We start from the raw sequence: 114,791 nt of genomic DNA on the forward strand, positions 1-114,791 counted from the left end.
GGAAATCTTGGTTAACCTCATTTTTTACGATGCGATGACACCAACTACTGAAATTGGCTAAAATCATTCAGGGAATGGCCAGGTCTTATCAAGCGAACGTCATTAAGGGTATACAAAGTCCTAACTAACGAACTGTGACACTTTCCAGTGAATATTCAAAATTTTGAAAACACTAAAATGTATTTATCTCAAAACACACTTTTATGGTTTTCAATTCCTTAGTTGAGAAAACCAGCCACCCCCTGATATTGAGATTTGGTACAGTGGTTCCTTGGATAACTATCTAGATATCTGGTGTAGCGATTTTTTTATTTGACTCGGTTCTCGAATTATGAGGTTAACCAATTAAATTTTTTCGAATTTTTGACATGGTTAACCTCATAATTCGAGAACCGAGTCAAATAAAAAATCGCTGCACCAGATGTGAGGATAATTGTCCAAGGAGCCACTGTACCAAACCTCAAGATCAGGGAGTGGTCGGTTTTCTCAACTAAGGAATCGAAAGGTCAAAAAAGTTACAGCCGTTTAAAGTTCCAGTTTAACATGAAATTACAGGTAAACCTCAAAACTTAGCGCGCGATATCTCAGAAGCGCAAGGTCAGATTTTGATCCAGTTTTTTTCTTTTTGTTCGTCTCCAGTAGCCATTATCAAATATGCAAAATCTAGAAAAGTGCCATTTCCCCCCCCCCCCCCCTCTGGCCTTAATTAGTGTTATATGTTATAGAATAACACTAATTATATATATTAAATTTATATATTATATATAACACTAATTGTATATAATAATTAGTGTCTAAATGATAAAATCATAAATTAATTTACAAATAAAGAAAACACAACTTTTGCTCTGCAATACTGGTTTGGCGCTGCTGATACTTGTTTAACACTTATAAGTTTGCATAAATGAGTTTGGTTTAAATAAACCAAAACTATAGCATACATTACACTTTAATTGGCCTTCGAAAATAACAACTAAAAATTTAGCTGTACTTTTTTAATTACAGTACATGATAACATATATTGTTCAGCGATAAAGTAAAGTACTTTTGTTTTATTATTTAATTGAAAATACAATAATTGCATAATCTGATCTATAATAATTAAATAATTACTTACTACTACCAACAATCTTAACATATTGCTTATTCTAGTAGACATGGTTATCAAGAGAGTTAGCAGCTAGATGTCCAAAGACTACCACAAAGATGACAACAAGCCAATCAAATTTCATGCCTGTGGTAATCTCCCAGTTGTATGCATATCAGAGGGTAGTGAATCCAGTGAGCAATTTGAGGACAATAATACTGACATGAAAGAGGTTGTAACATTAGATGAACAAAACTGTGCTGCTATCAAAATTCAGGCCAGCTGGAGAAATTACCTAGTTCAACGAAATTTGAGGAGAGCACCATCACCTAAAGAAGAAGGATTCACAGATGAGCAATACCTCTCTGCTTTGATCATCCAAAACTTTTATCGTGACTACATCACGGAAAAGCGACTCAAAGTCAAACAAGAAAAAGCTGCTCAGGTGATCCAACATCATTACCGACAGTACTTAAGAAAAAGTGAGGAAGAGTTTGAGGCTGATTTGGAACGTGCTGCTCAAATTGCCCAACAAAGTTATAATCAACTGCAGTCAGAAAATGAGAGCAACACTGCATTGATTGGCGATTCTAAGTCAAAGGATTCTCCAGTGATACCAAGCTCACACGAAGAACAAAATTCCAATGAAGATGTTAGACAAAATGAAGCTGCAGTCACTATTCAAAGAAAGTATAAAAAGCGTTTAAGAATACAAAAGAAGAAGCTCTCTTTAGAAAAGACGAATAAAGCAGCCATATCTATATATATACAAAAACAATTTCGAAAATATTACACAGAAAAGAATAATGCTGCTATCAAAATTCAGACTCAATACAGATATCATTTAGAAAACAAGAAAGCTATTGCTGCAGGTCTAGAAATTGATAACAATGCTGCTATCAAAATACAGACTCAATACAGATCTCATTTAAAAAATAAGAAAGCTGTTGCTGCAGATCTAGAAAACAAGAAAGCTATTGCTGCAGGCCTAGAAATTGATAACAATGCTGCTATCAAAATACAGACTCAATACAGATCTCATTTAAAAAATAAGAAAGCTATTGCTGCAGATCTAGAAAACAAGAAAGCTATTGCTGCAGGTCTAGAAATCAAGAACAATGCTGCTACCAAAATTCAGAGTAAATACAGATCTCATTTAGAAAACAAAAAAGCTATTTCTGCAGATTTAGACACTAAGAACAACAACATGGAATATTCTTTTGATCCTATTTCTTTTGAAGACATTACAAAATCATCTGATGATGAATATATGCCTGAGATAGCTGCAATTACCATACAAAAACACTATAAGAGTCACTATGCAAAACGAGTTTCTGCTGCTACCTTGATCCAAAATGAGTTTAGATCTTACAAGAAGTTTAAGACAAGGAATGAGGCTCAGGATTTGAGTGAAGTAAATGAAAAATGTCTTTCCAGCCAGGATACTGAAGAACAAAAAGCTGTAACACTCATTCAGAGGCAATATAGAGCTCATCTTATACATGTGCACTTGTCAGAGAAAAGGAGTAGGGACAACTTGCATGACAGTCAAGAATCTTATAGTTTGGCCAATAATATAGAGAAAGATGATGAACATATTGATACTGCCAGTTCTCTTGAGCAAAGCATAAGTCTGGTATTGGGCGACGAAGATATAAAATCTGTAACCAGAGGACCAGGTGAAGAGGAAGTTGACATCGTGGTTGATGACAGAACAACAGTGTATAGTGACTCCACTATTCAATTTCAGACGACAACTGGAATGAACAATCGCGGCTCAATATATAATAAAAAAATGGTTGATGATATTCCGTCAATAGGTGATGCAGATGGGGCATCAATTGATGACGATATTATTAATTGGCACAAGAGTTTATCAACTAAGGTACCTAGCCATGGAATAAGGCCGTCCCCAAAAGCACCTGGTCCAGTGCCTGCACCATCAAGAGAGCCCGAGTTTAATATTAAACCTAGACGCAACTTTGACAAAAAATGGCCTGAATCAAAGAAAAATCAGCAACAAAAAGTCAAAGATTCACCACGAAAAAAACAAGTCCAAGCATCACTAGAGATGAAACGAGTTCAGCGAAAAAATGAAAAAAATAAGCGAAAAGACATTTATCATTTGAGTAATTTACGAAAGCAAGCACCAAACCCAAAATTCACCGAAGCTATCGATAAAAAACAAGAGAATGGTCCAAAGAAAGTAAAAAAATCAGATACTCCACAGATTAAACAGGTTTTTATTCTCTAGCTTGAATTTTAATTGATTTAAAAAAGTTGAAGTTGACTGAACAAAAATGTATAGCACATTCTTCCACTTAGCTCCACGAAGTCTTTCTTTCCAGCAATATAATTAATATAGAAAACACAGTCATCTATCGGTGACGGATGACTATTGTGAAGGTTGGTATATTTTGTTATCGTGTCAATATAATAGTCTACTACAGCATGTATTCCCTAAGGTTGAACTAATATTACTAATACTATAATATTACATATATTTAAAGTTCTTTCCATCCCAGAACCACCAGTCTAACGACATTACATCAGAATCAGAAATACTGGATCCCCGCGAGACAACTGAAGAGGATTCTTCACCTAATGTAAGTTACTTTTATAACTATCAACTATGTTTGGTTGTTCCTGACCCTATAGAGCAACTTATAAGATATGATCTCTAATTATTTGAACAACTAATGGTAATTTGAACCGCCCTAGTTACTATGCGTATGTACTGTTTTGCTAATTCCAGACTACAATGCAGTGTATTGCGTGGAGTAAGTCGCTCAACGTGTAACACTTTTTATTAACTTATTATATCTACGACCACCCACCTAATATAATATATTGGCTAATAAAAACTGTTTCAGAACATACTCTCAGTGGAGACCCGAGGAGAAACACCGCCATCGTTAGTTAAATAAATTAGTAAATTTTAACCTTTCCCTATTAGTTTACGGTACTCTAAACTAGTCCTAATGAAATTTCCATTATTGTAACACTAGCATCTCCGTTATTCACTGTATACTGTATACTAGTACCAACAAACAAATTATTCATTAACGGTTTAAACATATATTGAACATTTCAGGGCATTAGAAGAAGAAGACACGGCTCTGAAGGCTGTTACATCAGCGTTGATAACCGACAATCAGGGCGCAGTCCTTAAACCATCTAACAACATCAATCTCCAATACTCAAAATCAACACACCCAAATGAGAACAAGACGCACCACAGGGCGGAGCAAGTTCAGGACGCGCTTGGTGGGAGAGTTGCGCGGCGTCTCTCTGATCAGTCTTCTCTGAGTAGTGGTACCCAACAGATCACTTCTAACAACACTTCCAGCAATAAAGTTAGTTTATGATTTATAATGATAAATTAGTAACCGTGAAGTAAGTTTTATATTTCTGGCTGGTCCAATATTAACTTAACTTCGGCTCAATGTGCCACGTTTTAGCAGTTTTAGCAACAGAGATTGCGTCATATTACAAACACAAATCTAATGAGTTAGACTGGCTCTTCGGCTCTTCTTATGATATGATATATTATCTCGGTTTTAATTGTATGTTACAGCATCATGTTCTGTTTGTTCGATTGATCATGAATTGACTATAGTTCGGGAAGTATTTAACTTAGGTGTAAGAGTTTAATGTGTTCAGGTGTACATCACTACCAACAAAATATTAGATACGGGATTAATTGTTGCCTGTTCGCTGATAATTATAAACCCGTTAATACAGTAAATTTGTACAAGTAGACGCTTAAGAGCACGTCATGTTATTGAGTTCGCACATCATAGTTTTGGTTTATAAGCCGCCGTGTTCCGATCACCAATGAAAGGCTGAAATGTAGCCAATCACTCTCTATAATATGTCACACCGGTCTCTATCTGTGTATTACTTACAAGAGGTAGCGATCAATTAACCGTTAAAATGATGTTAAATAGGGAGATGTATTGCACATGTTGTGAGTTACTGTGTCACGTATTTGGTTACTCTGTATGTGAGTGTTGCCATGGTAACTCAGGATCAATGACCTCTTTATTCAGGTAGCTTTAGGGTCGCTGGACAGTTACGCAGTACAGAACATGCTCAAACGCAACCACCTTCTCACCAGACAGGTTATTGTTAATTAGCCCTTTTTAATAGGCTATGATTAATTTATAATTACTAATAGAGTATCTGGTCAAAACCTGGCACAACTTAGCGAGTTTAGAAGGTTTGAGATGTTATTTGTGCTCCATAGGGTCTCTACTTCAAAAAAAAATTGGGTGGATAATTTTTTATGTTTGTTTAAACCCGTGACCACGCCCTTTTTAAAGCGTGGGAAAAGTTTGACCAAAATTATTAAAATTTGCCTATAATATTTGATGGGGGTCTCTAAATGGCTTGTTATGATGCCATCAGTATTACTAGAACATAATAAAATAAAATTTGGGTAAATAAAAGTGGAGTTGCACCCTGACCACGCCCATTTACACAATTTTTGGCGGAAAATTCGGAAAATTCGAAGTTGTCTACTCTAGCAGCAGGAAAGTGTTTAGTTTGTATTTACACTGCTGACTCGAGTTAAATAGGTTATATAAGTAACTAAATTCAATTAATTGGGCATGTTGAGCCATTAGTTCAGCCTTGGGGAACCACGCCCATATTTTATATTAGGCGTGTATGTGAGAAATTTTTATCTCAGCTTCTGAAAGTTGTAGAAACTTGATTTTTGGCTTAAAATTACCGCAATATGTAAGTTTATATTGACACTATAAAGGTGCTGAAGCTCCCCGGGACTTACTTTTGGATGAAAATGAGAAAAACTGATATTTACTGAAGCGCAAACAAACAAACAAAAAACTACCCTAGCAGCTAGGTTAAGTCAAGTAAGCACATCAATGTATACAATTTTACTCGACACAGTGTCCTTCGTAAGGTCTAAAGGTCATTCTGGGCTAGAATAATTTGATTTTGGGTGCCCACTTTTATCAGTAGTCCAACCCTGGCCTAGGTGGTAACATTTCTAAATTGCCCTCAGGCGCAAATACATATGATTTTTATATCCATCTCAGCTCCTGAATATTATTATAGGACATTCAAGATAACCACAACAGCAGAATGGCCATATTCATTATATACAAGCTATGAAGCAGTATGGGGTCTAATATTTTAATATCTATATTGCATAGTTTTTGAGATATTAATTTTTAAAATATGATTTTTAAAGATATCTTTACAACAAACGTTCAACACTACCGCATTTATGTAGTTTCACATCTCTCGAGCTACTGCACCTCTCAAGCTATTTAAATCTGAAGCTTGATGCATCAACTACCGTCTACCAGCACCATCAGCTCAACTTAGAAATCACAAGCAACCCGCCGGGCAGCTATCTCTAGCTAAGCTCATTTCAGTACCCGTTGACTATAATATTATATGCCCACTTTTATGTCAGCACAACCTCATCTAGCAAAGTCCAGCTGAAGCTACTAACAGTTACCTCCAGCCCTATCCTATTATTACTTTTCCCTCCAATTGTAGCTCTTTCCACCGACCTCAATCTCATTTAAGAAACTCCAGCACTAGCTAACTGCAGCTATAGCTATCTTCTGCTATTATCCTTTCCCTCTAATATTAGCTCTTTCCACTGACCTCAATCTCATCAAGGGAATTCAGGCTTTAGCAACCTTCAGTTACCTCCAGGCTCCAACTCTACTTTGTTGCTGCCCTCTTCAACTAATTGTAGCTTCTAGCCTGCTATCACCAGTATCCTCCAAATATAAATTGTATAGCAACCTTTTAGTTAGCCGCGGGTTTGCTTACCACAATAAAGCAGGGACCCTCTGCTTGAAATGCTCATAAATAATTCACTGGTCACTGAGAGCACTGAAAGGATGCCCTTTATTAAGAATTTAGACAGAAATATACATTTCAGGAACATTTAAAAAAGAAATGTCCGGTTGAATATCCGGCCAAATTCTTAAAAACCGAACCGAAACCGGACATTCAAGCCGGATATCCGGTCAGTTCCTATAGAGGATGCTGTAAAAATAACTGGAGTTTAAGGGATCTGATGGTTGGCTGGCTCGTGTAGTGGTAACACGACCTCCTCCCACGCAAAAGGTCCTTGTTTCAAATCCGGTCTGATTCATGTCGGCCGATCACTAAGATTCACACTCCCTGGCTCGTAGGACTAACCCCCTACAACTAGTATACGATTATAGTGCCTTGGCACAGACTGCAAGACGCAAGTGGGTGAGGATTACTGAAAAGGATATAAGCACATCAGGCCATTACCGGGAGAGAACTGGGGGTCACAATGGTGAAAAATTGTGAAAATGGTGAAATTTTACAATGGAAACAAAATCATTCACTATTTTTCTAAATTTTACACAAATTTTCACCATTGGAATGAGATTGAGGTCACAGAAAGGGGTAAAATTGGAGGGAAAAGTAATAATAGGATAGGGCTGGAGGTAACTGTTAGTAGCTTCATCTGGAATTTGCTAGATGAGGTTGTATTGACATAAAAGTGGGCATATATTATAGTCAACGGGTAGTGGGTACTGAAATGAGCTTAGCTAGCGAATGTTCAAGATCAGTTGATGTGAGATTTTGTGTAACACAGAGAGTCAAAACAGCTACCATTTATGTTTTATATATGAGCATTTCAAGCAGAGGGTCCCTGCTTTATTGTGGTAAGCAAACCCGCGGCTAACTAAAAGGTTGCTATACAATTTATATTTGGAGGATACTGGTGATAGCAGGCTAGAAGCTACAATTAGTTGAAGAGGGCAGCAACAAAGTAGAGTTGGAGCCTGGAGGTAACTGAAGGTTGGTAAAGCCGGAATTTCCTTGATGAGATTGAGGTCAGTGGAAAGAGCTAATATTAGAGGGAAAGGATAATAGCAGAAGATAGCTATAGCTGCAGTTAGCTAGTGCTGGAGTTTCTTAAATGAGATTGAGGTCGGTGGAAAGAGCTAAAATTAGAGGGAAAAGTAATAATAGGATAGGGCTGGAGCTGGAGGTAACTGTTACTAGCTTCAGCTGGACTTTGCTAGATGAGGTTGTACTGACATAAAAGTGGGCATATAATATTATAGTCAAAGGGTACTGAAATGAGCTTAGCTAGAGATAGCTGCCCGGCGGGTTGCTTGTGATTTCTAAGTTGAGCTGATGGTGCTGGTAGACGGTAGTTGATGCATCAAGCTTAAGATTTAAATAGCTTGAGAGGTGCAGTAGCTCAAGAGATGTGAAACTACATAAATGCGGTAGTGTTGAACGTTTGTTGTAAAGATATCTTTAAAAATCATATTTAAAAAATTAATATCTCAAAAACTATGCAATATAGATATTAAAATATTAGACCCCATACTGCTTCATAGCTTGTATATAATGAATATGAACATTCTGCTGTTGTGGTTATCTTGAATGTCCTATAATAATATTCAGGAGCTGAGATGAATATAAAAATCATATGTATTTGCGCCTGAGGGCAATTTAGAAATGTTACCACCTAGGCCAGGGTTGGACTACTGATAAAAGTGGGCACCCAAAATCAAATTATTCTAGCCCAGAATGACCTTTAGACCTTACGAAGGACACTGTGTCGAGTAAAATTGTATACATTGATGTGCTTACTTGACTTAACCTAGCTGCTAGGGTAGTTTTATGTTTGTTTGTTTGCGCTTCAGTAAATATCAGTTTTTCTCATTTTTATCCAAAAGTAAGTCCCGGGGAGCTTCAGCACCTTTATAGTGTCAATATAAACTTACATATTGCGGTAATTTTAAGCCAAAAATCAAGTTTCTACGGCTTTCAGAAGCTGAGATAAAAATTTCTCACATACACGCCTAATATGAAATATGGGCGTGGTTCCCCAAGGCTGAACTAATGGCTCAACATGCCCAATTAATTGAATTTAGTTACTTATATAACCTATTTAACTCGAGTCAGCAGTGTAAATACAAACTTAACACTTTCCTGCTGCTAGAGTAGACAACTTCGAATTTTCCGAATTTTCCGCCAAAAATTGTGTAAATGGGCGTGGTCAGGGTGCAACTCCACTTTTATTTACCCAAATTTTATTTTATTATGTTCTAGTAATACTGATGGCATCATAACAAGCCATTTAGAGACCCCCATCAAATATTATAGGCAATTTTTAATAATTTTGGTCAAATTTTTCCCACGCTTTAAAAAGGGCGTGGTCACGGGTTTAAACAAACATAAAAAATTATCCACCCAATTTTTTTTTAAAGTAGAGACCCTATGGAGCACAAATAACATCTCAAACCTTCTAAACTCGCTAAGTTGTGCCAGGTTTTGACCAGATACAGGATTATACGTTATAACTAGTTAATTGTAATCCCTTGATTAACTGTGCAACTTGGAGTTTAAATTGCCTGATTTCGACTGTCAGTCTTCTAGAGCTAGTAGATTACAGCTATACAATGTACAATGTAAGTCTTAGTAGAGTAACAAGTAAGCAGAGTAATATTATGTAACTAACTGACCTACCATAGGGCTCACTTAATATAATTTAGTTAAGACCCCCTATACTAGTCTTTGAGTACCACACCATATCACCACACCACACCACATCTTTCATTAACATTTTTAAAAGCTTGCTGGATCTATATATTATGCATATTTTCTACTTGTAAATTTGTCAAGTAGAACACAAGTGTAAATTGTTTGCGGTGTGTCATAGCTGAGATTTCAATGGCAATTTGTCAGCGGATTGGCTGATATTTTGTGAATAACATGAAATCCTTGAATTGCAACATGCATGTAACCAATGTAATATTAATGCTTAGTAGTTCGTGTTTCAGAAAAATGACAATCACTCCTACCTACAAACTTACCTGAAACAGATGAACGTGATTAAGAGACCGTAAGTTATATTGTTTATCGTACTTTTCAGGAGGTATTTGGGATGATTTTCTCTCTGTTACTCATATTTGCAATCCGATACTTACATTAACAAATATTCTCTCGTTAAACGCTCCAGTATATTACAAGGTTGGATTTTGATAATGAATCTAACAATCATCATTGTTAGATTCGTTATCAATTTATGATTTACGTCATGCATAATTGAGTATATTTCTGGGTATACTTCTGCAATGCAGCCTTGAATTATTGTGAAGCCTCATTGCCGGATCATAAAACAAGTTCGACCACACGATGAGAAATTGGTATAGTGCTTCTGACCCTGGTCATTAGGAAAGTTCTACAAAATAAATTGTTATTTACGGCTATAATCTATTGTTTTGTAACATTATAATTTTCAGTTCCCGAGAGATGATCTCCATAAATCAAGAGACTACTACTAATAAGCAGCGTCAGGTTAGCCTTCAGAATCAGTATTTATTTCTTCTTTCTTACATTTATATCTCAATATTATATACCATGTGGTGGTAGGTGACCCTGACACAATAATATACAACAAGTATCTGGTATAGTGGGACACCCTGTTAATACCTGAAATACGCGAGAAGAACGTTTACACTAGGCGTATTAATAGGCGTATACGTGTGCAGAAAACAAATCGTATACCATTTATTAATCGTACCATTTATTTACGATATCAAATTTTGAAGTTTATTTTGAACTTGCTGATATCGAAAAAATTTGTTTCAGACCAGAATTACAAAATATTAAAACAAGTCAAACAATTCCTCTCAGTTTTAAGATTTTAAGGACAATACAAAAGTGAAGCGACGCACTATAAACTTATAAAGTATAAAACAAAAGTAATGTTGAGCAGAAACGGCCCAGATTTCTATAATCTCGAAATAAAGCCAAATCATAATAATATTGTGATTGTGTACCATGTTAGATGCATTCGCAAAGATTCATTAGACTCATGTTATTACAGCTGTTTAAACAGGGTTATTTTGAGGGTTCTGTGGTCATAGGCGGTGATCTATGAAGATTACCACTAAAAGTCTCAGTCTCACATTTGTCTGATAGATTGCTGACACGCAGGGGTTCCCCAAGAGTTGATGCAGTGGTAGAGATTTGGGACGGCGAACTTGGAGAGATGAAATTTGTTCGTTTTGCTGACTTGCAATGTTCATCTCATCTGATGGGAGTTAAGCTTAGTATAAATCTCAGATTGTATTGCCGAAAGTTCAGAGGGGTGTTGTAGAATTAATTACCTTGAAAATGATGGGGGACGGGGGTATAATGATGGGGAGCAAGGGTATACATTGAAAATAGTTAAAGTTTAAAAAATACTTAATTTTACTTGGAGAGGGTCTCTTCAAAGTGGCCTGCACCTAGGATCTCTCGTTTGTGTCGTATCACCACTCTTTAGTGTATCACCAGGCAGCTCTTTCACTAACCCTAAGATAGAAACAAAACTTTATAAATTTGAAAATAAAAGTCAATTGCACAATATCCCTTGTGTTAATTATATTTTGAGTATCCGCATTAAAATGAGTAAGATGATAACAGTAAGACGTGATAACATCAAAGTTTACCGTTTTTTCCTATTCAGCCACTTATCTTAATACAATATGAAACATCACAATGGTGGTAAGGAGAGGAGGACATCTAATCTCCATCTATTTTGAAGAGAGTGATTGGTTAATTAATTATTGGTTAATTATTTATTGGTTAAGGGGGCCGGGGGGGTCTTCATCAAAATTCTCTCGAAATTGACTTTGTAGCTGTTTCTGGTAGAAGGGAGTGATATCTACCAGCTGCTTTTGGTCCCATGGAAAAATATTGTTCCTAACCGAAATTATCGCCGGTCTAAGGTCAGCGCTTATGTGTAATTGTATTGCGCGAGCGATTTTCAATCGCAAATTCTGAAAATCGAGTCTAAAAATCTATCTTCTCCTACATTTTTTGAGCAATCACCCTGAAACTTTCAGGATATGTTCTAGGGACCATTTAGAAGATTTGATCGAGCCAAAATTTTGAGATAGGCCTTTAAAAATGTTTTATTCAATTTTGAAAATCTTGGACCTCGTTTTTTTACGATTTTTTCAGGTCCAAGATTTTCAAAATTGAATAAAAAATTTTTAAAGGCCTATCTCAAAATTTTGGCTCGATCAAATCTTCTAAATGGTCCCTAGAACATATCCTGAAAGTTTCAGGGTGATTGCTCAAAAAATGTAGGAGAAGATAGATTTTTAGACTCGATTTTCAGAATTTGCGATTGAAAATCGCTCGCGCAATACAATTACACATAAGCGCTGACCTTAGACCGGCGATAATTTCGGTTAGGAACAATATTTTTCCATGGGACCAAAAGCAGCTGGTAGATATCACTCCCTTCTACCAGAAACAACTATAAAGTCAATTTCGAGAGAATTTTGATGAAGACCCCCCCCGGCCCCCTTAATTAATTATTGGTTAATTAATTATTGGTTAATTAACTAGTCAATGGATATTCTCGACTACAACCTGGGTAACCGATTAAAAAAAACCCAAAAAGATAACTCGTGGCCGTCGAACCTGGGAGAATATATTTTAATATTCTTCTTTGATGCTCTTGCATTCAACCGAATGTGAGCCATTGCCATACAGACTTATGATTTAAACAGTTATAATTATATTTGAAAAGTATTAGTAATAAAAAAGATATCTGTGTTAATTATAATGGACCGGGACAGGATGAATCTGGGTTATATCAAGTAGGGAATGAGGGGGAAATTGGGGAACCTGGTTTTGAAATGTACAGTGTGTTTGAAAACTTAACACCGATCAAGGAAATACAATACCTGGAGCAGAGCAAGCAGGCTCCTTTTCAAAATCAAAATCTGATCCGTCATTGCAAGTTACTTCACTGCTCCCTTTTTGGAGATGTTCGGGGTGGGAGCAGGTCACGTTCATAACCGCTTCTGGTTCTGCTGGGAATCCATCTAGGGTTATGATGCCTGTCCATCCTGGAAGCCCTTCACATCTCCCTGTAAATATTAAATCCTAATTAGTTATTATTTGTATTGCTGGGCCCTTATTTGATCTTCATCATAAATATATTTCATTGCAAAGTCATCTTAAATGCAGTATAATTGACTGAACGTATTTTTGCTGGCAGCTATCTTGTTTGCTGGATACGGTTAATTCAAGTGCAATAAATTATTCTAGACATAAATCATAATTGAAAGTAATCAATTGATCGGAATATAGTTAGTACCCAGTGGAGAACTATACAAGGCTGTAGCTGATCCAGAGAATTTGACTGCTGCAGCACCTCGATACCACTTGAGACCATCACCCCATCCAGCGTTAGAAAGGCAGGTATCTCCTGACATATCCAACTTCAGCACTTCCACCTTGTTGCACAGAATCTCTATTTCAACCACTCGATCTGAGATCTGGGTCAGCGTTATCTTCCAAATCTTCTCGTCTTGACTCGGTAATTGTGAGTGGAAGGACTCGCCTCCATTATTACACCACATGAGATAGTATGTGGGATTGGGTCCCATCGTTATGCTAACCTTTCCAACATCACTTCCACCATTATAATCCTCCATTTTAATTGAAAAATCTGTTTGCTCGTCGGAAGGAGCATCGGTTTTTATCATGATGGGATTGGTATCCAAATCATATGCTATTCTTAAGTTATGGTATGCTTCTATCCAACCTGTAGATTAATACCTTATATAATGTGTCTTGCAATTTGAGGAACGGATGATTCTTTAAAACGTTATGCTCGAAATATCATCAATGAGGTATGTTTTTCAGTGGGCTTAATTTTACAGAGATGTGCAGATTTTTAGCTGAGCAGTATCATGTATTTTAAATATTGATTTCATAGTTTCATAACATTACCAGTATGTGGCCTATAGTAATCTGTGGCCGTGTCTGATTTGCTAAATTCCATACTTCCTACTTTTTGACCCCATCGGCAGTGACCACCACTACATGGCAGACTGACAACTTCCACGTCATTGCAGTGTATCTTCACATAGATTGGAGCTGAAAGTACCATGATATAATATCGTGTGTAACTGTTGTGTCCTATTATTCACGGTTTCTTTGAAAGTGGTGTGATCATTATTTCTCGTACTGACTAGGTTTAGTGTAGGCACTCTGGATAAGGCAGAGTTATCATGGTGATGTTAATGAGGCCAATGATATATTATACATAGGCAGTGAAATTGGTGTGAAATGATACTAATATTATATTATTTCCCCGATACGTAACAAACTACAACTATTTAATAATTAACTTATGTTCGAAACGTTTACCGATGAATAAAGAGATTCTCCAGATATTCTCTTGAGGAAGGCTGTCTAAGAACTGTTGTTCAAAGAACTTGGTTCCTACGAAATCTCGTATTGCATATGAGACTTTGTCACCGAATACGATGGTCACGCCGCCAACATGATGCCTATAATGAGATACGTCATAGAAGTCTACATTAGCAACATCTCCACTACCAGGCAGGCTGCTTGTCTTGATTTCTAGTGGAGTGTGCTCAAGATTGTGGTTTATTCTTACTTCACGATCTATCGCTATCCACCCTGAAAATTGTTTGCTGTTTAATACAGTTTTATGCAACCGAATGTACACGTTTGCTTCAAATTACATGCAATCGTCTTTGATTCTCTTAAAACTCTTGAATATGTTGGCTGGATGGTATCGGAATTTCATGTGCCGACACAAAAATGTTGATACCTTCATTAGCTGCTACTCCAGATGTTAAAAGGCACGCCACGGTTAAGATCATCATGTTCTTGAAAAGTGTCACGAGATATTTTCTAGGGACCCTCTTTATAAGTCTGCTCCGCTAATATAACTGGCTTACAGATAGTTCAACAGAAGCAAAGGTCAAAGATAGATTTGTGTTGTGGGACCTCAAAGCAAGGAGACAAGCAAGTATTAGGTTTGGGTCACGTGGTGTTGAATCTAAACCAATCACAAAGTATCATAACTGTTGAGAGGTTCGGATTGGTGAGAGTACGAACATGAGTTGTTCTTATCGATACAGGAGCAGTACTCAGAGGAATTGTCATTAGTATCTTAGTTTATCATGAGTGGAGCTAGTATATTCACAATACAAATGCCCGTCCAAATTCATACAACGTAAAAATTGTCACAGATCGTCTAAACTAAAGACTAATCGATCTCAGGATGGTTACGGATAATGATCATAGACATGACCAAGACAAAGTCAACCCCCCGTCTGTGCTCATGTTATGAAACTGGGTACTGGTTATCGTTCATACTTACACTAGCGATCTTAGCTGTGGAGTAGATTTGTCTAGAGTAACGGAATTTTATTCTCCTCACAAAGCAGCAGACTGTCTAGATCGCTGGACGATCTAGAAGAGGTGCTTCTCGATAAGGCTAACAACTTCGTAACTATTGAGGGAGGGGGCTTTGTTCAGTGGGACGAAGTACTCTTTTCAGGGTAAGATGTTATGGAGAGGTCTCATACGAGCTGTATCCACAAGGTGGTCTCATACCAGGTGGTCCGTGGTATCATACCAGGTGGTCACATACCAGGTGGTCACATACCAGGTGGTCACATACCAGGTGGTCACATACCAGGTGGTCACATACCAGGTGGTCTCATACCACGTTGTCTCGTACACCACCTGGTCACATACCAGGTGGTCACATACCAGACCTGGTTTCATACCACGTTGTCTCGTACACCACCTGGTCACATACCAGGTGGTCCCATGCCTATCCTCCTTATCCTCGAAAGGTATTATAACGTTATTGATTGATAGTAAGCAGTTACATCACTGCTTGGAGTCAGGGACAAAAGAAAATCGCGATTATTTTGGCCAAAAATCGCGATACCGCGACAAGCCTAACAGACGACATATAAAATTTGTCGCAAAGAATGGGAAAATCGCGATCCAGCACATGCAGCGATTTCCTTTTGTCCCTGCTTGGAGTGTGATAACATGAGTTACATCACTGCTTGGAGTGTGATAACATGTTTTGATGTTTTATCCAACGAGTTTGACGAGGTATGTAACTCATGTTATAAATATCTCCGGGATTTCGACTCGGGATCATATTATCACTCAGCCCGGCCCGCTGTTAGATAAACATCTCAAGGTGATATCATCCCGCCCCGGAAATTTGTATAAACCCGGTCCGCTTTTTAGTCGTAACTGATGTTTATCATTCAATTCTCCGACTTACAATAATCAATGATACTGCTGATTAGAACTCGATAATAGTAGAACAGTTAGACGCGCGATCACGTGGGCGCGTCACGTGCGTACCACGTGCCACCAATAGCATACGCCGAGTCTATACCACGTGACACGAAAGCGCACCACGTGATATGAAACATCGTAACCGTCCACTTCTTTTACACGCAAATTCCTGGGAACGTTGCCAAAGCAGCTAATTCTTGGAATTTCTCCAACGCGTGGCGTGAGAAGTTGGCGACTAGCCAGCTACCCTTGTCCGTGCCCTAAAAATAGTATTGTTTTGCTTGCTCTCCTTCCAGCTCTTGTTCCTGCTAACGTTCAAGCTATTGCTCCACTATGAGTGCTTTCTTGTTTAACCGGTATAACTTCAATTGTGCTACTTAATCTTAATTTACTACTGTTAGTACGTTATCGTATCACTTGTTATCACCATCACAAATAGAAATGAAAATATTACTAAAATCAGACCCGTATTCCGAAATAAAAACTATTTTATCACTCTCTTCTAAAGTATAAATCCCTTGTCGAAATCGCCGGAGATAATTATAATCCATAAACACTTCACGCTCAGGGCTAAATAAATGTAATCCCTCAGCTGGCGCTTCGGGATTACATATTAACACAAAACTCGTGCGCTGCGCGGGATGATCTGTTATATAAACCCTTTGCGTGGCGGGTTTATGTTATTATCACACGACAAGTGATGTAAAATATAAATACGTTCTCCGATGATCTACAAAATGATGCTAGCGAACACAGCATTTACATCGGAAAATAATGACCGATAATATTACTACATATTATAACTTTATAATATTCCAGAGTCAAACTTTCTAGAGAACGCATCCGGGTATAGGACGCAGCGGCGGAAGTCACTGCGGCGGTGGACGGTACAGCGGAGGACGGTACAGCGGAGGACGGTACGGCGGTAGTTTCCAAAAAGGTTGGACGGTACGGCGGATCACATGACACCCACTTTACTTTGGACAGTACGGCGGTACTACTACTACTAGAAACTGTACCTATAAGATAGACCTAGCACTGCTAATATAACAAAATCGATTAGCTATAAAAAGTTCTATTTTCCTCTTTGTTACTTCGAAATTAAATTAAATTAAAATTAAATTGGACAAAGTTTAACATATACATTGTGATTACTAAGAGCAGTTCTTGTTCCACTTTCTGGTTCGTATCAGATCGCGTCCGGTCTGCACAACGGTGGTTAAGCGAGTGCACGATGAGCTTGTTACGGTGAGATCTCATATCACTGCGCCGAGATGCAATGGGTAATAACAAGGGCATGAGAACACGTCACGAGGGATCGCATCCAGGAATCTGATCAACCGTAGCCAAGAAGAGAGGTTGCTCAGTGAAACGTAGATAATGATAGAGGCAAACAGTATATAAAGCGGATCAAAGTCGAGAAGATTATCTCATTAGCACCACCATCTCCACTCTCCAGTACTGCAACACTACAACTTGAGTACAACAGCTACAACGATGTTCGATGAAGATACGGTGAAGCTGAAGGTGGTCAGAGGGAGAACTGCTAAGAGTCATAACCTTCTACACCGTGGTTTCCGCTACTCCAAAGATGGGAAGCCGACTCCGGATGGACGACAGGCTTGGAGGTGCGTTAAGAAGAACGACAGATGCAAGGGACGACTCTACACCCTCAACGGATCCCTGGTGTCAGTCACACAGCGTCACAACCACAGTGCCGACATAGCTGACTGCGAAGTCCGAGAAACCCTCTCCCAAGTCCACGATCTGGCTGCGACTACGATTACTCAAAACCACAGAATCTACGCTACCTGGGTCTTCCAGACGACATGGATCCAGAGTTATATTAACTTTTTGATTTTCAACAACTCAATATTCTCGATTTACATTGTCTGCAAAGCCCTGAATAAAAAAATGAACAACTAAACTAACAAGAATTACACAAAATGATAAAGAGAAAAGAAAAAATAAAACTTATAATGCGAATCTAGAACAAAACTTATATTATTAGAAACAAGTTGAATGTGTAAGTTCTGTCTTAGGTACAGTTTCTAGTAGTAGTACCGCCGTACTGTCCAAAGTAAAGTGGGTGTCATGTGATCCGCCGTACCGTCCAACCTTTTTGGAAACTACCGCCGTACCGTCCTCCGCTGTACCGTCCTCCGCTGTACCGTCCACCGCCGCAGTGACTTCCGCCGCAGTGACCGGTTCCCAACGCATCCTTATCTTGTTTTGATAAGGAACTATATTACTGCAGTGAGAACTCCGTTTAATCAAATGTGCTTTGGTTATAATCATTTGGCTGTGGTTTTACTGCTCTTGCATCGATAACCGTTTTTCATGATAAATGCTGATGTGACATCCTAAAACTTGCAGTTTATTTAGTTTATTTAGTTCTTTAGTTACCATGAATGAAATTAATCTGCCTTTCTGTATAGTTCATTGCTTCGTTAGATATCAAACCTAGGTTAGTTCTAATTACAACATTCATTCGGCATAAAACATTTGTTAACACCAGTGGGAGATCTGGAGTTATCACACACCTAGTTACCTGTTAATCACAGCCTAAATGTAGGACCCATGCGATAACATAGTTTTCACATGGGTAGTTATCACATGGGTAAGTAACATTATATTAGCGTAAACAAGAGTGAGAGAACAACTTTCACATAACGGACATTTATACAATGATCATGGGGGAATTCGCTTTATTGCGTTGTGCTCGTTCTCAGTAATCGTAAATTAAGCTCCTGCTCACAAGCGTGCTAATTCTTAATTACATTTTCCGGATTACTTTGTTCTACGAAGTATACCAGCAGTTATTATAATGATCTATACTTTGACCGGTTAAACTGGTGGCAAGTTATGAAAGTGTTACTCTGGCTTCAATTATACCCTGAATCTTAATATAAACTAAGGGACTAAGGCGTAAGATTGTATTTGTGATTTGTAAATATTTTATTTATTTTACTCGTCTTTTTTGTAACTTTAAAATAGAAAATAAGACATATTTTATAGTTCTATAGTTCTATAACTTTAAAAGAAGACTTGTTTACTCTATGTTTGTTCACAGTTGAAAAACACCACACGAGAGTGGACAAATTTGAAAATATTGAAAACAAATTAATTAATCAAGGATTAGATTAGATCGTTTAGAATTGGATTTACCAAAAACATTCCTGAATCGAACTGCAAATTAAGAAGAACAAAAAAGTAAAATCCCATAAATCCCAATTTATACTAATAGTTAAAATAGCAGATTATTTCAAACTCCAAATATCTAGAGACACAATTATTAAATATAAGCTAACTAAAACTTTCCCTAATATTTTAATCATTTTAAAAAACTGACCAGAATTTCTTAACTTTAGTCAAACCTACTTTTAATCCGATCGTCCTGTTAAGTAACAAAAATAACTTGCAAATTGTCCATTAGGTGTTTTAAAAGTGTTGATAGTCCGATGTAATTGGACCATTGATCTCTGTGTTTGATTAGTGTTCCTCGGATGACTTCTTTATCTCTTTATCTCTGTGTTTGTTTAGTGCTCCTCAGGAGACTTCTTTATCTCTTGATCTCTGTGTTTGTTTAGTGCTCCTCAGAAGACTTCTTTATCTCTTGATCTCTGTGTTTGTTTAGTGTTCCTCAGAAGACTCCTTTATCTCTTGATCTCTGTGTTTGTTTAGTGCTCCTCAGAAGACTTCTTTATCTCTTGATCTCTGTGTTTGTTTAGTGCTCCTCAGAAGACTTCTTTATCTCTTTATCTCTGTGTTCGTTTAGTGCTCCTCAGAAGACTTCTTTATCTCTTTATCTCTGTGTTTGTTTAGTGCTCCTCAGAAGACTTCTTTATCTCTTGATCTCTGTGTTTGTTTAGTGTTCCTCAGAAGACTTCTTTATCTCTTGATCTCTGTGTTTGTTTAGTGTTCCTCGGAAGACTTCTTTATCTCTTGATCTCTGTGTTTGTTTAGTGTTCCTCAGAAGACTTCTTTATCTCTTGATCTCTGTGTTTGTTTAGTGCTCCTCAGAAGACTTCTTTATCTCTTTATCTCTGTGTTTGTTTAGTGCTCCTCAGAAGACTTCTTTATCTCTTGATCTCTGTGTTTGTTTAGTGTTCAATGTTCATCAGGAGACTTCTTTATCTCTTGATCTCTCTGTTTGTTTAGTGTTCTTCAGGAGACTTCTTTATCTCTTGATCTCTGTGTTTGTTTAGTGCTCCTCAGAAGACTTCTTTATCTCTTTATCTCTGTGTTTGTTTAGTGCTCCTCAGAAGACTTCTTTATCTCTTGATCTCTGTGTTTGTTTAGTGTTCAATGTTCATCAGGAGACTTCTTTATCTCTTGATCTCTGTGTTTGTTTATTGTTCTTCAGAAGACTTCTTTATCTCTTGATCTCTGTGTTTGTTTATTGTTCTTCAGAAGACTTCTTTATCTCTTGATCTCTGTGTTTGTTTAGTGCTCCTCAGAAGACTTCTTTATCTCTTGATCTCTGTGTTTGTTTTAGGGTTCCTCAGAAGACTTCTTTATCTCTTGATCTCTGTGTTTGTTTAGTGCTCCTCAGAAGACTTCTTTATCTCTTGATCTCTGTGTTTGTTTTAGGGTTCCTTGTGAGATACATTCTGCAGACTATTGTAATATCCCTGAAATGGACGGGTAACAATCTTAATATCTAAAATGAGTTTTGTGAGTATTAATCGAGTATTAATTATTCTTATGTCTTATTCTTATGTATACAATTACACTTTTATTTACAATGTACTGCAGTATGTTAGAGATATACTATGGCTTCATTAATCGAGTCAGTCCTAAATTGAAAACAAATTTAAGATTTTGTGTTCCATTCTAGTTCCACTGTAGTCATGACTTACCTACTTAAAATCAAAAGTTCTGGGATTGTTTGTAGGTTCTTATCTCGTTACAGTATCCTTTCTCTTGCTTCCATCTTTATCGCACTGAACGTTTAAAATTTGTTGATATTATTAGAATAGCTAAAATCTACATTTATTTAGTGCTCCTAAATTATTGTAATACGATTCTAAAAATTTGTCAGCGCCTATCATTATATCTGAGCAATTCAAGAACTGAATGTTAATGGTTTATTTACCCCTAGATTTTGTATTTTCACTCGTCCGATTAAGACAGCAGCTGATAGTATTACAGGTCATCTCTTCTACTGCTACATTACACAGTTCGTCTTTTATGATGTGGGTAGGCACTCTGAAATGGTTAGCGGAAGTCAAAAATAGCATTGGTTTCAAGTCAGACCGCAAATTATACAATTAGTACAGCGTGCCAATTTGAATTAACAGTCCTACATTTAAGTAAATTTTTGATAGATTTTAGAAAATATTTAACTACTATTTTACACACATACTTCTGTCACAGGACTGCATCTTGATTCTTGTTGATAACGATGTTTGGACCAGTTCCACAAAAGTGCGAACTGTTCTAGAATATTCCTGAGAGGTTACAGGTTGAAGTCAATTCAAAATAAGAGGGTTCTATGAAATATCACACCGAAATAAGCTACCAGGATAGTTGCAGTTTGACAATTTCAGACTTGTTTACAGAAAAACGGGTATTAGATAATATGCAAGTAAGCATAATTTATTACTTACTTACCCCAGAATTTGTGTCCATGTCTTTAAAGTTTGAACACTGTTTAGTTACATTGTTCCTAAAAGCAGATATAAATTAATCGTGTTTGTTTTTCATAAGCTCTGAAATAATTAGCACAATAAAAACTACCGATTTCAATTAAACCGCAAACTTACTGGTAATGTAAGGAGTAGTACTTTCTCTTTTTGTGCGCGTCTTTTCAAGAGCGGTCCTGAGTTGGCAGATTGTTAGAGAATTTATATCAGACAGACTGATCACCCCACTTGTCATATATTATTATATATATCACTTGTTCACATAATATATATTATTGCAAGAAAGTGTCTTGGAGTTAGATAAAAACGTATCATTAAACTATCATGGGTCAGACAGTTAAAATACAATTGCATTATCTCGCTGGTATTTAAACAAGAAAATGCCAAAAGATGAGCAACTAAACTTACGTTTTTGCCTTTTCTAATCTCCGGGCAACTTGTTGATCCTATTAATTCTTGAAATCGTCTGCAGAATCGTCTCAGACTCCTGTAACTCTGTAAGTATAAATGGCAATTAAATCTTGACATTTGTTTTTATGATTTTGAGGGACCAGTTGACTGACAATCATGTACAGTATCAGTAGAGCCTATGGTCAAACTTTTGAGGCCATTGAGTTACAGATCCCGGGCTTCACCGGTACCCTCGGTAGTCACACAAATGTCAGCCCAAAAATGCAGAATCTCATTAACATGCCCAAAAACTGACTTTCGAGGATCTTACTCCTGAGCTCGTATACAAAAACCAAATTTGGAATTTTTCAGAACATCAACATATCAATTTTCTCAAAAATTAGGTAAGGTGATCTAGGTGTTTAAAAGATTGTTTAAGTATAAAATTTTATTTCGCACTTAAGTTTATGATAGGATTTTAAATTTAGCTGCCAAATTCAGAATCTTTGGCTATGGTCCATGCTGGAAAACGGCATTTGTGGGCCAAAGCATTAGCGTGGTTACCTTGCTGGCACCAATGGGCACTGGGTCTGCAAAATTGGGTATTGCCGTTCAACTACTAACTCAAAATCAAGATGAATCACGAATCAAGTTTCACGAACATTTATTTAGTACAATTTTGGTGTCAGATCTTTTGAATTTTGATTGAAAGTAAGAAAAAGATAATTGATAAGGTATAAAAACAAAAATAAGTACTCCCTGTGGTTTTAAATTTTGTAAACTATTTTTAGCTCTATGATACAGACAACAAGATTACTTTACTCAGAACGTTCCAAAGATGTATCACCCCTTATCCAGTGTCCACAGTCAGTCGTGTACGGGAAGCTAAGGTGCACATTGAGTCCGCTCTGGAGAATGTATTTAGCTTGTTGTACAACTTTAATTTACTGTAACCTACTGTATTGTACAGATATAATTTATGTAACGTAATTCTAGTTTCATGTAAAGACAATGAACTTGTAAATTCTTAAAGAAAGAAGCGCCAGCAATTCATTCATAACTCCATGTAAAGATGTAATGTCAGAATAAGAAGAACTTAAATTCTGATTACTTTAAAGGTTAGGGGAACATTTTATAATTATTTATAATTATTGGACTTTTGTTCTAGGCTGTAAAGCATTATGAAATCAAAAGTAAATTCTAACTTATTTTCATTATTTTATAAACTATGCAACTTACAACTAGGACAGCTAAGTTGAACGCGTTGGATTCCTGTGGTGCAGGTTACCTCGCTGGTCCCTTTTTTGAGAGCTCCAGAGTCCGAACACGTCACTTCCACCTTGGTTCCTGAAACTACTGGGAATTGTGATGATGTCATGATCCTACTTTCTATTATTAAACCTCCAGCTCAGTGCTGTTATCCTAACTACCATAATATCATCATACTGATAATTATCTCTCACAATCAATATTTTTTAAAATAACATAACTAGTTGTCACTTACATAGTGTGTATTAAATGTGGAGCCCGTCTTGTCTGTGGTCAGAGGTCATCCTAATCCTCTTTTTTGAAGTATTATATATGAGTGGAAGTAAAGTTGGATCTTGAGTAGCATTTCCTCTAGACTCTATATCTTTCGAGCAGCATCTTCTCTAGACTCTATATCTCTTGAGCAGCATTTCTACATCTCATCCTGTCTAGTAACTGGATAATACTGTATATTGGATACTCAGAATCTACCTTGCTGCTGAAAAATTAAGTCAATTATCTATGTTATCATAATATCTTGTACTGATCACTTATCTACTAAAATTAAAAAGGCTGATCATTTATTAATGTAAAGTTATTTTTAAATATCTAAAACGTACATGACAAGAATTGACTTTCCTCTTTTAACGAGGTTGTCTCCGTGTTGTTTAAGCGATCTTTTTCTCCGTAATATCAGCATCTCGTGAAGATTCTTTAAACGTTTTGTAATCCTTTTTCTAGGATAAATAGGATAAATGTTATTAGAAAGTAAGCTTTAAGAGAACTACAATTGTTAGTCCCTTTTACTTATTACTTATGATAGAATCGAGATATGGATTATGACTTATATTTCATATTGTATATATTCTAATTATTAAATTCAATGTTTTATTCTCATATTCTTATAACAACCTGTTGAGTGTAGCTTTCGCTTTAAGTGATTCTCCGTCACGTGCTTTTATGTGCTTTATCTTAAAGGTCTGTATCTTTAAAACTTGAGTGTTCGTTCAATAAGTTTCACTGAGCTAAAAACGTGTGCTGAAGTTCTACTTATTTTAGTACAGTAAAACCCCGATTTACTGTGCCTCGATTTACCGCAAACTCCGATTTACCGCAAAACCCCGATTTACCGCGGATGTCTCCTTTCCCCAAACTCCGCGGTAAATCGGAGTTTAACTGTAGCAGGGAACACTAAAGTACTACATTACAAACAAGTCTGTTTTATAAATTAAGTGATATCTGAGTTAAAGATAACGAACTGTAAGTTGGATCCGGGATCATGCCGTATGTTGACCGGGATATGCAGCCACGAGGCAATTGTTCTCTCGTTGAACTTACCTGAGATTGAACAACTAGGTTCTTTTGAGTGGGTGAATTCGGTTCCTGAGGTGCAGGTAACTTTACTGCTGCCTTTGTTGACAGCTTCAGAGTCAGAACAAGTCACTTCCACCACAGTTCCTGGGACTACTGGGAACTGTGTTGTTGTTCTAATCGTACTTTTCCGCTCTGCCTTCAGTCCAGTGCAGCTCACTGTAAATATATTGTATTAAATCACCTTGAACTGATTAATTTGGTTATATATTATTGGGTTATTTTTTAAGGGTTACTTTGACGGTTGCCGCTGTATTGTCAATAGATTTTGAATACACTTGAAATTGAGACAGAAAACATGTAATCTCGAGCTTACGAGAGAATCATCGAGGTGGTTTATTTATGAATTAAATTTATTGTTACTTTGTTAAACCAAATGCTTGTTTTTATTTATAGTCACCTGGTTTTGGTCTGTAGTAATCAGATGCTCTGTCGTGGGGATGGAACTTTATCTTTTTCACGTCTCTGTTCCAGTACGTGCTCCAACTACTGTAACTACACGTTGCTTGAGAGATCAGTTTGTTGAGAACCTCAACCTCGTTACAGTGTATCACTACAGCTCTGTCACCTGCAGTTCTGGTTAGAGTGATACGCCAAACCTTGTTAGTAGGAGAGGGGGGATTAACAGGGAGGTTAGTCCAGGAGCTGCCGGAACAATAGTCGAGATAGTATTGTGGAGTAGAGGTGAACCGGAGGTAGAGTGTTCCTGCATTCTCTACCTCAGCAGAGTAGAAGACCACCATCAACGCAACGTTACTCCCCAGCTCACTATTAGTTTTAATTTCTAAAGGTGTCGATTCAAGATCCCACTCTATTTTCACATCTTGCTGCACTGGTAGCCAACCTGTTAATTGTATGTTTAACTCATAACTACTGAGCAACGATTTATGTTAAATAAATAATTGTACCTTATTGTTTAAAATATTTCATGTTTACACGAATGTATCTTCTAATAAAGATAGGTGCGTGAGCCATACTATTATTTTACATTTTTGGCTATATTATAAGACAAATAATCTATTAGTTTATCAGGGATTGTTCACATTTTATTAAGTAAGCTAGCACTCTCGGAAGTACACAAATTTCAGTGCGAATAACATATTAACAATATTCACTATTAACAATGCTAGTGTCGTAATGACAAGGATGTAAATATGACAATATGGCATACGAACACTATAGCATAAGGGGTCTAGCTTTAAACTGGTTTAAATCATATCTTTAGAACAGGGACCAGTTTTCATCAATTGGATCCGCTGAATCCTCAGCCAAACAAATTATTTACGGTGTACCCCAAGGTTCAATTCTAGGACCTCTCCTTTTATAATTGACATAAACGATCTGCCTCCAATATCAGAAATAGTTAAATTCATCATGTACGCACATGATGCAAACATTTTCTTAACAGAAGAAAACATAAACGAGGTTTATGATATGCTCACAATTCTTAGCGATGTCTTAGTTAAATGGATAGATAGCAACGGTTTAGCTCTAAACCTTAAAAAACGAATTATATGATTTTTTCACGGCAAAGAAACCCAGTTTTTCGCGATGTAGTAATTTCTGGTGTCACAATAGAAAAAAAAAACAGAAGCCCGTTTCATAGGAGTTGTAATAGATAACAAACTGAACTGGTCACAACATATTTCTGCCATGATAATGAAAATGGCCAGATTCATTGGGTTCATGTACAAACTCAAAAAATACTTGCCTCTGGAATCACATTTACAAATATATCACAGCTTTGTGCAGTCCCACCTTAATTAATGCTCTTTCGTACGGGGTTTTGCAATTTGCAGCCAAGTCCCATATCGAAACATTGTTTGTAAAACAAAAAATGGGTCTTAGGGCAATACTACCTGGTTTCGTTAATTACTGGTACAAGGATGGTACTCCACCAGCATGTCCAGCAAGTACCACGTCCGGTTTCTATGTACACAAAATATTAAAAGTTCATGCACAAAAATGTTGATACCTTCATTAGCTGCTACTCCAGATGTTAAAAGGCACGCCACGGTTAAGATCATCATGTTCTTGAAAAGTGTCACGAGATATTTTCTACGGACCCTCTTTATAAGTCTGCTCCGCCAATATAAAGATATAACTGTACAGTGCTGTTCAGAACTTGAAATAAAAGTTTTATACTTGATATATCATGGCTTACAGATAGTTCAACAGAAGCAAAGGTCAAAGATATATTTGTGTTGTGGGACCTCAAAGCAAGGAGACAAGCAAGTATTAGGTTTGGGTCACGTGGTGTTGAATCTAAACCAATCACAAAGTATCATAACTGTTAAGAGGTTCGGATTGGTGAGAGTACGAACATGAGTTGTTCTTATCGATACCAGAGGAATTGTCATTAGTATCTTAGTTTATCATGAGTGGAGCTAGTATATTCACAATACAAATGCCCGTCCAAATTCATACAACGCAAAATTGTCACAGATCGTCTAAAGACTAATCAATCTCAGGATGGTTACGGATAATGATCATAGACATGACCAAGACAAAGTCAACCCCCCGTCTGTGCTCATGTTATGAAACTGGGTACTGGTTATCGTTCATACTTACACTAGTAATCTTAGCTGTGGAGTAGATTTGTCTAGAGTAACGGAATTATAGTCTCCTCACAAAGCAGCAGACTGTCTAGATCGCTGGACGATCTAGAAGAGGTGCTTCTCGATAAGGCTAACAACTTCGTAACTATTGAGGGAGGGGCCGGGGATTTGTTCAGTTGGACGAAGTACTCTTTTCAGGGTTAGATGTTATGGAGAGGTCTCATACGAGGTGATATCCATAAGGTGGTCTCATACCAGGTGGTTTCATACCATGTGGTCACATACCAGGTGGTCCCATACCATGTGGTCACATACCAGGTGGTCCCATACCATGTGGTCACATACCAGGTGGTCCCATACCTATCCTACTTCTCCTTGAAGGGTATTTTAACGCTATTGATTGATAGTAAGCAGTTACATCACTGCTTGGAGTGTGATAACATGTTTTGATGTTTTATCCAACGAGTTTGACGATTTGGATATAAATATATAACGAGTTACATAATATATAACGAGTTACATAATATATAACGAGTTACATAATATATAACGAGTTACATAATATATAACAAGTTACATAATATATAACGAGTTACATAATATATAACGAGTTAAATAATATTATATAACAAGTTACATAGGGGGGGGGGGGGGGCAACGCCCTAAAAGGCCCTAGACGCATCGAAAATCCGAAAAGGGCCCTAGAAATCGGGGCTTTTTGGGGCCTTTTGGGGCCTTTTGACCCTGACCACTAATTGATAGTGTTTATGGACCATAATCTCCATGTAAATACACTCAAATAAACATAAAAGTACTGTGCAAGTAGTCAGATAATATCATTAAAGGGTTCTTTTGCGATAGTCAAAACGCGACAACTAGCGCTGGATGGCGACAACTAGCGCTATCCAGCGCTAGTTGTCGCTATCCAGCGCTAGTTGTCGCTATCCAGTGCTGAATAACGCTGGCCAGCGCAAAATATATATGTTCGATAATTGTCGCTATCCAGCACTAGTTGTCGCTGGCTATGCGACACTGTCGCACGCGATAGTTTGCGATGGTCAGCGCAACTGGCCATCGCAGAAATCAGTTCGATAACTAGCGCTGGATAGCGACAACTAGCGCTGGATGGCGACAACTAGCGCTGGATAGCGCTAGTTGTCGCCACCCAGCGCTAGTTGTCGCGTTTTGACTATCGCAAAAGAACCGCAAATTGTCCATTAGGTGTTTTAAAAGTGTTGATAGTCTGATGTAATTGGACCATTGATCTCTGTGTTTGATTAGTGTTCCTCGGAAGACTTCTTTATCTCTTTATCTCTGTGTTTGTTTAGTGCTCCTCAGGAGACTTCTTTATCTCTTTATCTCTGTGTTTGTTTAGTGCTCCTCAGAAGACTCCTATATCTCTTGATCTCTGTGTTTGTTTAGTGCTCCTCAGAAGACTTCTTTATCTCTTTATCTCTGTGTTTGTTTAGTGTTCCTCAGAAGACTTCTTTATCTCTTGATCTCTGTGTTCGTTTAGTGCTCCTCAGAAGACTTCTTTATCTCTTGATCTCTGTGTTTGTTTAGTGCTCCTCAGAAGACTTCTTTATCTCTTGATCTCTGTGTTTGTTTAGTGCTCCTCAGAAGACTTCTTTATCTCTTGATCTCTGTGTTTGTTTAGTGCTCCTCAGGAGACTTCTTTATCTCTTTATCTCTGTGTTTGTTTAGTGCTCCTCAGAAGACTTCTTTATCTCTTGATCTCTGTGTTTGTTTAGTGCTCCTCAGAAGACTTCTTTATCTCTTTATCTCTGTGTTTGTTTAGTGTTCCTCGGAAGACTTCTTTATCTCTTGATCTCTGTGTTTGTTTAGTGTTCCTCGGAAAACTTCTTTATCTCTTTATCTCTGTGTTTGTTAAGTTTATCTTTTTAATTTAAAAAAAAAAGAGAGGCTGGGCCAAGATAGCCCACGAGAGGATAGCATTGAGATGCTCTGCCTATTTCTGGGGGAAGACTTCTTTATCTCTTGATCTCTGTGTTTGTTTAGTGCTCCTCAGAAGACTTCTTTATCTCTTGATCTCTGTGTTTGTTTAGTGCTCCTCAGAAGACTTCTTTATCTCTTGATCTCTGTGTTTGTTTAGTGCTCCTCAGGAGACTTCTTTATCTCTTGATCTCTGTGTTTGTTTAGTGCTCCTCAGAAGACTTCTTTATCTCTTGATCTCTGTGTTTGTTTAGTGCTCCTCAGGAGACTTCTTTATCTCTTGATCTCTGTGTTTGTTTAGTGTTCCTCGGAAGACTTCTTTATCTCTTTATCTCTGTGTTTGTTAAGTTTAAAAAAAAAAAAAAAAAAAAAAAGAGAGGCTGGGCCAAAATAGCTCACGAGAGGATAGCATTGAGATGCTCTGCCTACCTCTGGGGGAAGACTTCTTTATATCTTGATCTCTGTGTTTGTTTAGTGCTCCTCAGAAGACTTCTTTATCTCTTGATCTCTGTGTTTGTTTAGTGCTCCTCAGAAGACTCCTATATCTCTTGATCTCTGTGTTTGTTTAGTGTTCATCAGAAGACTTCTTTATCTCTTGATCTCTGTGTTTGTTTAGTGTTCATCAGAAGACTTCTTTATCTCTTGATCTCTGTGTTTGTTTAGTGTTCATCAGAAGACTTCTTTATCTCTTGATCTCTGTGTTTGTTTAGTGTTCATCAGAAGACTTCTTTATCTCTTGATCTCTGTGTTTGTTTAGTGCTCCTCAGGAGACTTCTTTATCTCTTGATCTCTGTGTTTGTTTAGTGTTCCTCGGAAGACTTCTTTATCTCTTTATCTCTGTGTTTGTTAAGTTAAAAAAAAAAAAAAAAAAAAAAAGAGAGGCTGGGCCAAAATAGCTCACGAGAGGATAGCATTGAGATGCTCTGCCTACCTCTGGGGGAAGACTTCTTTATATCTTGATCTCTGTGTTTGTTTAGTGCTCCTCAGAAGACTTCTTTATCTCTTGATCTCTGTGTTTGTTTAGTGCTCCTCAGAAGACTCCTATATCTCTTGATCTCTGTGTTTGTTTAGTGTTCATCAGAAGACTTCTTTATCTCTTGATCTCTGTGTTTGTTTAGTGTTCATCAGAAGACTTCTTTATCTCTTGATCTCTGTGTTTGTTTAGTGTTCATCAGAAGACTTCTTTATCTCTTGATCTCTGTGTTTGTTTACTGCTCCTCAGAAGACTTCTTTATCTCTTGATCTCTGTGTTTGTTTAGTGCTCCTCAGAAGACTTCTTTATCTCTTGATCTCTGTGTTTGTTTAGTGCTCCTCAGAAGACTTCTTTATCTCTTGATCTCTGTGTTTGTTTAGTGTTCCTCAGAAGACTTCTTTATCTCTTGATCTCTGTGTTTGATTAGTGCTCCTCAGAAGACTTTTTTATCTCTTGATCTCTGTGTTTGTTTAGTGTTGGGTTCCTTGTGAGATACATTGAAGCATTCTGCAGACTTTTGTAATATCCCTGAAATGGACGGGTAATAATCTTAATATCTAAAATGAGTTTTGTGAGTATTAATTATGTCTTATTCTTATGTTTACAATAACACTTTTATTTGCAATGTACTGCAGTATGTTAGATATACTATGGCTTCATTAACTGAGTCAGTCCTAAATTGAAAACAAATTTTAGATTTCGTGTTCCATTACTCTAAATGATTCTAGTTCCACTGTAGGTAAATTGGCGATGTCATAGTTAGCAAAACATTCGAGACATTTTTCCATAAACTTACATTAATTATCCGTCATGACTACCCTAGTTATACTCAAAAGTTCTGGGATTGTTTGAAGGTTCTTATCTCGTTACAGTATCTTTTCTCCTGCTTCTATCTTTATCGCACTGAAAGTTTAAAATTTGTTGATATTATTAGAATAGCTAAAATCTACATTTATTTAGTGCTCCTAGATTATTGTAATACGATTCTAAAATTTTGTCAGCGCCTATCATTATATCTGAGCAACTCAAGAACTGAATGTTGATGGTTTATTTACCCCCAGATTTTGTACTTTCACTCGTCCGATTAAGACAGCAGCTGATAGTATTACAGGTCATCTCTTCCACTGCTACATTACAGAGTTCGTCTTTTATGATGTGGGTAGGCACTCTGAAATGGTTAGCGAAAGTCAAAAATAGCATTGGTTTCAAGTCAGACCGCAAATTATACAATTAGTTCAGCGTGCCAATTTGAATTAACAGTAAACAGTCCTACATTTAAGTAGATTTTTGATAGATTTTAGAAAATATTTAACTACTATTTTACACACATACTTCTGTCACAGGACTGCATCTTGATTCTTGTTGACAACGATGTTCAGATCAGTTCCACAAAAGTGCGAACTGTTCTAGAATATCCCTGAGAGGTTACAGGTTGAAGTCAATTTAAAATAAGATGGTTGAACTATTAAATATCACACCGAAATAAGCTACCAGGATAGTTGCAGTTTGACAATTTCAGACTTGTTTACAGAAAAGCGGGTATTAGATAATATGCAAATAAGTATAATTTATTACTTACTTACCCCAGAATTTGTGTCCATGTCTTTAAATTTTGAACACTGTTTAGTTACATTGTTTCTAAAAGCAGATATAAATTAATCGTGTTTGTTTTTCATAAGCTCTGAAATAATTAGCACAATAAAAACTACCGATCTCAATTAAACCGCAAACTGAGCCATCTAAGAAATTAACTAGATAAGTCCAGTTAACGTGATACTTACCATTGATAAGCCAGTCTATCAATCCAAATAATGTGGTAATGTAAGGAGTAGTACTTTCTCTTTTTGTGCGCGTCTTTTCAAGAGCGGTCCTGAGTTGGCAGATTGTTAGAGAATTTATATCAGACAGACTGATCACCCCACTTGTCATATATTATTATATATATCACTTGTTTACATAATATATATTATTGCAAGAAAGTATCTTGGAGTTAGATAAAAACGTATCATTAAACTATGGGTCAATTTTATTTATAATGCATAATCTCGCTGGTATTCAAACAAGAAAATGCCAAAAGATGAGCAACTAAACTTACGTTTTTGCCTTTTCTAATCTGGGCAACTTATTGATCCTATTATATTAATTTTTGAAATCGTCTGCAGCTCTGCAGAATCGTCTCAGACCCCTGTAAATATAAATAGCAATTAAATCTTAACATTTGTTTTTTATGATTTTGAGGGACCAATTGACTGACAATCATGTACAGTATCAGTAGAGCCTATGGTCAGACTTTTGAGGCCACGGAGTTACAGATCCCGGGCTTCACCGGTCCCCTCGGTAGTCACACAAATATTTAGCCCAAAAATGCAGAACCTCATTAACATGCCCAAAAACTGACTTTCGAGGGTCTTACTCCTGAGCTCGTATACAAAAACCAAATTTGGAATTTTTCGGAACATCAAACATTTTTTCAACATATCAATTTTTTCAAAAATTAGGTTTGGTGATCTAGGTGTTTAAAAGATTGTTTAAGTATAAAATTTTATTTCGCACTTAAGTTTATGATAGAATTTTAAATTTAGCTGCCAAATTCAGAATCTTTGGCTATGGTCCATGCTGGAAAACGGCATTTGTGGGCCAAAGCATTAGCGTGGTTACCTTGCTGGCACCAATGGGCACTGGGTCTGCAACCCCTTAAGAAATTTGGTATTGTCGTTCAACTACTAACTCGAAATCAAGATGAATCACGAATCAAGTTTCACGAATATTTATTTTGTACAATTTTGGTGTCAGATCTTATCACACACATTCACCAAATTCATATCCTCATGTATATATCTCTTTTGAATTTTGATTGAAAGTAAGAAAAAGATAATTGATAAGGTATAAAAACTTAAAAACAAAAATAAATACTCCCTGTGGTTTTAAATTTTGTAAACTATTTTTAGCTCTATGATACAGACAACAAGATAACTTCACTCAGAACATTCCAAAGAAGTATCACCCCTTATCCAGTGTCCGCAGTCATCAAGATCAGTCAGTCGTGTACGGGAAGCTAAGGTGCACATAAATAGTCCGCTCTGGAAAATGTATTTAGCTTGTTGTACAACTTGAATTTACTGTAATCTACTGTATTATCCAGATATTTATGTAACGTAATTCTAGTTTTCTGCAAAGACCATGAACTTTTAAATTCTTAAAGAAAGAAGCGCCAGCAATTCAGTCATAACTCCATGTAATGTCAGAATAAAAAGAACTTAAATTCTGATTACTTTATGGATAGGGGAACATTTTGGGGGAAATTTTGGGGAAAATTTTGGACTTTTTTTCTAGGCTGTATTAAGCAATATGAAATCAATAGTAAATTCTAACTTATTTTCATTATTTTATAAACTATGCAACTTACAACTAGGACAACTAAGTTGAACTTGTTGGATTCCTGTGGTACAGGTTACCTCGCTGGTCCCTTTTTTGAGAGCTCCAGAGTCCGAACACGTCACTTCCACCTTGGTTCCTGGAACTACTGGGAATTGTGATGATGTCATGATCCTACTTTCTATTATTAAACCTCCAGTTCAGTGCTGTTATCCTAACTACCATAATATCATCATACTGATAATTATCACTCACAATCAATATTTTTAAAATAACATACATAGTTGTCACTTACATAGTGTGTATTAAATGTGGAGCCCGTCTTGTCTGTGGTCAGAGGTCATCCTAATCCTCTTTTGTGAAGTATGAGTGGAAGTAAAGTTGGATCTTGAGCAGCATTTCCTTTAGACTCTATATCTTTCGAGCAGCATCTTCTCTAGACTCTATATCTCTTGAGCAGCATTTCTACATCTCATCTTGAGCAATGAGCAGCGGTTCTGCATCTCATCCTGTCTAGTAACTGGATAATACTGTATATTGGATACTCAGAATCTACCTGGCTGCTGAAAAATTAAGTCAATTATCTATGTTATCATAATATCTTGTACTGATCACTTATCTACTAAAATTAAAAAGGCTGATATCCTGTGCTTTACCAGATCATTTATTAATGTAAAGTTATTTTTAAATATCCAAAACGTATGACAAGAATTGACTTTCCTCTTTTAACGAGGTTGTCTCCGTGTTGTTTGAGCGATCGTTTTCTCAGTAATATCAGCATCTCGTGAAGATTCTTTTTAAGCGTCTTGGAATCCTTCTTTTAGGATAAATAAGATAAATGTTATTGGAAAGTAAGCTTAAGAGAACTACAATTATTAGTCTTTATTACTTATAATAGAATCGAGATATTATGGATTATGACTGATATTTCATATTGTATATATTCTATTTATTAAATTCAATATTTTATTCTCATATTTTTATAACAACCTGTTGAGTGTTGAGCTTTCGCTATAATTCATTCTCTGTCACGTGCTTTTATGTGCTTTATCTTAAAGGTCTGTATCTTTAAAACTTGAGTGTTCGTTTAATAAGTTTCACTAAGCTACAAAGTACAAACGTATGCTAAAGTTCTACTTAGTTTAGTACTGTAAAACCCCGAATTAGCGCGCGTCGATTTATCGTGTCTCAATTTACTTCAAACCCCCCCCCCCCCGATTTACCGCAAACCCCCGATTTACCGCAAACACCAATTCACCGCAGATGTCTTTTTTCCCCCAAACTCCGCGGTAAATCGGGGTTTAATTTGTTAATTGTAGAAGGGAACACTAAAGTACTACATTACAAACAAGTCTGTTTTATAAATTAAGTGATATCTGAGTTAAAGATAACGAACTGTAAGTTGGATCCGGGATCATGTCATACGTTGACCGGGATATGCAGCCGCGACGCAATTGTTCTCAGCGCGGATTAGCGTAGCAATTCTGACCACTTTTGGGTATCATTTTTGTTGGCCATCCCACCTCCAATAGTACTTACCCTTTCCTTTCTGATCTTAAAATTATCGCTCTTTTATGTTTAGGATATTCCTCGTTGAACTTACTTGGGATTGAACAACTAGGTTCTTTTGAGTGAGTGAATTCGGTTCCTGAGGTGCAGGTCACTTTACTGCTTCCTTTGTTGAGAGCTTCAGAGTCAGAACAAGTCACTTCCACCACAGTTCCTGGGACTACTGGAAACTGTGTTGCTGTTCTAATCGTACTTGTCCACTCAGCCTTCAGTCCAGTGCAGCTCACTGTAGATATTATATCGTATTAAATCACCTTGAACTGATTAATTTGGTTATATTTTTAAAGGGTTATTTTGACAGTTGACGCTGTACTGTCAATTTATTTTGTTTCCTCGCATCAACTCAAACCCTGTCAAACATAACTAAAACGTCGCTTACTTGAGTCTCAAATACTGTGTACAGTTTATATTTATTACTATTTTATTTTTATCGCACAATTAATTGAAACATAGCAATAATACAAGTTAATCTTACCACAGGCAGTTTTGTCAGGGTTTGGTGTCCATCCTGCGTCACATGTCTCACAGCTTGACATAGTAACATTCCGATATGCTCCTTCTCCACACGGCTCTGAAATTATAACGTTATAATTGGCACAGGGGTCAGGAAGATAAGAAAATCGTTATATAAGTACAGTTCAAACGTGTTACAATAACCTTAGATAAACAATATGTGACAAATTAGATATCAACGCATTCCACGGTTTTTTTATAGAATTATTACCACCCAGACTCTTACGGTTCTAATGTTCTCGTGCCACGAATTTGCCTTCTTGATTCTAAGCCCAATCTGGCACCTTATTCTTATCCCGTCTCCACCCTTACCATATCTTAACCCATGATATAATCATCTCAGCTCGGTTCTTCATTCTTGTTAACAATTCTTACCACATTTTGTTCTCCCTGAGTTTCGTTCCTGGCCAGGGTCACAAGTTGCACACAAGGCTGCTCCTTCTGAACTGATCATATTATCAGGACATTCTTCACACGTGTTATATTAATATTCTTGTAGCTTCCAGCTGGACATAGCTCTGAAGAATTAGGAAATCTTTAAGCAACAATTCATTTGAACTACCTAAGATATTGAGAGTACCAATATCCTCGTTAATCGTTATTATATAAGCATTTAAGTACAGTTCAGATGTGTTACAACTTACAATAACATTAGATAAACAATATGTGAAAAATTAAATATCTACATGCAACCACGGTTTTCTGATAGAATAGTAGAATTATTCCCACCCAGACTCTTACGGTTCTTGTCTTTTCGTACCACGTATTTGCCTTTTTGATTCTAAACCCTATCTGGCGCCTTATCCTTATCCCGTCTTAACCCTTACCCTATCTTTGCCCATCTATATTATATATATATATATAGATATAATCATCTCAGTTCGGTTCTTGTTAACAATTCTTACCACATTTAGTTCTCCCTGAGTTTCTTTCCTGGCCAAGTTGACAAGTTGTACACAAGGCTGCTCCTTCTGAACTGATCGTGTTATCAGGACATTCTTCGCATGTGATCATATCAATGTTCTTGAAACTTCCAGCTGGACATGGCTCTGAAGAATTAGGAATTCTTTAAGCAGCAGATCGTTTGAACTATGTTATTAAGAAGTTATTGTGAGTACCAATATACTCGGTTTTCATTCTAAATCACAGTGAATTCAAATTTAAAACATAACAATAATATTCAATATAAGCTTTAAAGTTATCTTACCACAGGCTGTTTTGTCAGAGTTTGGTGTCAATCCAGCGTCACATGTCTCACAGCTTGTCATAGCATCATTCCGATATGTTCCTTCTACACACGGCTCTGGAATTATAACGTTACAACTGGCAAATCGTAGTGGAAAGGTGGAAGATAAGAAAATCGTTATTATATAAGTATTTAAGTACAGTTCAGATGTGTTACAATAACATTAGATAAACAATATGTGAAAAATTAAATATCCACATGCAACCACGGTTTTCTGATAGAATTATTACCACCCAGACTCTTACGGTTCTTGTCTTTTCGTACCACGAATTTGCCTTCTTGATTCTAAACCCTATCTGGCGCCTTATCCTTATCCCGTCTTAACCCTTACCCTATCTTTGCCCATCTATATTCTATATAATATATAGATCTAATCATCTCAGCTCGGTTCTTGTTAACAATTCTTACCACATTTAGTTCTCCCTGAGTTTCTTTCCTGGCCAAGTTGACAAGTTGTACACAAGGCTGCTCCTTCTGAACTGATCGTCTTATCAGGACATTCTTCACATGTGTTCATATCAATGTTCTTGAAACTTCCAGCTGGACATGGCTCTGAAGAATTAGGAATTCTTTAAGCAGCAGATCGTTTGAACTATCTTATTAAAAAGTTATTGTGAGTACCAATATCCTCGGTTTTCATTCTATAGCACAGTGAATTCAAATTTAAAACATAACAATAATATTCAATATAAGCTTTAAAGTTATCTTACCACAGGCTGTTTTGTCAGAGTTTGGTGTCAATCCAGCGTCACATGTCTCACAGCTTGTCATAGCATCATTCCGATATGTTCCTTCTCCACACGGCTCTGGAATTATAACGTTGCAACTGGCAAATCGTAGTGAAAGATAAGAAAATCGTTATTATATAAGTATTTAAGTACAGTTCAGATGTGTTACAATAAGATTAGATTTAAAACAATATGTGAAAAATTAAATATCCACATATTCCACCTTTCCACGGTTTTTCGAGGAAATTATTGCCACCCATGATACTCTTGCGGTTCATGTCTTCTCGTATCACGAATTTTCCTTCTTGATTCTAAGCCCAATACTAATTCAAATTGTGATCAGTCATTGACTCATTAGGGTTAACGCTAAAAATTCGCCTCTTCAACAAACTATGAAGCCCAATTGCACATTGCACAATGCACATACTGTTTAAACTCTAAAAAATATATCCTGAGTTTGTTTGGTAAAATACCTTTCTGCTTATGACTATGTGCAAGATATTTTGTAAAAGAATAAAAACATCTGTTTTAATCGATAATTGTTTCAACCAGTAGCAGCTGAAAATTACTTCTTTCCATGATGTCTACTACAAAATATGCAAGATTTCTAAATTATAATTAGCTGAAATTATAGTTAGCTAATAGCTATTTTGTATTCCGCTATCGCCAATATACTTATAACTCTACCTTGAATGAATGTGATTGAAAAGTAATTGATAAAATTATGACCACTTTATTAAGTTATAATTAACAATATGCTAACTATCCTATATCCCATATCCTATATTATATGTGTTTATGTTAAATAACTAAATAACACACTTGAAATTTAGACAGAAAACACCTTAATCACGAGCTTACGAGAAAATCAGCAAGTTTGCTTATTCATAAATTAAAGTTATTGTTTGTTAAACCAATGCTTGTTGATAATAGTCACCTGGTTGTGGTCCGTAGTAATCAGATGCTGTGTCTTGGGAATGGAAATATATCTTTGTCATGTATCTGTTCCAGTACGTGCTCCAACTACTGTCACGACACGTTGCTTGAGAGAGCAGTATGTTGAGCACCTCTACCTCGTTACAGTGTATCACTACTCTAACACCTGCAGTTCAGGTTAGACTGATACGCCACACCATGTCAGTAGCAGAGGGGGGATTAACAGGGAGGTTAGTCCAGGATGTGAAGCACCAGTTGAGGTAGTATTTTGGAGTAGAGCTGCAGTAGAGCTGGACTATTCCTGCATACTCTCCCCCAGCAGAGTAGAAGTACACTATCATCTTATCGTCACTCCCCAGCACACTATTAGTTTTAATTTCTAAGGGTGTCGACTCAAGATCCCACTCTATTTTCACATCTAGCTGCACTGGTAACCAACCTGTTAATTGTATGTTTAACTCATAACTACTGAGCAACGATTTATGTTAAATAAATAATTGTACCTTATTATTTAAAATATTTCATGTTTACACGAATGTATCTTCTAATAAAGATAGGTGCGTGAGCCATACTATTATTTTACATTTTTGGCTATATTATAAGAGAAGTAATCTATTAGCTTATTAGGGATTGTTCACATTTTATTCCGTAAGCTAGCACTCTCGGAAGTACACAAATTTCAGGTCTCGGTATTAATTTTCTGTGCAGTACAAGTTCATTTCATCATTTAACACATTGCATTATTCATAACCTAAATAATATTTATCAATCACATACCCTAGTTTAGACCTCAGTTTTGTTCGAGCGGGACCAAAATTGAATGATATATGATATTAGAGTTGAGAAGGTATCATAATTCATATCTAATCTGGATAATGGACTATTCCACTATATTTCCATTCGATAAAATGATAGCACTTAGTTTGGTGAAAAAGAAACAATATATTACCCTTATCTGCATTAGAACTTGTAACAGTCCGGAGTAAGATCAGTATTATCATCATCTTGTCACTATCGGGAAACCTACACAATAACAAAATAAGACGGATGTTCAAATCTGAACTACAAAAACAGATTCAATCATTAAAAAAGTAATTGATTGAAGTAGAGAATGTGCCATAATTGAATGGCATTTTAAATTTCGTTGTAGTTGGCGAGCTCTGTTTTTAGCATGAAAAAGCGATCTAGTCACTGTGTGTGATCGTTGTGATCACTGCTAACTGTAACAAACACGTGACTGAAATTGGACCAATCTTGCTGTAGTGACTAAGAATAAAATGTATATAAATTGCGGTGATTGACTGAAACCTTCGGTCAAAAGTCCAATAAAAGCTGTCAAAGTTTTGTAAATTGTGGCAAATGGCAAGTACTACCGGCAATCCTAAGAGATATTGAGTGGATCTTAGATTCAAATATATATATAATATAGACCCAATATTGCGCAACAATGATCCAAAGTAGATCAAAGTATAGCAAGTGACATCGTTTCACTGTCTATTCTCTAACCTAACCAAGCTGGATAAAAAGAGAACTGTCACAGTTTACTGTGTCGCAATCGCAAGCTGCACAGACGAACAGAGTTGTCGAGCTTTAATTCTATTTACTATCTGCTATCTACTATCTCATCAGTTGTTCTTTATCTGGAACCAGAATATTTGAGAATATAGGACACGTGACGTCTCTCTCACACCCTTACTGTATATGTTTCTTTCATCAGAATAATATGCTAATGAAATGGTTATTAGGTTATTGTTAATGTATATTTCAAGATTTAGTTCGCCGTAGTAAAGTATTCTCTCGTGTTATTAGTGCTTGACAAGTTAACCAACATTTTGTTTGCTCAGTTTGTCCAATACCCTGTATCTTTACAACTGGGCTTTTGTTGAAAATTTCAGATATATTGATCATTATTAGAGGGCATTGTTTTGATTTCAAGCCTGGTACTTTTAGTCGCTATGATCCCTGTTCAAACACATCGTACTTTCTACGAATGAAACATTTATGACAATCCTCCACATCAGCTAACGTGTTGAGTAATTCTGCAACTCTCAGTTGAGCATTCGAGAGTTGGTAGGATAATAGGGAGTCTAACTACAAATATTGTAGAGCTGTAAATACGCACTAGAAGACACACTACTAGTATTTATAAAAGAGTTTCTTGAAAAACACGATTTCTTCTTCGACCTACCTCTTTTCAGGGCCCAATGTATGTGTCCCCAAAGTTCGATTGGGCAAGCTTAATGGAAGTGAAACGTAAACACAAATTCGGCAATTAAATCGTTGAACCATAATATATTACATACTTTATACCCAACAAAATTTGTCTAGCCATATTCTTCGTTTAGATTGGCAAGATAAGCCAGGGACGTAGCCAGGATTTTTCTTTGAGGGGGGCTGTCGGCGAGCGAAGCGAGCCGACGCGTCCAATCAAGCTGCGCAGCGAGCGAAGCGAGCAAGCTGTGGCAGGGGTCTGGGGGCGCAGCCCCCAGCGGGGTCCAGGGGCGGAGCCCCTTGGCGGGGGCCAGGGGGGCGCAGCCCCCCGGAAATTTTTTGCGAAACAGGGTGTTTTAGACGACATTTGGCATTAAAGAAATTTGTAGGACAGCAATAAACTGGGATTGAAAAGAATCAAGTACTCACGTAAATTTGGTAACTTCACAACAGCAATCTGCATTCTCCAATCAGAATTTACGACTTACTCAGGCCTCATCGTCTTAAGATTTTTACATTTCCTACGGTCTAGGGGACACTATTGACTATAATTATAGAAGTCTTCTAGAATGTTTGCTTGGATTTAATGACATATATTTACTAATCCACAGTTCAAATCTTTGACTGACTGCAGTCATAAACACAGCCCAGTTACCAGGCGACCATGGGGACTAGGGGGCTTATCTTTTTTCTGGGGTTCGATTTTTTCCGGGGGGGGCTGCCGCCCCCCTAGCCCCCCCCCCCTGGCTACGTGCCTGAGATAAGCCTGTTTTTGGTCTCCCGAACTCGTACATGAATTTCCATCCAGTTTGGACAACAAAATGGCAGAGTTATGAGCCAAAAACCATATGCCCATATTTTGGCATATATGCACCAAACCGGTGGTGTCTGCAGGCCCTAACTTATTGATTAAATTTCAAATTTTTTGAATGAGACCATTTGAAATGAGGTCTTAGGCTCCGGCTAAGATGAATTTACTCTCATCCACTTATCACTTCTTATTTCAGGGCTGGACCAAGAAAAGTTTTACAGGTATGTTCACCACCTTCAAAAAGGGTTTTCGTATCAGAATAAGAATTGCTGTTATAACAGATGAAGTTTAACTCCGATATTCTCATTATTAGCACCATATTATTGCTTATCGTAGAATCGACGTTCGGTGTTGTCCACAGTCACATCACACATTGACATGATATTTTTCGTCGAAATTTCTGGTTAAAGCCTTTATTTGATTGAAGATACAAATCCCTCGCCTGTTGATGAGATAGTGAGAGGCATAAGTTCATTTCCAGCGCGGCCAGGCAACGTTTTAGAAGCGAGAATGAATTATCGGCTCGCTCCGAAGATGCAGCAAGGGAGCTCCGATTGAAATCACTTTCTACTATGGCGCGAATCCAATTTTGCTAATAACTTTTTCATTTTCAATAACGAGTGTAACACGCGCGCGCGTTTCATTCGCGCGCCATTAAATGTGCTCAAGTTTGTTAATTTAGGACTGCAATATATTTATGGGCACTCAAATGTGTATATTATGCTTTGGTCTGCTTCGCTCTGAATTCTGATATTGATTCCATATGTATGCCTTGTAAACAAGTTGATTCTCAGAAAGTATTAATTTGTCACTTCAGGACAACTTCCCGGGAATTTGGAGAAAATAGCAAAATACGGCCGGAACAGTCAACCTGACAATTGGGAGTCTTTTGTGGAAAACTCACTGGCAGGTATGGCTTTATGTAAAATGTGCAGATAAGAAGTAAGAATGATCTCCAACCCCCGTTTGGTTGTACTTTATATTATACACAGTACAGTGTACAAACGAACATGTAACACCGTTGAGAGCACCAGTCTTTTTACTACGTACTTTTTACTACGTATTTGTTACTACGTACTTTTTGTGATACTGAAAAGACAAACTGCCGCAGGAGTACCAGAACAGAAAGGAGCCTCTAGAGGGGGCTACTACCCTGTTATCCCGGGATACGGTAAAATGAAAACCGACACCAGTCAGGACTCGAGTGAACTGAACGAGATACCCTGGCCTACTGATATAGGATGAACTAGAGTTATAATAGTAAACTTTTTGGGATAGAAGTTAAATGAGTTATTCAGTTTGTTTTCAGTATCAAATATATATTATGTTGGTTATAAAAACCTAACAAATAAGTAGCAATGATTTAATTATCAGTAATTATAACGGAAAGTGCGTATCAGATGGTAAAGATTTCAAGTGAACAAAAAGTGATCGTTGATGTAATGATATATATATCGCTGCTTCAACAATATGATATTGTCGCTCATCATTTAATGATTTTCAATTTCAGTTGTCCAATATGAATATCTTATACATCATAGCTCATAAAATTCCGGGGAAAAAACAGTTCGATTATACAATTGTAGGTTTAATCTTCAGTCTTAAAGTCCGGGCCAGTTCATCGAACCCACGTGACGTCCACTGTGATCCCCTCGTGGTGTTCCAGCCTCCAGATTTCCCCGTCAACGGGTGCTTTGTGAGGCTTGGTAAAGGGTGGGTGCTTCTTGTCCCTGGATATCCGCTTTGAGTGAACTGAAGTGTACATTTTGTTAAATTCAAGAGTTGTAAATATTTAATTTTTTGTATACATAATACATCGATTTTATTTTAATTCCTCTCTATTTTATTTGTTGGGATTGGTTGTTGTTTCACGTAATATTTTAAAATCAGCCCCAGTCCCGTAGTAAATATGCAGGGTCATTGACAACATTTCATGCACCGTAACATTCACTCTACCATCTAGTATCGGGTATTATATCGACCCCATGGTGTGTACAAAACTGCCCCGGTCACATGACAAAGTTGAAAGTGGTCAAACGCAAATGAGTTTGTTTATTGTTTGTTGAGGCCTGTCCTTCACATCATGTGCAATATATACCAGAGTCGGCCCCCGCGCGCGCGAATGAAAGCATTTGCGAGTGCTGATACGAAGGAAAAAGGTCGCGCGCTTGCCTACTTATCCTTTCGTAGACCGTATTTGCACCTGCGACAATGTTAATCATAGTAACGAACGGTTTGGGTAAATGCCAACTCACCGATTCTTTTGTATGGTGGCTTGAAGTCCTCCTTGAGAATATCATAATAGCAGAACAGTGAATTGAGCAGATGATCAGCCAGGGGGGAGTGAGCAAGGTTTAATGAGTCCATGGCAGCTCGGAATTGCCCGCTAGGTCGACCAATCGACACTTGTAAAACTGAAGTTTCTACGTGGTACAAAAACTGAGGAATAAGGTAATTTAGGAGATAATTTAGGAGTTTCCACAAACCAAAGTGAATGAAATAATATCAGCTAGCTATTTTATTTAGTGATATGAATAACCGCCCTATAAATAAGGCAGAGGGTATGCAATGTTGTGTGTAAAGTTGTAATATCCTGATAATTGATGTAGTTGCGAATATTAGCAAAATCACTTCGTTGTTTAACAAGTACAAACCATGTTAGGGTCGGTAGCCAACAACTCCAACACGATGACAGTTGCATCTGGAATATTCCTCCCTTGGTGCAGTAAATTAGCCAGAGTCAGAAGAGGCACAGGTCGGTTCTCTAAATCCACTACAGCGAGCGCGCGGCGCGTGCACTGCATGGCGGGACCAAGGTCGAATGTAAAGGTTCGGTGATACATTGCAGCAAGGTGGTAGAGTACCCAGTTATTTGGATCCTGTAAATAGAGAAGAGTTATTAGATTCAGTGACAATACTTTCCCCTCTCTCTCTCCACAGTCGTGTATAATTGGGAAAACCTTTTAGCCTTGACGGTTATCTTTTCTGATTTTACAAATGGCATGCAGCCAAACTACAATTATGAGATTCCTTTTGACGTTAAAAGTAAAAGGGAATTAAATGGTTTTCTCAATGGAGTTCAGAGCGTTTGTTACGGCTTAGATAAAGATAATAATAATAATGCTGATAATTGTTAAGATATGCCTTAAAAACAGCTATGCCCAAAGCCCATCGATGCCCAGTTGACCAAACGTTGAGAAATAAATGGTCCTCCGATGTTGATTTTAGAACAAGGTGATGCAGATGTCCTTTTGAAGTATGTTTGACAGACATCTGACAGCTCCTCTAAATATCTCCTTGAGATGAGACTGCAGAGCTCCTCAGCACCAGTGCTAACACCGTCATGGTAGAGCAGAGTAGAGGAAAAGTAGAGCTCCTCAGCACCAGTGTTAACGCCGTCATGGTAGAGCAGAGTAGAAGAAAAGTAGAGCTCCTCAGCACCAGTGTTAACACCGTCATGGTAGAGCAGAGTAGAGGAAAAGTAGAGCTCCTCAGCACCAGTGTTAACACCGTCATGGTAGAGCAGAGTAGAGGAAAAGTAGAGCTCCTCAGCACCAGTGTTAACACCGTCATGGTAGAGCAGAGTAGAAAAAAAGTAGAGCTCCTCAGCACCAGTGTTAACACCGTCATGGTAGAGCAGAGTAGAGGAAAAGTAGAGCTCCTCAGCACCAGTGTTAACACCGTCATGGTAGAGCAGAGTAGAGGAAAAGTAGAGCTCCTCAGCACCAGTGTTAACACCGTCATGCAATGGTAGAGCAGAGTAGAGGAAAAGTAGAGCTCCTCAGCACCAGTGTTAACACCGTCATGGTAGAGCAGAGTAGAAGAAAAGTAGAGCTCCTCAGCACCAGTGTTAACACCGTCATGCAATGCAATGGTAGAGCAGAGTAGAGGAAAAGTAGAGCTCCTCAGCACCAGTGTTAACGCCGTCATGGTAGAGCAGAGTAGAGGAAAAGTAGAGCTCCTCAGCACCAGTGTTAACATCGTCATGGTAGAGCAGAGTAGAGGAAAAGTAGAGCTCCTCAGCACCAGTGTTAACACCGTCATGCCTCATGGTAGAGCAGAGTAAAGGAAAAGTAGAGCTAAATCTAGATATCCAGGACTATTATAACAGACCAGATAAAAAGATAAACAGCCGTTGAGGTAGTCACTTTATTTCTGTTTACCGGATAAAAAGGGTTGAGAATATTAAAACACCTGACCACAACCAGCACACAACCAGCACACAACCAGCACACAACCAGCACACAACCAGCACACAACCAGCACACAACCAGCACACAACCAGCACACAACCAGCACACAACCAGCACACAACCAGCACACAACCAGCACACAACCAGCACACAACCAGCACACAACCAGCACACAACCAGCACACAACCAGCACACAACCAGCACACAACCAGCACACAACCAGCACACAACCAGCACACAACCAGCACACAACCAGCACACAACCAGCACACAACCAGCACACAACCAGCACACAACCAGCACACAACCAGCACACAACCAGCACACAACCAGCACACAACCAGCACACAACCAGCACACAACCAGCACACAACCAGCACACAACCAGCACACAACCAGCACACAACCAGCACACAACCAGCACACAACCAGCACACAACCAGCACAGAACCAGCACAGAACCAGCACAGAACCAGCACAGAACCAGCACACAACCAGCACACAACCAGCACACAACCAGCACACAACCAGCACACAACCAGCACACAACCAGCACACAACCAGCACACAACCAGCACACAACCAGCACACAACCAGCACACAACCAGCACACAACCAGCACACAACCAGCACACAACCAGCACACAACCAGCACACAACCAGCACACAACCAGCACACAACCAGCACACAACCAGCACACAACCAGCACACAACCAGCACACAACCAGCACACAACCAGCACACAACCAGCACACAACCAGCACACAACCAGCACACAACCAGCACACAACCAGCACACAACCAGCACACAACCAGCACACAACCAGCACACAACCAGCACACAACCAGCACACAACCAGCACACAACCAGCACACAACCAGCACACAACCAGCACACAACCAGCACACAACCAGCACACAACCAGCACACAACCAGCACACAACCAGCACACAACCAGCACACAACCAGCACACAACCAGCACACAACCAGCACACAACCAGCACACAACCAGCACACAACCAGCACACAACCAGCACACAACCAGCACACAACCAGCACACAACCAGCACACAACCAGCACACAACCAGCACACAACCACCACACAACCACCACACAACCAGCACACAACCAGCACACAACCAGCACACAACCAGCACACAACCAGCACACAACCAGCACACAACCAGCACACAACCACCACACAACCAGCACACAACCAGCACACAACCAGCACACAACCAGCACACAACCAGCACACAACCAGCACACAACCAGCACACAACCACCACACAACCAGCACACAACCAGCACACAACCAGCACACAACCAGCACACAACCAGCACACAACCACCACACAACCAGCACACAACCAGCACACAACCAGCACACAACCACCACACAACCAGCACACAACCAGCACACAACCAGCACACAACCAGCACACAACCAGCACACAACCACCACACAACCAGCACACAACCAGCACACAACCAGCACACAACCAGCACACAACCACCACACAACCAGCACACAACCACCACACAACCACCACACAACCAGCACACAACCAGCACACAACCAGCACACAACCACCACACAACCAGCACACAACCAGCACACAACCAGCACACAACCAGCACACAACCAGCACACAACCAGCACACAACCAGCACACAACCAGCACACAACCAGCACACAACCAGCACACAACCAGCACACAACCAGCACACAACCACCACACAACCACCACACAACCACCACACAACCACCACACAACCAGCACACAACCAGCACACAACCAGCACACAACCAGCACACAACCAGCACACAACCAGCACACAACCAGCACACAACCAGCACACAACCAGCACACAACCAGCACACAACCAGCACACAACCAGCACACAACCAGCACACAACCAGCACACAACCACCACACAACCACCACACAACCACCACACAACCAGCACACAACCAGCACACAACCACCACACAACCAGCACACAACCACCACACAACCAGCACACAACCACCACACAACCAGCACACAACCAGCACACAACCACCACACAACCAGCACACAACCAGCACACAACCAGCACACAACCACCACACAACCAGCACACAACCAGCACACAACCAGCACACAACCACCACACAACCAGCACACAACCAGCACACAACCACCACACAACCACCACACAACCAGCACACAACCAGCACACAACCACCACACAACCAGCACACAACCAGCACACAACCAGCACACAACCAGCACACAACCAGCACACAACCAGCACACAACCAGCACACAACCACCACACAACCAGCACACAACCAGCACACAACCAGCACACAACCAGCACACAACCAGCACACAACCAGCACACAACCACCACACAACCACCACACAACCAGCACACAACCACCACACAACCAGCACACAACCAGCACACAACCAGCACACAACCAGCACACAACCACCACACAACCACCACACAACCAGCACACAACCAGCACACAACCAGCACACAACCAGCACACAACCACCACACAACCACCACACAACCACCACACAACCAGCACACAACCAGCACACAACCAGCACACAACCAGCACACAACCAGCACACAACCAGCACACAACCAGCACACAACCAGCACACAACCAGCACACAACCACCACACAACCAGCACACAACCAGCACACAACCAGCACACAACCAGCACACAACCAGCACACAACCAGCACACAACCAGCACACAACCAGCACACAACCAGCACACAACCAGCACACAACCAGCACACAACCAGCACACAACCACCACAGAACCACCACAGAACCACCACACAACCAGCACACAACCAGCACACAACCAGCACACAACCAGCACACAACCAGCACACAACCAGCACACAACCAGCACACAACCAGCACACAACCAGCACAGAACCACCACACAACCAGGTCACACAATTCGTGAACACACTCCTCTTAACAGAAACAGTAGTTGCACAGTAGCTGATGAGTGGCAGGCTTGAGGGTACATCATTGTCTAGCACCCTAATAACCAGTGGAACTTGTACTAGGAATATAATGGCAGAGATGAAATCAGCTACACCATTGCGGAGATAAAGGGTAGATGAGAGAGTTATTTAAATCGATTTAAGGGGACATAATCTGTTCAAAGTTATCCATTAATTCAAATGATTCACGGAAAAGCACAGTCTTTCTGTATGTTTGTTGTAATCGAAGATCCTTAAACTCTTAAAGCAGCTAAGTTCAAATGTAGAGAAGTGAGAGACAGAGGCCTTGTATCCTGCAAGGTGATAATATGATATGGAATTATTACAATGGTGATATCTGAACCTCTAATCGTTCTTTAGAATATTAGCACTGCCCCATTGTTTCACTAAATGGCGATTAAGCAAGATTAGGCTATGTAATGGCTACCAAGTGTAGACACGATTCTCCTGAGTCTACGCCTATTCTCTCGCTTTCATGGGCATTACCATTAGGGCACCTAATTATATTAGACTTTGTGGTTGATTTCGCGAGACTAGGCTCTTGGATCAAGATGACAGATAAGGAGATCAGGGTTAGAAATAGAAGGGGAAAAGCATGAGGAACACAAGCTGAATGACATCTGGAAATCCAAACTTTCAAAGAGCCTTGAGATCCGATTGTTCATTGCGGCATGTGAATTGGAACTACTCTACGGATCAGAAACCTGAATACTGACAAAAGCTCTGTAGAAAATTTTGGACGGGAAAAAGATGAGACAATTGATTACTACTAGTATCTAAGTAACCCAAACAAATTGAACGATTTGAACATTAACTTAATATTAACTAATATTAACTAATATTAACTAATATTAACTAATATTAACTAATATTAACTAATATTAACTAATATTAACTAATATTAACTTTAATATTAACTTTAATATTAACTTTAATATTAACTAATATTAAATAACTACTTCAACTCCCCAATGTCTACAATCATGACAGTAACTAAGTTCAAACTAAACTTAAATGATATAGGTAATAAAGAGTTTAACAAATACAAACCTTCCTTAGACCCGCATCAATAGCAGCCCCGAGGGCCCTGACGTTCTTGGTAACCAACTCTAGCTCAGATAAGGGGAAATCCTCCAGAATGTGCCGCACATCATGTTCCTCCCGGTTAACTCCTGAGAGATCGTCGTAACACAGGTAACAGTTGTCAAGGTCCATGTGCGTGGCACAGTCGGGGGAGAAGGGGTGGTGATGATCTGAGGGTTTCAGAGCTTTCTGGATCCTGACGTTTATAGAGTTATTTAAAATGCACAATTGTTAGGTTAATTAATTGATTTAAAACGATGTCATGTTGTGAAATGTCTTAGACGCGCTATATTTTATTAGTAACCTTCTAAATACGAAAAAAAGATATTATAATAAATACTTATGAGTAAAGACAGGTTTCAACCTGCAAACGTATGTTAGTTTTGATTAAATACATTTCCACGTACAAATCTGATACAAAAGCCAATATAATGTAAATGTTTGTATAACTGTGTTACACAGTAGAATATGGAGTAGTTACACTTAACAAGGCAACATGACCTCAGCCTGCTGGCTACCAACTACTCAAAACTAAGAGTAGGCAGAGTCATCGATACACTGTAACACACTGGACTGCTGCAGTGTTACACACACACTGTAACACACACTGTAACACTGTAACACACACTGTAACACTTTAAACCTCAAACTTTTGCGCGCAATATCTCAGCAACGCAAGGTCTGATTTTTATGCAGTTATTTCCTTAGGAAATAATTTCCTACTTGTTCATCTCCAGCAGGTTTATCCCATATTATGTTAAACTTAAAAAATCATTTTTCCCCTCTGGCCTTAACTAAATATAAACTAAATGTATTTACTAAATATAAACTAAATATAAACTAAATATAAACTAAATATAAACTAAATGTAAACTAAATATAATAAACTAACGCGTGATGGTGTTTGAAGAGTGACGTCATGAGGGGCACATAAGGGTCTCCATGAGAGAATATGGGAGTGTACTGGTCACACATCTCCAGTCGCACAACGTTCCTCGGACTTGTGTCAACCTGTATAGTTAATAGTAATAGTTAATAGTTAATAGTTAGTCTGTATACATACATTAATACACGGGCTCCGGGATATAATTGTGAAATTTAAAAAGTACCGTAATACTTATATTAATAGATTAATAGATGAGAAATTATGGAAGTGAATTGTAAAAAACATTGAATAAAACGATCCAGGAATTGGGTTAAGACTACATATTACTTTTTATCAATTTACCTTGAAGAGACTACATATATTACTTTTTATCAATTTACCTTGAAGAGACTACATATATTACTTTTTATCAATTTACCTTGAAGAGACTACATATTATATTACTTTTGTTTAATTTACCTTGAAGAGACGCAACACCCAAGAATCTTCCCCAAACTTCATCTCCACTGCGTTCTCAACCGAATCAAGGTTTGGTTTGATATTTTCCTCTGTGAAGAATAATTTTAATCAAAATTAAAGTTTATTGGTTAGTACTTTAACACAGAGGCAACATATGTGTGCGGTAAATAGTGCGATCCCACATCTACCTAAAATTGTTTTATGTGCAAAAAAGACTGTGATTAAGCTGAATAATTCGCCAAATTTGCAGCCCTTAGGTACTCTCAGGTTGAATTATTCAACAGCGTAGTACATAACGTTGCATTAAACGATTATTTAGTTTAACACATCAAATGACTTATAAGGTTAAAGTATTACACCAAGTTTCCTAACAATTCAAGTTGTAAAATTCTAGAATTACCCACATAAAAGCTTTAACAATTGGATGGGCATGATTACTGGGGCTAGTTGAGCTTAATTGATGCAGGGTATTCAATATTGTAATTGTACAACATCAGATTCCAACACTACCGTATGTGTGTATTTAAAGCTAAAGTGCCTGCAAATTGTATTATCTAAACGTAACTGAAGTGGCTCAATTTCAATGTGTTCAGGGATTGCGGTCCAGCTTGAAGAGTTATTCATCTACCAAGATTCATCCTCTGTATCGGCCGATGCAGATGGTGCGATAAAAAGCAGGAAATGGGTCAATAGTGCGATTCTGCACCCACCGCAATTATATGTTGCCTCAGCTGCAAAAAGTCAAACTAGCAACAAATCACTCACCTCCTGTAATTCAGATGATGTGTTGAATTACACATTAATTTAGAAAACAATGCTAGTTAGCACTTACTCCTGATATTCTTCATAGTTTCGAATATATCCCTGGTTTGAAGATGCTCCGTGATCAGTTTAGTCAGAGTTTCCTGGTCCATGGCGGGCCGCTCCAGCAGTGGCGCGGTGGTCAGACCCACTTTGCGTGCTTTCCCACGCTCCGTTATCGTCATACTTTGCACGTACGGAGGTATGAATATCTCGGCACTTCCGTCACTTATTAACTGAGGAGAAGATAATATTATGTATCTAGTTTGGATAATATGAGCAAAGGAGACTTGATATCATCATAATATAACAACAGCATGCACCTTTAAAATTCCAGATACGATATTATTTGTTTTTCGCCGTTCTTAGCAAGGTGATTGTTTGAAACAGTCACGTGATAAAACTCATGACGAGCTTTTCTCTGCTTATTATATATTGTTTCCACATGCAGTTACACCTTATAGAATCGTGATATTAAATTATGTATTGTATTATGCTCTGTATTATTATGTATTGTATTATGCTCTTATGTATCGTATAATTCTAAAACACACCTCAATAGTAGCACTACTAGCTGATTGTTCCCTGATCACTATCTTAAGTTCCTTATCAAGTTTCTCCTTCACGTCTCCTGTGATCTTACACTTGAGATGGTACCAGCTGTCATTCTCACCACCCCTCGCCACCTCGCAGTCGTTATCTGTTCCCAGGTTCTTAAACTGAACTTTAACCTGTCATTGTAGGGGAAGTTGTGTGATACACTTGTCGTGAACTTGTTATGAATTTTTCATATATTAATGTCTGAATTTTTCATAATTTCGCATTTGAAGCACTGGATTCTGGAATATATAAATATGATACAACTAACCTGTTCCTTATTTGGAAATATATCAGCAGACAATTTAACTTCAACATTCTCAGTGTCAGGTTTAGCTTCCTGGACCACTTGCTCTGTCCCCTCTCCAGGAGGGATAACCTCTGCTTCAGGATCCAACAACTCTTCTAACAGTGTCTCCTCTTCCTCGTTCAAATATTGTCTCCTCTTCTCTCGTTCTACAGAAATGTGTAAAATGTAACATTGTAACGGACAAATCAGATGATTAGCGCTTATCCAGGAAATATTCAGTGAAAAAGCGGGTAATTTCGAGTAATTCGCAGATCTGGGTCAGGAGTGACTAGGCGGATAAGTTTACATAATTCGAAAGAAGAAATTTCGGGCAGAAAATACAAATAACACGTACCTTCATCATCTAAATCCTCACTAGACTCGAACCCATCCTCATAGGTATAAACAATTGGCACATCAGTGGGGTCTGACAGCTGGTTCTTTATCTGTTCCACCAGTTCCTCTAGTTTTAACCGGGTAGATTTTATCCAGTTTATATCTTTCTTTATGTCGTTCCCGCTCTTCTGTTTCTTGTTGTTCTTGGTTTCTAGAAGCTTCTCCAGATCATCTACCACTACTTCTACCCTTCTTTCAGACTGTTGGAAATTAATGGATAATATAATATGAACACTAATCCTGGGCAGACTTAAACGTCACTCTGGATATATTGCAATAACGTGACAAAATTAGAAGTACGACGTATTCAAACAACTAATATTGTCTTTTTTATGGTGGAATGAAGGTATACTGACACAGTATGAAAGGTAGAGATAAGAAAGTACCTGTTGTTTGTATTTATTAGGACTGAGAGTATTCTGTATCTCCTGCTGTTCCAGAACTAGTTTATGAGTGTTCCTCACAGCATCCTCTGTAGTTGTAATCTGCTGTATGATATGAGCAGGCAGAGTAGAATTCCGCAGATTGGAGAACATGCGCTCCTGGATACCAATATAACGGGTCTCTAGCTCGTGGCGCTCGCGTAACTTCTGGAGAGTTGCGCGCAGCGCGTTGTTCTGTTTCTCCATGCGCTGTATCACGCTGCTGTAGCACTCCATAGTAGAGAGGCGCTCGTCGGCAAGCGGGAAGGGGCCCAGTTTCAAGGTCTCATTATACAGGTCTAGAGATAGCTTGTACTGCTCTGATAGCTGAAATCAAGTAATTGTGTCATGTTCAATCTGGAATGAGCTCGAATAAATTTATTATCATGAATTTTTATGCAACACAACGATATTATTTACATTATACGGCAAAACAAACAAAATCAGTTTAAATTTAGAACCATTCTTACAATGAGTATTAACTTATCCAAAATTTTAACAAAGTGAGGACCTTAATTAATAATGATTTAACCTAATATCATAGATGATGATCAGTATCACTAACTCCTACTTTAACCACCAGAACACAATGTAACTCACTGTATAAAGGTTACCAGCACTCCATAGTTTGAGTTGCTGTAGGTAGGGGATCAGTGCACTGTGTTCCATGACCAAGGCTGCGTCAGAGTCGTGTCCCGCGTTAGACAGTAAGTTAGCTAGCGTTACAAGCAAACTGTCTGTCTGTCCTTTAGCGTCTCTGTATGTATCAACTCGTGTTAAATTAAATATGATTACTTTTAGTTCCCTTGCCACAATAATCAACAAGTTTGATTGAGGAAGAGATATGAGAATCACGCTATTATATCATTTTAGTAATGTTGTTACGATTTCTATTTTGAGAAAAATTAAGATTATTATTTCAGATTTCATTAAAACCAAAACACAGAACACCACGTACAAGTTACAAACTTACATAGTGAACTGAGCATAGTAGAGACTCTTGAAGATGCACTGAAGAGCTGCTGCGTCGTTACCTTGTAGTCGCCAGTAGAACGACGCTCCTAGATACACGTGCCAGTTCTCACTCTCCTGAAATAGAGGTGAGTATGATAATCCCGAAATAGAAAAGTCTAGTGGTAAACTATCCATTTCAGCTAAAATCGACAGTTTACCACTAGACTTTACTTATCTATAGAATCAGTTGCTATAAATATATAAATTGTTACGTAAATATATCACGTGAATCTTATGTTGTTTACCTGTACCTACAGTAGATTGCCATTACGACAAACAAGTAGTTATCTAGAATTATATTGTGTTAACGGATGTCACGATAAGTTGCCAAATATATTCCATTGTGTGTCATGCAGACAGAAAATGCTTCAAATATTTTACCAGTAAAATAATCAGGCAAATTAGAGGTAAATTTGTGAGTAAAATTTAACAATTAGTTGAACATTGAATAATATCAAAACATTGATTATAATAGGAGGGTCGGTCATGGTTATCTAACTCCTCCCATGTACTTTTGTAATGTAAAATCTTCCTTCTCTTGACCCCTTGATATCTAGCTGAACCCCAGACCCCCCCCCCCCCCCCCCCGGGCCCCCAGCCCCTGTAACGCTGCTTCCCCTTACCTCGTTCAAGTGTCTATGTAGACAGTGACCAAACAAAGCAATATCATCTGTAGGTACAAAAGGAAGAAGAGAGTAGGTGGGTGAACCTGCTTTCTCTGTGATGTGGATTACACCTGAAAAGAGAATTTGTTGTAATTTCTGTATTTACTAATTTCTCGTGCAGTTTTAAGACCAAAATATGGTTATAAATTACTTGTAGTGGTTTTTAGAAATTGAAGTTTTATGGGAAATTGAAGTTTTATGGGAAAATCATTATGATAGCTTTAAATGCAATTGAATATGTCACCATGAATACCAAGTACGTATATTTTGATACAACATAATTAATTACCTTACGAGACATATTTATACAAATATGGGAATTTTTTCCCGAAAACCGCAACATTTCGTACCCCAAATTAAATCATGGTAATCCGGATAACCAGAGAATCAAAACACGGCATCGTGCCAACTCTAGAGGATATCGAAAGATTGTCAATAAGAAAAGGGATGACTTCTTCAATAGCCTTAACAAGAAGATTAAAAACGGTAAAACTATATCCTGGAGAGATTTCAAGAAGCTTAAGAACTACAAGAAAGAAGAAGTCCAAACAGAAACGGAGCAACTCAACTCTTTCCATCAGTTCTACTCTGAGCTATATTCTGACAATCATCCAACCGTAGACACTCTCACTAAAAGAGCTCTCCTCGAAGAAGCCAACGCCCTATCCGAGGGATCTGCCCCTAATGAGTCACTGAACAGCCCATTTACATCGGATGAGCTGAACGCTGCGCTAGGCGAACTCAAATCGGGCAAAGCATCTTCTTTTGACCACATCAGCAACGAAATGCTCCGGGGTCTGAGCATGAATATGAAGTCGCTCCTCCTCAAACTCTTCAATTTGTGCCTGGAGACAGGAGTCTACCTCTGGAGCAAAAGTGTGATCACACCAATTCACAAAAAAGGGTGCATCAGGAACCCTGACAACTATAGAGCAATAGCAGTCTGTAGCTGTATCGGAAAACTGCTCTCTACGATGCTGCTATCTCGGCTCGTTAATCACCGCCAAATCTCACATCCTGATCCACCCAACCAAGCAGGCTTTACTAAAGGAAGTCAATGCAATGACCATATATTTACGCTGATGTCCACCATAGAAAAATACAAGAAAGTCAAAAGTAAAATATAAGCAGTGTTCATTGATCTTCGCAAAGCTTTCGATCTAGTCTGCAGACAAGCTCTCATGTTCAAACTAGCCTGCTATGGTGTCAATGGTGGCTACTACGACATCATCAAAGACATGTACAGCAAATCAGAGGGTCATATCAAGATGAATGGTAAAATCAGTGAAGCATTCAAGATCCTTAAAGGGACTGAACAAGGACACCCACTTAGCCCTGAGTTTTTCAAAGTTTACTTTAAAAAGCTTTCTGACCTCCTTAACGAAGCTACTGCGAACTGTCCGACACTCGCTGGACTTTCAGTGACTCACCTAGCGTGGGCTGATGATCTAGTAATCCTCGGCCTAGATCCTGAGTCTCTCCAAAAGTTGCTTACGATTATTGGGGACTACTGTAACGAATGGGGTCTGGAAATCAATATCTCCAAAACCAAATTCATGGTCTTCAATGGCAAAGGACCAGACATTCCAAATTGGCGTCCATCCATTCACGAAAGAGATATCGAGATGGTCTCCAGCTACTGCTATCTTGGAATTATTATAAGCAGCACAGGGAAATTTCGGCAAGCAACTGACTCTCTATACCGTAAAGGACTTGGAGCTTACTTCAGCTTGAGAAGCACTATAGACCGGAGATTCGTTGATGCATCCTGCCTTAACAAATTATTTAACACCCTTGTTAAGCCAATTCTACTTTACGGCTGTCAAGTTTGGGCCCCGGTTCTACCCACCGTCAATAAGGTCCTCTCTAGCTTCAGCAAGTTTCACAATCTTGATCATGCGGTCTCCCACATCGCTAAACAGCAACTTGAGCAAGTGCATCTACGACACCTAAAATACCTTCTTGGTATAAACAGAAGGGCAGTCAATGCTACAGCCTGGGGAGAAACTGGCTCATACCCAATCATTATTGAAATGTTGAAACTGAGTACTAAATATTTCAAAAGAGTTATGAGCCTCCCCTCTACACAACTAGTCAAAGCTGCAATGACTGAGCAGATTAACCTCAAATTATCATGGTTTGTAGGCATCGAATCAATCATCAAATCATTCAACAACATCGACCTTCTTGAAAGGAATTCATCGTCGCTGTTGAACGCAACCTCACTCGCAGACTCCTGCAGCCCTGAATTAATCACAGAGAACCTGAAAAAACAGTTCCGCGATTCCTGGGGTTCTCTTGTGAAAGATTCTAGAAAGCTATCATTCTACAGTGAAGTCAAAACAGAATTTGCATGGGAGCCATATCTAACCTATGCTAGGTCTTTTCAGGACAGAAGGGCAACCACACAGATTCGGTCCAGTTCTCATCACCTTAGAATTGAAAGGGGGAGATATGACAAAACTCCAATTGATCAAAGGACCTGCAACTATTGCGAGCTTAACACCAACCAGCTATTCATCGAGGACGAGAATCATATGCTCCATTTCTGCCCCCTAGGGAAAGGTCCTAGGGACAAATTTCAAAATCTCAGTGGAAACCTACTCAACAATAATGGTAATGGTAGCTTCAATCTTGCCTCCACGTTCATGTCGCAGTCTGATTGCAAGGATACTCCCAGTGATGAGGACGTAAGTTTGATCAAACTCTCAACCAGCACCATTAACAAGATCTACAGACTAACCCTCAACTTCAAAGACAGTCTGAAAGCAGATAATTAGTTTCCTTTCTCAGTTTTCTATTTTTGTATTCTTTCTTCTTTTTTTCCTCTCCTCCCTTTTTTTTCCTCCCAGCTCTGAATCTGTGATGGATGTGATGGAAGGCTTGCGTTCACTTTTATCCCTACATGGGCTCCCGGCCGTGCGTCCATGTAGGAGCTGTTGGGCCTTCCGAGTGATACGGTTACAGTGACTGCTAGTATAGAAAATATGAAGGTTCCACCATGCCAGCAGACATAAGTATCGAAAGCAGGGCATTGGCTCGACCTCCGAGGTGGGGTATCCGTGAGGACCCTGGTCGTAATCAGCTCTGCACTATTTCAGTGTATCCTGATGCCTGAAATCTCGGACACTGCCTACGTACGGGGTAGACAGCCACGGATGATTTTGTCTGTGAGCTTTTCATCACTTCCTGACATGAGCCAGACCTCAGCTGGATCCTTCCTTTTCCCTTTTCTTTACTTCCCGTTCAGTCTACCTCTTCATCATCAGTTTGAGTTGCTTCGCCTTGCATTCGAACTTTGCCTCCACAGTTCTGAGTTCACCACGGCACCTCTTTTGGATGCCTCCTGCCGGGCAACACCAGCTCTCAGACACTGGCTAACTTACCGCGCACGGTTTAGTTTCTGCGTCTTTTCTGTGGCCGTGTAATCCGTTTTATGCCACCCTCTCTGCCGTTCTCGCGCTCACCCACTCCTCAGTGGGCTGTTCATTTGACAGAGTTACTGGCTGGCACTCCCATCATCCTCTCACTCACCATCACTGCCCAATCAAATTTATGCAATCAAAATCACTATACACCCATAATCATATGATCAAAACACAAAGCTTTGAAATATACTTTTTTCTGTTTGAGATTTGAATAACGTTACTGTAATGTTCCAAATTATATTTTAAATGTTCAAAAAAAAAATAGTAATTGAGGTTTTTTCATCTCCTTATTTTACAAAAATGAAACCCAATATTTGAGAAAATTAAATACAAAGATCTTCTCTGATCAGCTGTTTCATCTTGTAAACAATTTTTCCGGAGCCTTTGAAAGTTAGCCTCAACTTAACTTATAATCCTCCAGAGGGTATTATAGGAGACCGACAGTGTTTGTTATCTTCCACTACTCCCGAAATTTCACCGCTGTGGCCAATAAAGAAGTGACATCTGAGCAAGTGCTTATTTTTAATGGAACGTGTCCAAAATCATTTTTGAAGCAATTCATGATCGAATACTAGTGTTCATTAATTGTTGAATCATATTGATAACTTACTATATTGATAAGTTGATAGTAAATCGATAAAGTCATAATAAAACGTGAAAAAATAATTTGGGGAAAATAATGATGGTGACCTAAATTTTGGTAGTCCAAAAATATGGTGTGTTTTTTTCGAAAAATCACCGAATTTCGTACCATTTAAATATGTCTCGTAAGGTATCCAATTATTAATTACTATTCAGTAACTCCACAAACCAGGGATATGTCGATAGTCGCCAATAAAGAAAGTCTCCTCACTCTTAGTACAATCAGGAACATTGTTTGGCACCTCACTTCTACACATATACTGATCAAACCTTGTGTGCCCTTCATACTCCCGCTCTAGCGCTGGCAATATGGAGAAGTCGAAATCTGAGAGGAGACCTGACTCTAGACAGTCATTTTCTCCAACTTTATCTTCTGAGTTTAGCTGAGGATGATGGTTAATGTTAGTACAATACTGTTTTGTGGTGCAGCCAATTATTTATAATATATCCACTATTTAGGCACGGATAATATAGTATCTTAGATGATACTGATATATCTAGAAAAAATCTGCCGACTTGATTTCAGAAGAATTGCCCGTTCAACTTCATACGAGAATTACAATAAAAGAATAAACAAACCAGTGGCGCATCGTCAATTATATTTCGTTTGACAATCTCAAGTCTGCCTAGCAAAGAGTCTGCAGTCTTCACCAACTCATCTTGTTCCAGAACCTTCTGTAAACTGCTGTACTCTTTTAAATCGTACTCAGAGCGGTCCTGGGAAGGTTTTGTAGTCAAAAAATATAAGCTGGAACATTTGAGAACTGAAACTTTGAATCTTCCGAATCATTTATATACTTTGGTGTGCTCAAAGTTAGAATAAGCTTATGTATAATGTATATTTGTACATACCTTGGTATAAATATCGTCATTTTGTAGGACAAGATGGGTTACAGTTGATAGAACTGCTACCCAATTCAGTAACAGTACAACTTTACACAACATTCCTCACATAACTAGAAATACAGCTGAATGAAGTATTCAATGAAACAATAAGTTTTCAATGAAACAATAAGTTTTATTTTACATTCCTTTAATCATATATAAAATAAGAGAGCTTAAACCACGAATTAGTTAACTAGAAGTAAACTTGAGGAAACATTCTTTGGTGATTGTATATAATTATTTAAAAAGCTTTATTTGGTTGTTAGTATTTTTATTATGGCAAGTGGCTGAATTAAGTGAGACAAGGTCAGTTTCTCTTTTGTCTTAGAAAAATTTCTACTTTATAGTAGGTAATGCTGAGTGGCAGGAATGAGGGACCATAACGCTTGGGGCTAACAATGGCCCATATTACTAACCATTTTTTACTTTACTTTTACTAGATTTAAAAATAGAATATAATATTATGATAATAAGTAAATAAATTCTAAAACTTAAGACACACTTTGACATTGATGTACAATATGCATATGTACCCATCAAAGATGTACATTTCAGCAAGAATTGAATGACCTGTTTGCGTTGTAAATCCAAACAGATTCTTTTGGAGCCAATTATTGACTTTAAAAAGCAGCAACCAATCACAGTATTGAAGGTAAGCACTAAATGTAATACATTTGCAGTTCTGAAATAGTTTTAGTTTAATAGCCCTCTAAACAGATATCGCGCTAAATGGAATGGTCTCAGCTGACATCTCTACTACAACTGAACCTGAACTCTATTATGACAAAGGAGTTTAATGTTTGTTAATTTTGTTAACTGTTATGCAGCATGTTGCAGTATCTGACCTGATTTCATGCTTGACTTTTGTTACCCCCATGATATCTATATTATATTTTAAACTTGACGAAATTTCCCCGGAAACGGGGACATGAAGAAGAAAAACATGAAGAAGAAAAAACACCGAAAATCGACCTCAAAATGACCCTCTGGTGATGCCAAACCCAGCTCGCAAATGGAGTTGAAACCTCGCCATTTTTAGCAGGGTTGTAGAAAAAGGATAGGAATAGGCTATAGCATTCTTAGAATTTTGATTTAGGCTTTAGATTTTTTATAATTAACGTCGGAAGTGAGGTTAAATAATCGTTAGAATAATGGCGTTATTTAAGCAAAGGTTTACTGCGCTGTTGCGTAGCAACGTTAAAATGCACGTGCGCGAGCAACCACAGATTAACAACGCGCGTTGTTATGCTGTATGCTACGTCATAATTTCAAAACTAGCTCACATTTACGCTCACGCTATGACTTCTTATAACTTTGTTTGTGATTGGTATTTTTTGATGCGGTAAAAAGTATCGTTTTGGGAATCCGAATACTAACAACGCTGTCGCCATTGTTAGATAAATTCCATTATGTCTACAGTATAACAGAGCTATATGATGAAGAGAAATTAAAACATGACTGATTTTTAAAATTTCCTCGAACAAAGCTTTCGACTAGCGGGTTTCTTCGCTAGAGCTACACACAATGCTGACATTACGCCGCGCACACACAATCAACAAAAATATTGTTGTTTCCTAATTACGCAAATAACTTTGCGCAGTTAAACATCACGTGCCATTTTAAATGCCTGGCAATAATTCAATTGACTGTCATTCTCGATTGAAATATCTTCCAACGATTAACATATTTTACTCATCTGTTGTTGTTTTTCAATGCCCTTTCATGGATCTAGACCTGCTAAACGGAGATCTCTGCACAATCGATTTGCTGTGAGAGTTAAAGATATGAAAAAGTTCAGACACCGTGACTCATCGTAAGAACCTACATATATTTAACTTTAAACGTCGTTACATTACCATTCTTGCTTTATAAATATCATCTAAAATTTGTTGTATGAGTATCTGTATCTATCCACTTTAACATTAACTTTTAATTTCACTTTCAGTACCGATGACTCGATCCTTACAGATCAAGATTCCCTGAATCTCACTCAACTTTCGCGGTGCCTTAACGTACCATTAATCTCTGCTAATCTAGACGAACATCCATCAAATTCTACCGGGTATTCGATTAACCCCCAAAATATGCGTTCCACCAGCGGTGGTGGAGACGACAGTGACAGCTCTGATTCTAATGACTCCGATTCTGGTAACTCTGATTCTGATGACTCCGATTCTGGTGACTCTGGTGACTCTGGTGATTCTGGTGACTCTGACGGTGATGACAATAACAATAGTGACAACGATTCTGACAGTATTCCCGATACACCTCAAGTTCAAACCAATACAAACCACTCACGCAACCACATGTACTACCGCTCAGGTACGTGTTGATTTGATGTATTATTATTGAACTTCATAATCGACAATTTAGTCATACAAATTCTTATCTACATGCATTTTATTAAATTTAGTGATGCAATACTGGCAGAGCACAATCACAAATCATCCCCCATAACGCTCAGGTAGATACAGAGGCATGTTAAAATATCTCGCCGCTCTACATTATAGTTCTACAGCATTTGTTTGTTTTAAATGCTGATGAAATCCGTCAACAGAGCAGTAACTTTGTCAGCAGAGAGTTAAATAACATAGATATTGACTTAGATTAGAGCGACAAAATTCAGGACGAAGAAAATCTCAGTTAAATGGAGAACAAAGAAGAGCCTTCGATGTAATAGAAGGTATGTGCTCAGGAAATTATCATACTACAACACTTTTTTTAGGAGCAAGCCCTTAGCCCGGGGACAGGAAAAAGCTTCCTCCTAAATACAGTGATAGCCCATCATCGGTCACAGGGCCACATAGTATTAGCAACTGCCTCTACTGCTAATGCGTCATTGCTTTTAACGCATGGACGCACAGTTCACTCTCAATTCAAAGTCCCGTTAAATATTCACCGTGACTCCATGTGTAACATCAACAGAGGAACAAGCCTTTCAGATCTCCTATGCAATACGCATATTATCATCATAGATGAAGTTACGATGCTAAACAAAATGGTCATTGAGGCAGTCGATCGTACTCTCCAGGACATAAGGAAAGTGTGCAAACCATTCGGTGGGATACCTGTGGTAATGTCGGGGGACTTCAAACAGTGCCTCCCAATAGTTCCGGGTCAAGGTAGAAACGGTATTTCCTCATCCATACTGAAGAGATCCCTTCTCTGGAAAGGCCTTGAAAAATGCACCTTAACACAATCGATGAGACTTAGACCTGGATTGGAATATTGGCATAAGTATCTTGAAGATCTCGGTAATGGAGTACTTAATAACATGTCTGATGATGTAGAACTCAAACACGTTGAAATAATGCCTTCCATCAACGAACTGATTAATCGCGTCTTTCCTGATCTTTACTCTACTCCATTGGATAATGTCATCCTTTGTCCACTTAATTCTTCAGTAAACGCAATCAACGACATGATAATTGACGAAATTCCAGGACAGTCAACAACGTTTGGATTTAGGCAATCCCATTCTACATCTCATGCAGTCAATTACTCTGTAGATTTAATTACAAAATCTCTTAAACTCAAGAATCATGTTCTAGGAATATTCATTGACTTAAGCAAAGCCTTTGACACTATCGACCATTCAACACTACTTATAAAATTAGAGGGCTGTGGAATTAGAGGAGTAGCAAATAACCTTATAAAAAGCTACTTAACAAATAGACTACAATACACCGAAGTTGTGGGAGAAAAATCAGACACCCTATCTATTCAATTTGGTGTCCCGCAGGGTTCAATACTTGGACCTCTCCTATTTCTCCTCTACATGAACGACATCTCAAACAGTTCTAAACTAGGATCATTTGTTACATTTGCTGATGATACCAATATATTTGTTGTAGGAAAAACAAAACGTGAGGCCTATGAACGTGGAAATAAGCTTCTTTCATCATTGCAGTCTTACATGCGAGCAAATAAGTTACATATAAATATGTCCAAGTGCTGCTACATACACTTCAAGCCTCCCATGAAAGGTTCTAAGTCAGAGACTCTATCAGATGATGAAGTAGGACTTACTATAGACAACTTTCCGATAAAAAAAGTTTCATCCACTAAATTCCTCGGAGTTATAATTGATGAAAACCTTTCATGGGAAGAACACATTAAAGCCCTTAAGCGAAATCTAAATCATTCCACTTCCACCTTATGTCGACTTCGCTGCTCCCTTCCAGAATTTCTACATCAACAACTATACTATACTTTGTTTGAATCCCATCTCTCTTACTGTATATCTGTCTGGGGTGGGGCAGCGAAGCATCGTATAAGCTCTCTGTTTACCGCCCAGAAGTACTGTCTTAGGGTTATGTTCGGTGATAGGGAGGCTTACCTTGATAAGTTTAAGACCTGTGCACGTACCAGACCAATAGGGCACCAAAGACTTAACAACAAGTTTTTCATAAAAGAACATACTAAACCGCTATTCAAACATAATAATATCCTAGCTATCCAAAATCTCTATACATACCACTGTTACCTCGAGCTCTACAAGATAATGAAATTTCGTGCTCCAATATCCTTACATGAAGGCTACACATGCTCGACAAGGAAGCCGACCCTACTTATTTGTCAGGCTGACCCACCTGATAACCATAATACAAGATCAACCAAAATTTTTAACATGATTACTCCAAAAATTAGAATGGATGACTTTACCATGAGTGTGATGTGTTTGCGGGGAAAGCTTAAACGTGCACTATTAAATAATCAACACAGCCACGCCCCGCTTGATTGGACAATCAAAGATTTTGACTGCAACAATATTGTCTTCGAAAGATCACTACTTGCTGGTCACACACATGTCAGCGAAATTCCCCTAGTCTAGTGTTTTCCAAGTCTTGTTCTGTGAGAAAAGTATGTGTGAGAAAGTCTTTAATAAAATAAAATGAATGTATATTTTTGAATTTTTAACATTTAATTTGATAATGCAGTATAAAGAAATTTTTAATTAGCACTGTATAGTTTAAGATATTTATATTAGCTTATTATAACCATTGATACAACGAACATAATTTTTCAACAGCTCTCCAATATCCATCCTAAAGTTGCATCTTATATCCTCAAACTACACAATTTAAACTTAGGCATATATATAGTGTAGACTTTCTGTCACAACAAGACTGTAACCCATAGTAACAAACACAAACAGAACCCCTAATGTCTGCTAACAATTTTCTTCTGATCCTCATATGAGCCCTGTCTCTAAAAACTCAACTGAACTAGCGTTTTGGTGTGTGCAAAAGCTTTCAGGCACGCACATTCCCTGCCCCGTTAGTTGCCTGTCCCTTCAAAATCAAACTAACAGTCAAGGACAAAAAGTCATACACCAAATGAGCATTATATTTTTATAAATTGTTTTACATCTCTTTACTCTGTAAAATGTGCTAAAAATTAAATTTCTTGTTTCATTGAAAAATTTCTTGTTTCATTGTATACATCTATCGACTCATCCCTATCAGAGGATGGCCAGGCGACTTATCCAGTGGAATTTTTAAACACTGTGAATATTGGTTCACTTCCACCACATAAACTGAAGTTGAAGGTGGGGACGCCTATTATTGTTCTCCGCAATATTAACCATCCAATTATGGTTAATGGAACACGGGCCATTGTGTCACGTCTCCATAGAAACACAATTAGTGAAACAAATTTTAGTGAAACAAATTTATAATTTTATCCTTTATTTTACAATCATAGTATAATAATATTTGACCAAAACCCATAATCATGGGTAGAGTGAACCGCTGCCAGTGTCTCTCTTTTCCAAACAAAAGAAAATGATATTAATTTGAGGAACCGTCGGCAAATGCAAATTGATACCGAGAATGAAATCGGTCGCTCGCTTTTCCTATTCAATAAGCTTTATTACAATACGTAAGCCGTGAATGAATGGGAAAAGCGAGCGACCGATTTCATTCTCGGTATCAATTTGCATTTGCGGACGGTTCCTCAAATTAATATCATTTTCTTTTGTTTGGAAAAGAGAGACACTGGCAGCGGTTCACTCTACCCATGATTATGGGTTTTGGTCAAATATCATCTCTTTTTGATTATAATGTCAGGATAATTTACACAGTCGAAACTTAATAAGGAGGTAATTTCAACGATTTCGAAATTTTACCTTTGAAAACGTTTCCTTGTGTTTAGGTAGGCATATCTGTCAATAACAGACTGAATATAGCACTTTTTACTCATCCAAGTTGGCATTAAATTCATATATAATGCCATTTTAATATCGTGGGAAAGCAGAATATATTCGAAATCACGAATGAGCACAATTCTCACCTTTTGCACGTGCAAACTTTGAGCGGACGTTGCGTGCGCATAAAATATTGAATCACCATACATTTTTGCATAGTGTTATTTAATATATAGTTTGATAAGCATGAAAAGTTTCAGAAGATTTCAAAAAGAACTTGGATCACAACGGGACTCCAAAGTTGGTAAAAATCGTGAAAATAACAATTTTTAGTGATTTTAGCTATTTTAAATGAATTTGGGCGTGTCCCCACGTGTGCAACTTTTCGATTTTCAACTTTAAAACTAGCCTATAACACAATTTAGACCTTTAGGAAGCAAAATTGAGCTCCACAACCCAAGGGATGGCCCAACACCAGAGAATACTAATTCACAACTTTTGTGTTTTTATAAAATTATTCTTCAAAAAAGCACAAACTTCAATAGCGAATATCTTTATGAAGGAGCAAGGTAGGAAAACTTTCCGGTAGATTTTCAGAATGCTTGAACAATTATCTAAGGTGAAAATGTCCTCAGATTTTGAATAAAATTACTCCTTAATGCTTTAAAATCAATTTGAAAAGTTGTTATTTTGTCAAAAATCAAGTTTTAAAAACATTTAAATTGATGACGTCATCAAGTGATGATGATGACGATAAATTATTTTTCGATATAATGTAAACTAAAGTATAAACAATTATCTTTAAAACCTGTGGTTCGAAATGACTGTATCTTTTATACTTTTGAATCTACGGACACTTAAATGTAGGCTACAATTTACTGCAAAAGCGTCTATACATATTATATATATATATAGCTTCACGACAATCTGTTGTAAAACAGGGGTTCCAGAAAACCCACTTCCCGATACTCCTGCAACATGAAATTTTTTTTACAGTCGATTTGGACAAGGTATAGACGCTCTGCAAAGTTTCAGATCTCTAACTCAATTTTAACATGGTTTTTAAGGCACCTGAATATGGCGATTTTGGGTTTTTTACCTAATTTCGTATAACATGCTGGCGCGTATTTTGCGCAAATTTCTTAAAAACCTCCACATAACTATTTCTTATTCCTGTCATCTTTAACATTGAATTAGAATGTTTTGAACTTAAATATACCTGCTGAACTATTTTCGATGAGTCTTAATGCCTGGAAAACAATAAAGGGGATATAATAGTATAGGGGGTACATAGTGTTGTGAATATAAGGGCAACGGTTATGCTTGCCAGCATTGTGATTTATAAGCCTCCGTTTTGAAAGTTTTAAATTTTAATACATTCACATTTCTATTTAAAATTCAATTTTATGTACAAGTCTATAACTGGCCGCCAAAGCCGCGCATTCTTGAAAACAGGATTAACTTGATTATAGTTATACGACTATGTAAATTTAAAACTATCCGTGGTTTTTTCTTTTAAATAAATACGTTATTATTTTACCTAAGTCCAAAGCCAGCTTTGAAAAATTTACTATTAAATCATAATATATCGTCAACTTTAAATCTTACTATATATAAAGCGAGACGATATATATGGATGTGTTTATCCGTGCCATTTTACTGACACCACGGTATCAACTTTAACGCAACTTTCCGCAAAAACCGTAAAAGATATACAACTGAAACTTTTTTGACTGGGTCAAATGCTTTAAGGGCCTTCAAATCAGCATGAAAAAATAAAAAATTGGCCAAGGAATAATAATTTTAGTGCCCAAAATTTGGACTCCCAAGTGGTGTCAAAAACGCGAATTAAATAGGTAATAATTATTTTAGTCTCTCGAGTCTTGACACCACTTTAGGGTTCTGGGTTAGACGGGTTCCTGCTAGTATTTACAATGCAAAAATTCATTAATCTGTAAACACGCGTACTCCAGCCCCTAAACGCATAAATTGTTATGCGGCGCGGCTCAAGCCGCGCACGCACGTATTATTTTATACTGTTTGCTTTCTAATAAATATCGTGCCAATGTGTACGTCTAAATTGTAAACGTTCATGTTTTGTGTAAAGTGAATCCAATTGGGACTAGTGACAAGGATAAGGACCCAAGTGCCTGTACGGCTTTTTCGGACCCCTGTGGACCACTACTCTTGAAATCACTCTACAACATTGAACATCTATATCTACTACGTCATTTGGCAATTATTGTCATTAATCTAACTTTCTAATTAATTGCCGAGGGGGAAGAGTAAACGCTTCACATTAAAATTCAATATACAAAATTCAAAACCATCAATACGGTATTAAATATTATGGACAAATCTATAGATCTATTTCGTAGTCATATATTCACATGATTTGCTTTATATTATCTTAATACTGTAATGAAGTACAGTAGGATTTGTGTTTCGAGAAAGAAAGGTTGCGGTCAAATTATTAACAAAAGTAAACAAAAGTCCATCAGGGACTCCGTGGAGTCGAAAAAGGTACACGGCTGCTGTCTGGTGCTGCTAGGCATTTATTGATCAATTGAAGCCTTCAACAAAAATGGAACTATAATATTGATTCCACGAATAACCCTGGTACCAACAGACGCTTCTAACGGCATTATATTTCGTAGAAAACAATTTCCGGTTCGGCCATGTTACAGCATGACCATAAATCGTGCTCAGGGACAAGACATCACTATAGTTGGACTGGACCTTAGGTCCGAATGTTTTGATCATGGACAGCTTTGCGTCGCTCTGTCAAGAACACACGATCCTAAAGATATCTTGGTGCTGTCAAGTCGGGGCAATATTGCAAAGAATCCCGTGTTCAAGGATTGTCTTCATAACTAGCTATTACTTATTTTCATAGCAATCAATTTTCATATAATAATTTCATATAATGATAATAATTTTGAATTAACGTTTTGTCAGCCTACGTAAATATCCATTTATTAACCTATTTGATTTAGGATCTACGCTCAACTTCCCAAGTGTTGAGTCATTTGATTTTGATAAAATATTTCATTTTCCCCATACTATTCAGCAAAAATGTCCTTTTTCAAATCAGAGAATAACATGTCGATGACAGTGAAAGTGATAGATGGAAAGGCATGTATGTCCTATTTTATTGGTAAGTTTTTGTATCATAAATGATTTCATAAACTTTGTGATTGAACTTTATTATATGATATAGATAAATATAATATAGATATCTATATTTAAGACTATTTACTAATTTAAGACAATGAGTAAACGACATCTACACGATTCAGATGGAGAGGAGAAATTATACTTCCCAAAGGATGGTGAGACTGTACAACAGTCATTGGTAATAGTCTCCACCATCCTTGAGACTTTAGAAAATTACGACGATTTCAAAAAAGACAACGAAGATTTTATCAAGATTTATCTTAATGAACCTGATTTTAGCGGGAAGGGTAAAAGAAGGAGTAAGCGGAAGTGATTTTATTTATTATTTATGATTTTATTATTTTATCATGTCATTCTGTTCTTTATCTTTTATCTTTTATCTTTTATCTTTTATCTTTTATCTTTTATCTTTTATCTTTTATCTTTTATCTCTTATCTTTTATCTTCTGTCATTGTATATTTCGTGTAATGATTATATTTTGATTGCGTTTCATTTTTTTATGTGATTTGATTTATTTATTTACAATTTACATTTATATTTTGTTCGTAACCCTATTTACAGAACTTGCATCAGTTAAACAAAAATTTCAGTTAAACAAAAATTTCAATTTTATGCCATTTATTACAGATTAAACAAGTTTACAATAAATCAATTTGATATTTAACGGAATCCTAATTCAATGTGCAGTATGGTTGTCACTCTTTAAATAGATTAGATATAGGTTGACGGGGCAAAGGAGTGTGCGTGCTGTTCGCTATTGCTCACACCAAACGGCAACCTAGTAAATGTTTTGTATGAACACCGGTCTCCATCACGATACAAAATTAGGATTGTAGAATTTATTGTTTAACTATTAGTAAAGTGGAGGTAGTGGTGTGGTGCATTAATAGAGTGACAGCCTACTGATTTAGATTTGTTTTTAAGTGAGCATAATGGGTGTATTTTTGGATCTAATGGCAACTTTAAAATTTGTTCTTTTAATCATTTATTAAATATCAGTTTAAAAATATATAAATCTGGAATCTGTTCACTCTGTGAACCAGTCCTATAAAAATTTCAAAAACCCTCCTAAATTAAATATTAAAAACGTCTCAGTAATGGAAATAGTCATACAATTAAGAAATTAACCAAATTCTTAATATCTACCTAAGAGAAAAATACCTACCTAAGTCAATTTCTACCTGTAATACACTAAATATTAGGTTAAATACATAGGTGGTGGAGTCAGCACACATTTACCAAAATCAAATTTGTTTAATAGGAGGAGCCTGTGGGCCGAGATCACTGGATTAAATTTGATGAAGGGGATTGTTTTCAAATGACAGCTGCATTATGTCATAATCGCTTGTGGTCCATGCCGAATCATTACTATCATACATCCATATCTCTCTCTATGATCAGAAAGGTCCGTCACATTTCATTTAATCCAACCGGTACAGTGACTTCTTCCTATATATTTATTTTTATAACAATCAATTTTTATATAATATTTTTATTTTATTTATTTTATAATTCTAACGTTTTTCCAACCTATATCCATTTATTCACATTTGTAACTCAGGTTAAATCTACACTCAACGTCCCAAGTGTTGAGTCATTTGATAGATTATGTCATTTTACCAATTTCATTCAGCACAAATTTCCTTTTTTATTTATCACAATTCTTTCATACGTAAAAACTTCAATTTGAACAGATCTATCAAATGAGACGATGAGGGACCTGACATTTACCGAAATGATTCAAATGTGTAATTCATATATTTTCAGTGAAGCAGGGTTCGGGAACTAAAGCATATTTGTTGGATTGTTTGACCATTGACTAGCGATGACCGATAAATTCGAACGATAAATTTGCTCCCTTATAGTGTCCTTTAATAAAATTTTCGACTACAGCGGATTTCAACGCGCGGTGTTATGCTGTATGCTACGTCAGATTTTCACAACTAGCTCACATTTACCCTCATGACGCTATATACCTATATATATTTATAACTTTGGTTGTGATTGAAATTTTTTGATGCGGTAAAAAGTATCGTTTTGGGGCTATATGATGAAGAGAAATTAAAACATAACTGATGTTTAAAATTTCCTCGAACAAAGCTTTCGACTAGCGGCGGGTTTCTAGTATATATATAATAGTATCCTTTACTGATGGTGGCTGCATTTTTTAAATTTTAGTAGGTCCTAGTATTTATCCCTATTGTCTGAAAGTTTTAAGAGAACTCTCCTTAAATTACTTTAGTGCAGTCACTCAGATAAGTTTTATACCAGGACACTTCAATGTTCAACAAAGACACATACTCTGCCCACAATAAGGGGCCATAATTGTTTCAATTGTGTAACTGTATAGAATTATTATTATTCCTTTACTGATGGTTCGTTGGCAAACTTTCAGAATCATCGCAGTTACCTTAGTTCCCAAAAATTGTGCGCCAAGAACTTTGGGCTCAATACAACAAATCTGAGGACCACAATTTAGACAAAAAGTTCAAACTTGTTTGGATGACGAAAAGTTTGGGAAATAACTTTTTGGAGACAAAGCAATTTTGCTCATTAATTAATAACATTTTTTCAGTCTTGCATTTTTATAAAAGTATCATTTTTATAAAAATATCATTTTGAAAAGAAAAAATAACAATACACAATATAAGACAATAATAGCTTATTATACTCTTATTCAGATAAAGCGTCAAATACAGTCAAGCAATCAACATTGAAGGGAGTGTATGACCAACTTATTAATTTCAGGCAAAATTAATACATTGACATCAGACATACAACATACAGCCGGCCAAATATTGCAAAATAATTTTAATCTGGCTCAATTAAATTTACCTGGGGACCTCAGGCTATCATGTTCATAACCATAAAGATTCGGCCGCGGAATGACAGGCTGAGTGTTAACGGGTGATACTCGTAAAATATTTGTTCCAAATATCGGCGCGCGTCCTGGTAGGTTGTAAACCATAACAAGCTGAGCGCGGCCCAGGGCAAGTCAGTAAAATTAAATAAAACTTAAAACCCTGGCCCTGAAATATTGTATAATATTTCTTTGGTGAAGAAACGTTCGAGTTATTTAAAACTTGCTCTAACCAGAGCCCTCTCGCTTGCAGTAGCGCGCGACCGCCGATTCTACTTGTGAAACAAGCGCGTCACGCAGTACGCGTAGACACATGGCTATGTGAAATTTAAAACATACGATCACAAACAGTTTACTGTTTATGTAAAAACTTGCTCCAACCAGAGCCCTTTCGCTTGCAGTAGCGCGCGACCGCCGATTCTACTTGTGAAACAAGCGCGTCACGCAGTACGCGTATACACATGGCTATAGCTATGTGAATGTAAAAACCATAACCAAAGGACTTGCTTTTGTTGTTATTGTGCAATGCAATGTACGCAATGTACGCAATGTACTACTAGACTAGTATAGACTGGGCGCGGCCGCGCGCCGCTAATAATGATTTGTAGATTTATAACCTACCACCCAGCAAACCCTACCAGCTGGGATATACCTCCAAAAGTAAAATAAATAGAACCTTCCGGTTTTCAGCAAAATTTCCGTCTCGTAAATTTTAAGTTATAGGAGCCAAATTTAGGACAATTTAAATTTTGAATTAAACCGAAAAGTTTGATTTTGGGCTTGGTTGACGATGTCAACCCATTGAGATCGTTGCTTTGCGAAGCAGAGCAACGATCGACGATGCGATCGACGATGCGATCGACGATGCGATCGACGATGCGATCGACGATGCGATCGACGATGCGATCGACGATGCGATCGACGATGCGATCGACGATGCTATCGACGATGCGATCGACTATGCGATCGACGATGCGAAGCAAGAATGCTAATTCGCGCGGCGCGTCGAAGCGGCGAAGTCCTCCAAATTTTGGGCTTAATAAAAGATCGTAGCTTTTAAACTTTGCAAAGTAATGTCGTTGTCTTTACTACTAGGCTAAATGCAGCGTGCGAAAGCTGGTGAACTTGATGTGACGCGCGAGGACAAACGTGCTGTTGAAAATCGATCACCTCTAGCGAGCCCGGTAGGTGGTAAGGTTTTCTGGGCAGGACTTGTAGGTTTACAACCTACCAGGACGCGCGCCGAGTTGGACTCGTCGACGGTCCTGATATTTGGAACAAATATTTTAAGAGTATCACCCGTTAAATAATGCTTCTCGCAACCTTTTTGTAGCGCGATGCACTACTGGGCCACACCGCGCATTAAATAATTTTTCTAGCACTACACTTACTGGGCCGCGCTCAGCCTGTCATTCCGCCTAATCTCTACATTAAAGCCTGGGGTCCTCAGGTAAGCACTATACTTATATTGCATGCATGGTATGGGCCTTGCCGAGCTGCAAAGGATTGACATCGTAAATAGTAATTAGTATATAATATGATTAATTATATTAACATGATCAATGATCACGTCATGCAGATCAACAATTGACAATGAATGACGACAAAATAATAATTCTTATAACGACAATGAGCTTATCTGTTATCTGAATAATAAAACTATAACTATTAATATAAATATAAATGAAAAAGACGGCTAAAAATCCAAAAGATCGTTGATTTTCGAGGATTCCATTTCTAACTAAAAGAAATTGGCTCGCACTGAAAATACTATTTCATTTACTATATCAAATAGTATTTTTAATTTACTATATCAAACCCAAATGTTTCAGATCTAAAATAAAAGTTTAAAATACTGATAGTGAATATTTAATATACATAATGGTCAAAGCTCAGACTCTGAAATCAATACAAACATTCCACAGAAAATATCAACAGTGCCTTGAAAAATCCGAGTCAAACTCAAGCAGTTCAAGTCAGCTCTTCTGATCTTCAATTGCTGTATGTAAAATTTTGCAGTTTCTCAGCAGATATGCCAGCTTCACTGAGTTGAACCGTCGCTCATAGCCATGACCTCACAAAGGCTAAGCGGTAGCCCTGTGTTTAGAGTAACTCCGATCCTGGTCCCGTACTCACCTGCTTTCACTGGTATGTTATACCACCATACTCCTGAGAAAAGTGGTAATAAGAACTATTCACGATTCATGTCAAACTCTAAAGTCCAAACTACGGACCATTGTCCAGTACAGAGCCTGGCACGCTATAATTATATTCTGGACCCAAATACGAAATAAAATCGGACCTGTTTTTTGTCAAAAATGTTAAAATATTTTCGGGTGATACTTTGAAGTGGGGAGTTGTACGTATTATCGTGAATCTTATGACCGCGCCTAGGTTATACTTATGTAAAATTGTGACACCATCTGTCACTGCAGCTCTATTTAAAATTGTTTTTATAATTTCGCGGTAAAAATAAAAAAGAATTGAACGAACCTGGAGTATATTTGATAGTGTGGACGTGTCTGTCGTCTATAAAAACCTGAGCTTCGTTTAGCCTCTCAGCGCATTCTCCTCTGTCAATACGTTAATTAATTATCTTAGACGTAATATATATTGATACGGCTGGTAAAATAATTTAATTAACTAAAGAACTAGTACCTACCAAATATCTAGCAAACGGCTAAGACGGAAATAACAATTCTACGGACAACAACACCAAACTTGTCGTCACGGTAGAGTTTGACTCGCACAACTAGAAACTACCTGTTGAGAATGTTGATCTCGTTGATAAGATATTTTGCCCCCAGCTCCACGAACCACCATGCCCTTTTTCCGTCTGTATTACTGTCCGTGTGGGTTGTGTGACCTCTGTAACAATTATAAGTAGGTTATCAGAGTATTAAACATAGTTAATCTTACTAATAGTTAATAATAACACCCATCTTTTCAGCGATAAATCTTGTATCGCTTCAGTTTTCGAGTTGTAAGGAGAAACGAAAATCGTGAAAATTACAACTTACAAGTTAAAAAGATTGTGCTCGACCCCATCGACTGCTCTGTTCGGATCCCCGCCGTGAGCTACCGAAGACTGAAAGCAGGGCTTCTTAAGGGCCACATTAGTCAGTTGGGGACCTGCAATGAGGGATGAAGAATCAGAATACAAATATAAGAGGGTTGTGGGTCATTTAGCGTGATAGCTTCAGTATCTCAACTTGGAATCGGATTGGGGTAGACTTAATTATGCTACACGAAATGAGCGATATGAGCTCAGAACAATACAGATAGGCCTGATCGATGATTAAAATCGGGCTAATTTTATAACAACGTGAAAGTCATCTATGAACGATCTACTGACAAAGGATGATTTCCGGAGTTGGACGGAATATTTCCAAGTTGGTTCTCCTAATCCTATCTTAACCAAATTGTAACAATTAATGTTATCTTTATGATATAATTTGAGAGCTATATTTTGATTCACGATGTCAATCCTTCGCATCTCGCCGATCTGCATACGGTGGTTGCGAGAAAATGCGCGGCGCGACCCAGTAGTGCATCGCGCTACAAAGCTATATCAAGTGTTTCAACCAATTAGGAAATACTTGTACTTGATCCTTTGCGGTTTCGTATCATTTTTATGTGCTTCTGTGTAGTAATTTATTTAACACAAGCCTTCTTTATTTTATTTCTTTGTCGTGTCATCAAATATTAATGGAGCATCACCTCACACTACACACTATAACTATAAGTATAACACATTTTTTTTAATCAAGACACTTATTTTACTTCGGTGTATTCCGACAGCCACATTGTTACACAAATGCAACCAGCCAATTACAGGAAGCCGAAGGATTTATTTCGCCAGTGACGGTTAAGGTAGTGTGTACCATACTTTCTTCACCCGAGACTTTGCTGCAATGTGCAGCTCCTCATTTAACCCTCACACCCGATTTCTCGAGTATTCGGCTGAGTAGACCGGGGGGCTGCATAGACCACTCAGGATCCTTAGCTGAACGTCAACGACGCTCACCCCACGACCAGGCAGACAGTGGGATTCGAACTCGCAACCTTACGATTTGCAAAGATGGCGTTCTAACCAACTGCGCTGCCTGGCCGTTAAATCAATCTCGATCAAGCTTTTTATAACACATTACACTAGATAAAAAGTTAAGCTGCAATGACTCGGGATTCCAGTATTAGATATTTGGAAGTCGTTGCGTGATGCGTCCGAATAGCAATATATTCGGGAAGCTAATGTAATTAAATAAACTATAATATATGTAATTAGTTAGTACAGCTTCAATCTAAGATACCTTTTGCTCCAGTACCGAAAACTTCAACTTGTGCGAGGGAAAGAGGTGCTTTAGTGGCAATAAGACACACTGTGACACTGTTCGTGTTGTAATCGTGAACTGGGAACTCATACATCTGCTGTCCTGTGAAAACACAACTTTCAAATTATAAATATTATCGTTGGCTCATGGAAAGATATTGAGGGACATTTAAGCGATCTCACTAATTTAAGAACACATTATCGTTATGAAGACAGTTTTTAACAATAAAATGTTCGCGCGTTTTCAATTTCTTACCTTGGACAAGCTTTACTTGACCGATGTATTTCTTGTGAACATAAACATGCGCATTATTCAGTCTCTCCGAACACTCGATCCTGTTCCAAACCTTTATAGAGTTCACCTTATACCAGGCTCCAAGGTTTACGTGCCACCATGCTAGTCCCTTGTCTTGGTTCGGATCCGTGTGAGTAACTCCTTTACTGAGGATTAATGATTATTTAAATCCGTTGTATTTCTTACAACTTTTGGTTCTGTGCTTGTAATCTTGCCCAATTAAAAGTAAGCAATTAATTTCGTTCGTGATATTCAATCCAACACTCACTTATTGTAAACTCCGTTCGTGTTCCCGTCCACCGCTCTTTTGGGATCTCCACCGCACGCTACTGAAGACTGGTATACGTGAGGACTGTGTAGTGCTAGATTCTTCAAACTTCCTGCGAAAATTAAGGCAATTACGAAATCAACTTCCAAACATAATACTTTTTTGCTACCAAACTTTTAGCTGTTATAGAACTGTTTGCTATATTTTTTCCATTTCCTTCGATTTAATTTGACTACGTTTCATTTTTCGATCGGTGGTTAACTTTTGACAAATTTTAAAAACCTGTTCCAGAAGAAATAAAACATACCCTTAACAATGCTTTAATCAAAGAATCTTACCGCCGAATACCGAATTCTATAACCAATAAAATTTGAAAAACATGTTTTTATCATCGTGAAAACAATCTCACAAGTCGCCATATTCAAATGTCCAGCTTCTGTCCACATTTGAGCTCATCACTATCTCGTTATTCTCCATAGCAAGATGATCCTCCCAACCCATCGGGATGAGTTTGGATATCCCACAATTTCGAGGCCTCATAGCGTTCTCATTATCCTCGAATTTGAAGTCTGCTTTAGATTGGACCATGTCCGGAGTGAAGGGATGTCCTATGTTGTTAATTATCTGCCGAGCGTTCCACCGGAAACGTTTCACTGCAGCCTTGCTGTCATCAGTGAATGTTACCAAGTTCTTGCGCTCCGCCAGAAGTTGTTCAAGTTTACTTGACTCAATAGTCCAATCACCGGACAGGCCAATGTTGAACTGCTGAGTGGGGGAAGTAGGGTCGTACTTGCTCCCTCCTAGGTAGGTCTTACCTTTGGCTGCTTCAACTAGATCGAAGGAATTTCCACTTTCGTCGTTGTAGAGATTGCAGTTTGTCAGGGACCAGGTTCCAAATATGTCGATATCATTGAGTCCACCTAGTATGCGTTCCATCTTGTTGTCCACCAAGTGGTAACTGGGGTATTGGAAGGAAATGAACCTACCATAGCTGGTAAAGAACGGAGATGCTTGTTCCTTTGAGTCCACCGCTGTTAATTTCTTCTTTTTCTCCTTGATCATAATGTATTTCCCCAACTCCTCATGCTTTAGGTATATTACCATCTGTACCTTCCTGAATGCAGCTTGATCTCCAATTGAACCCGGTCCAAAGTTGGAGACAAGTTCAAAGGCACCAGAGGACAGTGCAACGACTCCCTTGCAAGCTGCACCGAGGAAAGCGCACTTGTTCTTCGCAGTACCCACATTCTTCCTGTTAGCGTTTGTAATCCCATACCTCTCACCATCTACAAACTTCAGCTCTTTTCCGCTCACTCCACCCTCTACAGGAGTGTAGTAGGCATTCGCTCTGTCATAGTCGTAGAAAATCCTTGGGAAGTATGCTTTCTTAATGATCGCATCACTGCACTTGGATCCCTTGGTTGTAAGCCAACTCCCGTCGTTAAACTCACCCCAGCTGCTCCCATAACTCTCTTGCAGTAGCCACTTGTCCTTGGTGTATCCGATGATGGAGTTAGCGTGGGCACAGCCATTAGAGCACCGCTCACCAGGTTCCACGCTCTTCTTACTGAAGCACGTTGTAACTGGACCATCTTGTAGTGCCTCCATGAGCTGGGCTTCAGTTTCGGCGTTTCCTGTTCCGGCAACAATAACGAACTGATCATGAAGGGTATTATTGAAACTGGCAGGATGTCTAGCACCGCATTTAGCAAAACAAGCCGACTTCCCCTCTCCTTCTCCGACACATTGCTTCTTTGTAAAAGGCACCTCATCTTCGGGCACAATGACACCATTCTGTTTTACTTGAGTTGTAACAGAGTAGGGTTGAACTCCCACACAGGGTCTCCCAGCACAGTTCATGAAGTTCTGGATAGAGTAAGGGATGTGATTCTCCGATACAAGCGCTATCCTAGCTTCTAGAGTCTGAGTACCAGACACCCAGCCACAGGCCGGACACGAGCCCTGGTTCACAGATTTATGCATGATACCCTTCTCCCTCAGATCTAATTCCTCTGGCAGAGCCTTTGTGCTATCAGGGTCTACCATGGCATCTGGCTCTTCTTCAAATTCTTCCTCCAGTTCAGGCTCTTCGTAGAGGTCCGTGTCATCCGTAATACTTAAAGGGTCAGTAGTGGTAAGATTGATCACACCCAGGATCACAACTACGAGCCTCATCTTTTTGTCCTAGGTGCTGTCGAGGAGTTGATGGAACGAACTGCTAAATGAAAGTTTTTCAAAATATCAGTGTTGTGTAATAACTAAGTCAGTAAGTCAGTTAATGATGCACATTGCTCGTGTATATTTGGTTATCTGTGACCTAGTTAAGCACTAAATTCAAGGGCAAGGTTCGAATTGTGACTTTCACCGATGTGAATGTCAAAACAAAGATCAATGAATAAAGAATCTGTTTTAACAGTGGATGATAAATTGGAGAATTATGGACGAAAAATCGGACAATGAATATTTTGAGGCCATAGATATGGATTATGGTGATAAATAAAGGCAATTAGCATTAAGCAAGATACTTCATCTCACTGTATGTCCATGCTTTAAACGAAATTAGAGTTATAGGAGCGTATTTGAGGACAAGACATCGCTGAGATGATAACTACCAACTATAACTACTACTGCAAGGGTCACCTTTAAGTATGAAGCTGTTTACTGTTAATTACTTAATTACTGGCGCTCCATTTCTAAAGTTCTAATTACTGTTTAATCTATCATGGTCATGGGTTATTTGTCAATGTCTCATTTAAAACCCAACAAGTGAAGTTCATTGTACTTAATTTAACATCGTAGCACAATTAATGGGTACAACTAACAGTGATAGATCGTTGTTTATGTTGATAAATACTAATGATAATAATTATGGGATAAATTTTCTACCCTAGGCTTATCATAAATTGAAGGGCCTAACAATTCATTAAAAATGTCAGAAAGGTGATAAACTGTCCTAAGGACATGATGGTGCGATAAGAGTTGGAATATCTTAAACGGTTATAAATTGGTTCGTCACTACTTGGGTGGATAATTATTAATTATGGATGGTAATGTGGCACCTTCTTCATCCAAACATCTCGTACAAGATGCTTGTGGCATTATATTATAATTATTACCTTACTCGGGAATATTATGACTGGGATAAAGTGGTGGGTTTTGGAAAATTCCGCCAATTTCCCGGTCATTAATTTTTCCAGTCATAAATTAACCCGCTATAAGATTCCCGAGTAAGGTAAACTAATAGTAATATATTTTGATGCTTGGTGGGTTTTGGAAAATTCCGCCATATTTTTCCCGGTCATTAATTTTCCCAGTCATAAATTAACCCGCTATAATATTCCCGAGTAAGGTACCATTTTTATCAAGTCATTAACTAATTTCTAATCATCAGCTTCTTATTAAGAGAGTTGATAACTGTTCTGTTGACTTTTGTACTAATGTTTGGGTGGACACAGAATTAGATTCAAGAAACTCTTATTAAATTTAAATTAATGAAAAGAAATAAAACCAGATTCAAATTTCCACCCTTTAACGACAAATTAATGACCGATTTGAAAATTATACTCAGTCCATCTATTTGGGGGATCACATGGTTAAAAAATAAGTGTTCGGTATTTCTTTTCAAGTATATCAATATGAACGATTTTTTGCACTATCAACTTTCAAGTCAATTTTGATGGTCTGAAGCTGCCGTTTTATTAGTCCACAGTCGGAGTTTACAGTACGTCAGTTGAGAGCGGCAACTGCCCGTCATTTTAACACATTGGATGTCTTACGAGCATGTTAACAACTAATTTAGGAGTTTAGGAGGAGCTAAAACACACAGTTGTTGGTTAACAAAGCTATACCCATAGATTAATAAACAAAAAAGATAGCTGTGTCACAATTTCTAAATAGCAGTAGATATAAGAATGTAGAGATGTGCAGTTCCTCACGCCCTTTAGCAATAATCATCAGCAGGAACAGAATATCTGCTTTCAACCGAAACTTACCACTGGAAGTAGAACTAGAAGCCGAACCATCAATCTTCCACAAAATTGGAGCAGACATATCTGACGTCACGTCCACCCAGTAGGACCCACCTTTCCTTTGAATTCTGGAGACCAAGTACGTGTCTTTCGAGCGACCCTGAGACTTCTTAAACCTGTACCCGATCCCTCCTGCCACACTCACAGTCTCTATACTCCAACACTCGTCATCAGCATTGTGGGGAGTTTTGTGAACCAGAGCCCTTGCGTCTCCATTAGATTGGTTGTTGCTGTGCACTACCAGCATCTTGCCACTACCAGCACCGTAAATGGAGACTATTGATATAATGTTGTACCAAAACTGCTGCTTTCTTTTAGTATGATTAGAAGTTTTAGCTGCCATCGGATATTTGTTCAAAGATATCATTAAAAATGGAATTTGATATTTTAAAATACCAGATTTAGACTTGATGTTGAAGCAGTGTTGACCGTTGTGTTGTATAGGGATGATCTCCCAGCGAGCACTATCATCATTGAGATCGGTATGTACCCAGCGGGAGTGACCGTTTCTCTCATCATTTGCAGTCAGGGAGTAACCAGAGGCAGGCCCATCCAACATTTTGATATGGTACCCATGATTAGGAACTGGAGTGAAACCTGAGACTGGATACAGCACATCAAAAACTTGTTCATGATAAGCGAGAACGAGAAATAACAAGAATTTGTGGTTCTGGCATTAATTGAGAAACAAGGATAGTAAGGAAATGGGAACAAACAAGTTGAAGACAAAAAATATTGATATCAAAAAGAAACAGAGCAAAAACAATTCTTTTTCTTCATCATATTAATAACACGTCAATAGATGTGGATTCTGGTGGAGAGGCGAGGCATATTTTTTGACACGTGATGACGTGATAGCCATTATCACGTGCTAAAAATATGCATGTAAAGAACTGTATCTCACCCAGTATATTCAGGATATCAGATTCTTTATTTTGTGAGATGTTTGGATAGTTAATTCGATTTCAAACTTTAAACAAGAAAACAAGTTATAATTATAAATGATGAATTTTCGTTTCGAATACAAAAAATTACCCGACTAGTTTTATCAACATTTTAGATAGTTGTGAGTTTTCTTTCAGATATGAGAAGAAAAGGTAGGTTAGATGTTACAATAACCAACCTTAAATGGAAAAGAGAGGATAGCTTTTTTTTCGATTGGCACCCTAAAATGATTTCAATCCTAACAAGGACATAAGAAGTAGTAACTAAGAAGTAGTAACTAAGAGGTAGTAACTAAGAGGTAACAACTAAGATGTAGTAACTAAGGGGTAGTAACTAAGAGGTAGTAACTAAGAGGTAGCAACTAAGAAGTAGCAACTAAGAGGTATAGTAGTAAATAGTATAATACATTAGTAAATAAAAGGTAGTATATTTATTTACTAACCAGAAGATGCAGCACTAGCAGATGGCTTTGTAACTGTAAAGTGTTCCCATGCATCGGCCTTGCTCCTGTTACACTCCAGTTTCCCGTTCCCTTGGGCTGACAAGTATTTCCCGTGGTATGACTTGAGAGTGAACTTGTTCTTGTCAATCCAGCCAACGGTGAAGTACTCCCAGCCTTGGGCCTTGTCCCTGTTCCATTGCAGGGAGTGGTTCTGCTGAACTGAGGGTTACAGTTTAAGTGGATTAATCACGTGGGTACCTATCACAGAACATGTTGAAAAGATGTTTTTATCGTTGAGGTCTTTTTTAAAGTCTAATTTTTAAGGTCTTATTTAAATAATGTTTTTATTGCTGAGGAAAATATCAGAACAAAGTGAAACTCACTTGAAAGATATTTCCCATGTTTAGATTTGAGAGCCACAGTGTTGGCCTTTATCTCCACAACTTCTATAGTCTCATCTCCACCCAGGGATTTTGAACTGCACGTGGCACTTGAGTTTGGTGCTCCAATGAAGGTGCCATGGTGACTCTTTATACCCAGCTTCCCTTTCAGTGCTCCTCCTGAACTAGCTGGAGCTGAAAGAAATTGAGGGTGAATTCTTGAAACTAATAGTCACAACACACTCAGTATTTATTCAGTCACGTGATAACTCAACTAGTAACCAAACAAATGACTAAACCATCTAATCGCGTTTAACACGCTCTACAGCCCTAATTCTTTACCCATATCTTCTTTCTGTCTAACCCATACAAGGGCTCCTTTAGACTTTTAGACAAATGGTTCTTCACAGTCATTTGTTACTCTCCCTTGTCGCCACTTTGGTCCTGTGTACATGGACAATGTACATTGGTGTACACTGTACAACGTACAATGTACAATGTACAATGTACAATGTACAATGTACAATATACAATGTACAATGTACACCTACTGGTTCTTAGGTTTTGGACGTGTTTTTACAACCTCTTGGCTTCAGATCCGTACGGCGTTATTTGAATCTTTGGTTATTAAAATGTGTCCTGTCAGATTGATGTTGTCTCTTTGCTTCTCTAGTAAAGACAAATCTACGTATTACAACACAAATGAGTTGTCCTGATTTCCAAGATAGTGCTCAACTAATAATATAATAAAAATAATAAACGGTTTGGGTAGTCTCTAACTTTACTATCAAGTAGCAGTTAGCGATATCATTTATACCTCAACAAGATTCAACTAGTTTAACTAAGTCTTGTTTTTTTATTGCAAGGCTTGTGTTTAGCGCGTTTATTGTGGAACTTTCTGGGTACAATATTTTGTTAACATTTTTGTATTCTTTCATACTCAGGTCTTAATGAAAATTATATGAAGAATATTCCACAGAAATGAAATGGTACAGTTTCAGAAATAAACCTTAAAGCACAGTTTTAATTACGACCTTGCGAGTAAAAGATATTTTTTCTGAAGCGATTGATGATCTTAGTTTACATGAAATATATTTTGATAAGCGCCTAAAATAAAAAATGTATACCTTGTTTTTTGGGTGCCGCTGCTGGTGGTGGTGTTGGTTTAGGTGCAGCTGGTGGTGGTGTTGTCGATTTCGGTGCAGCAGGTTTCGGGGGTGGCTTCACTGGTTTGAAACCTCCTCTAGTATCTGAAATAAAAGTAATGTTTTAGAATGAACCGACCGTCAAAAGAAGAATTCGTTAATCGTTAGACAGAAACCTTACAAATAGATTAAACCAGACTTAAAGAACATGAATCAATCCCTCCAATTTGGCTACATCTCTCCAACGGACAGTCACCTAGAAACCAAATAACATCAATCTCTACAGGTATTCGACTCTACGGTAAAGCGTTAAGAGGAAAACAAGGCGAACACTTTGCACATTTCTTACTTAGTCATTCTGCGAATTTGCGCTCCTCCCTTTAATCATCTTCACCATCTCTATTCCTTACTTTAAATCTGCGCTCCACTCCCTTAATCATCTTTACCATCTCTATTCGTACTCTAAATCTGCGCTCCACTCCCTAAATCATCTTTACCATTTCTATTCCTAACTCTAAATCTGCGCTCCACTCTCTTAATCATCTTTACCATCTCTATTCCTTACTCTAAATCTGCGCTCCACTCCCTTAATCATCTTAACCATCTCTATTCTTACTCTAAATCTGCGCTCCACCCCTTTAATCATCTTTACAATCTCTATAATACTTACTCTAAATCTGCGCTCCACTCCCTTAATAATCTTTACAATCTCTATACTTACTCTAAATCTGCGCTCCACCCCTTTAATCATCTTTACCATAATCTATTCTTACTCTAAACCTTGAGCGGGAACTACTGGTTATCAAATATTCATGTATTCTCCTCTCTCGCAGATCAAAGGTGGGCATATTGTGAACTATTAAGTATTACGTTAGGAGCTAGTGCTCTCTAGCGTAAAGAGGTAAAGGTGCCGGTCACCTCTCACTATTTTTAAACTCACATTATTGTTGAGCATTATTTCGCTTGAGGCTTACATTTGCTTGAGGATAGAAGCCTTAATAACAGTTTCTGAAGAACCCCTGATGTTAGACACAAGGTCTGAGGTCACGATTTGGTCTAAATTTAGCCAGGAATTTGTCATAATGAGGCCAGGAATTGCCGAGATTTGGCGTGGAACCAAACAGGTCTGTAGGCCGGAGGGGTTTCTCTTTTTCCAGGTTTTAGTTTGCCATGATAGACATATTTAATTGCAGCGATTAAAGTTTCGATTTACAACATATCTTTATGTATTCACAGTATTTATTTATTAGTGAAGGATAATAATTTTCTGACGTTTTTTCTAACCCAAGCTTCGACTCAGATCAGGACTTGATTAATTAATTTTGCTCCTAAAACAAGATATATAACATAATGGTGTGAATATCCTGAATAATTTTAACGATACATAGTGTTCAGTGTTGTAAGTACGTAATACGTATAAGTGTGCTCCAACAAATAACCTGACCAAGTATATGCGTAGCTGCTGACAGTTGGTGCTTGCACCTGACCTACCACACTTACTTTGCTCTCAGTTTGTTTAGTGTTGGTGCTTGCACCTGACCTACCACACTTACTGTGCTCTCAGTTTGTTTAGTGTCCACTACTGTTGCACCTGACCTACCACACTTACTGTGCTCTCAGTTTGTTCAGTGTCCACTACTGTTGCACCTGACCTACCACACTTACTGTGCTCTCAGTTTGTTTAGTGTCCACTACTGTTGCACCTGACCTACCACACTTACTGTGCTCTCAGTTTGTTTAGTGTCCACTACTGTTGCACCTGACCTACCACACTTACTGTGCTCTCAGTTTGTTTAGTGTCCACTACTGTTGCATCTGACCTACCACACTTACTGTGCTCTCAGTTTGTTTAGTGTCCACTACTGTTGCACCTGACCTACCACACTTACTGTGCTCTCAGTTTGTTTAGTGTTGGTGCTTGCACCTGACCTACCACACTTACTGTGCTCTCAGTTTGTTTAGTGTCCACTACTGTTGCACCTGACCTACCACACTTACTGTGCTCTCAGTTTGTTTAGTGTTGGTGCTTGCACCTGACCTACCACACTTACTGTGCTCTCAGTTTGTTTAGTCTCCACTACTGTTGCACCTGACCTACCACACTTACTGTGCTCTCAGTTTGTTTAGTGTCCACCACTGTTGCACCTGACCTACCACACTTGCTGTGCTCTCAGTTTGTTTAGTGTCCACTACTGTTGCACCTGACCTACCACACTTACTGTGCTCTCAGTTTGTTTAGTGTCCACTACTGTTGCACCTGACCTACCACACTTACTGTGCTCTCAGTTTGTTTAGTGTCCACTACTGGACTTATCTTGCTGTTTTTATTTCTCATTTAAGAGTTTACCACGGAAAAGTAGCATGAGTTCAGCTTTGACTCAAGTTCAATCAATCCAGCAGTTCACATTATCTGACTTTACTGTGTTAATAAGGTATTCAGTAGTGTTACATTTTTTACATTTTGTAGATTCCAGGAGATGATGTGATATCTTTATTTACAACGTTTTCAGTACTATATTGTTTTATTTTTGGAGGATAGCTGCATTACATTATAACCTCTTTTGTGTATGGCTGATAAACATAATAGTATCAGACTGAAGAGTACGTCTGGTTGGACCGGATTTTCTAAAAACCAGTAGTTCGAACCAGATTTTTCATTGTGTAGAGACAACCCGGCCACAAAAATAGACAACAGTTCCTAGATTGTTGTTTACAAGGTTACTCTCTATCAACTTCCTGAATATTTGTAAGATTTGCAAGGCTTTGGCTGAAACCCTGAGAAAGGACTCAAACCAACAAGCTGTAACATTATAAGCCCTACAAAAATGTTGACTTCTATAAGGGGTGCAAATTCCCGAAATGGAAGTTAAACGGAACCATGCCCTGAGCCGCCGACACCCCTTTGTTACCTTGTTAAAACTTCGATTGTTAACAGATCTCCAGACTATTGGTAACGTAATCGGAACGTTTATAGTTCAAGACTTAAGAGCCAAGACATTGTTAAAGAGACAACGTAAATTTTGTGGTAATTTTTATTGGTTTACAATTTCAATTACTCAGAAGTTGGGAGAAATTAGTGTTACTTTTGCTCTTTTTTAGCATCCATTCATTTTATTGTTGCTGACAGTTGTACCGGATACCTGCAAATGCAATGTCATATGGCAGATACCTCCCGTAACGGCGAAACCCTAGAAATTCTTTCTTTACTTTTATAATAACACACCAACTAATAAAAGGCTCGTAACTCGTGTGCTCAGCTCTCCGGTTTTGTTTAACTTATTGATGTAGTTTTTGTATTTACAAAATGTATTATGAATTTCTCATGCCAGTAATGAGTCTTGAATAAGTTTCGCTTTAAAGCTTCAACACCTGATGGTTCAAGTTGTAAATATACGCACCGCATCTAGAGGGGTTCGGTCTTCATCAGAACTTTGCATAATTTGACATATGGACAGAGCTTTTGATGATGTTGCGGTGATAAGGTTCTGATGGGCAATTCTACTGTTGATGAAGATTCGCACGACTGTGTTACCCGTGTGAGCAGCTTCTTTACAAAGAAGCTGCTGAGAGGAAGTTGCAGGGATTTGATTTCAGATCAATTACCAGAGACTGTCGAAATAGTTATTTTTATCAAACAAGTATCTCACCATCCCAACTGTAGAATCTTTTCTTGTCTCTTGCAACCATTGCTTTTGTTTGTATGGTCGATTGCCTCAAAAGAGTGACTTAATTTATAATTAAAGAATTAAGCTAAAGATTTTCAATATAGAACCATTCCGTGATCAAGCTAACATAAACCCGCTAATTAACTAATCTAGCACAAGGTCTGATGCACACATAGGGTCTAATAAGCGACCTTCAGCTCCAGGATGGCGACAGATCTTCTCCCCGCAGACTTGATCTACATATCAACAGAGCAGTACATCACCTCAACCTTTCCTCCTTTCAATAACACGACCAACATGACAAGCTCCAACATGACAAGCTCCAACATGACAAGCACTACTGGTACCTATCTCATGACAGGTACCTTCACCACATCATGGGTCAGCTTCTCCAGTGGCATTCCTCACGTAATACTTGGTGCTAACGGTGATCCTCTCCGGGTCTCCTCTGGAGCTGATATCTTTATTGGAGTAATCCTGGTGACGTGTCTTCTGTTTGGCGTTCCCTCTAATATCATGTCGCTCATCTACTTTGCTTTCAAGCAGAAGAGCGAGGGGTTGTTGTTGGTGCTTTATGTAACGATCAGCTGTACGGATATCTGTATCTGTATGTTCATCTGCCTGTTACCATGCTACTTTTCAATGGGAGGAAAGCTACACTCTTCAAAAGCATCGCGTAAGTATTTTTAAAATCTCGACTATTTATGCTATTGTGGTGCTTTGCAACGCAATATTAAAAGGGTTCTACCCACGATTAAATGATTTGTCGATTTGGTATTGTTTTCCTTTTTAAAAGATGTTCTGTTGGCTTATAACAAACAGGAGCTGAAAGCCCTATAATTTCAGAATGTGTGAAACATGGGAGTATCTCTACAACATTCTCTCCTACTTCTCAATGTTCCTGGTCATGCTCCTCAGTGTCACCCGGACCATAGCTATCATCGAGCCTTTCCGCAAGATAAACACATCCTCTATCTACTATATCATAGCTGGTTATGGAGCATTCTTGTTAGTTCCTAACATTCTGTTGAAGATCTTCTTCGAGACAACCTGGTACATCAAGGAGCTGGGTTACTGCACGTCCTCCTCCGACCATGGAAGGGCCTATGCGGTGCTGCAAAACTTGTTTCTGGTCATCCAGGTAGCCTTGCCGTCTGTTATAATCTTTTTAAGTTTCACCTTGTCGGTTGATAGACTGCTCAGACGTCCGAAACCGCAGATGGGAGCATGGCGGATTAGGCAAAGGGTTTCAGTGACCATATCCATGTTTACCGCTCTATTCCTTTTCTGGAACCTCCCCTTCTTCACCAACATGTGCCTTATGTTGATTATACAGGCAATGCCAAATGGAATGTACCCAGAACCCTTCTTCACCTCCATGTTCATGGGATCGTACTCGTGGATGATAGGCAAGGTACTGTTTGTAGTTCTCAATGCTACCTGTAATCCTATCCTCTACATGTGCAGGATGAAAGGATTTGCTATCTGGATAGGACTACGTAATGAGAAGACAAACGAGGGTAAAATTAAAAACAATTTCAAGTATCTAATGCCGATGACACAGGCACTGACCTTTAACCCAGCCATACAAAATGTCAGGTCAGCCTCAAGGCGCATTATTTCCTTCAAACAACCACCAAGAAATCATTGAAAATACGCATTATCTCGACTAAATGAACCCGATATCCTTGAAGGGGTGTCTTTCAGGAATTCAAACTGCTTGAAGAGCATCAATAAAAAAAGGATAATTTGCATTTGAATATCTGGGAGAGAGAAAGGATCCTGTAGCATGACCTAAATCCTCGATAACATGCATCAAGTTTTCTACAACAGTAAAACAAGTGCGTTAACCAGTACATACCAACATTAAGCTTATTAGCAATCTCCAACAAAAGTGCATTTGCTTGAGCCGCTATCCTCCCTTCATCGTCCTCCAAACCTCTGAAGTCAGTCCAGAGTTTACCCGCTGTGATAACCCCCAGCCAGCCGCTGGCCCGGTATTGGCCTCCGTCTTTAGACTGTTCTTGTACCATGCAGGGTACTATCTGTGGTGAAGTGGGTTGTGTTAGCATGTTAGCATGTTAGCATGTTAGCATGTTAGCATGTTAGCATGTTAGCATGTTAGCATGTTAGCATGTTAGCATGTTAGCATGTTAGCATGTTAGCATGTTAACGTGCCTGTAGCTCATCAGAACATTATCAACAATTTGGACGACATGGTGCACCTTGGCTAGATTTCAGTGCACACAGCAACTATAAGTGAAGTTATAAAATATAAAATATTCGCTTGCTGTTTCGATGGTCATTGAAAATATTTCAAAATTATTTGACAAAAACTGTTTCTTTAGTTTGTGTAAATAGTGTGAGGACTCGAACTACTCTATGAATTGTACTTATCAGTATTAACTGTCACATATAGAAGTTCAACCCAAAATTTGTATTTGATAACTTGCTGACAGGTAGCTTTGAGGCTCGTCAAAAACTTAACTTTTAATTGCAGAAAAACTTAAAAGTGGTCTCCGATCTGAAGCAAGATTGAGTAGATTTGGCCGGCCACTTACGATGAATTGAAACTACAAAATACGCAAGTATTTACTAAAACTAAAACTCATAAACATCGAGACCAAATAACAGGAAGAATACAAAAAAGACTGGGCTAAACCTGAACTTTGCGATCTTTAGCGTAGTTGAGTTCTAGTTCACAAGACTCAGAGGCCTCGTAGTCTTCCGTCATAAAGGGACAAATCATCGACGCACCCTCTACTCCCTTAGCCATAGCAGCGTTAATATTACCTGGTAGGTAATCATCTTTAACCTCACGGTTAGTAAAACATGCTTCAAATTGTTCACTACAATTATTGGAACAGGTAAATATTGTAAATTTTGATAAAATAAATACACTTTTAGGGCATATCATACTTAATATGAGAAATGGGAATATCACGAATTCTGAACCATGACATTTATACCCTAGATAAGTATAAACTAACCTGAAACTACCCTAAATAAGTCAAAACTAACCTGAAACTCCCCCCTTTATGTCCATCCAAACAGGGATCCCTATACTCTCAATATACTCGTATGTTGTCCGTACTACGTCCTGAACTCCCCAGTTATAGGACAGCATAATGTGCTTTTCTCCCAACTGAAGTGTCGTAATGATAAATATGTTTGTATAATTAATGTTTGTATAATTGATTTTGTTATTACTCGGCAAAGGAATAGGGTCGTATCCAAACCAAGGTTAATGTAATTTAAATGACATACGCGATATCAAATAAATTAGTGTTAGGAAAGGGTTTATGTTTCTTGTGAGCCATTAAATCTGCAATCAACATATCTTTCAGAGTTACGGAGAATAATAATTTCATATTGTTATTAAGAACCGTACAAAAACTAACATCACGTCTTATTCATACTTTCATATTGTCTTGGAACAAATTAGACATCATCCCAAATATTCAATGATGTTATATTGAAGTATTAAGCTAAAATTGTATCAACAGAAATTTAGTTTATGTTGAGCGCAGTATTATTTAGAATGTCAAATTTTCGAATACTACACTGTAGTAACTACAGTTAACAGTCAACACTATAATCAACTAATCAGTTGAACTTGTATGAGTTGAACTTGCATCTATTGAAGCGTGGCTATACTTTGTTGACAACATTCCATTGACACTTTTACAACAATTATCAGCTTAAAACTTGGTCAAACACAAGTGTTTTTAAAATTATCAAATTCGTAAAATGAGGCTTATTATGAAGTTATGATTATAGATTATATAAAGTTATTGGTATGGAAGCAAATACAGTTGACGTGATTTGACTGAGAGTGATATCTATTAATATCCAAATTAAATCCTCGCCGATCGTGAAATTTTAACATCAAATATCCTTGCCAAGGCCTTAAAAATACGCCATCCTGGTATTGGAATTACAATTGTCAGCCGCGTTCGTGCGTGTGTGATGACTGATGCAATGGTATAATGCACGTGCAATAATTGTTTTCGTGCAGTTTTGTTGTTGACACTGACTAACACTGCACCTTGCCAACTCTCTAGTAGAGAGTTGAGTTGTAAGTAGTGATCACGATTTGACCTAGTAGACTGTAGAGAATAGTGTGATAAAGAGGTTTATCTTTATTCAGTGGGTAATTATAACAGGAGCTTCTCCATCCATGATCTGAGATAATCTACCATCTAACTTATACAATCAATCTTTTCTAATAATTTACTTCTTATTTACAATTTTATAATACGTTTTAATTAATTTACTCTAACGTAAATTTTTCTTACATCCGAAATATACCTATATATCACCTTGAATACCTTATGAGACATATTTAAATTGTACGAAAGTTGGGGGGTTCTTCGAAAAAAACGCCATAATTTCGGACTTAAATTTAGGTCACCATCATTATTTTCCCCAAATTATTTTTCACACATTTTCCTTAATTATGACTTTATCGATTTACTATCAACTTGTCAATATAGTAAGTTATAGATATAATTCATCAAACAATTAATGAACACTAGTATTCGATAATGAATTGCATTGCTTTAAAAATGATTTTGGACACGTTCCATTAAAAATAAGCAAGCTCTGTCACTGCTTTATTGGCCACGCGGCGGTGAAATTTCGGGAGTAGTGGAAGATAATAAATACTGTCTGTCTCCTATACCCTCTGTAGGATCATAAGTTAAGTTAAGGCTAACTTTCAAAGGCTCCGGAAAAAATTGTTTACAAGATGAAACAGCTGATCAAAGAAGATCTTTGTATTTCATTTTCTCAAATATTGGGTTTCATTTTTGTAAAATAAGGAGATTAAAAATATCCCCAGATACCATGATTTAATCTGGGGTACGAAATGTGGTGGTTTTTGGTAAAACTTCCCATATTTTCGTTCCCAAATCATTTATGTCACCGGAATTATAATGTCGAACATAAATATGTCTCGTAAGGTATGCTATTTCGTTTTACAATAGACAAGAGTCTATAAACTTATGAAAGTGCAGCCAGGACACAATTTTTATTGTATAACTATTGCCTGGTATGAATTTACGTTTATTTTACGGTATAAAATAATAAATAAATATTAATAAACTTAATAACTGTAAGTTTGAATTAATTCACTGCCCGTTTTGATTTCAACCTCAGATGACGAAGAATCAAATGGCGTGATTTGAGAATCAGTGCCCTACGATTATGATATTTTGTGCGGATTATACGAAAATATTATTTGGAAAAATTACCAACGTGAATTTCGGTCACATAAAAACGTTAGGTATGATCATATTACAATTGGGAGGGAGGAAGCGAAGTACTTGAAGTCTGGTACTAGTTCATACTTTTAACAGTTGATAAAAACAGTTTACTCACCTTTTCAACCAGTTCGGCTATGATTTCCGGTGTAAGACTCATGTTGGTCCTGAGTAGAAAGTTCATTAAAATTATGACCAAATAAAACGATACATAGAATGTTCATAATGTATGTTGGTATCTCGGTACACACAGAAATTATTCAAACAAACTGTAACATGCAATCAATTAAAAATATACATCCTTAAATACTCATTCGTATTTATTTCATCGTTAATGATTCATGATTCATCTACTATAATGATTGAACTGGTTTCCCAGAATTTATTTGAATCATCAAAATCCAAATAACACAACAAACCATACAAAATCTAGAAGGCAACGAATAGAAACATAATGTTATGAAAACTATAAACTAAGAGTAACCAAATTGAGATGGGTATTTAAAGATAGCTCTTTTAACCTAAACAATAATAGCGTGTAACCTGAACAAAAGAACAAACAACCGATAATTGCACTATGACTAAGAAGCTGATTAAGCATTCCAACGGGGCCTGTTGTATGTAGCAGCAATACACAGCCACAAGCACCCACAAGCAGACAAACACAAGCAGCCACAAGAGGAAGCTTGTAGCTCCCCGACAACAGCTATACACTATACAATAAAGTGTGGGCTTCAGAGTACGATATACGGGACATCAATAAATTCATGACCTGTGACATTGTGGCGTTGCTTAGCTTTGTGTCATAACTTGAACCAGTATTTGGTTATATTTGAATAGTTTATATGACTGATAATCACTTTTTCATGTTTATTAACGTTTGCCATGTATTTAGGATTTGTTATTACTCTCTGCATTCACAAAATAGAAGCTTTAGTTCGTTTAGTTTTGAAATCAAGTTTGAAATCAAAGTTTTGATATCAAACGCACGTTTTTTAATGCTACTTGATTGTTAACTGTCAATTATGTTTATTTTTAACTCCTTCTTGTATGACTGTCTCTGACCATTAGATGATAAAATAATTCAATCTTGAAACATTGTCATATTTACCTGTTCGTGTCATTTTGTGAGCATTTTGATCAAAATTGATGATCAAACAAACTCATTTAGCTAATCATGGAGGCTTACTGGGTTTAAGAATACCGATAATTAGCTAGGGCTCCAATATAAATATGCCTCTTTGTATCATAAATAAAACTTCATTTTGGAGGCATAACACTGTCATTTTGTGAGGCTAGGTCATTTTTTTGTCATTTTTTCTACAAATGCACTAAATCATTTTTTTATTTGACCAAGTAGTCTTTTGATTGACATAATCATGGTAGGTACCTGTTTTTCGGGGTTAAATTCAAAACTTTGGTCTCCATTCTAATAACAGTTTAGGCGGCAAGACTGAACCAAAAAACCCATATTTATGTTAAATAATAGATTCTATATCAGTTTCATTCCTTGGGAAGTGTTAATTAATGCTTTTTCTTTCATACATAAAAGAATAGGGCTCAATGTATAGGAACATAACTACAGCATGGTCCATGTGGCTGTCATTTTGTGATCCTGTCATTTTGTAAGGCCGATACCCGTATCTGTATTATGTTTTTAAAGAAAATGTTTAAAAATTTAATTAGCTGTATTAAATTTTCTGATTAACAGGTCACTCCAAACGGGAACAAACTTCTAAACTATAAAGAAACAGCTACAATGTTTTCGATATCTTGTTTGGGAGAGAGTGAACAATACAATTTACGAGGAATATTTAATATATACCAGGAATGTTGTTCATTAGGTAATGTGCGAGTATTGCACACGCGCGGGATTAATGCTTTCTAACAGGATTACAAAGGCATTAAGGCATAACAAAGCCAAGTGTTGGTGAGAATAGTGTATAACAATGTTTCACCACTATTCTCACTGGCACTGGCACTGGTAGTGACATTACCGGAGGCAAACCGTTTAATGGCAAGTGGGCTCTTTTGGAGGAATCTCCCATTTAGAGGAGATTTAACAGTGTTGTTATTTAAGTTTTTAACAGAGATTTTTTACAATGGGTCACATATTTAAAACTGGTGAATTTTTGAGGGTCAGTTCAGATAATAGTAATAGTACGTCCCAGTTCATATGAAATGAGAACAATTTAATGGTTCGAAATATGACTCAATTTGTCACAAATAAATATCTTCTGACATTATTATAGTAGTACAGTAAGGGAATATACCAAATTGTAATTCAGAGCATTGAAAAGCAAGATTAAAATCACGGTGTGTTAACTTATACAGCTTGCAATCTGTTTAAAGTTAAATTTAGCTCTACTAAATATGCAGATTGCAGAACTAAACATGCCAGAAACACATGTATTTCTCAATTTCTGTCAGATCCTGCTTACTTGCTTATCCTGACATATAAATATAATATTATGTACTTGGCAGGGATCAGATACACGCGATAGATTGCTAGTCTAATATGAAAACTATGGCTTGTGACTGCAAGGTCAACAGAAAATCGCGATTATTTAGGTCAAAAATTGCGGCGCCGCGACAAGCCAAACTAGGCAAAATCGTGGCGAAAATCTCGAAAATCGCAGCAAAAATAATGTATTTGCACGAATAGAATTATGAATTAGGGGTAGACTGGTTTGTAGGGTAATGACTTGCTATAGTTGGTTTGTGTGTACGACTTAAAGGTGGCTACTTAAAATTTGCGGCGTGTTGCCAGCATTATGGTATCCTTTGTATACAAAACTTATATGTTTTTCACTATCACTATGTTTGAAGAAATATTTCCTTTACCCTCATGAGTTTTTTTCCATATTGATTATTGTGTTCGCAAGGGTATGTTATAAAGTTATAATATAAATTAATTGTCTTAACAATTGATCAGTGTTCTCATTGTTCCAAATCTCAATTAACAAATTTGTCGCGGAGAATGGGAAAAATCGCGATTCCACACGTGCCGCGATTCCGCAAGTGCCGCGATTCCGCACGTGCCGCGATTTCCTTTTGACCTTGCAGTTGTGAGATAACAGATCCCAAAGCTGTATGTGAAGATTGGTCATAATATCAATCTGCGCCGTAGACACGTCTGCAGATGATGTCTATTTCGTCTAATCTAGTCTATTAGACTCTACAGTCTACGTAAATAGACTGTTTTGGGAAAATGACAGTTTGAAGGATCTCATGCAATACATGACAATCAACGTCCTTACTAACATCATTGTCGGTGCCGTAGCTCAGTGGTTATGGTATCCACGTTGGCAGAGGTCCCTGGTTCGAACCCCGCTCGTGGCGAAAATTATACAAATGGTATCTCTCAGTTCTATCTTCGAGATCGGTCTAGTTATCCACCAAGCTGCAATTGGTACAGGGCCTAGGCCTTGGAAACTACTAATTAATTTATGGCTGCTGTGATGGGCTCCTCGTGCAGAAATGCATGTTAATATCTATCAAATCGCTTACACTCGTGTGAGCTTGGAGAAGTATCATGGGCGGGCGTTGCCAGGTAACCATGGCTATTCCGTGAATGGAATTAGCTCCGTATTTTTTGTTTTTATTTTCTTTACTAACATCAAGTGAAGATCGGACATTGCAAAATAAATAGTCAGGAAACTGGCCATAAACTTTAAACTGTTTCAGTCTTCATAGTGTTATTATATAGTGCTGTTACTGCTGTATAGTGTTAACATAGCTGTTACTGCTGCATAACTATTAACTATATCACAATTCAGAGTCATGCGAGCAAATATCACAGTAAATCTTGTTGTTTTTAATAACACGATATTATAACATTTCCTGTTCTATCACATAAACACATAATGGTGATAAATATTTCCAGTTTTTAACCGTTAATCCGGGAATTTTTTCTCCCGTCCCGTTCGAAGAAGAGGAAGACAATAGATTAAGAAGAAGAAGAAAATGATGACTGGAATTAGAGAAGCAAATAGCGTATTCTATATGGTGGTCGAAGTAAAATAACTCTTCTGTAAGACTTTCAGAGGACTTAGTAATCGCTTTTTCAGACATTATTAGTGGAAGACGGAGGTGGACAATTTTATTTGGAGAGTTAGTAAGTTCAGAAAAACAATTCAACGGCTCAATGATAATGTTAAACGCTTGCTACAAACAAGCAACGATAAGTTACGACAGTCAATGGGGTGCGTACTCTATAATACTTAGAGACTTAGATTCTTATTATTAAACATGGGTAGCTCATAAATATAATGTGGGAACTGCAGATATACGTATGAGATTGATGCATCCTAGCATAATATTCACTTGATTCAGTTCAAATTTTTCAGTAGCTTAATTAACGAGCGGTCTGTAGACTTTGTGACTAAAATTATATTCAATGTTAATTCTTTAACAAAATTTCGAAGCTAAGTAAGAATTGATTGCACACAAAATTATCATTAACTAAAGATCTAAAGTATCTTATATCATACATTTTTATTGTAAAATAATCTAGCAAATAAACTGTTAAAATCAATATCAATCATTCAACTCCATTGCGATTCCATTTTATTCAAGTTTTTATCGCAAGACAACAATGTATACAGAAAATAAAAGCCAGCTAGTCCCAAACAAGACCATGGTTACTCTGCGACAGAAAAACTCTTCCTTCATATTCAGTAGAAATACCACCACACAGTCCCAACAATCACCACAGTTCCAACAATCATGAGATTGCAGTCAATAATAACCAAACAAAACCACTTCAAACCTCATCAACATTTACCTCCCCGTATTCCAGAAACTTATCCTCGTAGCGTCGGGGGTTATAACTCCCGATCAGCCGACACAGCGGGGAACACACATCCAGCAAGCCAAAGAAAAAGAGAACCCCTATCCCGAACACAAAGACCATAAGAGCCACCGTGTTAGAACCTGATCCAGCACCTGGTTCCTGGTGAACTGGTAGGGTGATGTTGGTCATGCTCAGTGGTACTACCAGTGGTGATAGTCGTGATCAGCAGAACAACAAAAGAAAACAGCTCACTTAGAAAAGAGAAACTAAGATAATTGACGCCTGAGAACGGTGCAGAGCCGAGGTCTGTACAGTAATAACTAATACTAACATAACACCAGAACTTAATAACGCTGCAATGACTGTGAGGGAGTGAGTCACCTGCTGAAATAATATTTCGTTCTGATGAGAGCGTGAATCGCTCAGGGGATTACTGACTTTATACTGCATACCACATAGGATAACTCCGCAGTCATTCCTGGTACTACTGACTTTATACTCCGCAAGACCGCACCACACGAGGAGTATGGCTCAGCTGGGCTCTCTGTAATGGTCTGTCTACAGAGCAACAGCACCGTGTCATGATGTCATAATAATCACTACATCACTAAAGCTCTTGATAATCTGTCTCTCTACATATCCGCTCACACGTCCCCATACTTCAGAGCTCTGTCCTCGTATCTACGAGGGTTGTAGCTCGTAGCCAGTCTGCAGAGAGGCGGGCAGATCTCCATCAGTAAGAAAAAAAGTAAGCATGCCACTCCCACGCCGAATATAAAAAGGGTCAGCATGTCCGTGGGGGCTATCTCGTCCTCGTGCGGTGGTGTCGTCAAAGTCTGCTTCATACCTTCGGCTAGATAATGGATATTTGCTTAGCATCACGCATCATGAAACTATGGATCAATTTAACAAAAATAAGGTCAAGATTTAAAATGGCTTATGATGGCTTTATATGCTACTACACTGTCGCTTGTGTGCACAAAAGTCAAAATTCTGATTATTTCGGTTACGTTAGAATATCGGCCAGGAAAAGATGGTCGCAGAATCGGAAATTGGTCCAATCTTTATCTATACCTCCTAAAACATACCATCGACGTTTAAAACATTTGAATTTAAACAAAAAACAGTTGATCAGGTTGTCATATTTTCATATTTTTAAAGCATCTAATCGTCGTGATCATTACCAAACGAAAAATGACGCACCAAATGACAAGGTAAGTGAATTTTTAATAAAATAAGAGAATTATATTTCTATAAAATATTTAAGGAAACTACCCGCTCCCTAACAGCCATAACCAAACCTATACACACTACACATTTAAAACAGTAAAGATATACACTAAGAACAAGAAGCTGTAGAGCAGTGTGTTTGATACTAGATACACCAGAGCCACACAGCAAGGATGGAGGTGTTGGTCCAGAAACTATCCTAACAGGTGCCTCACAGAACCCGTCTTCAAGTCTATTTTTATTCTCAGCCATGCTACAGAGCCCACAGTTTTACATGTAAAATTACACATCATATTTTACGGACCCCAGGTTTAAATGTTTATAAACACATCGAAGATATGGCGAAGTAACAGGCTGAGTGTAGTTTTGTAAAACATATTTGGATACAGTTTTCGGTGGTTCACTGGCAACATATAAAGATATCAGTGTGGTGGGTGCGAAATTACAAGCTATTGCATAATTCTAATATTGCACTTTTTGCATCATCGGCCGTTATTTGTTCTATTAGGTTTGTGTACTTCAACTTGGCAAAATTGTGTAAAATGAGATAAGATTGACATGTCCATTAATATGGTTAGGGTCAAACGTTCTACATTAAAAACATCGGAAAGTACATAGAATAAAAAACATAATATACAGAAAAATTGTTCTTCTTAAGATTATTCTATTCTAAGAAAGTTCTTTTATATCATTATTATCAGAAGGCAAGTTAATAATGCATTGACTTATAAACAAACTTCTAGCACCTAACAATAACAATATTGCCAATTGTAAGACTCGGAACACTTTTAAGAAGAGTTCATTTAATTTTAAAATAAATCTCATTCTGAAGATTTGTGGGGATTGTTTTTTTGTTTATTATGGTGTTTTCAATTTTATTCTCATTTTCTTGTATATATGCACCAATGGTCTGATCCAATTGCCAATATAAAAAGTAAATTTACCCAAAAGTCAAAAAGTACTATATATTATAGTATTAGTACTTTTTGACTTTTGGGTAAATTTACTTTTTATATTGGCAATTGGGTCAGACATTCACATTACCATTGTAATTTGACTTTTGAATAATTTAATCCGATTAATCTGTTTAATGTTACGAGCTAGGATAGGGGGTTTTTCATTTCGATATAAACTGTACGAGGCATTGTTATAGAGTGCAAATATATTCAATACTATATTTCAATGTGCATTAAACATCTCACGACTAATGACAGTTAGACAATTCCTTTGTTGAATTACCCACATTTATTTTGTAGCTTTAATTGATCGTGGCATCTTACGCTCTCCAACAAGTGCCGGCAAATATTGGCGTCTATATTCCCACTTGGGTTATAAAAGAAAATGTATAGCGTCAACGTCAAACTCTTAGTCTTACATTAATGTTCATATTAAAACAATTGACTAGACACATATTCTTATGAAGTATGAAGCTAAAAAACGTTTTGTTGATTATTGATTTTGAATAAAAACTATTATATGGTGGGAATCACGATTATGGATGTCAGAAAAGCTGCGTTCCAAATACAGGAACTGGAGTGGTACTTGATTTGACATTTGTCAGTGTGTCGGGAAGCAGTGGAATAAGCTGATACATCACATTCTTTTATAATATATTTGTATAGTTTTGTCAGTATTATTTCTACTTGCACTTATTTTACGAACTATTTACTTATTTTACGAACTAGAAGTAGAAACTATACTATTACTATAATTACTAATACTATACGGATACCTGCGTTCCAAAAACAGGTATAGTAAAACCCCGATTTATCCCCCCCCCCCCCCCCCCCCCCCCCCCCCCCCCCCCCCCCCCCCATATTTACCGCAAACCATGCGATTTACAGTGCAGCTATTTCCTTCCCTCAAATAGGGCTTAAGAGTCTGCCCACACTACGCCATGTGGCGACGGGCCACATGGCCCGATTAATCTAAAGTTAAACACACTGTGCCACTTGGCGTGGATTTAGCAAATCTGCCCCTCTATTCAGAGGCACGGATTTCCTGCCCACACTAAGCCATGTGGCGACGGGCCACATGGCGTGGGTCAAAAGGCACAGTGTGTTTAGAGCTCTTGCCATGTGGCCCGTCTATCTAAACGTGGATTTAGCAAAGGGAATAGAGGCACGGATTTTTAAAATCCGTGCCTCTATTCCTCGAGAGTTTCCACGCCAACTGGCGGGAGCTCTAAACACACAACGCGCCTCGTTGTGTGAATCCGGTCACTAGTTGCTGGAGCTCTAAACACACTGTGCCTTTTGACCCACTCCATGTGGCCCGTCGCAACATGGCGTAGTGTGGGCAGGAAATCCGTGCCTCTGAATAGAGGCGCGGATTTGCTAAATCTTGTCATACGTTGTATGACCCGCCGCGCACGAAGTGCGCGGCTCCCCCTGTATCGTCCGCGTCACCATAGTGAAACGACCGTGGGGGTCGCAACGTGATACAAGCTAAATCCACGCCAAGTGGCACAGTGTGTTTAGGTGAATCGGGCCATGTGGCCCGTCGCCACATGGCGTAGTGTGGGCAGACCCTAACATGCATAATGTGAACAAACAAAACCCCCCCAGGAACCCTGACCGGATGGGGCTTAACTTTGAAAGTAAAAGAGTTGGAGACTTCCGGTTTTTTGTAACATGTTCCTCTTTTAAAAGTAACGTTACCTCTCCAGGAGGAAAATTCAAGACAACGTAATTGTTGAGTTATCTCAAAATCTCCAGAAAAGTCCCCTTTCGGGCCGATCAAAAGTTTGCAACTTTAACTTTGCGGATTCCTGTACTCTGGTTGGCTGAATTGTGTCACGTGGTAGCTGCCTGAACATTGGAATACGCCACGCGTGCAAATCATGCTTGTTGTCGCGCGCGAGGTCAAGCCGTCTGTTTAAATTAAACCAACTCTAGTACCACCACCAGCCGGTAACTTTTCCTGGGTACGAAGTAACCAATTAGGGCTATTAAATGCCGAACACAAGGATATTTCGTATTCGGATCATATGCCTGCAGGCTGTCTGTCGCTTAAGACCATGGTCGCTCTTAACTGAGCGATAAGTGACGTTAAGTGAGACCGTGAGCACCACTTCTTGCCAATTTGCTTTTGAATTACGGCCCAATCATGAAGTTAAACAATACAAGTTGTGTTTTAACGGCAAAATACAGCGAATTCTAGCCCTTGAAAGTTGTAGGTTTGGAAGATCAATACGGCTGCTTTAATTCATAAAAGTCTTAAGTTAGAACGGCCAAAACACCCTACTCGGCGTAAGCCAGCTGGGCCGATTTACCGCAAACCCCGATTTCGCGGGTGTTTCCTCATTCCTTTTTCCCAAACTCCGCGGTAAATTGGGGTTTCACTGTACTCATGGGCCCTGGGTTGTTGCCTGATCTTATATCGTTTTGCAAAAACAGTATTCCCACAGGGAACCGGTCACTGCGGCGGAAGTCACTGCGGCGGTGGACGGTACAGCGGAGGACGGTACAGCGGAAGTTTCCAAAAAGGTTGGACGGTACGGCAGATCACATGACACCCACTTTACTTTGGACAGTACGGCGGTACTACTACTACTAGACACTGTACCTAAGACAGAACTTACACATTCAACTTGTTTCTAAGTTTTGTTCTAGATTCGCATTATAAGTTTTATTTTTTATTTTCTCTTTATCATTTTGTATAATTCTTGTTAGTTTAGTTTGTAGTTGTTCATTTTGGCTACCTCTCTTCTTGGCTACGGTTGATCAGATTCCTGGATGCGATCCCTCGTGACGTGTTCTCATGCCCTTGTTATTACCCATTGCATCTCGGCGCAGTGATATGAGATCTCACCGTAACAAGCTCATCGTGCACTCGCTTAATAACCACCGTCGTGCAGACCGGACGTGATCTGATACGAACCAGAAAGTGGAACAAGAACTGCTCTTAGTAATCACAATGTATATGTTAAACTTTATCCAATTTAATTTTAATTAAATTTAATTTCGAAGTAACAAAGAGGAAAATAGAACTTTTTATAGCTAATCGATTTTGTTATATTAGCAGTGCTAGGTCTTGTAGCGCGATGCACTACTTAGTAGAGGCTCTTACGGGCAAATATCACACTTCTTTGCTCGAGCCCTGGGACTTCTTTTAGGGTTCTTGGATGATAGAATGGAGTGTACTGAACACTCTGACGGTATCGGGAACCTTCTAGAGCCTTTAGAAGCTGTGTTGTGATCACTTTACTGCCAAAACTTCGGACATCTACAGACACCGGAATATCGACTAAAAATTTTTTCTGAGTTGTTCCCCTAATTTCTCTTAGATTGCTTAAGCCCTAGAGAGTGTCAGATCGTCTAAATATTGCTCCATTCTGGTGTTAGAGACCTCGAAAATTTCGACCTCGTAGAACGTGTTGCGCGTCGTATGTAGTGTTTACAATGGAAAAAGTGCACTTAAATCTGATTCGGTTGCGGCGCGTGACGTATCTAGCACGATATTTGCTCGAAAGCGCGTCACTGCGCCAGAAACCTCGTGGTACCGTAACACTGTAGAAATAGATAGTCACAAGAGACACAATAAACGTATCATCACTATGCAAAGTTAATGTTAAAATGATACAATAGCCCTGCTTTAACAGATTAATCCACATAAACACTATATTTCTACAGTCCGATCAGTAAATCGAACATGTTTTTGAAGATAAATCTTCTGATAGAATTCGTTTCTACATTGAAAGATTTCTTTTCTAATCTCCTTTAAGAGTGCTGTCTTTGTTAAAGTGTTATCATCTCTATCCGCATCTATTGTTGCGGCAAGATTAGATACGATCCTGCTGTCGAAACAAACTCGTCTTACCGACATTGTCTTTCTGAAAACTGATGTGATCAGATTAAACATTGCTGGAGTTTGCAGCGTTCTCAGATAAATTAGACGTCACATAGTCATTGTACTTAAGCTTCAGGTCAGACACGAGGTACAGTTCTGGTAAAACATTCTCCTGCTCCAGTTAAAAGGTCCGTATCAATACCTGCACTCATTAATGCAGCATTGGTGTTGTCGTGCGTGGACACGTGTCTTTCCATTTTAAAACCTGCCTTATAGACAGGTTTTAAACTTACAGCTTCAGATAATTTACCCTTCAATTGTTTCACCCTCGAGTTGCTGTACCTCAAACGACATGTTTTGTGATATCTACCTAGCTTGCTATAGAAATATTTTCCGAGACTCTCAGGGTTAAGAACAGGGCACTTGTTCATGCGAATCAGGATTAACATCGATGTTGCACAGATCCTGACGATTTCTGTAGATGTCCACAGATAGTATGTTGCGAAATCGACGAAGAAACTATTATCTTTTCCTTGAATCAGACTATCCTTTTTTGTTTCTAACGTCTAGGGAAATTCGTATTGTTAAAGAAGAATAACCTCTCATACTCTTAAAATTAAATCGAGATAATATGTATAATAATTATATTTGCGAGCAAAAGTTTCACACAAACCTGTTCAACCTGGCATATGAAACACAAGTCTCAGTCCATTTCAAACAAATCAACATCTGGTCCACTTGATTTGGAACTAAATGAAGAAAGTCTCCACATTTTCTTAGTTCTATTCGAGGAGGGTGACAAAGGCGGGACTTTTTCCACTTGGATGGCAATAGCTTCTTCAATCTTCATCACAAGAGGATTCGTCAATTTCAGAAACAGCACTGTACACCTGCAAATACTTTATTACTTCCCACATTTAAATCAACAGTATCATATCACATAAGTTTGAGATCGTACAAGTGTTATATCATTTTAAAAGTTTGCAAATCCGATAGAAATGGATTAAAAATTACTACTCGCTGTCTATTTACCTTTGAATAATAATGTTTTTCAGGAGGTGACCGGGACATGATTTCAGGCCTGACCGGGACCGGGATACAAAATGTGACTTGACCGGGACCGGGACCGGGACCGGGACCGGGATAGCTCAAAATTGAGATTATCAATTTACCGGGACCGGGACCGGGATAGCTCAAAATTGCCAATCCCGGTACCGGGATTCCCGGTACCGGGAATTCCGGTCGATTACTGGTTAATTCATGATCATAATTTATTACTCAAACTTGTTAAGCAATTTTAAACATTGTTGTATTTGGCTCAGAGGATATTTAAAGATGAAATTCACAATGAATGAAAGGAAAAACTTAAAATCACAGTGAATGAAATTATGTAAAAGATCCCGGTCAAAATCCCGGCAAATTTGAGTGATTGACCGGGACCAGGACCAGGACCGGGACCAAGAATCCCGAATTAACCGGGACCGGGACTGGGACCGGGATCATAAATAAATAAATCAGCATTTGACCGGGACCGGGATAGCTCAAAATTGCCAATCCCGGTACCGGGAATCCCGGTCACCTCCTGATGTTTTTAAATGTTAGTAAAACAGGAGGAAACCACTCACCCTGTTATAGTTGTCTTTTACATAGTTAAGACACTGAATACACAAAAAAAGAGGTTTGCTTTGGTGAGCACAACCCAGGATTGATCTTCTGCAGCAGGGCGAGGAATTCTCTAGACTGTTTTGTAATTCGTTCACTTTCAGAGCGGAAGAAAACTGTGTCATTAAAATCCTTTATTTCTATTCGGGTACAGATACAGCACTCTGAAAATTGATGAATGGTCACATTTTTGTATACCCTACGACAAAGTCTTATGTATGTGGTAAAAGAATGATATTCTTTAAATATATAATAACATCTATAAACAAAAGAGCACCTAAAGAGGCTCAGCAAAGTGCTGGCCTATTTACGCTTACGAAGACTCATTCGTTCAATATGTCTCAAAGTAAATAAACTCCTCCATCCTACTCTATCTCTTGCTAAGTTCACTAAGTTGGTAAAATCATCTTCATTTTTCAAATAAATTTGTCTCTTAAATAGGTCCTTTTTCACAATAATATCATACAAATTAGTCCTGTGTCTACCCACTCGTCCCTTTAGTGTTTGACATCCTAGTGAAGCAAATAACAGAGACTGGTAGGCAGGCGTGTCGTTGTCAATGCGTAGAACATGACCTAGCATTGTCCACCGTGCCTTTTCCACTCTCTCGGAAAGGGGCCTGGTCTGGGTACGAGCGTAGAGGGCCTTGTTAGATATTGAGCTAGGCCAATAGATGTGTAGGATGCGCTTGAGGTGCTTCCTCTGAACAACATCAACAGACTCTAGAACATGCTGAGGTACGGCCCAGCAGCAGCAGTTGTACAGGAGCACTGATACTACTAGTGAGTCGTAGATTTGATCTTTCTCTTCTCGGTTATCTGACTCCTCTCTGATCCCTGGCACCACAGCTTGTCAAATGACCAGAAGGCGGTGTTAGCTTTATTCATTCTATTAGTAACATCCTGCTCTGATCCAAGCTTAGTACCAAGAAGCGTCTCGTTTCTCCACTCCTCTTTTCCTCTTAGTTCATTATCCCACTCGTCACATGCACCAACTTCTTCTAAATACACTCTGGTAAACTTTGTCTTTGTGTCATTGACAAAGAGACTCATTCACTGAGAATATTCTTGGAGATCTGAAAGATATCCTGTAACTCCTCCATATCTTCACCAATCTCCTCTACATCGTCTGAATAGCCGGACTCAAGAGGCATGTGGTTATCGGCTATCGGAGGGTTGGGGGTTGAGGGGAGGACTGCTCTTATGTGCACTACAGCTCCAGCTAGATTGAGGGTAAACAATTTACCAGCTGTGCTGTCTCCTTGGGAGGCTCCTATGTTGAAAGAGAACATCTCTGAGTCAGTAGAACACACTCTGACTACTAGAGTGGTGTTAGCCATGAGGTATTGTACAAGCCTCAGGTCGTCTCTGGAGCATCCTGCAGCTTCTAGTAGTCTGATTGTTGTACCTCTGCGGATGGTATTGAAGGCAGCTGACATGTCGATACTCACTTTGTTCCATTCAAACTCCTTCTTCATTACTACAGATATGAGCATGCTCTGTGCCCAAACTAGGTCGGCACAGCTCCTGCCAGCTTTGTAGGCAGCTTGGAACGGTCCGGTGAAGTTTTTTATTAAAGCCTAAACTTAACTTCTACCAATTCAAAATTGTTTACGTCGGTCTCCCCTCCTTGAGCCACTTTTCACATAGCTATTGAGTATAAATCACTCTAGCACAAGCGATTTCAAACCCCCTCCCCTAGGCTGGATTAGGTTATTATATGTGAACTGTGCTCTAGTGCATGACTGACTTTACATAATGCAGAGCATGCAGAGTTTTGATGTTTCATAAACTTATGAATAAAGTTTTAAAATCGTGACATAAAAAGCAGTGGTCGCCCGGTGCCCCCTGGCCAAAATCACAACCCCCAGCCAAAGATTGGCAATTCTCCGGGGGTAAACCCTGGCCCCGGCCAATTCTCAGTGGTCAGCCCCGGCCCCGGCTATATTGGGGCTCCCCGGCCCCGGTCAGAATCCTGCCCCCGGTCGACCACTGATAAAAAGTAAACTCACTGGATTTGTCCAAAAGCGAGAGAAAGTACTGAGAAAGCACTTATACGTCACCACCAGAGGACCTAGAGAGGTTATCTTTGTCTGTTTAATTGAATATTGATTATATAATATGAGATTTAAGATGAACATGATAGATATAACGTCCAAATTCTAAAGTTCCACCAAAATTGAGTCACATTAAATTTGGTTACGTAACTTGGTTACGTAACACAACAATTTAAGTTCTTCATAATGGTAGGTGATTTGACATAATGAAGTGTAGACTAAATTATTATTTATAATAATTACCTGTCGGAGGGATTTAAGTGTTCCTTTGAACAGTCCTTTTCTGGAAGGTTGAGAGCTTTCCATACATCCAGAGAGCCAAATTGGATTTGTCCTTCTTTCGGGCATATGCAATCTTTGATATGATGCCTTGTACATTTTGAAATCCTGCAGTTATCATTATTCAATACTTATAGAGCCTTAGATAAGGGGTTAGGGGTCGTTCACATAATATTGTGTAATTGCAATATAGTAAGGTTACTGTACATTTCCAACCCTTTGTCATGTATATCACAACAGATGATGTTAAAAGCATAATAATATTATGATACAGTTTTACAGTTTTTTTTTACGTGTTGATAATCTAGCTCATATCTCTATTTTATCGCTACATTACAACTGCCATTTTGCTGGTACTATGTTTTTACTTTATACAAGTACAAGTAATCGATGGAGGAAATGGATACTCTTCAAAGATTGTCAGTTTATTCTACCTAGCTACATTACTGAAGAGTATGAGGTCTATAACGGTTGGATCACTGAACTCGCGGAAGCTACGAACTGTGACAATAAATCTGAGTTTTCAGTTGAAACGTTCAAAAAGCCAGTGAAGTCAGTTTCAGTAAAACATTTATAATTTGTATTCTGCGTATCAGACTACCGATAATCATGTAAGTACGTTTCTGGATAACAAGAAAGATATGGAGGAGTTGAAGAGCGATCTTATCCGATCGCAAAGTACTGTTATCAAGCTGCAGGCTGAACTTCTGGAAACTAAATCGAAGCAGTTGGAATCCATGCACTCCACCGTCAAGACCGCCGTTCAAGACACTGTCCAAGCTGAGATGAAGTCATACAGTCAAGCTGTGACTAAAAATGCACCTGTGCTTGCAGAAGAGAATTTTAAAAAGGTTGTACAGAATGGTGTATCGGAAGAGGATCGCAGTAGGAATGTGCTCATCTTTGGTTTGAAGGAGACTGATGAAGAGGAACTGTGCAATAAAGTTACCGTGATTTTTCAGCAGATTGAAGAAAAACCACGTTTTGAAGCTATCTGGGTTGGGAGAAAATCAGCCAACAAGACTAGATCAGTCAAAGTTTCGCTAGATAATTCTAACTTACCGTTCATCAGATATTAGTAAATGCCAAAAAGCTGAGACTGTGTGAAGATCATAAGACTGTTTTCATATCTCCAGATCGATCACCTGAAGATCGAGTTATCCATCAGCGGTTGGTCTTGGAAATGAAACAGATAGCCAAAGCAGGCATGGCTCCACCGTGTAGGTTCGGGTGGGTGCGCACCCACCCAAAGGGTGTTGCACCCACCCAAACGATTTGAAAATGTTCACACAAAAATTGTCAAATTTTGTATAAACTAAGGGTCAATTGACTTCTGTAATCAATTGAGACTTTGAGACTGTTTTGGAGATATTAAAATATGTTTAGGAGAGTAAAATTCCAAAATTTTCCAGGGGGCTTCACCCCCCCCCCCCCCCCCCACCGTGCGCCAAGCTGCACCCACCCAATGATTTTGAGCTGGAGCCATGCCTGAGCCAAAGAAGACACAAAAAAACATTATTATATCAGAAGTGGTAATATTTCTAGTGAGGACAAGATGTTAGAGAGTGATACATAATAATGAGTGATATACGTCCATAAGTTTTTAATTTTGATTGTTGATATAAGCGTGATAAAAATAATTTATTTCATTTGTATTGGACGGGACATACACAAAGATGCTACGTATGGTGCTGGGTATCTCATGGAAGGACAAGGTCAGCAATATAACTTTGTATGGTAGTCTACCAAGGCTGTCAAACAAGTTACGAAGCAGGAGACTAAAAATGGCAGGACACTGCATCAGACATCCTGAGCTACTTGCCAGTGATTTAGTCTTATGGAAACCTATGCATTGTAGAGCACAGCAAGGCCGACCAAGACAAAGCTACTTGTCTATGTTACTGAAGGAAATTGGGACAAACTCAAAAGAGGAACTGTGAACTCTGATGCGGGACAGGGATATATGGAGGGGGTTATCTGGCGTAGATCGGACTTAGTTCCGACAAAGTAGTAGTATTTCATTTCATTTCATCAATAACCTGCATAGTTGAAAAGTTGATTGATGTAGTTTCGATAAACAGGCGTCGTTCAACTCCACTCATTTCGTTTCAAGCTGGAATGTAGTATTGTTTAGTGTAGGTTTGTTCATGTACCTCTCATCATCAAAAGGTTTCAACTTATACAGCATCGATAACATCATCTAACAAAGCTTTTTGAACAGCTTAAGATTCAGTTAAAATTACATTATTCAGATACATTTTGTGAAATGAAACATTGTCAGCCTGTATTTAATTAATTATAATAATTATGGTAATTTAGCTAAAAATCAAACCATTTGAGTTTTCATTGTTATCAAAATAATGTCGATCTAAATTCGTCTTAATCTGCATGGCTGTGAGCGGATCGAAGTCTTTTAACAAACCACACAAGCTTCTTTCATCAAGAAGATTCTTGAAGTGATTCGCATGTACACAGAGTCTTAGCTGTCTTAGCTAGTTCTGGGTCCATAAACATGTCACCTTCTTTCTAATGGTGATTGTCAAGTTTGTTCAGCAACATAATTCAGAATTGCAGAAATTATTTGAATCTACTAGAGATGAAATGGCTTAAATAACAAGCAATAGATGTTTTTGATTGAAATAAATTTTCGTGCACATACAGAATGAATGGTTAATAATTTAATATATAGTGAAACAAATTTTTAGTGAAACAAATTTAAAATTTTATCCTTTATTTTACAATCATAATATAATAATATTTATAAGCCTCCGTTTTGAAAGTTTTAAATTTTAATACATTCACATTTCTATTTAAAATTCAATTTTATGTACAAGTCAATAACTGGCCGCCAAAGCCGCGCATTCTTGAAAACAGGATTAACTTGATTATAGTTATACGACTATGTAAATTAAAAACTATCCGTGGTTTTTTCTTTTAAATAAATAAATTATAATTTTACCTAAGTCCAAAGCCAGCTTTGAAAAATTTACTATTAAATCATAATATATCGTCAACTTTAAATATTTACAATGCAACAATTCATTAATCTGTAAACACGCGTACTCCAGCCCCTAAACGCATAAATTGTTATGCGGCGCGGCTCAAGCCGCGCACGCACGTATTATTTTATACTGTTTGCTTTCTAATAAATATCGTGCCAATGTGTACGTCTAAATTGTAAACGTTCATGTTTTGTGTAAAGTGAATCCAATTGGGACTAGTGACAAGGATAAGGACCCAAGTGCCTGTACGGCTTTTTCGGGCCCCTGTGGACCACTACTCTTGAAATCACTCTACAACATTGAACATCTATATCTACTACGTCATTTGGCAATTATTGTCATTAATCTAACTTTCTAATTAATTGCCGAGGGGGAAGAGTAAACGCTTCACATTAAAATTCAATATACAAAATTCAAAACCATCAATACGGTATTAAATATTATGGACAAGTCTATAGATCTATTTCGTAGTCATATATTCACATGATTTGCTTTATATTATATTATCTTAATACTGTAATGAAGTACAGTAGGATTTGTGTTTCGAGAAAGAAAGGTTGCGGTCAAATTATTAAAAAAAGTAAACAAAAGTCCATCAGGGACTCCGTGGAGTCGAAAAAGGTACACGGCTGCTGTCTGGTGCTGCTAGGCATTTATTGATCAAGATGTTTTATTGTATTGATTTATAATGATTCTATTGTTCGTGACTAATCAAGTTCTAAGTGGAGGTATAAAGTGCTGCTCAAGATACTTCGTCATCTCATGTCCAGTATAATGATTAAGATAGTATACAATGCAGTTTTAGTAGTTGACCCATACAGTTAAGTCCGTCATAACTCACAATCGTTAAGTCGTCGGTCAATTGTCAAAGTCGTTGTGTGTTTATTCGTTGAGATATCAGTAAGATAAGATGTTACGCGCGCGCGCGTTTAATCCCGTCGACGTGAGATGTGACAATGAAAACGCCATAGAGTTATTATTTTCGCGCGTTACGTAGAGTTTACCAGTGTGTAATACTAGTTAACACTGGGTGTACACTGAGTGTAAGTGTAAGTTTCATATACAAGCCGTTGAATATTTCCAATTTTGAGTGTATCGTGAGCATGTTTTACAGTGCGATTGCTCGGTACTAGTGTGTTTGTGTATATATATATATATATCATTTGTGGAGTATGGTGTAAGTAATGTTTTTGGTTGGAGTGCAGTGGTTATATGTATGAGAAAAGATATATGGTCATTTTAGTAACTCACATAAATCAGAACTTGAGCTCATTTGTGGCAAAATTAAGCTCACACCAATCAAGTGTATCATGCTTGAATTGCAATTCTCGTAAGGCAATTTTCAGTATATTCTTAAACCCGTTTGTCGGAGTATTAAAACTTATCTTACTTGATGTTTGTCGACAGCTGTTCCACATGTAGGATGATTGGTAGATGAATTGTGAGGATGGTTGTGATGTAATGAAATAATCCTCTCGTCGTGGTGACCTGTTAAATGATGAGTACAGTGATAATGGTTCCTCTAACTTATTAATTTTGAATAGTTCTAAGAGACAAGTGTACTTGTACAGATTGTGAACCGTCAACAACCTGTGGGTTTTAAACAAGGGCTTGGAGTGTTCTTTTTGGTAAAAGTCCACCCCCAGTCTTTGCTTATCAACAGGTCGTGTTCGGGCACACGTTTTAAACTTCTCTAGGTAAGCTTCTCTATCCCCAAACAGAATTCTTATACACTTTTTCTGTGTTTTAAAGATAGGTTCAAGTCGGTTATTGCTAATACCACCCCACACAGATATTCCAAATCCTAAATGTGATTCAAATAGAGTATGATATAAATCATTATAATACTGCTTTGGGACAATGTGTCGTATTCTGCACAGCTTTCCTACTTCGCATTTAAGTTTTGAGTTAAGTGACTGCGTATGTGATTTCCAGTTAAGTTGGTCGTCAATAATAACGCCTAGAAATTTAGCTTCTTGAACTCTTTTAATAACTACATTATTTAAAGTTAGTATGTTCTCGTCATTTTCTACTTCCTCTTTGGCCCGTGAGGGTTTAAAATGAATAAAACAACATTTCTTAATGTTAATATGTAATAAGTTTAGTTTCATATACTTGTACACAAATGATAGAACTTCATTTCCTTTTTCGTATAGTCTTTTGACACATGTGTCTTCTATAAATATGTTAGTGTCGTCGGCAAATAGTATAAACTTTCCTATAATTGATGAGTTACGGATGTCATTAATATAAATAATAAAAAGTAAGGGACCAAGACAGCTCCCCTGCGGCACTCCATAGACTACTGGAAGTTTCTCGGATTCTTCACCTAATACCGAGACATACTGGTATCTGTTCGACAGGTAACTTGCTATAAGGTTATTTGCATTTCCACGGATTCCATAATTTTCTAACTTATATGTAGACCAAGGTCTGTGCACGGGATGCTTCCTGGAAGAATCCAGTTCTTTTAGCGGGGCACCCTACCTAAAGATGTAACTAAACAATACATATTGTAGTTTGACTACTTCTTTGAAACAATCAAAGAATGGGGGAGCTAAGGGAATGATTGCTCAAAACGAATGATATCTTCATGAATTCAATGCAGCATCTATACATTTATTCGAAATTAGTGATGGATGAGGGGGCTTAAGTCAGGCATTCCTGACATTTACTCTTCTACTATTTATAAATTCAAAATCATGTTAAGAAGATAGCAGCAACTAATCTATATTATTTACAGTGCTCTATTTTATGTGTACTGAAGAGTGCCTTTACAATATTCCACTTTGTGGTGTAGATTTCCTCCATATCCAACAGGCAACACTGAATGAGTGATGGATGAGGGGGTTTAAGTCAGGTGTTCCTGACATGTATTCAAAATTGCATTGAGAAGATAGCAGTAACTAATCTATATTATTTACAGTGCTCTATTTATGTACTGAAGGGTACCTTTACAATATTTCAGTTTGTGGTAGGGTTCCTCCACATCCAACAGGTAACACGGAATGAGTGATGGATGAGGGGGTTTAAGTCAGGCATTCCTGTCAAAAGATCTATAATTAATCTTGTAAGGGTACCATACAGTAGACATTTTATTGTTGATTGTGAACCAAAAGTTAATTCATACCCACAATCGTTAAATTATAAATCCAAATAGTCATATAAGCAATGCAATACTAAATTGGTGAAATTGTATTAACAAAAGGTAATCAGCCAAGTAAAGGTATCTCAACAATATAACATTGAAGTATTAGAAATGGCACTCTACTATTATAAAACACTTTACTGTGCTGTTTTAAACAATATTATATGAAATTAAGCCAGAGAAGGCATGAACTTCAGAAAAGGACAAAACACTACCGGTACAAAAACTTAAATGAGTTTCAGGGAAGGGTTACTAAAATTTTACGGTAGCGCTCGATTTTATTCAAAAAATTTCAAAGTGCTCAGCACCACGAAAAATATAATTTTTTCTTCCGC

General features: G+C 38.0%; 3 protein-coding genes and 2 long non-coding RNA genes across 8 annotated transcripts; 1 reads left to right on the forward strand and 4 right to left on the reverse strand.

Moving 5' to 3' along the window:
- The first annotated feature begins 1,151 nt into the window (after nucleotides 1-1,151).
- On the forward strand, nucleotides 1,152-43,581 carry LOC134813568 (uncharacterized). Of its 2 annotated transcripts, none has more exons than XM_063821403.1 (10): nucleotides 1,152-3,326; nucleotides 3,613-3,693; nucleotides 3,961-4,001; nucleotides 4,182-4,443; nucleotides 5,140-5,211; nucleotides 9,913-9,974; nucleotides 10,375-10,429; nucleotides 41,949-41,973; nucleotides 42,570-42,662; nucleotides 42,864-43,581. In XM_063821403.1, the coding sequence occupies exons 1-10, from the start codon at nucleotides 1,185-1,187 to the stop codon at nucleotides 42,995-42,997; spliced, it is 2,967 nt and encodes a 988-aa protein (XP_063677473.1). In that variant the 5' UTR covers nucleotides 1,152-1,184; the 3' UTR covers nucleotides 42,998-43,581. The 2 variants fall into 2 exon arrangements, with proteins under 2 accessions (XP_063677473.1, XP_063677472.1); XM_063821402.1 differs by having other exon boundaries at nucleotides 9,901-9,974; nucleotides 42,864-43,153.
- On the reverse strand, nucleotides 43,229-60,630 carry LOC134813567 (uncharacterized). The gene is made up of 17 exons (XM_063821401.1): nucleotides 60,513-60,630; nucleotides 60,240-60,377; nucleotides 59,830-60,043; nucleotides 55,549-55,661; nucleotides 54,885-55,000; nucleotides 54,512-54,668; nucleotides 53,876-54,238; nucleotides 53,449-53,689; nucleotides 53,076-53,260; nucleotides 52,762-52,938; nucleotides 52,239-52,443; nucleotides 51,407-51,495; nucleotides 50,954-51,072; nucleotides 50,029-50,257; nucleotides 44,407-44,631; nucleotides 44,008-44,191; nucleotides 43,229-43,504 (listed from the first exon to the last, which is right to left on the reverse strand). The coding sequence occupies exons 1-17, from the start codon at nucleotides 60,603-60,605 to the stop codon at nucleotides 43,371-43,373; spliced, it is 2,982 nt and encodes a 993-aa protein (XP_063677471.1). The 5' UTR covers nucleotides 60,606-60,630; the 3' UTR covers nucleotides 43,229-43,370.
- A 13,622-nt stretch (nucleotides 60,631-74,252) lies between these two features.
- Nucleotides 74,253-93,656, reverse strand: LOC134812224 (uncharacterized). 3 transcript variants are annotated; one of them, XM_063819487.1, is made up of 15 exons: nucleotides 93,612-93,656; nucleotides 91,251-91,374; nucleotides 90,892-91,022; nucleotides 90,091-90,274; nucleotides 84,547-84,669; nucleotides 83,423-83,614; nucleotides 83,040-83,258; nucleotides 81,617-82,255; nucleotides 77,625-77,736; nucleotides 77,318-77,502; nucleotides 77,042-77,164; nucleotides 75,752-75,863; nucleotides 75,495-75,599; nucleotides 75,225-75,304; nucleotides 74,331-74,900 (listed from the first exon to the last, which is right to left on the reverse strand). In XM_063819487.1, the coding sequence occupies exons 1-15, from the start codon at nucleotides 93,651-93,653 to the stop codon at nucleotides 74,773-74,775; spliced, it is 2,499 nt and encodes an 832-aa protein (XP_063675557.1). In that variant the 5' UTR covers nucleotides 93,654-93,656; the 3' UTR covers nucleotides 74,331-74,772. The 3 variants fall into 3 exon arrangements, with proteins under 3 accessions (XP_063675559.1, XP_063675557.1, XP_063675560.1); XM_063819489.1 differs by lacking the exon at nucleotides 81,617-82,255 and having other exon boundaries at nucleotides 74,253-74,900; XM_063819490.1 differs by lacking the exons at nucleotides 75,225-75,304; nucleotides 81,617-82,255 and having other exon boundaries at nucleotides 74,342-74,900.
- Nucleotides 93,657-104,919: 11,263 nt separating this feature from the next.
- Nucleotides 104,920-108,041, reverse strand: LOC134813417 (uncharacterized). Its single transcript, XR_010160015.1, has 3 exons — nucleotides 107,983-108,041; nucleotides 105,935-106,135; nucleotides 104,920-105,199 (listed from the first exon to the last, which is right to left on the reverse strand). It is a non-coding gene; the product is annotated as an uncharacterized LOC134813417 (long non-coding RNA).
- A 235-nt stretch (nucleotides 108,042-108,276) lies between these two features.
- Nucleotides 108,277-110,828, reverse strand: LOC134813418 (uncharacterized). Its single transcript, XR_010160016.1, has 3 exons — nucleotides 110,639-110,828; nucleotides 110,346-110,419; nucleotides 108,277-108,414 (listed from the first exon to the last, which is right to left on the reverse strand). It is a non-coding gene; the product is annotated as an uncharacterized LOC134813418 (long non-coding RNA).
- Between the last annotated feature and the right edge of the window lie 3,963 nt (nucleotides 110,829-114,791).

The sequence above is a fragment of the Bolinopsis microptera genome, chromosome 3 (genome assembly GCF_026151205.1).
Source record: "Bolinopsis microptera isolate Bmic1 chromosome 3, MBARI_Bmic_1.0, whole genome shotgun sequence".
Lineage (NCBI taxonomy): Eukaryota > Metazoa > Ctenophora > Tentaculata > Lobata > Bolinopsidae > Bolinopsis > Bolinopsis microptera.

What these genes read in the sequence shown, in the direction of transcription:
- LOC134813568 (XM_063821402.1), top strand. Translation starts at nt 1,185, where the DNA reads ATGTCCAAAGACTACCACAAAGATGACAACAAGCCAATCAAATTTCAT. An exon ending in ACCACCTTCTCACCAGACAG is followed by an intron (nt 5,212 to 9,900) that starts GTTATTGTTAAT and finishes AATGCTTAGTAG; the next exon opens with TTCGTGTTTCAGAAAAATGA. An exon ending in CTACTAATAAGCAGCGTCAG is followed by an intron (nt 10,430 to 41,948) that starts GTTAGCCTTCAG and finishes TTCTTATTTCAG; the next exon opens with GGCTGGACCAAGAAAAGTTT.
- LOC134813567 (XM_063821401.1), bottom strand. Translation starts at nt 60,605, where the DNA reads ATGTTGTGTAAAGTTGTACTGTTACTGAATTGGGTAGCAGTTCTATCA. An exon ending in AACTATGAAGAATATCAGGA is followed by an intron (nt 51,496 to 52,238) that starts GTAAGTGCTAAC and finishes TATTCTTCACAG; the next exon opens with AGGAAAATATCAAACCAAAC. An exon ending in TTGATGCGGGTCTAAGGAAG is followed by an intron (nt 44,632 to 50,028) that starts GTTTGTATTTGT and finishes CTCTATTTACAG; the next exon opens with GATCCAAATAACTGGGTACT.
- LOC134812224 (XM_063819487.1), bottom strand. Translation starts at nt 93,653, where the DNA reads ATGAGTCTTACACCGGAAATCATAGCCGAACTGGTTGAAAAG. An exon ending in ACGAACGGAGTTTACAATAA is followed by an intron (nt 77,503 to 77,624) that starts GTGAGTGTTGGA and finishes ATTAATCCTCAG; the next exon opens with TAAAGGAGTTACTCACACGG. An exon ending in GAGATCAACATTCTCAACAG is followed by an intron (nt 75,305 to 75,494) that starts GTAGTTTCTAGT and finishes ACGTATTGACAG; the next exon opens with AGGAGAATGCGCTGAGAGGC.